This window comes from Arachis ipaensis, chromosome B4 (assembly GCF_059453495.1).
Source record: "Arachis ipaensis isolate K30076 ecotype BB chromosome B4, ASM5945349v1, whole genome shotgun sequence".
Lineage (NCBI taxonomy): Eukaryota > Viridiplantae > Streptophyta > Magnoliopsida > Fabales > Fabaceae > Arachis > Arachis ipaensis.
The window spans coordinates 134,127,662-134,234,601 of NC_142439.1; the positions used below are offsets into that span (position 1 = coordinate 134,127,662).

The 106,940-nt window shown below is 33.6% G+C and overlaps 5 protein-coding genes, 3 long non-coding RNA genes and 4 pseudogenes across 10 annotated transcripts; 10 read left to right on the forward strand and 2 right to left on the reverse strand.

The window, feature by feature from the left end:
* Positions 1-14,642: 14,642 nt before the first annotated feature.
* On the forward strand, positions 14,643-16,551 carry LOC148569301 (uncharacterized). Its single transcript, XM_088484979.1, has 2 exons — positions 14,643-16,412; positions 16,477-16,551. Exons 1-2 carry the CDS (start codon positions 14,643-14,645, stop codon positions 16,549-16,551), a joined length of 1,845 nt encoding a protein of 614 aa, XP_088341105.1.
* Positions 16,552-20,309: 3,758 nt separating this feature from the next.
* Positions 20,310-22,253, forward strand: LOC148569302 (uncharacterized). The gene is made up of 2 exons (XR_015880757.1): positions 20,310-21,055; positions 21,916-22,253. It is a non-coding gene; the product is annotated as an uncharacterized LOC148569302 (long non-coding RNA).
* Positions 22,254-39,557: 17,304 nt separating this feature from the next.
* LOC148569303 (uncharacterized) lies at positions 39,558-41,042 on the forward strand. Its single transcript, XM_088484980.1, has 4 exons — positions 39,558-39,912; positions 40,002-40,384; positions 40,449-40,721; positions 40,797-41,042. The coding sequence occupies exons 1-4, from the start codon at positions 39,558-39,560 to the stop codon at positions 41,040-41,042; spliced, it is 1,257 nt and encodes a 418-aa protein (XP_088341106.1).
* Positions 41,043-48,492: 7,450 nt separating this feature from the next.
* On the forward strand, positions 48,493-49,898 carry LOC148569304 (peptide-N(4)-(N-acetyl-beta-glucosaminyl)asparagine amidase-like). The gene is made up of 4 exons (XM_088485475.1): positions 48,493-48,863; positions 48,944-48,997; positions 49,101-49,265; positions 49,344-49,898. Exons 1-3 carry the CDS (start codon positions 48,786-48,788, stop codon positions 49,227-49,229), a joined length of 261 nt encoding a protein of 86 aa, XP_088341601.1. The 5' UTR covers positions 48,493-48,785; the 3' UTR covers positions 49,230-49,265; positions 49,344-49,898.
* Positions 49,899-55,203: 5,305 nt separating this feature from the next.
* Positions 55,204-56,065, reverse strand: LOC107637115 (sugar carrier protein C pseudogene; annotated as a pseudogene).
* A 166-nt stretch (positions 56,066-56,231) lies between these two features.
* On the forward strand, positions 56,232-57,549 carry LOC107637114 (uncharacterized). The gene is made up of 6 exons (XM_088485556.1): positions 56,232-56,346; positions 56,625-56,694; positions 56,792-56,871; positions 57,015-57,086; positions 57,191-57,267; positions 57,527-57,549. The coding sequence occupies exons 1-6, from the start codon at positions 56,333-56,335 to the stop codon at positions 57,547-57,549; spliced, it is 336 nt and encodes a 111-aa protein (XP_088341682.1). The 5' UTR covers positions 56,232-56,332.
* Positions 57,550-58,004: 455 nt separating this feature from the next.
* On the forward strand, positions 58,005-59,743 carry LOC148569305 (uncharacterized; annotated as a pseudogene). The gene is made up of 7 exons (XR_015881023.1): positions 58,005-58,013; positions 58,279-58,445; positions 58,724-58,793; positions 58,891-58,970; positions 59,114-59,185; positions 59,290-59,365; positions 59,625-59,743. The product of XR_015881023.1 is annotated as an uncharacterized LOC148569305 (transcript).
* Positions 59,744-62,561: 2,818 nt separating this feature from the next.
* On the forward strand, positions 62,562-63,134 carry LOC107635019 (sugar carrier protein C pseudogene; annotated as a pseudogene).
* Positions 63,135-69,829: 6,695 nt separating this feature from the next.
* On the forward strand, positions 69,830-102,424 carry LOC107637111 (signal peptide peptidase-like 4; annotated as a pseudogene).
* On the reverse strand, positions 72,725-74,883 carry LOC107635022 (uncharacterized). The gene is made up of 3 exons (XR_001619098.2): positions 74,611-74,883; positions 73,530-73,663; positions 72,725-72,856 (listed from the first exon to the last, which is right to left on the reverse strand). It is a non-coding gene; the product is annotated as an uncharacterized LOC107635022 (long non-coding RNA).
* Positions 102,425-103,450: 1,026 nt separating the features above from the next.
* On the forward strand, positions 103,451-105,074 carry LOC148569306 (origin of replication complex subunit 5-like). The gene is made up of 4 exons (XM_088483439.1): positions 103,451-103,607; positions 103,688-104,141; positions 104,510-104,600; positions 104,877-105,074. The coding sequence occupies exons 1-4, from the start codon at positions 103,495-103,497 to the stop codon at positions 104,888-104,890; spliced, it is 672 nt and encodes a 223-aa protein (XP_088339565.1). The 5' UTR covers positions 103,451-103,494; the 3' UTR covers positions 104,891-105,074.
* Positions 105,075-105,423: 349 nt separating this feature from the next.
* LOC148569307 (uncharacterized) lies at positions 105,424-106,539 on the forward strand. 2 transcript variants are annotated; one of them, XR_015880761.1, is made up of 2 exons: positions 105,424-105,474; positions 106,063-106,539. It is a non-coding gene; the product is annotated as an uncharacterized LOC148569307 (long non-coding RNA). The 2 variants fall into 2 exon arrangements; XR_015880762.1 differs by having other exon boundaries at positions 105,424-105,464.
* Positions 106,540-106,940: the final 401 nt, after the last annotated feature.

Sequence of the window (106,940 nt, forward strand, 5' to 3'; positions counted from 1 at the left end):
TCAATATTGTTACGATTAAGGATAAAATTAAAACAATGACAAATTGAAAAATAAAATTAAAATTTAATTATAAGTTCAGATACTACTTTTGTTACGGCCTGGCCCAAACTCATGCGGGTTGACCCGACCCAAGTTCCTGCCGGCCCAATAGTACGCCCTTCATCCGACCCGGACACGCGTCCCGTACGGCTTGCACGCGGCCGTGGGACAGCGTCTTCGAGGGTATGGGCCTGACCACTGAAAGGGCCCACTACTGACATATATATAAGGGGGAGACTGGCTCTCCCCCCAAGGTACGTCACATTCTTACACTATTCCCCCTCCACTTGCGCACATTCTGACAAGGGCGTCGGAGTGTCTTTGCAGGTGGCCCCCCTCCTCTACACACGAAGTGCTCGGGACCTCGTATACCCGGGACTAGGAAAGCACGACCAGACGAGCCTCTCCACCCTTCCCAGCATCGACCTCAGGGTCCCAACCCGAACCGTTCGGTACCCGACCTACCGAACATTGGCGCCGTCTGTGGGGAACGAACTCGTTCATGGATTTCGTGCTGGTCCAGACTGGGGCAGGTTCTGAGGTAGCGCCTCCCGTACTCGGGGGAGGCGCCGTCGCGACGGAATCCCGACAACAGCAACGGTCGCCCCCGAGGGATGCGACACAGACTCACGAGAGACGCCCCTTCGGAGGGACGGGTGATAACCACGCCAGGATAATGCAAGAACTACGCCACAGAATGCAGGACTTAGAGCGCAGGCTAGCAGAAAGAGAGCGCGACCAACGCTCCCCAGAGCGGAGCCCCACCCGTTCCCGTTCAAGGAGCCGCTCGAGGCGCACGCCGAGCCCCCAATACGAGTCGGAGAGCACCGGGGGGCGAGTACGCCCCAGAAGAAGAAGTCGCGACCCCATTATCTACGCCTGACACGAAAGGAGACGCGCATCGAACAGGGGCGACAAGGAAGCTCACCGCGAGAACAATGAGTCGAGAAGAACCGCCCGAGGACCCGTCATAATAGGAGCGACTCCTTTCCACCGTTCCGTACTCGAGGTCCGACTACCGAAACACTTCGACAAGCCGACAGACATGAAGTATGACGGAACGCAAGACCCCCTAGAACACTTGACGGCCTTTGAGGCCAGGATGAACCTAGAAGGAGTGGGCGACGAGGTCAAGTGTCGTGCTTTCCCGGTCACCTTAGCGGGCCCGGCAATACGGTGGTTCAACAACCTCCCGCAAGGCTCGGTGACCCAATTCTCCGACATCAGCCACGCCTTCTTGGCTCAGTTCACGACTAGGATTGTCAAAGCCAAACACCCGATAAATTTGCTAGGGGTGACACAGAGACCCGGAGAGCCAACCAGGAAGTACCTGGACCGTTTTAATGACGAGTGCTTGGAAATTGACGGTCTGACGGACTCGGTGGTAAGTTTGTGCTTAACGAACGGGCTCTCGAATGAGGACTTCAGGAAACACCTCACCACAAAACCCGTCTGGACAATGCAAGAGATCCAGTGCGTGGCCAAAGAATACATCAATGACGAGGAAGTCAGCCGGGTTGTGGCTGCCAATAAACGGCAGCCCGCCTACAACCAAGCCCGGCACTTCGAAGCCAGAGAAAGACCAAAGGAACACGCCAGGGACGGCGGCACGAGTAAACCACCCAAACCGTTCTTCCGAGTTGGGAAGTTCACCAACTACACCCCCCTCACGGCGTCGATCACAGAAGTTTACCAACAGATAGCAGAAAAGGGAATACTGGCGAAACCCCGACCACTGAAGGACAGGACGGGAGGAAACAAGAACCTCTACTGCGAATATCACAAGGGTTACGGGCACAAGACCCAAGACTGCTTTGACCTAAAGGATGCCCTCGAGCAAGCTATCAGGGACGGCAAACTCGCCGATTTCGCCCACCTCATAAGGGAACCGAGGAGACGCAACCGAGACCACGACACCGAAGGTGACGACAAGAACCAGAAGGTGACGACCACGGCCTCACGGTGGTAAACGTGGTAACGGCCAGAAATACCGCCCCGAAGTCGAAATCGGCACAGAAAAAAGATGCCAAGGTCCTAGCGATCTCCACCTCAGCCGTTGGAAGCCCTAAGAGTCTCCCAATTCTCTCTTTCGGCCCGGAAGACCAATGGTTCGACGAGGCGCCGGAAAGTCCGCCCATGGTCATCACGGCTAGGGTCGGAACTGGCCTCGTCAAACGAATCCTGGTAGACACGGGGCAGATTCAAATATCATGTTCCGAAACGTTTTCGATGCCTTGGGATTGAGAGATTCCGACCTGACGACCCACCAGCACGGTGTGGTAGGGTTAGGTGATCACTTCATCAAACCGGACGGAATTATCACACTCCCGACCTCTGTGGGACAAGGACAAAGACGGAGAACAGTCATGGCAGACTTTGTGATATTACGAGATTCGACGGCTTATAACATCATCCTGGGGAGAAAGACCATTAACGACTTGGGGGCAGCCATCAGTACGAGACTACTTGTGATGAAATTCATCACCGATGACGGATCCGTGGGATCCCTCAGAGGCGACTTGGAAACGGCGGTCGCTTGCGACCACGCCAGCCTTTCTCTCAGGAAAAAATCCAAGGAAGCGTCAGGGGTCTTCCTGGCGGACCTGGACGCCAGGTTAGACGACAAACCCAGACCAGAGCCAGAAGGAGACTTGGAAAAGTTCAGAGTCGGCAAGGAGGACGACAAATTCACATTCATAAACAGAAACCTCCCCCACGAGATAAAGGGGCCCTTGATGGAAATGATCAGGGCCAATGCCGACCTCTTTGCCTGGACACCTGCCGACATGCCCGGAATAGACCCCCAGCTCATGTCGCATCACCTGGCCGTAAAGGCAGGAGCCAAACCAGTGGCCCAGAGAAGGAGAAAAATGTCGCAGGAAAGGGCAGATGAGGTGGCCAAGCAAACGGCCAGCCTCTTAGAAGCGGGGTTCATCCGGGAACTGGACTACTCGACCTGGTTGTCGAATGTAGTTCTGGTTAAAAAACACAACGGGAGATGGAGAATGTGCGTGGACTACTCTGACCTCAACAAGGCTTGTCCCAAGGACTGCTACCCCCTACCTAATATTGATGCGCTTGTCGACGCAGCGGCAGGGTACAGATACCTGAGCTTCATGGATGCCTACTCAGGGTACAATCAGATACCGATGCACCGACCCGACGAGGAAAAAACGGCGTTCATAACGCCATGGGGCATCTATTGTTATAAGGTAATGCCGTTCGGTCTAAAAAATGCCGGAGCCACATACCAAAGGTTGATGAACAAGATATTCAGCGAACTCATGGGCAAAACAGTAGAAGTCTATGTGGATGACATACTCGCAAAGACCGCACGACCGGACGATCTCCTGGACGACCTTAACGGCGTTTTCTCGTCCCTACGACAACACGGCATGAGGCTTAACCCGCTTAAATGCGCGTTCGCCATGGAGGCCGGAAAGTTCCTTGGTTTCATGATCACTCAGAGAGGAGTGGAAGCCAATCCCGAAAAATGCCAGGCGATCCTTCAAATGAAGAGTCCGGGTTGCCTCAAAGACGTCCAGAGACTTGCCGGGAGATTGACAGCTTTGTCCCGCTTCCTCGGCGCATCGGCAGCAAGGGCCCTACCTTTCTTCAATTTAATGAGAAAGGGAATGACGTTCGAATGGACCTCAGCGTGCGAAGAGGCATTCAACCACTTCAAGGAAATCTTGGCGGCACCGCCAGTCCTCGGGAAACCCAAAGCCGGAGAACCGCTCTACCTCTACCTATCAGTAACCGAGGAAGCGCTTGCTGCGGTCCTCGTTACAGAAGAAGCAAGGACACAACAGCCCGTCTACTTCGTGAGCAGGGCACTCCAGGGACCAGAGCTGAGGTATAGCAAACTGGAAAGACTGGCGCTGGCGCTCCTAGTGTCCTCCCGAAGGTTAAGACAATACTTCCAGAGTCACCGCATAATCGTGAGGACAGATCAGACGATTCGACAAATACTGCAAAAACCTGATTTGGCTGGTAGGATGATGACCTGGGCCATCGAGCTCTCACAATATGACCTACAGTATGAGCCTCGACACGCAATCAAGGCCCAGGCAATGGCAGACTTCTTGGTGGAGGTAACGGGCGATCCTCCCGAGGAAACGGGCACACGGTGGAGGCTTCATGTGGACGGAGCCTCCAACCAAACGTCTGGAGGAGCAGGGGTCATCTTGGAAAGTCCAACAGGGGTCATCTATGAGCAATCGACCAAATTCGAGTTCCCAGTGTCGAACAACCAAGCAGAATATGAAGCTCTCCTAGGCGGACTAATGCTGGCTCGGGAAGTCGGGGCGACGAGGGTCGAAGTATGCAGCGACTCCCAAGTCGTCACCTCGCAGATAAACGAAAGCTACCAAGCCCGGGACCCCCTCCTCCAAAAATACTTGGAAAAGGTGAAGCAAATGACAAGCCAGTTCCAGGAGGTCATCGTCCAGCACGTTCCAAGAGAAAGGAACACACGAGCAGACCTCCTGTCGAAGCTTGTGAGCACAAAGCCAGGATCGGGTAACCGGTCGCTCATCCAAGGCATGGTGAAGGAACCAACGGTCGCCCTCCACTTGACGGAGTCGAGCCCCTCATGGCTGGACCCCATCACCAACTTCCTGGAACTCGGCAAGTTGCCCGAAGATGAGAAAGCAGCCAAAGCTTTAAGAAGGGAGGCGGCCAGATATGCGATCATACAGGGACAACTATTCAAAAAGGGACTTAGCCAGCCCCTATTGAAGTGTTTGCACCCCGACCAAACGGACTACGTGCTTAGAGAAGTCCATAAGGGGTGTTGCGGACACCACATCGGGGGCAAAGCCCTAGCAAGGAAGCTCATCCGAGCAGGATACTACTGGCCGACAATGATGAAGGACTCAAAGGAGTTCGTCAGAAAATGCACGAAGTGTCAACAAAACGCCAACTTCCACAAGGCACCGGCCTCCGAGCTAAGCTCGCTGACGACTACACGACCTTTTGCACAATGGGGGGTCGACCTCCTGGGACCTTTCCCGGTCGGCCCAGGACAAGTCAAATACCTCATTGTAGCCATTGACTACTATACTAAATGGGTGGAGGCTGAACCGCTAGCCACGATATCGTCCTCCAACTGCCGGAAGTTCATGTGGAGGCAGGTGATAACCCGTTTCGGTATCCCGGAGGTCGTTATCTCGGACAATGGGACCCAGTTCACCGATAAGAAGTTCATGGAATTCCTCTCTGGCCTGGGGATAAAGCAAAAGTTCTCCTCAATAGAACACCCCCAAACAAACGGGCAGGTATAGGCCGCAAACAAAGTCGTCCTTCTTGGTCTAAAGAAGCGCCTAGACAGTAAGAAGGGAAACTGGGCTGACGAACTCCCCTCCGTCTTATGGTCCTACCGGACAACCGAGCAAAGCGCCACGGGGGAAACTCCCTTTCGCCTAACATACGGGGTCGATGCGGTGATACCAGTCGAAATCGGCAAACCAAGCCCCCGACTACTACTCGCAGGCATGAGCGAAGCAGTCGAGAAAGACCTGATTGAGGAAACAAGGGAGATGGCTCACCTAACAGAAACGGCGCTGAAACAAAGAATAGCCCTGCGTTACAACGCAAAAATCCTCAAACGAGACATCGAAGAAAGGGACCTCATCCTGCGACGCAACGACATCGGCGTCCCGACCCCAGGGGAAGGAAAACTGGCGACAAATTGGGAAGGTCCCTACAGGGTAAGGGAGGTACTCGGCAAGGGCGCTTACAAACTCGAAAAACTCGACGGCAAGGAAATACCCAGAACATGGAACGCAGGTAACCTAAAGAGGTTCTACTCCTGACCCACCGGCTCACCGACCCTATCCAGATATTAATTCATCTTGTTTACTTACTTTGTCAAATACTTGTCCAACTAACGAGTAATCTTCACTTGTTCAAATTTTTTACTTGGTAAAACTTTCTTACTTCATATCTATTTCGCATGTCCAAAACCTAAAACGGCACCCCGGGATTGATCACCCCGGGAGCCAGACGGCCCACAGGCCTCAACCAATTCGACGACCACGCGACCAAATCAGTCCGAACTGCTGCCAAATGTGAAAACGGCAAGACGGGCACAAGAAATAAGCCCGCCCAGAATAAACGGTAACACGATAACGGCAACACGACGAAACAACGAAACAAGCAAAAATCACAGCAATCAAACGGCGATAACTTATAAAGCGTCAAAATATAAAACGGACAAGTAAATTGTTCAAGGCAAACAAAAAGATAAAATATCATAAGTTACAAGACTTCACTTCCTCGGCATATCGACAATTTTTCCATCCTGGATAGTCTTGAAAACGCCAATTGACGATGTCTCGAAATCGGGAGCAGCAATCCTCAGCTGAGCCTTCAGGGCATCTTCGGTCATCAAGATAGCATTCTTCCCTTGCTCCTTGGCCACCTTAAGCTTCTTCTTAAGCTCAACGGCCTCTGCTTTAGCGGCCTTCGCCTCCGAGACGGCCTGCTCCCGCTCCTTTTCCAAGGCCACAACCCGACCCTGAGCGGCGTTCAGTTGACCCTCCAATGTCATCTCTCGCTCAAGAAGCCGGGCCACGGTCTCATCGGACGCCTTCAACCTCTCCGCAACAAATGACGACTTCTCCTCAGCAGCACTAAGCTTTCCCCCCATCTCAGACAGCTGACCCTGGAGGAGTTCAACTTGAGCCTTGAAGTCATTGTTCGCTTTAACAGAGGACTCAAGCTTCCTCCGAAGCGCCTCCATACCGGATAACTCGAATTCGGCCTTCCGAGCTATCACGGCCCCACGAAGCAAGGTGCGATACATCCACCTCGCCTGCCCGGACAGTTCGGTTTCATGAAAATGCTCTTCTGTCCCGGGTATCAGTTGGGAGTCAATGAATTTGGTAGCATCGAAGTTCCTCTCCATTATGGTGAGGGCCCCTTCCGGGCTGGAAGACATCCTTCGCTTCTTAGGAGTGTGGATAAGCTCCACGTCACTATCCGGATGAGGGGTGAGAGTCGCGTGCCCGTCAGCGGGCCCTTCCTCGTGGGTAGGGGAAGCCTGACCCCCTACGCCCTGCTTTCCTGACGTTTCGGTATCCCGGGTAGGGGAAGCCTGGCCCTCCTTCTCCCCTGAAGGACCCTCCGACTTGCCGACGTCCTTCTCTTCGGCATTCTCATCATCACTTGCCTCAAAAAAGGTCTTCATCAGATTCTCAAGACCGGTCACGGTGGCAGACATTTCCACTGCGACAAACAACAAGAACGTTAGTCGTCAGATCGGAAATAAGAAGAACAACGACAAAGAAACATAGGCAAACAAGAAAACAACTCACGAATATAGCTCCTGGCGGCCTCCCGTTCACCCATAAGAAGATGGGGGTTCACGGGATTCTTTTCAAAGATAGCAAGAAGAACGTTCGCTATCTGCTTATCTACAGCTGACAACCTTTTGTACGACACTTTGACAAAAGGATTCGACCCCGCGCCAAAGCTCCAGTAAGTCTGGATAAGGCGCTCCCCCTCTAACGACAACCAGAAGGGGTGACGGCCCTTGACGGGACGAACCTTGAAATACTTATCCTTAAAACCATGGTAGGAGTCCTCAAAAAGGCTAAAAATCTTCCTACCCTGGGCAGCACGGAAAGAAAGAAACCCTTTTCTCGCCTTCCCCTGTTTGGAAGGGTTGGTAAGGTTGAAATAAAAGAGAAAAACGTCCACCGACGCCGGCAGCTCCAAGTACTCGCAGACCATCTCGAAACAGCGGATCGAAACCCAGCTGTTCGGATGAAGCTGAGACGGGGGGACGGATATCCGGTTCAGCAGCGCCATTTGAAACTCGGAGAACGGTATCCGAACGCCAACTTGCGTGAACATGGACTTATAAAACCAGATCCAATCGGGAACGCGGGGGGAATGAAAATTGAGCTCATAAATACGCTCATGAGGAGCAGGGACAATGGCCTCGTAGTTGGCCTCTTCGTCAGTACCCCCACACAAGTAGCCGGCTTGCCGGAACTCCGTCAATTCCTCCAAACCCATCTGGTTGGGTGAACTCCTTATATCGTCAGTCACTCAAGCATACGGGTCGTAAGCCGCAGCAGATCCGGAAGACCGGGAGACAACGCGAGGCATACCTACAGCGGGGTACCACTCCGTTAGTCTATGAGGTCGGGAGCCCGAAAAAACTCAGAAACTACACCTTTTCAACTCAATCATGACCAGATACGGCTAAAAACTACGCCTACCTCACAAACCACCCAAAAAAGCCTATCCTGGAATGGTACCCCTTCCCTAACTCACCTACCCCAGCACTGAAAAACCTCTCAACAAAAATAAACCAGCCATGCAACAAACGCAAACAGCAATCACACAACAACAGAACATAACACAGATACCAGAAGAAAGAAACCAGAAGATTACCTGGAACGATGAAGGAAATCTGGACTGAAAGTTGAAGCAAGAGGGAGTTCGCACAGGAAGCTTTGGATGTTAGGGAGAGAAGGAGTTGGAAATAATAAGAGTGGGAGGTGGATAGGGAGAAAACTGTTTAAAAACCACCCCCAAAAGCGCGAAAGGAAGCAAGGGCAAAATGGTCTTTGCGCACGGGTTTTTTCAAATCATTATGAGCATTAAATACCCAGCGCGGAGAACGAAACGGCAAACAGATGCCACAGCAGATCAAGAGACACGCGCGCAGGAGACGCGTCCCTCCCACGATCAGCCGACCCGGCGACAACGTACGAGCGTAGAGATCACGCGCCACCCATGGCCTTCACGACCATCGCTGACGCGTCGGGGGCACTGTTACGGCCTGGCCCAAACTCACGCGGGTTGACCCGACCCGAGTTCCTGCCGGCCCAATAGTACGCCCTTCATCCGACCCGGACACGCGTCCCGTACGGCTTGCACGCGGCCGTGGGACAGCGTCTTCGAGGGTATGGGCCTGACCACTGAAAGGGCCCACTACTGACATGTATATAAGAGGGAGACTGGCTCTCCCCTCAAGGTACGTCACATTCTTACACTATTCCCCCTCCACTTGCGCACATTCTGACAAGGGCGTCGGAGTGTCTTTGCAGGTGGTCCCCCTCCTCTACACACGAAGTGCTCGGGACCTCGTATGCCTGGGACTAGGAAAGCACGACCAGACGAGCCTCTCCACCCTTCCCAGCATCGACCTCAGGGTCCCAACCCGAACCGTTCGGTACCCGACCTACCGAACAACTTTAAAATTTAACTCTTTTTTAATTATATACCATAAATCACAGCGGCAAATTATTTGTTTAGTTCTTAGGCCATAAATTAAAGTGCATATTGCTATTTACATGATTAAATATAATTGATTTAGATTGATTCTGATTCAACTTTTAAATTACTTGTCTTTGATGTGATTTATAAGAATATTTAAAATATTAAGTTGCTCATATTCAAGGCAATTTATGTGTATATTAATAAACTAATTGGACTCATTGTGATTTATTCTAAATAAAAATAGAACATATGCATAAATAAAAAAATTAATTTATTAGTTATTTTCTTTTGTTTATTTAAGAAGAAGAATCGTGCAAACATGCTTAAGAATTTTTAGTTTTCTTTTTTAACCGTATGTTTGTGAAAATGGAGCGCGTGGGGCAACACCCATTTTTTTGGGCTACCGGGTACATATGTTACTGGCTACCGACTTATCCCATGGCTGGTTCCGTATGGCCCGTACAAATAAAACTGAAGATTTACAGTACAATTCATTTGCGTTTCTGACTTTGATCCACTGCATTGGGTCGCAATTTTCACTTACACGTGTCTCTTTTTTATTGGCCATAATGATATAATACCGGCATTTTTCACAATATTTTACTGGGAGTGAATCCACTCAATTTTTTTTAACAATTGAAAGAGTAAAGTGTAATCTATCACTATTAATTTTATAAGTAGGATCAAGAATAAATATAAAAGAAAGAACAATAAAAAACTAAAAATCACACTTTACACTCTCAATTTTTTTTAACAATTGAGAGGATCTATTCCTTATTTTACTCCCCTTTCTCTGCCCATGAGAGAGGAAAAAAAAATTCACATTCCACTCTTGCTTACGATAATAAATACAAAGAAGGTATCGTTCTTATTTTTAATGTCTGAAATAAATTTTAAAGTTATTTTTAAGATTTAAATTGTCTTATTTAAATTTGACTCAATATTATTATATTATTAGAAATTTATTAATAGAATTTACGGTGAGACAAAATTGATACAATTTTAAAATATTAAAGATTTAAATAGGACGAAAATATTAAAAATAAAAATGATACATAAAAATTAATTTTAATTTTATCTTTTAATAATAATTTTTTACGGTATATAATTATTCATTTTACAAACATTTCACAATGAGTAAAAATATTTAAGAGTAAAATTATAAAAAATAAATTTATTTAGAATGAAAGTAATATGATTAAGTATAATTTACTTAGATATGATTAAAAAATAAGTGAATAACTATGTACCGTAAAAGATTGATATTATTGAAGGATAAAATTAAAATTTATTTTTATGTATCGTTTTTGTTCCCTAACGTTTTCGTCCTATTTAAGTCCCTTACGTTTCAAAATCGTCTCAATTTTGTCCCGTATCAATTTTGTTAACAAATTCTTAAAAACATTTGGGATTTAAATAGAACTATTTAAACGTTAGGGACAACTTTAAGACTTATCCCAAACATTAAGACAAAAACAATACTTTACTCTAATACAAATAATATATGTTAAATATGAAGTTTGTCGCAAATTGTTTTTTATATTAGGACGGAAATGGTGTTTTTTATTATTATAGATTGTAAAAATATTAATTTTAAAGATGATATTATTTAATTTAAAATGTAGAATTCGAATTTTCTAATTTTTTAAAGGATAAAAAGTGGACTCTTCAATTTTTTTAAACCAAAAATCAGATCTCTAATGTATGAATTTCAAAAAATAAAATCACAACAAACAAAGTCGACCTTTCAATTTAATATTAAAAAATTTTAAAAATATCTTTGCAAAATAATCAAATTTACCAATTACACATTCTCGTACAAAAGAAATATATACAAAATCAATAGAATTAAATTGCATATGCTGTTCGTCCATAATAAAAAAATTTAGCCGAAGTTTGTTGTGTCAACATTATTTTTTCTAATGCTTATATTCTTAGTTAATTTATTTTATTCTTTGATGTGCTTATAAATTTTATTTAATTGTTAGTGAAGAATTAAAAACACTTACTTTCTTGCTAGTGGAAAGTATTTAAGTTATTAATCCATTAAAAAAATTATCTTTGATTCCTTAGTATAAGACTATTGGTTAGTATAGATAATAATTTCATTAAAAAATTATCCTTTTAGAAATATTACTTGTGTTCAAGCCAAGGATTTTTTTTCATAATTGAAAACTTCAATTCAAGGACTTATAAAAACTAGGGGCAGGAAAAGCTTCAAATTCCCTATAAAACCGTATTGTTACCATATGAAAAAGTTTTTAACAACAGATATCATTTTTAAATATAATACTGGCTTTAAAGAATGATTTTTCTTTAGTTCTGATTTTTATTAGTTTATAACTTAAGCAGTGCAGCTATTTTATTTCTTTGTATTGCCGAAATAATAATATAAGTTAAAGTGGATTTAACTCCTCTAAAGCTATGACAAAATTTGAAACACGATATTTTTATGGTAAGACTTTTAAATAGTTGTATGAAATGCATATATTAAGATTTTTTTAAAAAAATTAATTTTTATTTATTTATAATAGTGTAAAATATTTTATATAATCATTTAATTATATTCGTTTTTTTAATAGTGCAAAATATTTAATTATATCTGAAACTCGATGGCAGAGATGAACGGGTTCTGTGGCTCATTGTCGTATATTTTGGATCGGGTCTGGATCGCATCAAATCCGACTTCACCCGGCCCATGTGCACCCCTAGATCACTTATAAGAATTTCGTACAATAAAAAAATTAATTAAGATAAAGATGATATATTTTTGGAGAGAAATAGATCTTTTTCATTTATATTTTATATTTGGAGAGAAAATTGTTTGATGTGCTATGCAAATTAAATACACACGTCTTATAGGGTTGGCTTAAAACTTAGCTTGAGCCCAACTACCTTGAGTAAGAGAATGTATTATTTGCTGCTCTAGTTAAAATTGCCACACACTAAATACATGAAGAACACTTTTTTTAAAAAAAATGAAGAACAAAATAAAGTAAAACCTGACTTATAGAATAATTATATAGTAGTTTTTGTAATTAAAATAATAATTTTATAATCAAAATATAATACTTGATACACTTTTATTTAGGGGTGGCAATGGGTAGGGTAGGGTACCCGCGAGTTGAGATTTTTATATAAACCCAATTCTACTCTACCTGCGGGTTGAGATTCTCAACCCTAACCCTATCGGCTCTTAACCTGCGGGTACCCGACCCTACCCGCGGGTAACAAAAAAATATGCAACGTTATTAGATAACTTGATGATAATTTAAAATAGAACTGACTTTTATGTAAAAAAAAGTTTATTAAATTATCAATTAATAATCTTCTTTTAATGACTAAGGATCTTTTGCATTTAGTGAGAGGTCTTTGATTCAACATCCACTTAGAACATATTTTTATATAAGTATATAACATATACATATATAGGGTGCAGGTTGGTCGGATAGGGTTGAGACTAAATCCGCACCCTGCCCGACCCGCACGAAAAACCCTACCCACACCCTACTCTACCCGCTGCAGATCGGGTTGGGTACCCGCGGGTAGGGTACATATTGCCACCCCTACTTTTATTGTAATTAAATTAAAAATTTCTTTTTTTTTAATTAAGGAGGTTTTTCTTTTTTTTTTTTTATGTTTTATCCTCTTTCACCTACTACATTTTTTTATATATTAATATTAGTTATTAATTTAACAATCAAAATATAATATATAATATTTTTATTAAATTAAAATTAAAATATATTATTAATGTGACAATCAAAATGTATCACATTATACTCTATTTTATTATAATTAAAATAATATATATATTTTTTAAAACTAATAAATTTTTTCTTATTTTTTCACTTATTTTATTTTTTTAAGGTTTTTAATCAATATGCCACAATTTCTAAAATTTATTATCTAAACGTGTCACATAATACTCTTTTTTTTCAATTAATTTTTTTTTTCCAAATTAAAGATCTCTCTCCTTTTCTGTTTCTCTATTTTTCTTCATCCTTTATCACTCTATCTCTTATGTATACTATTAATAATTCATTATATCTATTACATATTACTAATTTCACAATTAAAATGTATATATAACATTTTTTAATTGCAATTTAATTAAAAAAAATTAAATCAATGAAGTCTCTCCTTTCCCCTCTTTTCTTTTCTATGTTTTCTCTCTACTCACTTTAACTCTTTTATATATTATCACTAATTATTAGTTAGTCATTTAACAATCAAAATATATCACACAATATTTTTTATTATAATTTAAACTATTCTATTATATATTTTTAATTTGATAATCAAAACGTGTCATATGATACTCTTTTTTATTATACTTGAAATATTTTTTTCTAAATAAAAATTTTTCTTTCTCCCTTTTTATTTAGTCGCTCTGTTTCTTTTGACTTTTTAAATAGTATACTATATATAATTTACTAACATGCCAATATTTTTAAACTATTTATTTATATGTGGTTGTTTTTTCAAGATCACATTTATTGTTTTTTCGATATCCTGACTGAAAATTATTTATCCAAAAAGTACTTATAACAAAAAAAAAAATACTAACTCATAAATTATTCATTATAAAAAAATATTAAAGTAGAACACAAATTTTATATTTTTTCATTTAATAAATTTTTTAATATTTATTATAAAAATATTAAATATTATTAACTTTCAAGTTATAATAAAAATCAAATATTATAATATAATTTATTTTAAAAAAATTTATAATTCTATAATATTATTACTAATAAAAATATCAGTGTTTTTCTAATATAATTAGATTCATATATAGTATTTAAGTAACAGGGTATTAAAGTTCAAGATGTTGATTGATATGATGTAATAAGAGAATATCTATGACTAATTAGAAGACAATAATTCAAAAATTAAACTATTTAAAAATCTATTTACATAACAACATTAAAAGAAAATATCTATGAAGTAAAGAATAGGGCAATTTTCCAAAATAAAATGATTGGATGAAAGCTTTACCAAATTACAACATTTGGAATTTGGTTACCATTTTGCGTTGAATCAATTTATATAGAAACCGTGGGAGCCAACCACGGATTCCAGATGCACATAAACCGTGGGAGGCAGCAGGGTTTTATGAGTTGGAAATGCACAATGTAAACCGTGGTAGGCAGCCACGGTTTACACTTTATTAATGAAAAGCAGAAACCGCTGGTGGTAGCCACGGTTTATGAAGAAGAAAAAGCATAAACCGTGGCTGGCAACCACGGTTTATGAAGGGCATTCAATGATCATAAAACCTTGTAACCTAGCACGGTTTATGTATAATGAAAATCTATATATATTCGAGTGAGAATGTAGTTGCTGAGGAGATCATTATCACAATGTCAAGTGAGGGAGAGAGTGTTCTTGTCTTAGTGCATTGCTCTGGAAAAATTAAAAAAAGCAAAAAATATGGTGTGAAGTTCACTGATAGAGAACCGTTGAGTGTATTTGTTAGTTCGTCAAACAGTTTGTCAGATTTGAAGAGCACCATCTTGCAGAAGCTTGGAGTTTTTGGGAGCAAGGTTGTGAAGAAGATCTTCTACAAGATTCCCATCGCTGTAGTTTCCAGCGGTGTGATGTATGATACATTCGTGTTAGGGGCTGACGAAGATATTAGGGTTCTATTTCATTGCGTGAGGAGTTTTCCTGAGCTCAGAATACACGAGTTGTATGCGAAGTTGGAGGTAACTCTGGATAGTTCTGGGGCATCGAATCCTGTTCATAGCTCGACTGCCGCTGGCGGTGTGTCTTGCTCGGCGCCAGCAAACCGGTTTTCTGTTCCGCAGGTTGCCTCTCCTTCTTTTGCGGCTGATCTGGTACCAGCGGTTGCAGTTCCAACTGCACGTTCCCCTAATGAAGGGGTCCTGCAACAGGCATTTCTGGGGGAATCAGGTCGTGCCACAGATGATGAACATCAAGAAATCGGGGTACCTGATCGAGTAGAGAATGCAATGCGGGACGATGACTCTGGCGAGGAGCCTGTAAATATATTTGGGGACAGCGACGATGACACCGGTGCCAATCCACAAGCACAAGAAGGTCCTTCAAGTTCCGGCACACAGCATTACCCTCCACACTTCTCGACGTTAAACTTGGAGGCTCTGGGTGAACATACGGCCGGAGTTGCTACAGTAGGTGGTTCGTCAACCGAATTTCAGATTGGGCAATCCTTCCAGAGTAAAGAAGAAGCTGTTCTTAGTGTGAAGGACTATAGCATCCGTCGAGGTGTTGAGTACCGAGTGATGGAATCGGACCATTTGAAGTATCATGGAAGGTGCAAGGATTTCGGCAAAAGTTGTAGTTGGCTGATTCGGATTTCGCTCCGTGCACGGAAGGGAACTTGGGAGGTTAGGAGGTACAACGGTCCGCACACTTGCTTAGCAACATCTGTTTCCAGTGATCACCGTCAGCTTGATTACCACGTTATCTGTGCGAGGATTTTTCCGTTGGTTAGTGCGGATGCTGCAGTACCGATCAAGGTCTTGCAACAAGCGACTGAAGCTGATTACGGCTTCAAACCCAGTTACCGGAAGGTTTGGAAAGCAAAACAGAAGGCAGTTGCACAAATATATGGAGACTGGGAAGAGTCTTATGCCGAATTGCCACGTTGGATGCTAGGCGTGGAGTTGACGATGCCCGGGACAGTTACTGTGTTGCAGACGTCTCCTGTTATAGTTGGGGACCAGATTGATGAGTCAACAGTGTACTTTCACCGTCTGTTCTGGACATTTCCACCTTGCGTTGAGGCCTTCCAACATTGCAAGCCGCTTGTGAGTATTGATGGTACCCACTTGTACGGCAAATATGGAGGCACCTTACTGCTGGCGATTGCACAGGATGGGAACTCAAACATCCTCCCCATAGCATTCGCTCTTGTGGAGGGAGAAAATGCCGAGTCATGGGCATTTTTCTTGTCCAACTTAAGAAGGCACGTGACTCCACAGGAGGGTATCCTTGTTATCTCGGATAGGCACAACGGTATCAAGTCTGCACTAGAGGATCCCGTGAATGGTTGGCTGCCCCCACGTGCTTATCGGGCGTACTGTATCCGCCATGTGGCAGCAAATTTCAGCCTTTCTTTCAAAGGTAAAGATGCGAGAAGAATGCTGGTTAATGCTGCGTACGCAAAAACTGAGGCGGAGTTCTATTACTGGTTCGACATCATGCGTACAGAGAATCCGGCAATGTGTGATTGGGCGAACCGGATGGAGTATGAGAAGTGGACGCAACACGATCTACATCACGTAATGAAACTTTACGTAAAACAAATTCTATAACAGGCAAAACATAACTGAATGAACTACAAGTAAATTACTCACATCATGCACACGCAATCTATCCAAAGAAAGGCGTGCAGCCACCACTCTCTGATCTACTGCATCGTTCCTCGGTAGATACTGAGCCCACCTACAAGTTCAATTAAAAGAATGTCATAACATCTAATGGGACATGTAAATGAACAATTTCAAACTCTAGCATCATATTTTTTTACCTGGATGCAAGTGGAAACCCGAATCTGTTGAAATCACTTGGCCTCAGACAAGGAAATCTCCAGAAGATCCAAGACTGTAGAAGCTGAAGTGGCCCAGCCAAGTTGACAACATTTCTGTTTGTTCCACGACAAAGACATCTGTACAACCACGCCAGCGCGGCCGAGCCCCAGCTATATCTACCCAAGTCATCCAACGATGCCACATAAGGCAACCAGCGAAGGTGGACACGGTTGGCGTTCTTGTCCGCAAACAGCTGAGATGACAACAGCATCATAATATAGGCCCTCGCGTATATACGCACGATGTCCTTAGTAGCATCTGCTGGCAAAACCCGAAACCGCTCATGGAACCATGTGTAGCACACTGTCATTTGCTTCACTTTATTCTGCGGAGGTAACTCCCCAAACAGCTCACGGAACCACACCCATGCCGGTCTTCCATTTTCCATGAAATTCTCAAACTCACTAAGGCACCCACTCACAGGCTCACCATCAATCGGTAAACCCAGCTGATAGGCCACGTCCTCCAAGGTGACCGTACACTCCCCAAAGGGCATGTGAAATGTGTGGGTCTCAGGACGCCACCTCTCAATGAATGCGCTAAGTAGAGGCTCATCAACCCAGAACCACTGACTGTTCAGCCTAGCCAAGTGATATAAGCCCGCCGTCTCTAGATACGGTATGATACGCTCGTGTAAAGGCATATTCTGTTGTCTTCTCACACCACTAATAACCCTAGCAGGCTGTAAAAAGAAAGATAGCGAACTCTCAACAGACAACAACAGCAACAATTTACAGTAATATCAATAAAAAACCCTAAGCATAACAACAATAGAGAAAATAACACTAACAATACTACTAACACGTAAACCTAAAAAATTATTTCTGCCAACAATATAAATTACAAATTCAATAAATATAAAATACTCACTATCATGATAACAGCAAAAAATTCTATTATAACTGTTAAAATATTAATTTAACATTTACCATTAATGATAAGAACATTAAACAAAAAATAATAATAAAAAGCCGGTTTAACCAACCTCTTGGTCGATAAATCCAGCCACATGCGCAACGCGGTTTAACCGGTACATCCGGTCTTCTTCTTCCATCGGTTCTCCACTAAACCGGTTCAACTTCTCAAACCAGCAACTTAACAAAAAAAAATTTTTTTTCCTCTCTCACCCACCAACCTTCCCCTCACTCACAAAACTCACAAATGATCCGCCCTCACCAGCCACGGCTTTGCTATTTATACTACTCACTCATAAACCGTGGCTGCTTCTAGTGGTTTATGTTCGAAAGCATTTACTCATAAACCGTGGCTGCCTACCACGGTTTATGCTTCACATTCTCTTCACGTAAACCGTTGCTGCCTACTACGGTTTACATACAAAATGGTTTGATCATAAAACCTCCCTACCTCCCACGGTTTATGTGCATTTGGAATCCGTGGTTGGCTCCCACGGTTTCTATATAAATTGATTCAACGCAAAATGGTAACCAAATTCTAATTGTTGTAATTTGGTAAAGCTTACATCCAATCATTTTAATTTGGTAAATTGCCCTAAAGAATATATAATTTTTTGAGACAAAAAGTATACCCGTGTGATCCAAAGCAATAAGCATGAATGAATGAAGGGTGGTGGGAGTGTCATATGTGTGGATATGCATTATCATAAGCTGTACCATGTGAGGGCCCAACTGTGTAGCCTTTGTGTCTTGTTTTTAGGGGAGCCAAGAAAACTTCACACTACTCTCACATCTCTCTTTTCTACACAAACACTATATCATATTACCAAATAATATATCTTAATTTTTATGATCTTTTTATACGTATTGTTGTGTGATAATTTATGTGTTAATAATTTATGCCTCATTTATTATTAGTTATGTTTAATAATTTAAATAGGTGTTTGTTTCGTGTTCAGTAATGATAGATTTATCAGATCATAAATAACGGTTGAATAAAGAGGATATTTAAATTCGAATGCGAGTTCTATAAAAAAAAAGTGTTGTTTTGATCGTCAGTAGATTGACAGATGAGGTCATTTATAAGAATTTCGTACAATAAAACAATTAATTAAAATAAAGATGATATATTTTTGGAGAGAAATAGGTCTTTTTTATTTATATTTTATACTCGGTTGAGTCTTTTTAATTTGGATTTGGTTACCTAAAAATTTTTGTAAATTGTCCAGATTTTCATTAGAAAAGAGGATGCCACTCGGATCACTTTACGTGTACAGGTTAAGGACTCGTTGGGTCGGTAATCTGCGAGTAGGGGTGAACGCGGATAGGATCGGATCGGATATGGCTAAAATATCGATCTGATCTACATTAAAATTAATAGATTGGATCTAATATCTGTGGTTTTTAAGTCTGGATTCGATCCGATCTGCACATTTGCGGATCGGATCGGATATTGGATATATCCACAAAACACAAAAATATTTTTTAAAATTTATTTTTATTAAAAGAATATTAATAAAATTTCTTTTTTTTACTCTTTTAAATATATTTACTCTTAAAATAATATTAAACATATTTTTCTAAATAATAAAATTAAAATAATACAACATATATGATAATTATTAGTAGAAATAAAACATAAAAAAATATTTACTTATTTATTTATTTATTTTGCGGATTCGCGGATATACGGATATCTACATAAAATCTGCAATACGATTCTATAAATGTGCAGATTGGATCCGATTCAATCAGATCCATACCTGTAATTTTCGGATTAGATAAATACCGCAGATATGTGGATTGAATCCGATCTATAAACATCCCTATTTGCGAGATGGATCCCTTATATCTAGACCTGAATATTTTGATACGATGCTAAATTCATAGATACCGATACAATAAAAACATCGACAACTTAAAATATGACATGTGAATTATATTTTTTTGCGTGACTAATTAATTTTTAAATATATATTATATCAATATTTTTATTAATTTTTTTTATATTTTAACAAAAATGATTGTTTTATTTAATTTTATAAAAAAACTTAAATATTTTATTTTATATTGAACAAAAAACTATCTTAATTTTTTTAATTTAGTCAAAATTTAGTTAGCCTTAGTTTTGTAATTTTAAATCTGAAATAATTTAAAAATTCAAAATTCAAAAAAAATAAAAAAATAAAAAAAGTGTTTGATCTAAAGTGTTCTTGCTGTTTGGGCAAAGAAGAAGAAGAAGTGTCTTTGTCAGTCGGTCACTCGGTCTCCTCTCTGCGCTTCTTTGTCCGAAGATCTCTTCATGTCGTCTCCACTCTGCTCTTCTTTCTCTCAAGCTCCGTTCGTGTAGTCTCTGGCCAAGAAGAAGACGAAGCTCTGTTCGAATCGTCCCCCCAGTTCCTCCACGTCGTTTTCTCGAATCGAATTTTGCCTTGTGAATAACGGTGGATCTATCATTGGTTTCAATTCTAGTAGGGATCGGAGGGCGTGATGGTGTCGAGAGAGCTGTTCGGTTGGTCCCCGCCGCACATACAGCCTCTCACTCCGGTGTCTGAGGTTTCGGAGCCGCCGGAGTCACCGTCTCTGTATATTGATGCCGGTGCCGAGACTTCGGCGTCGCAACAGGTTGAGGTGGAGGAGGAGATCATAGGACAAGATGCCCAGTTTCACACGTTCAAGGAGGTTCGGTTTCGTTCTCTTCTTAAGCCCTTACCCTAGATTTTGTTGTGCGTAGCTGTCTGGATTTTCATTTCTGGTAATTTGATTTTGTTTTAGTTGTGAAATGTATTTGCTGCTTGTGAATTGTGATGTTGGATGAGGTAATTGAGCAATGAATTTTTTTTCACCAATACTGAATTGATTACACTCATTTGAACACTTCTTCCTATAAGGGAGCATCAAAACCGCAATTCAGGCTGGGTCAGCATTGGCATTCGCCTCTGCATTTATTGATTTCAGAGGTCAGAGAATAAAACATGATTCTCATAAGTAGTATGCTGCCTACAACTCTGCATTGATGAAAACTATTAAGGGTGCAACAACTGGTTTAATTTCTGGCACCCTCTGGGTACTGTTGTTGCCACCTGGAATCATGTTCCTCGTGTTGAGAGAAACGTTGCTCTTCCAGGCCTCATAAGAACTTTCAAGATGATGGGCAACTATGCATTGACCTTTGTTGCCATAGGAGGAGTCTACATTGGTGTTAAGCAGTTGGTGCAGAACGCTAAGATGAAGAGGGATCTTGTCAATGGTGCTGTAGGTGTGCAACTGTTCTGGGTTACAAAGGTAGCTTTTTGCTCCAAACTATTTATCTCTGTTAGACCATAATTTGCATATGTTAAATCTATATCTTGAAATCTCACTTATGGAATGTCGATGAAAATGGTGAACAGAACTCAATGATGCTTTGATGGCTTTCCCCTATAATCTAATTAGATGTGATAGTGAAGTATCATATAAGGAAATCCAGTTCCTTTGTATGTGAATGTTGTGTGTGCGTGTGCCTCCACCAACAAAATCCTCCTCCTCCTCCTTTTCAAGTTGCTTGTGTGTATTCGTGAGTTTTCATATTTGTTTCTTTATGATTTGTGTTTGGGTCCGATGTGTTTTTATTCATATCCTTAATGTCAATTCTGAAATCACAGAAGCTTAAAGTGACATTTGTGCCCTTTTTTTTTGCTGTCTTCAGTGATCAGTTTCATTCAGATCCAATAATACTTGCTTGATAGCTGATGTTATGTGAACTTGAACCTTATTTTTCTTTATATAGAAACTAAATTCCAGAGTTTATTTGCCTTTTGTTATTTTTTTTCACTGACATTTAGTTGTATTCCCTTATTTTCATTATTTTTCCGTGAAGCTCCTAAGTTGTTCGTTTTCCATTCCAACCAAGAAATTTTCTTGTTCTTAAAAGCCCACAATGTCTTGTAGCCATAGCTTAAGGCCTAAGCATAATGTATCTGTTAGCGGTTGTAGTTCAAATGAAACCTTTATTGCTAACTAATTGAAACTTTTCTTTTAATTAATTTCTGGAAAGAATGAGAATTATAAGATGCCATGATAAAGTTAGCTGTATTTTTCGTTGCTTGGGGCTATGTTAGTTATTATTGTAATGCTTATTCAGCCTTAAAATTTGTTTTACATAGATGGTTGGTCAGTTAATGTGTCTGCAAATACTGGCACCGGAAGAAGTCAATATGTGAATGCTGGAGAACTAAGTGGCAGCACTTCTTCACATGAAGGACTTAACAAGCTGATAAACATAGGGGTGTTAGCTTTAACAATGATTTGATACATAGTGATCTTATAGCGTATATAAACATTGTGGGAGCATAGAACTAAGATGTATTTTTTCCTATGTAAATTCTCTTGCCGGTACATATTTATTTGTCCCAATCGGCCAAAACCAAACCCACATTTAGTATTTTGAACAAGTTTAATCACCCGTGCCATGCACGTGATAAGATTGAAATTATAATTTTAAGTTGTTATGTTAAATTTTATTTTAATTATAATAATTTAATTAATAAAAAAATAACTTGTATGCGTTGTTTTTCTTTTCTTAATATAGTGTTAATTGTATTAACTATAAAATAGTTATTTAATCAACTTTTTTCAATAAATCAGGCATATATACTCAATATGACCATAAATAATCTAGTAATACTTAAATCTACCAACAAAGTTTTATATATTGGTATACTATGAAGTAAAAAAAATATCAAAATCAGCTCAAAATGAAGAACAAATTGATAGAGAATCCTAAAGTAGAAAGTTTTGTAATAAACAATAAATAATTTAAATCCACTGAATAACAATTCAATGCTATCCTTTGATACCTGCAAAATATATACATGAAATAACATTGTATCAATATTTATATATAAAATTATATGATTAACGTAATTATAAAATTGTTTGTCAAGAGAATAAAATTATACGAATTTTTATGATAGTTTTAATATTCTCAAACTATTAATGTACAATAAGAATTCATCTATTATTAGTTCCTAGAATTTCTAAATTTTTTTAAGTGATAGTAATAAATTTTTTGTTATTACCTTTTTATTATAGGCTCTCAAAAACTTCTCTATATACCACATTCATCATGCAGTAATTTCCAAGTGTATTAACCCGTACCATGCACGTGATAAGATTAAAATTATAATTTTAAATTATTTTGTTAAGATTAATTTAAATTATAATAATTTGATTAATAAAAATATAACATGTTATGTATTATTTATTTTTATTAAGCTAGTGTTAAATATATTAACTCTAAATAGTTATTAATTGGTTTTAGTAATCTACTTTCTTCAATAAATTAAACATATATACTCAATGTGACCATAAATAACAATACTTAGACCCACCAATAAATTTTTATATGTTGTTTTACTGTCAAATAAGAACATATCAAAATTAGCTCAAAATAAATAATAAATTATTAGAGAATTCTAATGCACAAAATTCTCTAATAAAAAATGAATAATTTAAATCTATTAAAAAACAACTCAACACTTTTCTTTGATGCCTACAAAACATATACCTAAAATAATATTATATCAATGTTAGTATATAGTTTTACAATTATCGACCGTATTTACTATATATGACTCCTTCTTAAAAGTTATTCTATACACGTGTGCAATCGGAAGATAAATTACTGGACTTTATTTTATTTTTCTAAATTATTATAATTATGCATTATTCATTAAATGCTAATTGTAAGATTGTAATATAATTATAATAAAGATATTTTTCTAAAATAAATTTAGAAGAGAGAATAGTACTTTCATTTTGGAGAGAAAATGAATTCACGAGGAATTGGCACCTCACTTTTATTAGTTGATAATGTATTAAATATTGATTTTATATAATTATAATAAAAATATTTCTCTAAATTAGTATAATCATACATTATTCGTTAAATGTTAATTGTAATATAATTATAATAAATATATTTTTTAAAATAAATTTTGAAAAGAAAATAGTGATTTCATTTTAGAGAAAAAATGAATTCATGAGGAATTAACACCTCACTTTTATTAGTTGGAGAAAAAATCCAGTTTTAGTATATTTTGTCATTATTATACATTTTTCTCTAATCATATATCCACTGTTTTTTTTTCTTTGTTTCAGCATTTTGAACCTAGGTTTAACTTCTCGTAGTTCTCACTTCTCAGTCATTCTATTAGATGTAGTTAATAACTATTGAATTTTTTTATTAATATAGGAGAAAAATATATTATTATATGATAGAATTAATATGAGTATATTTTATTATTAAATAAATAAAGTTAATATTAAATAAAATTATACATAAAAAACAAAGAAAATAAAATTAAAATAGCAAAAGTGATAAAAAGATTATTTTTATAATTTTGTTTTGACATTTTTATGTATAGAAGATTAGAAAATAGTAAATTTTTAACTAAATTAATTTATATTTGTTGTATTCAATTTAAATAAGTAATAAATTATCTTATTTTAATTTATTCTTTAAATTTATATATCATAAAAATTAAATCAAATAATTAATATACATAATTTTAAATTGTGTGATACTTAAATATCTATTCAAATCAATTAGTTGATATAATTAATTCATCATAATGAATTGACTTTAATGAGTTAAATAAAATAATACATAAGCATGCTACGTTGATTCTATCATTAAAGGTAAAAATTCGATTTTTATATGATAGGATAGATAATATAATAGACGGCGAGAAAGAGAAAGATAAACATTTTAGATCCTAAGTTGTTTTATTTGAATGTTGCAATGTGGGTATCACATTATTTTACTTATTCTACCCTATGGACCCTTTTGTAACTTTATTTCAGTATCAATAGAATTTCACTACCTTTGAGTACTAAATTAAAATTCAAAATGAAACTAAAAAAAAAGTAAGGAGTATAAAATTATTGATTGAAAAATACTCTAAATAATAAAAAACCAAATTAACTTTAATATTAAATTCATTAATATGATTTTAATTTTATATAATAGTTAGAAAATATATTAGTAAAAGCAAATGGAAGAATAGCTTTAATTAGTATTTGATAAAATATTTATTTAGAATAATTAAAAAATATAAAATTATGATATTATTAAAAATAATACATTTTTATGTTAAAAAAATATATTTAAATAAAATATTTATAAAATATAAAATTTAAAGTAACATAGCTTTATAAACATTAATCATTAATTAATTATGAACATAAAATTATAATATAATTTATTTATAAAAAAATAATCAATAATTAATATTAATAAATATAAAAATCATCCAAACACTTTAATTAAAAGTATGAATGGTTAATTATTATTCATTATTAATAATATTTTATTCATAAAAAAACTGAAAATATAATTATTGAGATTTAGATTTTAGAAAAATAAACGTATAAATAATAAATGATCTATTTTATCATATATATTATAAATTAGTGAATTAAACTAACTGATATAATGAATTATAATTAATTAATTGGTATAAATTATAATAAATTATATGATATTTAAAAAGAAAATAAAATAAATAAAAGAATAAAAAAATAGAAGAATAGAAGACTACAATAAAATAAATTGAATGTAAGTTTTTTTCTTTTTACAAATTTATATCACATCTGCTTCAATAATAATAAATAAAAATACATCAACTTAATATCTAAGAAAAAAGGATGAGATAAAATCATAACACAATTCTAAAATAAAAGCTTAAATTAAACCATAATATCATTGCACAACACAAATAAAAAGTAATTTCACACTATAATATACCACACAAATAGATAAATGACTTAAGCTTAATTATGAATTTTTTATTTATTTATGCAAACATGATAACACCATGGTCTATAAATGCTTAATGGATAACATATCATATATTGCTCTAAATGATGAGCACAGGAGTTGAAGAGTGTGTGCTGATTTGTGTTCATGATAGTTGTCTTCTTGTGACGGCGCCTCATAGGATGAAAAAGAATTGTTGTAAAAGCTACCCAATGAAAGAGTAATTGGTAAATGAATGATATTTTCTTCTAGCATATATGGTCTTTTATAGTGGTAAAATAAAAATGGAATGAATAAAATTTTGTATTTTTATATTAGAAATAGAATTTGATATTTATCCTAATAAAATTAAATAATTAATTAGTTATAAAATAAATAAAATAAATAAAATAAAAATATTTTTAAGAATTAATCAAATCAATTAGTCAATACAAATAATTAGTATAATTAATTTTATTTGATTTATTGAATTCAAAAAATAAATTAAAAAATAATTGATTGAATTAATTAGTTGATATAATTAATTTATTATAATTGATTGGATTTAATGAATTAAAAAAATAAATAGAAAAACATAGGAGACAGTGATTTTTTTTAACTAAATTAATATGTATTTATTGTATTTAATCAGTATAAGTAACAAATCATCTATGTTATTATATATCTTATTTAATCTTGCATGGCACGGGTAATTATAAGTTATATTTTGATTTCTAATTATTTACGTACATAAATGATTAAAATATATAACATAAATATCGTAATTATTATATTTCTATGATATAATTATAATTAACATATTTTATCATAATTAAATATTGATTTGATATAATTATAATGAAAATACTTTCCCAAAATAATACAATCTACTATTATTCATCCACTAATTATTTGGCAATAAACCTTAATATGATTTTTTACATTTCCGCTATGGGAAATAACTACTTAGATATACCAAATAATATGTAACATATTACTACCTGTATAAGTTAAGGCACAAACACAGGATTTAATTAAGCTGATTGAAACTTTCACCAAACAGAATATGACCTCAATCGAATAAAAAAGGATACTCGATTTTGCATTAATTAGCTAGTCGAAGAAATAACATACTCATTTATTATTCATGTTTTATTATATTTTTTAAATAATATATAGAAAATATATATCTTGTGCATAAAAATATGACTATTAGTAATTTTATTAATAAACCTTTTTTTAAACTATTACTAATTTCAATTTTAATAGAAAATATGAGGAAATAATTTTGCTTGCCATAAATAATATACTAAAACTGTTAGTATATTATCTTCTATATAGTTAAGTGAATTTATCAATGATTTTCCCGTGTAAATCGTTATTACCCAATTTTTGATAACTACTTAATATACAAAATTTGAAATTGGAAATTGTTATTGCTAATTCAATTAACTGGTTAATTGAGTAATAATTGTCAAATTATTAAGGTGCAAAATCATTGATTTACTCAATAAATTTTCATATATTATTTATATTTCAAGTAATAATTTAAAATTATATTATTTACCCAGTTAATAATACTATTATTAATAATTATTTTTTGCATTGATTTTTAAATCAATTATTAAATAATTATTTTTGTTAAGATAATTGTTTATAAATTATTTTAAATTATATTTTGTTAAGATATAATTATTTAGATTATTACTGATGGCACGGGTATAATTTTATTTTATACCAATTAATCAATTATAATTATATGACACGGGTGTAATTTCAATTTTATCCACCGATTATTGGCAAATAAATTTTATTCCAATTATAAATAAAATATATTTTTATTGGCAAATAAATTATCTTTAGGTCAACGATTTAATATATGTATAGGTTTATTTTTTGTCAAATATAATGATAATATAAATAAAGAAATAAAGAATAAAAATAAACTTAATAATATCTGACACTACTTCATTTTATTAAATTATTTAAAAATAGCAAATCCAAAAAAAATAATCATAATATATGAATTGAGGCAATAATTTAAAATTCTATAATTATAATTTAATCAAATACTAATAGTAAAACCAAATTACCTAAACAATATTGAACCTATTCTAGTCCTTAGTCACGTATAGTATAAAATCATTCTTATAACGACAACCAACTGAAATAACATCGTAAGTTTTAATATTTAGAATTCGTGCAAAATCAGACAATCCTCTTGTTAGATAAGCTTCATCATCCGTTATCCATGCAATGCGGTAAGATATAGAATTATCACACGAAAAAACCAAACTAACTCTTATTCCCCTCGTTGGCATTGTATGCATGCAAAAGAAAGCTAGTAATTTCTGAAAAAAATTAAAATATGTTAAAAAGTTATTCTAATAATTCACAGTTTAAACTAAGAAAATTTAAATATATTACCAATAATTGAAATTGCATATCTGAATTTGTCATGAATTTAGCAAAACTGAACTGAAACTGAGGGAATTCAATTTCATTATGTGCTCCACTTCGAAGATTTTTGGGCAGACATAAAAAGTATGGAGGGGATGGAACTTGAACTTGCCTTATAAAGTTCCGTGTATGCAATTCCTCAATCAAAAATCGAGCTCCTCCTAAAAAATCTAACTTTAACTACGTTCCATTGGGTTGGTCATAATAGGTGAGTAGGTCCAACTATCCTTCGGTAAAGTAGAGACTATTACCTCTTCTTTAAACACTTACATCCATGTAGTTGGAACCCGAATTAGTGAAGACAACTCGATGAGATATTTCATGGATGTGATGCATTGTAAATGATTGTGGCAAAAGACAATCGAAGTGGAACATTAGACGATAAGAATAACTTAGAGTAACAACAAATAAAAAATTATCAAAAGAATAATATAATAGAATGAGTATATGATATTATAAAAAATTATAAATTGTACCTTAAAAGGATAAACTTCAATAAAAAACGAAGAATACATTCTTATTCTATGCAGTAGCAAAAAAATACTAAATATAAAATTATGAATTGACTATCAAATTTAGATTCATGTACCACAGGAAAACACTATATATAGACTTTAGCAAAACAAAAATAAATATGTAAATTACCTATTATTAAGGTAACTTTTTAATAATGTATTAAATTTTGATTTGATACCATTATAATGAAGATATGTTTCTAAATTAGTATAATTATATATTATTCATTAAATATTAATTATAATATAATTATATTAAAGATATTTTTTATAAAATAATTTAGAAAAATTATTTGATATGCGTGAATCGGGTAACAAAGATTTATTATTATTATTATTATTATTATTATTATTATTATTATTATTATTATTATTATTACTATTATTGATATTATTATTATCATTAAAATTATTAAAAGTATTTTTAATTGATAATTGATAAGTAGTTTAATAGTGCATTAAATATTGATTTGATATAATTATAATGAAGATTTGTTGCTAAATTAGTATAATTATATATTATTCATTTAGTATTAATTATAATATAATTACAATAAAATAATTTAGAATAGAAAAAAAAATTTATTCGTTTTGGAGGGAAAACGGAGGCATGAGAGATCGACACGTCACCTTTAATAGCTGGGGAAAAACCCAGTTTTAATATATTAAGTAGATGTTGCTTCTTGTGCTTCATTTACGCAGTGTTATTGGTTGGTTTGTCCAAATTAGCTATAGGTGATTCTGTTGGATACTATCAGACATGTAGAATCAGTTCATTAATTTTTATTAATTTTTTGCAGTATTGTAAATTTATTGACAGAATTACTTATTCAATCGCAGATAGTTATACAATAATCTTAAAATAACATAGCCCTGAATGTTCTTCACTTTTGAAATTAATTTCTCAAGCTACACTTATAAAATAGTTTCAACATAAATTTGTCAAGCGTCTATATTTTGTTATTTCCTTTTACTGATTTGTTAGCGTTTAGAAAAATGAAAGCTTAAAATTTCATGCTGACAAACAAGGCTTTGGAGTTACATTTTATAATCATATGCTAAGGAAAGCCTTATTAATTATTGTGCTTTTTTTCTCATTAATTCCAAAAAAAAAGTATAGTCTAATTTTGATATGTAAATAGTATCTTCCAAATCGTGTTTCACTTTTTATATGACAGAACACTTACAAGAGTAAACACTTCATAATATAATAAAGCATTGCTGTCACTTTAAACCAATTAAATAAAATGGAACAAAAATAATTTGACAATAAATAATTAGAACAGTGATTTGTAGGAATATAAAGTAAAAAGGGTCATTATAGTGTACTGGACCAAGCACATCACACGTGATTTTGGTGTGTGGCTTCAGGGAGCAGAATTGACACTGGTCAGTTCTCCTAGCTTGGTTTAGCCGAGCCGTCTAACTCCAAAGGAGAAGGGTGGATGGAAGTGGGTTCCGTTATTATGTTTGTAGGGCTAGACGTTTTTTGCAAATGCTAAATTTTTTTATTAGGTGAATAGAATTTGATTACATCATGCCATCATGTGATAAATTTATTAATTACGGGGGTAATGATTTTAATTGATTTTTAAATAATTTTTTAGATAATTCAAATAATAATAATAATAAATAAGTTTTTTATTTTATAATTAGGTCTAACATAACCTATATAAGACTTCAAATAAAAAATTATATCATAAAATATTTTATACTATAACATAATGATATAATATACATTTTCTTTTTTTTTAACTTTTAAAAAATTTTATATTTAATCTATTAAAAATTTTTTTGTGTTAACCAATATTAATTTTATCCATTTTTCAAAAAAAAAAATTTTTTATAAAAATATCCTTTAGTAAAAGTTTTATTTTTTTTGTAATTAAATGTTATTTACCAGAATATCTTTTAACAATTTATTGTTTTTACTAATTAAATGTACTTTTACCAAAATATTCTTTAAAATAATTTTTAATGATTAAATTATTTTTTCTTAAGATATCCTTCAATAATTTTTTAAATTATGAAGGAACTTGTTTTGTAAATATGTGAAGGAATGAGATATTAATTTTTTAAATTTGAGATTTTTTCATCTCGACTTGTTTTTTAAGTTTTCATAAAATTGTTAATAATTTTCAATAGTTGTATGAAATAAATTATTTATTAATATTAATTGTTATACATATTAATAGTGGTAAGATTTTTTTAGTTTAATGTTAAAATAATATACATCGATATCGAAAAATTAATAGTAAAGTATAAAAATAATTGTTAATAAAAATTTTGGTATAATCATAATTTAATAATTAAAAAATTATTGAAAAGTATCTTTAAAAAAATAAGTTAATCATTAAAAAAAATTTTAAAAATATTTTGATAAAAATACAATTTAATCAACAAAAAAATAATTTGTTAAAAGTTATTTTGATAAACAAAATTTAATCAAAATAAATAAAACTAACAATATTTATCCATAATGCTCCGTTTAGTAACAATAAACAAAAAATAATAGATAGAAACACAAAAACACAAAGGCACATAGACATAAAGACACACAAATTTTATATTATGTTTGGTAATAATATACAAGACACATCTATCTAACTTAAAAGTCAAATTTACCTCAGTCAAAATCACTTTACCACTGATTTCTACCACCACCACGACACCACCGCCCTCAACACTAATTTTCACCACTACCACTGTCTTCATTACTAATTTCTCATCCCCAATGATTCAAATTATCAAAATCAACAACTCTAATTCAAACATCAGTTAAATAATTCAAATTAAAAAAAAATAATTTTCTTCTAATTCTTAAAAAAAAAAAACAAAAGTGAGAAGGAGGATGAAAGTTGTAGTCGTGGATACAAAGGCAGACAACAAGTGGCAAGTGAAATCGGTATAAACTCATAGATCTAGAAAGGTGAAGCTGAAGAATGACAGAGACGAAATAAAAATACGATGATAACGACGATGGTGACACGAAAGGTGATGCAAAGGAGAGAAGAGAAAAGTAGAGAGCGACGTGAAGAGAATGAGGAAATGCACACGAAGGTAGAGAGAGAAGCAGAAGAAGGAAGGAAGAGCGGGAGAAGAGAAGAAGGAAGAAAGGAGGGCGGAGAGAAACGACAATGGCAAAGGAAGAGGGAGAAAAGAAGAAAGAAGGAAGAGGAGGAGGATGAAAGCTCTAGATAGAAAATGAAAAAAGAGGAGAAAAAAGAAATTAGGATTCAGGATAAAAGTGATATTCTAAGAAAGAAGCAGAAGAAGAATGGAAGTAGAAGCAGAAGCAGAAGTCGGCAAGTCACCCGAACCACTTTCCTTTCTCTTTTCTTCTTCCTCTCCTGTTTTCTCTTCTCCTCTGTTCACTGTCCCCTGGCTGATCAGCCACCACAGCGCCGCCACCCTTTTCTTCTTCTTACTTCACGCTACCCTAGCGCCACCGTCACAGCACGAAGCCTTCTTCTCCTCCCTCGGCTCACCTTCAGTTCGCGCCATCTTCTTTGAGCTCCATTGTCATCGTCGGCCTCTCCTCCACCCACCATCATAAAACTACTGAAACCTTCCCCTGTTCTTGCCTCGAACCAGCGGAGCAGCGGCGAGATCAAGCAGAAGCAGCGGAGAGATCCAGCGGCCAAACAATGACGAGCAGCGACTACGGCGAGGAGCAACGGCGGCGGATTCCCTTCTCCTTTCCTTCCCCACCTTCCCTTATCCTGCTTCTTTCCTGAACCCCTCGTGTGAAGAGCTTTCCATCCCTTTAACCCATTTTTCTTTTCTTTTTTATATTTTTTTAATTAGGAATAATTTGGTAATAAAAATAAAAAGTTTTGGTAAAAAAGACGATTTTAAGATTAAGTTAAACTTTTGGGAGTATTTTGTAGGCGAAAAAAGGTTGAAGACAAAAAAAATTTTCGGCCTCTACATTAGGAATCAAAATCGTACTTAACCCAAAAAAATAACTATGGATAAAAATGTAAAATATGTGCCTTATTTAATGTGTCTCAATGTCTCATCTTTTTTTAAGGACACTAAATACATAAATTCTATGTATGTTTGTGTATAACCATATTCTTCAAAAATTAATATTTCACTAACCAAATAATATACATGTGTAATTGTATCTATGTCTCCTATGGAGATAGACATGAAACAATGTTAGTATAACTAATTTGTAGATTTTTATCTTTATTTTATCACACACAACAATAATGTATTGATGTTTTTTCTTTTTTGAGCAGTAACAATGTGTTGATTTTTAATTATACTAATTTAAGGGTTTATCCATAAACCTATTTATGAAGAACTAACAAAAAGAGGATATTGCCCCCACCTTGCAAACAATTCAAGGCCCATTATTGTGTTTTTGCAGCAACCATTGTTACATACCCAATAAAATGCTGACCCACATAAAACAAGGCTCATGATCGAGATCCACCCTTCAAGCCAATATGGAAGCCTCACGGTTCACAGCCGGGGATCACAACCACCAAGTCGCTCACTGCCAACAAATTACTGCTCCATCTGAGGTCAACATCAGATTCACAGCCATAAGTGTCAATTCTTCACTGCATCAATCTCTCTCTATATCAACTTGATTTGTACCATATAATTCACCAAGTAAAAAACTAATATCAAGATCAAATCAAATTAATGAATAAATTATCTGAAACATTCAGACTTCGGCCATCACATTGCGCAGTATTGGAACACATTATAATCTTTCGGATATTTAAGTAAGAATTGGACATTGAGAGGAGCTAAATACATAGGAGAAATCTAATTGATGACACATATTTTAAAATTAAACTAATAATTAATCATATTTTTTCACTAAGAAATGTGCTCTATGTCTTCATATTCTTTTTTTGTTTTTCTTTTTCATTTCTAGTCATGAGCTCTCCAAATACAAACACCATTAATAATGATAACAGTTTGGCATATTTCTGGTCACGAGCTCTGCTTTCTCTGAAAGGTGGGTTTAATGTTGCAACTGGGAAGGCGTCAAGGGCAGCAACCAGAGAGGCCATATTATCATGCTTGATATTCATCAACTGTTTATACAAAATTTTTCAGATATATCTATACAAGTTTCAAGACACTCTCACTCCTGTTTTGGATATTTGACAACTGGTTTCAACAAAAATCGTGAAGGTCAATTTTTTTTCTTTTTATTTTCATGCAAAGTTCTTTTTGGCATGCTTTTTCATGTTAAGCTATTTTTGAAAAGGGTACACAAAAAATGAATTGATTCTCCTTCTGCTGCTGCATATCCCGTGACCTTAGCAATATACTGATTTAAGTATATTGGGTTAGAGTCTACTTCCTTTTAATATTGGATACTGATTTACGTCTCTCTCCATTTGTTTATTTGACTCCAAATTTTATTATTTTTTTGTAGTATTGTAAATTTATTGATAGAATTATTTATTCAATCGTATATACAGTTATACAATAGTCTTAAAATAACATAATTCTGAATGTTCTTCACTTATAAAATAATTTATCAAGCGTCTATATTTTGTTATTTCCTTTTAATGATTTGTTAGTGTTTAGAAGAAAAAGCTTAAAATTTTATGCCGACAAACAAGACCTTCGACTTACCTTTTATAATTATATGCTAAGCAAAGCTTTATTAATTATTATACTTTTTTTCTCATTAATTCCAAAAAAAAAATATAGTCTAATTTTGATATGTAAATAATATCTCCCAAATTGTGTTTCACTTTTTATATGACAGAACACTTGCAAGTTATAAAAATAAACACTTCAATAATATAATAAAGCATTGCTGTCATTTTAAACAAATTAAATAAAATAGAATAAAAATAATTTGACACTAAATAATTAGAACAGCAATTTGCAGGAATATAAAATGAAAAAACTAACATCAAGATCAAATCAAATTAATGAATAAATTATCTGAAATATTTAGATTTCAGCCACCACATCGCAGTGTCATTTAAGTGTGGATAGATCCAACTTTTTGATATCTGAAAATTTAAGAAAACATAACCAATGAAACAGTGGCAATGGAATGCCAACAATGCAATATATATATATATATATATATATATATATATATATATATATATATCCTTTTGAATAATTTTCAACCCTTCTATTTTCATGCAAAGTTCATTTTTCCATGGTTTCTCATGTTAAGCTATTTTTGGAAGGAATGGTCCCCGAATTAATTATGTAGTCGCTACCTAATAAGCTTAATTATGTTCTTAGCTTCTATTTCTATTTCTGATTCCATAACTCTTCTTAATCCCCATCTCCAAATTAAAACAAATACTACTACTACTATGCATGCCACCTCTATCTATCTCTATAAAACACTTTAATTTGAGCCTTCTTAATACTTTTAATTTATTTATATTTTGTGGCTGCACTTAATACACATGCATCGTGTATGCATAATTTCACTCAAGTAGTGCTACTGCTACGTACTGTACGTAATGCATATACGGTATACTAATTTATGTCTATGAATTACTGCATAAATTAAATAATTTGGTTAAGTGTATATATATATATATATATATATATATATATATATATATATATATATATATATATATATATATATATATCTGCATGAAGAACATGATGATCAGGTAGTCTAAGTTGTTGTACATATATATACATACATAGCTAGTCTGATTTTCTTTACTTCTCACATAACAATACAACAGCAGCTTTAATTTTTACCAACTCTCAAAGCCATATGTAATTAATTACTTTAACACTTGCGGAGAAGGACTCATGATTTGATTTTGCATGCATATCTATTATTTGATCTCTTTAAGATGTGGTTATGCTTTCTATTGAAGGGTTTTACTTAGAATCGTTATGGTTATAGAACAATATCTTGGACTAACCAATAATCTCAATTTCCCACCTAATTGTTCTTTAACAATTCTGATTTGAGAAACACCGGCAAGTACTTCACAGTGTTTTGTGGGGGGAACTCTTCACATTGATGAATCTTTATCAGGAATTCCAAGTGTAACTTTCCTTAGTAAAAATACTTCAAATTGGACTAAAAGGCTAGCTTTTTGTTTCTATCTTTATTCCTCATCTTTATGAGACCTGGATAAAACATTAAACTTGTGCTTAGCTAATTCAGATTAAACATTAGTACTTTAGTTTATTCTATTGATTAAATGGCATCCATCAAAGAAAAAGTGATGTTTTACCTAAAAAGGATTAAGCTTTTGGTTGTCCATCATATTATTTTCATTCAACTGCATTTGTCATACATAATTGTACTAGTTGATTAGTGCTTTATGTAATTTGTCTTGTGTTTGTGTTGGAGCCCTTAAACTCTGGCGTTTTTTTTAATATATTTCCTTTACATTTCTTGCCACCTCATGCTGTATTTTTGCATTTTCAATTGGAGGAAATAAATTGACATCTTTTGGAGAGAAAATGAAGGAAGAGAAGGTACAGCATATAAAAGATGAAGAATTAGAGTTGGGGTGGTGGAAAGAGAGAGAGAATGGTAACAGTTCTTGTTGCAAAATGCGAAGTTTTTAAATCATAATTTAAAAGTAATTTACATCAGTCTCCCAAATTTTTAATATTAAATATTTTAATCTTTTAAATATAATTTTTTTAATTTAAATTTTATTAAATAATATAATTTTCTTAATTTAATTTGTTTAATTAAAATAATTATTTTAAAATTTTATAAATTTTTTATATTTTATTTTTAATCAAATTGAAAAAAAATATAATATTATCTAATAAAAATAACTGTTAAAATTTATTTTATATATTTTGATATTTAAAAAATAAATTTAACTTTAATATATTAATAATATAAAATATTTTATATAATATACAATTATAATTATTTTTTAATAATAAATTATATAATTAAATATATGTAAAACAATTTTTACATTAAAAATATATTAAATTTAAATTTTTAAAAAATTAGTATCCAATTTTAAAAGTGTTAGTAATTAATCAAGATAATTACTCATAATTTTATGAAAATAAATTTTTTATTTTTAATTTGAAGAAAACACCGCGTGGTAACTGTTGAACTAAAATTTTCGCTAATTCACGCTTTTGGGTTTGGTGGGTCGGCCACGAGCTTTGTGTGTGCGTGGAGTTCACGCTTCATAAAACTCATGCTTGTTTTCCAACACACTAACTCACCTTCTAACATCTTTTTCACATAATTTCATGAAAAAAGTATATGGATACTGCAAGGAATTTAAGTAATTATATTTGTATACTAAATATATAAAAATATTATTATTATAATTAATTACATATTTAGAATATTTTTAATTAAAAAATATATATTAATTATTAAAAAATACTAATATTAAAATAGTGTCTAAAAAATGAATAATGTCACTGTTATTTTAATAATGTTATTTTTTTTATAAATTCATAAAAATATACAAAGCAAAGAAATTATATTTGGAGTTACTTTATAAAAAATTAGAGTAAAAATATTATTTTTTAGTGTCTATTATAAAAAATATATCAATAATGAAATTACAATGAGCCAATGACTAATAGCATATAAAATGAATTAATTACTCATAACATATATGGTTTTGTTACTAAGTTTAACATGAAATTTTTTGGATTATGCTACATATATACCAAAATCAGCCACTAAAGTCAGTTATCAGTATAAAATATATATTAGAATACAAATACACATTGAAAATAAATTAAATCACAAATATATTTATACACAAATACATTGGTGACTAATTTTAATAACTAATTTTAGTGTACAAATAACATTTCTCTTTAAAGATATATTTTAGTTAAATCTTTAAAATAATCAAAATTTTTATAGCAGAATAAATAAACTTTTTAAAGTAAAATAACTAAATATTTTATCAACACAAAAACTCAATTATTGCTATATTTTATTATAAATATAATTATATAAATTATTCTGTATTCACATATAAATAACTAATTTGTGTGCAATCTTTCTATCATTCTATGCCTACATAACATGATCCTAAAATATTATTGTTTGTCTCCTGGTGAGTACGAAATATCTTCGTATTTAACTCTTAAGTCTTAAGTCCTTTTTATACAGATAATAAAAGTAACAATATCTAAATTTATCTTTTAATTATTTCCATAGTGGCCCCAAATAAAAAAGGAATAAGTCGTACACTATTTTATCGATTTAAAGATACATCACGCTGTTGTACGGTTTTGTGGTCCAGCCTCCCACTTGCACTAGTTATTTGACTCATTTTCCATTGAAAAGGAAGAAATCAAAATAGATAAAAAAATGATGTAAACATGCTTTAGTTTGAATACTTTTATGGAATAAAACTTTCACGGTATAATTTATTTATATACTACCATATTAGTTGTTATAGTTATTTTCAATTTTATTATGTAAAGGTTATTCAAAATTTTTAATGTGATTTATTGATAATATAAAATAGTTTTAGATTTTAGTAGATATCAACATATGATATTCATGGATATATTTAAAAAAAAGTTAAGGTTTAATTATTCTATTAGTCTTTATAATTGTTACGATGGGTAACCGGAGATTAATGGACTGGACTGTATTGGTTGGCCCAATTGTCTGAAAGAGGAGGCCTGTGAGTGGGTTTGCGATCCGAGGGCTCCGTCCGACTTGTTTGTGAGAGAATAGGGGGGTGGTACCTGCAAAGACACTCCGATGCCAAAGTCAACAAGGGGAGCAAAACAGGTCTAGAGAGTATTGGGCTTCTGAGATACCTGAGGAGTGTTAGTGTATTTATAGGGGTGAACCCATAACTACCGTTGGAGTAGTTCCACTTTTTAAGGGGAATAACCGTCCCTTTATCTTAGGGAAGTTGAGATATGGCTCCTGGAAGTGGTTAGAGAGATTCTAGGGGCAGTTATCCTATTGAGGGAGGGCTTATCTGCCAGCTAATCCCCTTTCCCGACTTCTCTAGAGCAGGTCGTGATGATTACCGACTTCGTAGTGTCTGGTTTGGTGTAAGATGAGGCTCAACCCTTTGGGTTGGGCCTTTTTGCTTGGATCCTGGGCCTTAGCGTTGGGTCAGGGTATGAACAGTGCCCCTACTCGAGCCCAATTTCTTTCAAGATTTGGGTTCGAGTATTCTAGTCGGGGTTGTAGTCGACTTGTTGGAGGACCGACGTGATGGTTTGGAACCGACGTGACTTTTCGTGACTTTTTGGTTCTCACAGTTACGTCTAATCAAGCGTCGCGTTCGTTAGAGATTTACGTAGGGATTGATTATCTTGGTAACGGTGCACTCTCATTAATGACTGCTCCGTTTTTACCATTATGCCCCTAGTACGTTTATAAATACTTTCCCTCTCTTTCGTTGTTTCGTTTCTGCGATTTTCAAATCTTCTTCTTCATTCGTTCGTGGTGCAACCTCCGTTTGAAGGCCTTCATCTTCCTTTCTTTTACTCCCGGACAAAGGTTAGTCTTTTCCTCTCTTCTCTACGAAATGCTTCTTGCTTGCATGCTTTTATTTAGGTAGAGAGAAGTTGGTTCGTAGGTTCTGATTCCGCATTCCCCTTAGAGACCATGTTTTTTATTTTTCTTTTCTTTTTTCCTTTGTAGGTTTTACTCACCTTTTTAGGAAAAACAATGGCTTCTGTAGAAATTCTTGCTCAATGGGTCGATGTCACGGTCTTAGGAGAGGAACCTTTGGTTGACGCCGAATTTATCACCCACCTTCGCACTCACCACAGGATTTGTACTTCTGAGGAGGATGAGCCGAAGTACGAGTTAGTGGTCCCGGGTCCGGAGGACCGGGTGTGCTTCGGGAGGGCCACTGAGGCGGCCCCTCATTTCTTCTTTATGTACGAGAGTATGGTTACCCGTTTGGGTGTTTTTCTTCCATTTTCTAATTTTGAAATGTCTGTGTTACGTCACTGCCGAGTTGCTCCTACTCAGCTTCACCCAAACTCTTGGGGTTTTTTGAAAATTTACCAGTTTATTAGCCAAGCCCTGGAATTCCCGACTTCTTTGAGGATTTTCTTCTATCTTTTCTATATGACCAAGTCCTTCAGTGGGCAAAATAATAAGCAGCAGTGGGTGTCTTTCCGAGCTATACAAGGTCGGAGAGTCTTCACCCTTTTTGACGAGTCCTTCCATGATTTCAAAAATTATTTTTTCAAAGTTCAAGCCGTAGAGGGTCACCACCCCTTTTTCCTGGATGAGAACTCCTCTCCTCGCTTTCCTCTATACTGGCTGGAGGCCTCCCCCTGTGAGAAATATGGTTTGGATGATCTGGATGAGGTGGAGGCAGCCATTGTGGGGTTCCTCCGAGAAGTATGGGGGAGGGCCCCATATTTGGATACCAAGAAGTTTCTTCAGGGGTCTCCGGCCTTTGTCCAGGCACAACTAGGTAGCCTATGTATATTTGTTTGATTTCCGACTTGTCTGACTTGTTTTTTCCGACTTGTCTAATCTTTTGGCTACTACTTGTTTTTACAGAGATGGCGAAGAAGAACTCGAGTGAGTCTTACCAGAGGGTCCAGGAAGCCAAGGCGAGGTCCCGGGCCAGGACTGGTGGTGCCAGGGCAGTTATCTCTCCTCCTCCTCCTCCTCTCCAAAATTTGGGGACTCCTTCCGAACCCATCGTGATTTCTTCATCAGCTTCTTCTCAGCCGCCCACTTCTCCCCGACCTTCTCCTGAGCCAGAGAGGAAGAAGCGCAAGGCTTTAGAGCCTGGCTCTTCTTTTGAGGGTGAGGTTAAAGTGGATGCTCCTGCATTCATCCGGAAATACATCTACCCCCATACCCGTATAGGTATGGATGATGTATCTATTCGGAACCACCTTACCACTCTGGCTGAGGAGAGTATCAGGGCGGCTGGAGTCTGTGCCAAACTCCTGGACATTTTTGAGAAGACCCTTCTTAGTTCTTTGGGTTCAACCTCAGGTTGAGGAGCTAGAGGGTAGGCTTCTCATGTATCAGGAGCATGAGAGGGAGTTGAAGAAGGAGGTCACCAAATTGAAGGAGGAGAGAGATAGCCTTTGGGAGAAGGAGAGCAAGCTACAAGCCCAATGTAACATGGAGGTGGGCCTGAGAAAGACAGCACAGGAGAGTTACCAGAGTTTGTTCGAGGACCTTGTGGTTGTGAAAAAAGATTTGCTGAATGCTCGGACTGCCTACGCCGAGTTAGAGGACTCTATTGCAGAGGGATCTGAGGAGGCCTGAAGGATTTTTAAGGAGCAAGTCGGGGTCATTGCCCCTGACTTGGATCTTTCTCCTTTGGATCCTGACAAGGTCGTTATTGATGGGGCCATAGTTGATCCCCCAGTTCCCCAGGTTGTCACCGAGTCAGATTTGAAGACTCGGGGGCAGAGAATCATTGAGTCCCCTCCTCGTTCGAAGGATGCTCTGAGTTCCTCAAAGCCTCAAGAGTCCTCCTCTCCGACTCCTATGGATACTTCTCTCCCTGGTCCTGATGCTGCTCCGACTACTCTTCCTGGCTCTGGTGGTGATCCGTCTACTCCTCTTCTGAAAAAATAGTTTTATTGGCTATATGGGGGCCCGGCCTGTGGGCCTCCCCTTTTTTAAACTCTTTATATTTGTTGCTTGTGGTGGTGGTAACTGAACAATTTCTTCTGGCCTTTTAAGGCCGTAAACAAAATATTTATAATTGCCCTTTTTTGGATAAGGGTTTTATTTAACAAAAAATACCCTTTTTGGTATAAGGGTTTCAGCTACCTTTTTGTGTGCATGCTTTTCTGATTTTGATTTTTCGAAGTCCCCTTGATCTATTCTGAAAACCTTTCCTTTGGCTTGTCTGTCTTTCTGAGCCTTTTCGCTTTAAGGACTTTAGGACAGCCTTTAGGCTTTTTCCTAGGTTTTTCGATCTCTTTTTTGTTATTCCTTATACTCAACTTTGTTTTATTGAGTTCTTATGACTTAGGCTATTTTTTACGATTCGTTTTCGTTTCTACTCGGTTTTTCATTTCGACTTATGAGTCGGAATGTCTCCGAGTTTCTCACGATCAACTTTTATAACCTCTTTACACCGACTTGTACCTCGTCGTTTTATCCTGACGACCATCTAGGTCGGTTCATGAGATTTTCACGTTTTGTCGAGCTTAAGTCGGCGCGTTTCATAGAAAGACTTAGAAAACAAGAAGGAACTTATAAGAGATATTGTTAATGAAGAAAGATCTTTATTTATTGGGGAGGTACCTTATTGCTACTAAGGGTTTTTGACAGCCTATTTTTCCTTAGCCTCTACTATGATGCCTCGTTAAAAACCCTTCTCCAGAAAAAACCCTTTGCTTTCGGGAAAAAATCGTGAAGTTGGGAAAAGAGTACATCAGGGAGTAGAGTTCGCTTTTAACTGTAGTACCTTTTCACATTACAAGCATGCCACGACCTAGGTAACTCGGTGCCATTTAGGTCGGTCACTTTATAATAACCTTTTCCTAAGACCTCATTGACTTTGTATGGTCCCTTCCAATTAGCAGCGAGTTTTCCTTCCCCTGATTTGTTGACTCCAATGTCGTTTCTGATCAAGACCAAGTCATTTGGGGTGAAGGTTCTTCGAATGACTTTTTTGTTGTATCTTGTAGTCATCATTTGCTTCAGCGCTGCTTCTCTTATCTGGGCTTCTTCTCGGACTTCGGAGAGCAAATCGAGCTCCTCTTTGTGCCCCTGTATGTTTCCGACCTCATCATGGAGAACCACCCTTGGGCTTTGTTCGCTGATTTCTACTGGTATCATGGCTTCTACGCCGTAGACTAGTCGGAAGGGCGTTTCTCCAGTGGCGGATTGTGGCGTTGTCCGGTAAGCCCATAACACTTGTGGGAGCTCCTCAGCCCAGGCTCCTTTTGCATCTTGTAGCCTTTTCTTCAACCCTGCCAATATGACTTTGTTGGCTGCCTCGGCTTGTCCATTTGGCTTGCGGGTGCTCCACCGAGGTGAACTGGTGTTTGATCTTCATACTGGCCACCAGGCTTCTGAAGGTAGAGTCGGTGAACTGGGTTTCATTATCTGTAGTGATGGAATATGGTATCGCATACCTTGTGATAATATTTTTGTAGAGGAACCTCCGACTTCTCTGGGCTGTGATGGAGGCTAGTGGTTCTGCTTCTATCCATTTTGTGAAGTAGTCTATTCCCACAATCAGGTATTTGACTTGTCCCGGGGCCTGGGAAAAAGGACCTAACAGGTCCATCCCCCATTTTGCAAAGGGCCATGGGGAAGTTATACTGATTAGCTCCTCGGGGGGAGCCACGTGGAAATTTGCATGCATTTGGCATGGTTGACATTTTTTCACAAATTTCATGACATCTTTCTGCAAGGTCGGCCAATAGACTCCAGCTTGAATTACTTTCCTGGCTAGTGACCTGGCTCCAAGATGATTTTCGCAGATCCCACTATGAACCTCTTCTAGTACCTCGGTGGTTCTTGAAGTCGGCACGCACTTCAACAATGGTGTTGATATCCCTCTTCTATAGAGAATATTTTTCATCAGCGTGTAGTGTTGTGCTTCTCTCCGGATTTTCTTAGCCTCCTTTTCCTCCTTGGGGAGGATGTCGAATTTCATGTATTCGATCAAGGGGTTCATCCATCCGAGGTTTAGTCCTGCTACCTCAAGGACCACTTGTTTTTCCTCTGTTTTTACCACAGAGGGTTCCTGGAGAGTTTCCTGGATCAGGCTTCTGTTATTCCCTCCTGGCTTGGTACTTGCTAACTTGGATAGGGCATCTGCTCTGTTATTTAGATCCCGAGTTATATGTTTGACCTCGGTTTTTGCAAAGCGCCCAAGGTTCTCCAGAGTTTTTTCCAAGTATCTCTTCATATTTGGGTCTTTTGCCTGATACTCTCCACTTATCTGGGAGGTCACCACTTGGGAGTCGCTATATATCATCACTTTTGTTGCACCGACTTCTTCTGCCATCTTCAATCCAGCAATCAGGGCTTCATATTATGCCTGATTATTTGAAGCTGGGAATTCAAATTTGAGGGAAACCTCTATTTGGGTTCCCCTTTCATCTACCAAGATTATGCCAGCACCGCTTCCTGTCTTGTTTAAGGATCCATCTACATAGAGTTCCCATGTAGTTGGCTTTTCCTCTTGGTCTCCTGCGTATTCTGCTATGAAGTCGGTAAGGCATTGGGCTTTAATTGCCGTCTGAGTTTCATATCTCAAGTCGAACTCGGAGAGCTCTATTGCCCATTGAACCATTCTCCCTGCAACATCCGTCTTTTGGAGGATTTGCTTCATGGGTTGGTTTGTGCGGACTCTTATGGTATGAGCTTGGAAGTAAGGCCGTAGCCTTCGTGAGGCTACTACTGAGGAGTAGGCAAACTTCTCTGGTTTGTGGTACCTTAGTTCGGGGCCTTGTAGAACTTTGCTGATGAAGTACACTGGATGTTGTCCGACCTCGTCTTCTCTTATCAGAGCTGATGCGACAGCTTTGTCTGCTACGAACAAATATAGGACGAGGTCTTCTCCAATTGTGGGTCGGGTCAGAATCGAGGTTGACTCAAGAATCTTTTGAACTCCTGGAACGCCTCTTCGCATTCAGGAGTCCACTCGAACTAACATCCCTTTCTCAATAAGGAGAATAGTAGAAGGGATTTTAGTGCTGATCCTGCCAAGAATCTGGAGAGGGCGGCAAGTCGGCCATTTAGCTGTTGAACCTCTCTTAAGCAAGTTGGACTTTTCATTTCCAGGATAGCTCTGCACTTATCGGAATTTGCTTCGATCCCTCTTTGTGTCAGCATAAACCCTAGAAATTTTCCAGCTTCCACTGCGAAGATACACTTTGCGGGATTTAGCCTCATCCCGTGTGACCTTATGGTGTCGAATACTTGCGAGAGGTCTGCTAAGAGATCGGCCTCTTTCTTAGTTTTCACTAGCATGTTGTCTACGTAGACTTCCATTAAACTCCCAAGGTGGGGAGCAAACACCATGTTCATCAGCCTTTGGTATGTGGCCCCTGCATTTTTTAATCCAAATGGCATGACCACATAGCAAAAATTTGCTCTGGACGTGATGAATGATGTTTTCTCGTGGTCTGGCTCGTACATCGGGATTTGGTTATATCCTGAGTAGGCATCCATAAACGACAAGTATTGATATCCCGAGCTAGAGTCTACAAGGGTATCAATACTTGGGAGTGGATAAGGGTCCTTAGGACATGCCTTATTTAGGTCGGTGTAGTCGACACACATCCTCCATTTGCCGTTTTGCTTCTTGACTAGAACTACATTTGCTAGCCATGTTGGATATTTGACTTCTCTGATGAAGCCGGCTTCTAGGAGTGCCTGCACTTGCTCTTCTACTACTAGGGCTCACTCTGGGCCGAGCTTGCGCCTTCTCTGTTGCACAGGTCGGGACCCTGGGTATACCGAGAGCTTGTGAGACATAAGCTCGGGGTCTATCCCGGGCATGTCAGAGGCCTTCCAGGAAAAGAGGTCGGAATTGTCGCTTAGGAGCTTAGTCAACCCTTGCTTTAGGGTTTCCCCTAGGTTGGCTCCTATGTTGGTATTTTTTTCCTTCCTTTTGGCCGACCTGTATTTCCTCAGTTTTTCCTCCCGGCTGTGGTCGCAGCTCTTCTCGGGCCCTCGCACCACCGAGCTCTATGGTGTGGACTTCTTTGCCTTTTCCTCTCAGGTTCAGGCTTTCATTGTAGCATTTTCTTTCCAATTTCTGATCTCCCCTCACTGTTGCTATTCCCGCTGGGGTTGGGAATTTCATGCAAAGGTGGGGAGTAGATACCACCACTCCGAGTCGATTAAGGGTAGCTCTGCCAATTAAAGCATTATACGCTGACCCTACGTCGATGACTATAAAGTCTATACTTAGAGTTTTTGATTTTTCCCCCTTTCCAAAAGTGGCGTGAAGGGGTAGAAATCCCAGTGACCTTATTGGCGTGTCGCCTAGTCCGTACAAGGTGTCGGGGTAGGCTCTTAATTCTTTCTCATCCAACCCCAGTTTGTCAAAAGCGGGCTTGAAAAGGATGTCCGCTGAGCTTCCTTGATCTACTAGGGTTCTGTGGAGATGGGCATTTGCTAGGATCATGGTTATTACCACTGGATCATCGTGTCCAGGGATTATTCCTTGCCCATCTTCTTTTGTGAATGAAATGGTAGGGAGGTCGGATGATTCACCTCCAACCTGGTAGACTCGCTTGAGATGTCTCTTGCGAGAGGACTTGGTGAGCCCCCCTCCTGCAAACCCTCCTGAGATCATATGTATGTGTCTCTCCGGGGTCTGTGGTGGTGGGTCTCTTCTGTCCACATCGTCTCGCTTTCTCTTCCCGTGACCGTCCGACCTTTCTATGAGATATCTGTCAAGCCGACCTTCTCTAGCCAGCTTTTCTATCACATTTTTAAGGTCGTAACAGTCATTTGTTGAGTGACCATATATTTTATGGTACTCACAGTAGTCGCTGCGACTCCCTCCTTTTTTATTTTTAATGGGCCTGGGAGGTGGCAGCCTTTCAGTATTGCAAATCTCTCTGTATACATCCACTATAGAAACCTTTAGAGGAGTATAAGAGTGATATTTCCTTGGTCTATCGAGACCGAGTTCTTCCTTCTTCTTGGGCTCCCTCTCCCTCTCTTTTGTTGAGGGAAGATGCCCAGATTGCCAGCTCGAATCTCTCAGTCTAGCATTCTCCTCCATGTTGATGTATTTTTCAGCTCTTTCCTGTACATCGCTTAAGGAGGTGGGGTGTCTTTTTGATATGGACTGTGAGAAGGGACCTTCTCTAATCCCATTGACTAACCCCATAATGACTGCCTCGGTGGGCAGGTCTTGGATTTCTAAACATGCTTTGTTGAACCTTTCCATATAGGCTCGTAAAGATTCTCCGACCTCCTGCTTTATTCTCAGGAGGCTTGGCGCATGTTTTACTTTGTCCTTCTGGATAGAGAACCTCATCAAGAACTTCCTTGAGAGGTCTTCAAAGCTGGTGACCGACCTCGGGGGAGGCTGTCGAACCATTTCATCGCTGCTTTCGACAGGGTAGTCGGGAAAGCTTTGCATCGCGTAGCATCAGAAGCATCAGCCAGATACATCCGACTTTTGAAATTGCTTAAGTGATGCTTTGGATCTGTGGTTCCGTCATAGAGGTCCATATCGGGGCTTTTGAAGTTCCTCGGAACTTTTGCCCTCATTATGTCCTCACTGAAGGGTCCCCTCCTGGGGGCGACTCTTCTCAATCGTCGCGGGAGTTCCGACCTTTGAGGGAGGGTTCCAACTTCAAGAGTTTTCTTTCTAACTCTTTTCGTCGTTCCATCTCCTCTTTTAGGTTCTTTTCCGTCTCCCTTTGTCACTCCCGTTCCTGTTCCAACTGTTCCAGGCGACTTTGGTGGACATGGACTAATCCCATGAGTTCAGTTGCATGGGATGGTCCGTCTTTTTCCAATTCGCGCCCTTCTGAGGAATTCACCTTCGGATTTTTGACTCCGGAGGTACCCTCTCTATGCTGATCGTTGGTTCCCTGATGGAGGGTCAGGTCTGCGTCATTGTTTCCGGTATCCAGATTCTCTTGTTCGGAATCTGATTCCACATGACCCTCTTCGGGGGATCTGTCCGCCATCACTGGTTGATCTCTCGGGTCCCCGGCAACGGCGCCAATGTTATGATGGGTAACCGGAGATTAATGGACTGGACTGTATTGGTTGGCCCAATCGTCTGAAAGAAGAGGCCTGTGAGTGGGTTTGCGATCCGAGGGCTCCGTCCGACTTGTTTGTGAGAGAATAGGGGGTGGTACCTGCAAAGACACTCCGATGCCAAAGTCAGCAAGGGGAGCAAAACAAGTCTAGAGAGTATTGGGCTTCTGAGATACCTGAGGAGTGTCAGTGTATTTATAGGGGTGAACCCATAACCACCGTTGGAGTAGTTCCACTTTTTAAGGGGAATAACCGTCCCTTTATCTTAGGGAAGTTGAGATATGGCTCCTGGAAGTGGTTAGAGAGATTCTAGGGGCAGTTATCCTCTTGAGGGAGGGTTTATCTGCCAGCTAATCCCCTTTTCCGACTTCTCTAGAGCAGGTCGTGATGATTACCGACTTCGTAGTGTCTGGTTTGGTGTAAGATGAGGCTCAACCCTTTGGGTTGGGCCTTTTTGCTTGGATCCTGGGTCTTAGCGTTGGGTCAGGGTATGAACAATAATTATATTAAATTTTTAATTAAATTTTTATATTTTTTAATTTTGTCAAAAAATTAAAATTAATAAAATATTTTTTCTAAAAAATATACAATTAAAAATTTAATTATATTTTTAATTATAAATATCTTTAATTTATAAAAAAATATTTAATTAATTTTAATATTTTTTATATTAAGAATGATCTAATTATAAAACTAAAAAGAGTATAAAAAATTAATTGAAAAAAATATAAAAATCTAATTATAAATTTAATAAAACTATAAAAATTAACAGAATAATTAACCCAAAAATTAATCACTCAAACATGGTGGATCACGACTTGTGTTATTACTTTTAAATTTTATTATGATTTATGTTTGAATGCTTAAATTCTTACTTTTATTCTATTTTGAATGGCCTATTTTGACAATAATACCTTAACATGAAGAATGTTAAATTCCTTTAAAAAAAAAAACAAAGTATAGATAATAATTTTATTAGAAATATTATCCTTTTAGAAATATTATTTATATTCAAGTCAAGGACTTTTTTCCATAATTAAAAACTTCAATTCAAGGACTTATAAAATTAGGGGCAGGAAAAGTTTCAAACCCTCCTAAAAAACGAGTTAAGTTTTAAAGTAGTCCCTGAACTTGTATTTGAGCCTCAAAATGATCCCTGAAATTAATAGTTCCTCAAATTCGTTCCCAAAATTGTACTTCAGGATTTATAGTAGTTCCTGAGTCATTTTCCGTTCATCAGAACCTTAAAACGACATCGTTTTTTTTTTTAAAAAAAAAGCGTACCCCCAATTCAATAAAAAAGAAAAAAAAAAGAAAAAAAAGAAGCCTACCGTAGAACCCCCTCCCACCTCCCTCCCCTCCCCCCAAAACCCATTCCCAATCTGTATCTTTCCCCCTCCCCATCCCCAACTCTTTTCCCTTCCCCTTCCTCATCCTCAACCCCTTCTGTACCTTTAGAGGTGAAGGTCAACGACAAAGAATCTTAAACTCAGACAGTCACCACAAAAAAAAAAGCCCTCAGGAAAGATCAACATTGAGTCTATGCCAAAAATATCATTATTTTATACGAAAAAAATAGTAACAGTATCAGTTTCGCAGTGAAGAAGAAGAGGAGCATCAATGGTCGCCCGCAAATTCCAGGTGCTCCACAATTATTCCAACTATGATCTTGAGTACGACACGGATGATGGCTTCGAAGTAATTCTTTCTCCCAAAACAACCCCTAAATTCCCTCATTCTTTCTTTCTCGCTGACGATCACGAAAGTCATGATTGCAGGTTTTTCAATTCCAACTCTTCTCTCTCACTTTTGTTCCTCCCGACCAACAGAAGGTTCAATTTTCCACCTATAATTTCAATTTAATTCTATTCATTCATATTCATATATGATATAAATGAAATTATGTGTTTGAATTAATTCTCCTGAAATGCATAGATTTATGTTGATGAAGATGATATCCTAGTCGCCACTGACTCCGATCTCCTTGCCATTTCCGACAAACTCCGACTAATCTCCATCGAAGACGAACCTCAGCCCCAACCGAGCACTGATCTATCGTTGTAGTCTTTATCCGATGAGAAAGTCGCTAAGCTCTTGCAGGTTCTGCTGCGTTCTCAACGATTTTTTATCATTTTCTGCATTTCCTATAATCTAATTTAATATTTGTGTGTTGAGAAGGAGGAGGAGGAAGCTCTTATGTTACAGCAGTTCATGGCTCATGGAGATCCTCAAAATTTTGAGCGGAAGACAGAGTGTCAGAGGGATGATGAGAGTGGGAAGAGTAGTGTTCGGAATTTTATTGATTTAAGAGATTTTGTTATTAAATTTGTCATTTCTTTTTGGTTTGCGGTGGTGGTGGTCGTTGATAGTAAGGAATTTTGAAAGGATTTTTCGGTCTGAGACAAATGAGTTGGGTGCTTTGGAATGAAGCTAGTTGCATGACTTGTTTAATTAGAAGAGGAGGGAGAAGGAGAAGGAGAAGGAGAAGGAGAAGGAGAAGGTTGGGAATGGGGATGGGGATGGATCAGATTGGAAATTGGGAGGGGGGTTGGTTCTAGGCTACACCTTTTTTTTTTTGAATTGAGGTCTACGGTACAATTTTTTTTTGTTTAAAACGACGTCGTTTTAAGGTTCCAATGAACGAAAAATAATTTAGGGACTATTATGAATCTCGAAGTGTAATTTTGGGGACGAATTTGAGGAACTATTAATTTCAGGGATCATTTTGAGACATTTTGAGGCTCGAGTGCAAATTCAGGGACTATTTTGAAGCTTAACTCCCTAAAAAACCGTATTGTTACCATATGGAAAAGATTTTAACAATAGATATTATTTTTAAATATAATACTAGCTTAAATAATGATTTTTCTTTAGTTCTAACTTTTATTAGTTTATGACTTGAGGAGTGCATAAACCCTAAACCCTAAACCCTAAAGTGCAGCTGTTTTATTTTCTTGCATTGTTGAAACAATAATACAAATTAAAGTGGATTCAGCTCCTTCAAAGCTATGATAAAGTCTTAAACTCGACATTTTTATGGTAAGACTTCTAAATAGTTGTGTGAAATGCATATATTAAGATTTTTAAAAAGAATTTAATTTTTATCTAATTATAATAGTGTAAAATATTTTATATAATCGTTTAATTATATTCGTTTTTTTAATCATTTTTATACAGTTAATATAAAACATAATTTTTTTGACATAGTATTATGTAATTAAATACATCTATAAATTATTTTTATAGACAATATATCAAGATTAATTTTTTTTTAATTACTAAAGTGAAAAGATCAATATGTATTATGCGGCATATATTCGAGTCAGTTCACGAGCTAATGAGCTGAGTTTATTCAAGTTCAAGTTCGACTCATTTAATTTATGAGTTTAAATTTAAGCTCAAGCTCGACTCACCAGCTCACGATTTCAACTTATCAAACTATTAATGAGTCGAACTCGAGTTGACTCCTAAGCTGGTTTGATTCACTTCTAACCCTAGTGATGAGAAGAGAAATGTTTTATTTATGGCGGTAACAATAGTTGTTTCAATATGAAAATATGAGATGGCTGAAAGAGAAAAAAAGAAAATAATAAATAAAATTATAATTTCAAAATAAAATTATTTTAAAATATTTAAATATAAAATATGATTATTATATAATTAATAAATAATTTAAATTCTAGCCATCAATTCAAATTTTCAATGATTATAATTTATAAAAAATTTTAGTTCATGAAAAATCAAATATTCTTTTTTTTTCTTCATTAAAGAAGGCTCCATAAAATTATTATCTTATTAAGTAGTGTATACAAAGAAAAATAAAAAATATTAAAATACCATTAACTATAATTAAGTAAAATAAAATAAATATATTAAGTTTCATATCGATTATATATAATGTAAGAATCATATAGAAGCATATTAAGTTTCATATATAATATTAAAATTCTCCTAAAACTCTAATCAATCAGAATCTTATAGGACTCATCCAGTATAATGTAATACAAGTTTGGTTGGAGGAGAAAAAAATAAGTGAAAATTTTTATTTATAATACACTATTTAAAAAAAATATCTTATTGTGTTAGTAATATTTTATGTGTAGATTTAAAAAGTAAAAATATTTAAATTTATTTTTATTTTTATGAATTAAAATTTTTTATAATTGAATATTGAACTCACTCTAAAATTTTAATTTAATATAAAATTTATCTATTTTTTTCTTTAAACTTAGATTTTATCTTTTATTATTTTATCATTTATAAATATTAAATGACCTTTTCATTTATAAAATACTTTTGTAAAAAAAAATTGAAATTATAAATTTATATTTTAGTATCATCTTAATTATTTTTATTGATTGTTCAATTCTAATATTAATATAAAAAAATATTACATTCATAAATGAAATATATTCTAATAAAAAACTCTTGATTCAATCATAAATAAGCTTTATTAAATTCAAATAAGAGAACAAAAAAAAAAGGGATATATTTAATTGTTTGATGTGCTATGCAAATTAAATGCACACGTCTTATAGGGTTGGCTTAAAACTTACCTTGAAGAGCACTAAATTGCCACACACTACATACATGAAGAGCACTTTTTTTTTTTTTTTAACAAAATGAAGAACAAATTAAAGTAAAACCTGACTTATAGAATAATTATATAGTAGCTTTTGTAATTAAAATAATAATTTTATAATCAAAATATAATACTTGATACACTTTTATTGTAATTAAATTAAATTTTTTTTTTAAATTAAGGAGGTTTTTTCCTTTTATCTTTTTAATATTTTATCCTCTTTCATCTACCACATTTTTTTATATATTAATATTAGTTATTAATTTAACAATTAAAATATAACACATAATATTTTTTTATTAAAATTAAAATTGAAATATATCGTTAATGTGACAATCAAAATGTATCACATTGTACTCTGTTTTATCATAATTAAAATAATATATTTTTTTTCAAAACTAATAAAATTTTCCTCTTTTTTTCACTCATTTTTTTTTTAGGTTTTTAATCAATATGCCACAATTTCTAACACTTATTATCTAAACATGTCACATAATATTCTTTTTTTGCAATTAAAATATATATATATTTTTTAAAATTGAAGGCCTCTCTCCTTTTCTGTTTCTCTATTTCTCTTCCTCCTTTATCACTCTATCTCTTATATATATTATTAATAATTTATTATATCTATTACATATTACTAATTTCACAACCAATATATATATATATAACACTTTCTAATTGTAATTTAATTAAAAAAAATTTTACAAATCAATGAAGTCTCTCCTTTCTCCTTTTCTCTTTTCTATGTTCCCTCTCTACTCACATTAGCTCTTTTATATATTATTACTAATTATTAGTTGATCATTTAACAATCAAAATATGTTCACATAATATTTTTTATTATAATTAAAACTACTTTATTATATATTTTTAATTTGACAATCAAAATGTGCCACATAATACTCTTTTTTTATTGTACTTGAAATAATTTTTTTTAAATAAAATTTTTTCTTTCTCTCTTTTTATTTAGTCACTCTTCTTCTTTTGACTTTTTAAATAGTATACTATAATTTACTAACATGCCACTATTTTTAAACTATTTATTCATATGTGGTTGTTTTTTTACGATCACATTTATTATTTTTTCGATATCCTGACTGAAAATTATTTATCCAAAAAGTACTTATAAAAAAATACTAATTCATAATTATTCATTATAAAAAAATATTGAAGTAGAACACAAATTTTATATTTTTTATTTAATAAATTTTTTAATATTTATTATAAGAATATTAAATATTATTAATTTTTAAGTTATAATAAAAATCAAATATTAGAATATAATTTATTTTAAAAAAAGTTATAATTCTATAATATTATCACTAATCAAAATACTAGTATTTTTCTAATACAATTACATTCATATATATTTAAATAACAGGGTATTAAAGTTCAAGATGTTGATTGATATGACGTAATAAGAGAATCTACTTAATATACTAAAACTGGATTTTTTTCCAACTAATAAAAGTGAGGTGTCGATTCTTCATGAATCCATTTTCCTACCAAAATGAATGCACATTTTCTCTTCTAAGTTTATTTTATAAAAATATCTTTATTATACTTATACTATAATTAGCATTTAAGTAATAATACATAATTATACTAATTTAGGAAAATATCTTTATTATAGTTATATAAAATCAATATTTAATTCATTATTAAACTACTTATCAATTATTAATCGAAAATATTTTTAATAATAATAATAATTATAGGGATAAGTAATGTTTTGGTCCCTAACATTGAGGGTCAAAATCGAAACCGTTCCCAACGTAATTTTTAATTTAGAATCTTCTTTGACGTTTTTTTCCGTATTAAAATCATCCAATGTAACAATAATTTTTTGTTTTGGTATTTTTGCCAAAGACAAATACTCAGGCAAAGACGTTTAAAACGTGGGGTTTGATCTCATTCGTTGATTAGATTATAATATATTAGATTTTTGACACGTGACATAGATTAAATGAGTTATATTCTTAAAATTAATAATTTGACCCTAATACCAATTTTTTAATTTGTTTACAATTTAAATTTTTAATGAAATTTTATTAGATATTATTGTTTTTTATAAATTTTATAATACTATTTTTCTGTTTTTATTTAATTATCATTTTAATATTTTATTTGATCTTATCACGTGCATGACACATGCATGGCATGGGTAATTACACTTGTTATTCCTCTAATTTTTACTTTTGATCAATTTAATCTATCAATTTTAAGGCTAACAAAATTTGTCATTTTATTGTTATCTAAATAGAAAAGATACTAACACTCTAATAGTTTAAAAAAATATTTTTTTTTGTTTTGGGTATTTTTTCTTTCAAACTTCAGAAAAAATATAAAAATTTACTTTTTATTTTTCTATGTATACTTTTTTTGTTACAAAATTTAAAATAAAAAACACAAACTAAATTTGGTTATACTAGGAAATAAACCAACCAAAGGGGACCATTACTTCATTTGTTCGAAATTCTTTCTCATCATCAAGAAAAATAAAATAACGTGGATCACTTTACAAAAAATTTATTTAAAATTGGCAAAGTTTGTAATGAACGAATAATAATTTTGAAAAAGAAGGAAAAAAGAAAATGATAACCATAAGAATAATAAAAAAAATATGAAAATTTAGCTATTAGTTGATTTTCTAGTTATTAACTCATTTTTGTAAGTTCCTCACATTTTTGTTAATTTAAGTAATTTAAAGGTGTCTATCATCACTTTAATTATCTAAGCATATCTACTTAATATACTGAAACTGGGTTTTCCCCCAACTAATAAAAGTGAGGTGTCGATTCCTCATGAATCCATTTTCCCGCTAAAATGAATGTACATTTTCTCTTCTAAGTTTATTTTATAAAAATATCTTTATTATACTTATAATTAGCATTTAAGTATTAATGCATAATTATACTAATTTAGAAAAATATCTTTATTATAGTTATATAAAATCAATATTTAATGCATTATTAAACTACTTATCAATTATTAATCGAAAATATTTTTAATAATAATAATAATAATAATAATAATAATAATAATAATAATAATATGATAACTATAGGGATAAGTATTGTTTTGTCCCTAACGTTGAGGGTCAAAATCGAAACCGTCCCCAACGTAATTTTTGATTTAGAATATTCCTTAACATTTTTTTTGTATTAAAATCGTCCAATGTAACAATAATTTTTTGTTTTGGTATTTTTGCCAGAGATAAATACTCAGGCAAAAACGTTTAAAACGTGGGGTTTGATCTCATTCGTTGAATAGATTATAATATATCAGACATAGATGCAAATAAACATCATCACCACAATAGCATACCACACTGGCAAATCACCGGGGTTTCCATCAATTCTGAACTTGGCTCCAATAGCAGCGGCTACTACGGCCTGACATATGATCATTTGGGTTCCGCCTTCTAGAAAAAGGGCTCTCCTACCCCACTTGTCAACCCCATAGATAGATAGACACAACGGTGGTAGCCACATTTACGACGCCGGTGATGACGGCTGACATGAGAGCAGAGTTGTCCTTGAAGCCAATGGAGCCGAACAACACAGGCGCATAAAACATGATGACAATAATGCCCGTGAATTGTTGGAAGAGTGGAATCATGATTGCCATGGTGAGGTGAGGCCTGTACTTGCGTTGCAGCAGGTTCCTCCAATGGTGTTCTACCTTCTTCGATTCCTCACTTGCGGCAATAAGATCGTTGAACTCTTTATTAATGTCTTCCACGTCGAGAACCTTCCTCAGTTGTTGCCTAGCCTTTTCGTGCTCTCCACGCTCGATCATGGAGTTGAGTGTGTCTGGAAGGACCAATGATCCGATTGTGATGATGAGTGCAGAGACCATTGCACCACCAATGCTAAACCTCCATCCCCATCCATCTTTGATATTTGTGAAGAAGTAGTTGAGCACATTCGCCACTACGATCCCAACTGTGATGAACAATTGGAACCCAGTGTTCAAAGCTCCTCTGATTCCAATTTTTTTTAATTTGTTTATAATTTAATTTTTAATGAAACATTTATTAGAGGTTTTCTTTATTATTATTATTTTTTATAAACTTTGTAATACTATTTTTCCGTTTTTATTTAATTATCAGTTTGATATTTTATTCGATCTTATCACGTGCATCGCATGTACATGGCACAGGTAATTACACTTATAAAATTGATATAAATTGGTTTGAATTTTTTTTGTTTAAAATTAATTTTTTTTAAATTGTTTGATTTGAAGACTAAGATCACCTTGATTTTTGTCATCTTAAATTACACTAACCTGTTCTGAGATTAAGTAATATCATGCTTACACCAGGCGTTTTATAACTTAAATGAAGAAATGTCAGTGTAATTTAACCTTTTTATTATGAATTGACAAGTGTAGTATCACTTGATTTATGTCATAGTTCTTCTTGAAAGGTTGCAAAAGGGCTCATAGTTGAGGGTACATTGGAGACATGGATCAATTGAAGCCTATTGTGATGGAAGAATGGGATGAAAATAGAGATGAACTGATAGATCTTTTTTGAAAGGTCAGAGATGATTGGTTGCAGAATGATTTCTCTGGTTGGATGGGAGCAAACAGGTAGTTCAATTAAGGGAATGTCTTAAATGTGCCGAGTTAAACTTAGCATTTAATTCACCAAGATGATCTAACAGTATAGATTTAATAGAAGTTATCTGTCAGTACTGTCCAGAATTATGTTAAGATCTTAAGGTATGATGCATGTATATTCGTACTATTCGATACACCAGACAAAAACAACTGAGATTTGATTTTCGGATTTTCCAAAAAGGGTTCGCATGATTGTGTTTTTGACTTTTGAACTCTTGCTTATTGGTGATTGTGTTTTATACCTATAGATTCTATCCTGGTACTGCTGATGCACTAAGATTTGCAAGCTCAAAAGTTTACATTGTCACCACAAAACAGGTAATAATCCTTAAGAATACATAACTCTAGTCCTATATGAAATTTCACATTGCTACGATCTCTTCTTACTTTTCATTTTTTCCTTCTTTGTCTATAGAGCCGTTTTGCTTATGCTTTACTGAAAGAGCTTGCTGGAATCACTTTACCTCCAGAAAGAATATATGGTTTAGGAACTGGGTTAGTATCTTGCATGAACATCAAAATTATGTTACATCCGACACTATTTTGACAACCGTATTTTGTTAACAACCAAGATACGCTTTCTTTGTTTTGTTAGTTAGAGTTTTTAAAATCTTTTTATTACTATTTTTTCTATGAAGTCCTAAGGTAGAAGTGCTAAAGAAGCTTCAAAAGATGCCAGAGCACCAAGAGCACCAAGGACTGACCCTACAGTAAGATTTTGTCTTTCAGGTTATTAAGAACATTGTATTTGCATGTTAACATGGTTTAAGAGAAATTACTAAGGTTAATATTTTTCTGTTTTTTAAAATTGCAGCTTTGTGGAAGATAGGCTTGCAACCTTAAAAAATGTCATTAAAGAACCAGAGTTGGACAATTGGAATTTGTATCTAGGTAGTAATTTTCTTTCTCTGTCTCTTTTAGTGCACCAAGTTTATTTTCACACTAAGATCATCCAATGGTATGAATATAACAGAAATTATTGATGTATAAGCTGAAATTATAAGAAGATTTACACTATCGAATCATCTTAGTGCATGAGACCACAGAGTTGTCCTATAACTTCACTCTTATACATTTTGGAGTTTCTATCTTCTGTATTGTTGTTTGTTTTAGAATAACATATATGCTAAATTTGGTTGATTTGGATTAGTTAATTGGGGGTTCAACACTTAGAAAGAGAGAGATGAAGCAGTAGCTATCCCCAGGATTACACTTCTTGAGCTGTCTGACTTCAGTAAGAAGCTGAAATAGTAGTTTTATTTCATTAGATTGTCTATCATTGTATTATATCATTTCATTTAATTACATTCCATTAATGCAAAACAATGATAAATTCCTTCTGTCTCTAAGCTTTTGCATCATCATATTTATAATTGTAATGTTTCTTTCCAATTTAGAATAAACTATAATTTTTTACATTTCCAACCAGAAAAGATTTGAATACTTACAATTCTAGTCATGTATTAATTCGTTCATATCTTATATAGTTAGCATTATCAACGTTCAAATCTTTCATGATTAGAAATAGTAGTATATTCTTCATTTTAACAGAAATGTCACTTGAACGTTGATAAAAATCAACATTGCTAAACGCAATCGCACGTGTATCGCACGTGCATCGCACGTGCATGGCACGGGTAATTACACTTGTAAATTTGATATAATTTGGTTTGAATTTTTTTTGTTTAAAATTAATTTTTTTAAATTGTTCGATTTGAAGCCTAAGATCACCTTGATTTTTGTCATCTTAAATTACACTAACCTGTTCTGAGATTAAGTAATATCATGCTTATACCAGGCGTTTTATAACTTAAATGAAGAAATGTCAGTGTAATTTAACCTTTTTATTATGAATTGACAAGTGTAGTATCTCTTGATTTATGTCATAGTTCTTCTTGAAAGGTTGCAGAAGGGCTCACAGTTGAGGGTATATTGGAGACCTGGATCAAATTGAAGCCTATTGTGATGGAAGAATGGGATGAGAATAGAGATGAACTGATAGATCTTTTTGGAAAGGTCAGAGATGATTGCTTGCAGAATGATTTCTCTGGTTGGATGGGAGCAAACATGTAGTTCAATTAAGGGAATGTCTTAAATGTGCCGAGTTAAACTTAGCATTCAATTCACCAAGATGATCTAACAGTATAGATTTAATAGAAGTTATCTGTCAGTACTGTCCAGAATTATGTTAAGATCTTAAGGTATGATGCATGTATATTCGTACTATTCGATACACCAGACAAAAACAACTGAGATTTGATTTTCGGATTTTAGAAAAAGGGTTCGCGTGATTGTGTTTTTGACTTTTGAACTCTTGCTTATTGATGATTGTGTTTTATACCTATAGATTCTATCCTGGTACTGCTGATGCACTAAGATTTGCAAGCTCAAAAGTTTACATTGTCACCACAAAACAGGTAATAATCCTTAAGAATACATAATTCTAGTCCTATATGAAATTTCACATTGCTACGATCTCTTCTTACTTTTCATTTTTTCCTTCTTTGTCTATAGGGCCGTTTTGTTTATGCTTTACTGAAAGAGCTTGCTGGAATCACTTTACCACCATAAAGAATATATGATTTAGGAACTGGGTTAGTATCTTGTATGAACATCAAAATTATGTTACATCCAACACTATTTTGACACCCATATTTTGTTAACAACCAAGATGCGCTTTCTTTGTTTTGTTAGTTGGTGTTTTTAAAATCTTTTTATTACTATTTTTTCTATGAAGTCCTAAGGTAGAAGTGCTAAAGAAGCTTCAAAAGATGCCAGAGCACCAAGAGCACCAAGGACTGACCCTACAGTAAGATTTTGTCTTTCAGGTTATTAAGAACATTGTATTTGCATGTTAACATGGTTTAAGAGAAATTACTAAGGTTAATATTTTTCTGTTTTTTAAAATTGCAGCTTTGTGGAAGATAGGCTTCCAACCTTAAAAATGTCATTAAAGAACCAGAGTTGGACAATTGGAATTTGTATCTAGGTTGCAATTTTCTTCCTCCGTGTCTCTTTTAGTGCACCAAGTTTATTTTCACACTAAGATCATCCAATGGTATAAATATAACAGAAATTATTGATGTATAAGCTGAAATTATAAGAAGATTTACGCTATCGAATCATCTTAGTGCATGAGACCATAGAGTTGTCCTATAACTTCACTCTTATACATTTTGGAGTTTCTATCTTCTGTATTGTTGTTTGTTTTAGAATAACATATTTGCAAAATTTGGTTGATTTGGATTTTAATTGGGGGTTCAACACTCAGAAAGAGAGAGATGAAGTAGTAGCTAGCCCCAGGATTACACTTCTTGAGCTGTCTGACTTCAGTAAGAAGCTGAAATAGTAGTTCTATTTCATTAGATTGTCTATCATTGTATTATATCATTTCATTTAATTACATTCCATTAATGCAAAACAATGATAAATTCCTTCTGTCTCTAAGCTTTTGCATCATCATATTTATAATTGTAATGTTTCTCTCCAATTTAGAATAAACTATAATTTTTTACATTTCCAACCATAAAAGATTTGAATACTTACAATTCTAGTCATGTATTAGTTCGTTCATATCTTGTATAGTTAGCATTATCAACGTTTAAATCTTTCATGATTAGAAATAGTAGCATATTCTCCATTTTAACATAAATGTCACTTGAACTTTGATAAAAAATCAACATTGCTAAACGCAATCGCACGTGTATCGCACGTGTATGGCACGTGCATGGCACGGGTAATTACACTTGTATCTATGACTAATTAGAAGACAATAATTCAAAAATCAAACTATTTAAAAACCTATTTACATAACAACATTAAAGGAAAATATCTATGAAGCAAAGAATATATAGTTTTTTTTAGACAAAAAGTGTACACATGTGATCCAAAGCAATAAGCATGAATGAATGAAGCGTGGTGGGAGAGTCATGTGTGGATATGCATTATCATAAGCTATACCATATGTGAGGGCCCAACTTTGTAGCCTTTGTGTCTTGTTTTTAGGGGAACCAAGAATACTTCACACTACTCTCACATCTGCATCTCTTTTCTACGCATACACTGTATCATTACCAAATAATATATCTTAATTTTATGATCTTTGTTTTGTGTTGGGTTGCTCGTTAGAACGATGAAGGGTTGATGGATAGCATCGCTTGCAAGGATTTTGTACGATAAACCCATTAATTCTACTCCTCTATTAAGTTAGACATTGAGGGGGAGGGACCTAACATAATGTTGAATGTTGGCTCCAATAGTGCTTCTTCCAGGTACAATCTCCCTCCACTTGTTTAATGACCCAAATTAAACAGACAAGCTTTTGTCATGCTTGTTTAATAATAGCGGGTGCTATTGTGCATAGTAGTTGGGAAATGGATAATGTCGGTGTTTGTAGTAATAGTAGTAATAGTATGTAGCCATGGAGAGGATTAGGATTCGTGACTTCTAAGGCCTTTACAGCAAAACCTAAAACCATGAAAGCAAGAAATCGAATCTTAGTTACTTACAAATGTAATGACCCGTGCCATACACGTGCGATGCACGTGATAAGATCGAATAAAATATCAAACTGATAATTAAATAAAAACAGAAAAATAGTATTACAAAATTTATAAAAAACAATAATAAATAAAGAAAATCTCTAATAAAATTTTCATTAAAAATTAAATTATAAACAAATTAAAAAATTGGAATCAGAGGAGCTTTGAACATTAGGTTCTAATTGTCCATCACAGTTGGGATCCTAGTGGCGAATGTGCTCAACTACTTCTTCGCAAATATCAAAGGTGGACGGGGATGGAGGCTAAGCTTTGGTGGTGCAATGGTCTCTGCACTCATAATCACAATCGGATTATTGGTCCTTCCAGACACACCCAACTCCATGATCGAGTGTGGAGAGCACGAAAAGGATAGGCAACAACTGAGGAAGGTTCCCGGCGTGGAAGACATTGATGAAGAGTTCAACGATCTTATTGCCGCAAGTGAGGAATCGAAGAAGGAAAAAATGAAAAGTAAGAAGAGATCATAGCAATGTAAAATTTCATATAGGACTAGAATTATGTATTCTTAAGGATTATTACCTGTTTTGTGGTGACAATGTAAACTTTTGAGCTTGCAAATCTTAGTGCATCAGCAGTACCAGGATAGAATCTATAGGTATAAAACACAATCACCAATAAGCAAGAGTTCAAAAGTCAAAAACACAATCACGTGAACCATTTTTCTAAAACCCGAAAATCAAATCTCAATTGTTTTTGTCTGGTGTATCGAATAGTACGAATATACATGCATCATACCTTAAGATCTTAACATAATTCTAGACAGTACTGACAGATAACTTCTATTAAATCTATACTGTTAGATAATCTTGGTGAATTGAATGCTAAGTTTAACTCGGCACATTTAAGACATTCCCTTAATTGAACTACCTGTTTGCTCTCATCCAACCAGAGAAATCATTTTGCAACCAATCATCTCTGACCTTTCCAAAAAGATCTATCAGTTCATCTCTGTTCTCATCCCATTCTTCCATCACAATAGGCTTCAATTTGATCCATGTCTCCAATATATCCTCAACTGTGAGCCCTTCTGCAACCTTTCAAGAAGAACTATGACATAAATCAAGTGATACTACACTTGTCAATTCATAATAAAAAGGTTAAATTACATTGACATTTCTTCATTTAAGATATAAAATGCCTGGTGTAAGCATGATATTACTTAATCTTAAAACAGGTTAGTGTAATTTAAGATGACAAAAATCAAGGTGATCCTAGGCTTCAAATCAAACAATTTAAAAAAAATTAATTTTAAACAAAAAAATTCAAACCAAATTATATCAATTTTACAAGTGTAATTATCCGTGCGATGCACGTGCCATGTACGTGCGATGCACGTGCCATGCACGTGATAAGATCGAATAAAATATCAAACTGATAATTAAATAAAAAAAGAAAAATAGTATTACAAAATTTATAAAAAACAATATTAAATAAAGAAAACCTCTAATAAAATTTTCATTAAAAATTAAATTATAAACAAATTAATAAATTAGAATCAGAGGAGCTTTAAACATTGGGTTCCAATTGTCCATCACAGTTGGGATCCTAGTGGCGAATGTACTCAACTACTTCTTCGCAAATATCAAAGGTGGATGGGGATGGAGGCTTAGCTTTGGTGGTGCAATGGTCTCTGCACTCATCATCACAATCAGATCATTGGTCCTTCCAGACACACCCAACTCCATGATCGAGCGTGGAGAGCACGAAAAGGCTAGGCAACAACTGAGGAAGGTTCCCGGCATGTAAGACATTGATGAAGAGTTCAACGATCTTATTGCCGTAAGTGAGGAATCAAAGAAGGTGGAACACCCTTGGAGGAACCTGCTGTAGCGCAAGTACAGGCCTCACCTCACCATGGCAATCATGATTCCATTCTTCCAGCAATTCACGGGCGTTATTGTCATCATGTTTTATGCGTCTGTGTTGTTCGGCTCCATTGGCTTCAAGGACAACTCTGCTCTCATGTCCGCCGTCATCACCGGCGTCGTAAATGTGGCTGCCACCGTTGTGTCTATCTATGGGGTTGACAAGTGGGGTAGGAGAGCCCTTTTTCTAGAAGGCAGAACCCAAATGATCATATGTCAGGCCGTAGTAGCCGCTGCTATTGGAGCCAAGTTCGGAATTGATAGAAACCCCGGTGATTTGCCAGTGTGGTATGCTATTGTGGTGATGATGTTTATTTGCATCTATATCTGATATATTATAATCTATTCAACGAATGAGATCAAACCCCACGTTTTAAACGTTTTTGCCTAAGTATTTATCTCTGGCAAAAATACCAAAACAAAAAATTATTGTTACATTGGACGATTTTAATACGAAAAAAAACGTTAAGGAAGATTCTAAATCAAAAATTACGTTGGGGACGGTTTTGATTTTGACCCTCAACGTTAGGGACAAAACAATACTTATCCCTATAGTTATCATATTATTATTATTATTATTATTATTATTATTATTATTATTATTATTATTATTATTATTATTAAAAAAATTTTCGATTGATAATTGATAAGTAGTTTAATAATGTATTAAATATTGATTTTATATAACTATAATAAAGATATTTTTCTAAATTAGTATAATTATGTATTAATACTTAAATGCTAATTATAGTATAAGTATTATAAAGATATTTTTATAAAATAAACTTAGAAGAGAAAATGTACATTCATTTTGGCGGAAAAATGGATTCATGAGGATATTACGGGTGAATGCCATTGCGAATTTTCTACGAAGAGAATTGCAGAGAAGAGGAGAGGAGAACTTATTGTCTCACGTGATAGAGTTGATGATTGTGATACGATATAATAACAAGATGAGATGAAGGGTGGGGCCAAATGGTGATTTAATAATGCAAGTAGAGTGAATTAAATGTGTGGTCAAGGGGTTGTGTAGGTTATTTGGGACTGTCAGGTGTGTACGTCTGCATCTTCTTCTCCAACGTGCGCGCAACCAGATTCTCTTGTAGCTTTTACCCATCTATAATTTCACACGTCATCATGCACTATCAAATAGTCACGCTTAAATAAACAAATAATGTTTTGCTACACGATTTAAAATCAAAGGATGAGAAATAACTCAAATAATAAGCGATAGGATAAGAAATATTCACTCCAATATAATACAATCTGTGTTTTTTTTAAAGATAAATTAAGCATATTATTGTGATTAAATCACAAAGGACTATTTTTGTGCAAGCATTTCGTTTATTATGGGTATCGAAACTTTTTCTATTAGAATAGAAAACATACTATTTTTTATTAAGCATATATTGATTAAATCAAAGCTTACTGTTTAAATTTGTGAGAATCTTAGCAATCTTAACAAGAGAGAAAAGCCGCGTCAATTGATAAGCTTGGAAAATTAAATTACAACCTTAGCTTGTGCATGCAAAAGTTCAACGCCCAAAAAATCTATGATTAAAGTAACAAAGTAAGACCAAAATAAATACAATACTATTTTTATAAAATGAATATTATACAATATAAAGCAAGACCAAAAAATCTATGAGAGGATGGCAGCGGGAACTCAGAGATGGTGTCGAGGTGAGACCTCCAGAGAGTAAGACGGCAGGGTCTGTTAGTGCTTGTGTGAGTAGGGGTGGAGAGCTTTTGATCTGCTGCCTCATCTCGACACCATCTCTGAGTCCCTACCGCCATCCTCTCAGCATCTGTAACCGTTCTCATGGTGAAAAAAAAAAGAAAGAAAGGAAGAGTATTAGTATCTTTTCTATTTAGATAACAATAAAAGGACAAATTTTATTAGCCTGAAAATTGATAGATCAAATTAATCAAAAAGTAAAAACTAGAGGAATAACAAGCGCAATTACCCGTGCCATGCACGTGCCATGCACGTGATAAGATCGAATAAAATATCAAAATGATAATTAAATAACAACAGAAAAATAGAATTATAAAATTTATAAAAAACAATAATAAATAAAGCAAACCCCTAATAAAATTTTCGTTAAAAATTTAAATTGTAAACAAATTAAAAAATTGGTATCAGGGTCAAATTAATAATTTAAGAATATAACTCATTTAATAATCTATGTCATGTGTCAAAAATCTAATATATTATAGTCTATTCAACGAATGGACCGTGCCGGGATGTACCTAGTTCGCATCAATGTTTTTCATGGAATCCAGTCACGTGTGCTTGAAGATACTTTTTATGTAATAGTGGTATATACATATGTACATAGGATTAAGGAGGGGGCGGGGGCCTAACATGGTGTTTAATGTTGGCCCCAATAGTGCTTCTTCAAGGTACAATCTCACTTATCCTACTTTGACTAGAAAACAAGCCATTTTTCAATCCACTTGTTTAATCAACCAAATAAAACAGACTAAAATATTATGATAAAGAAAAAAAAACAGACAAAGAATAGTAAATTTTTGTCATGCTTGTATATAATAACAAACAAGTGTAATTACCCGTGTCATGCACGTACCATGCACGTGATAAGATCGAATAAAATATCAAAATGATAATTAAATAAAAACAGAAAAATAGGATTATAAAATTTGTAAAAAATAATAAAAAATAAAGCAAACCTCTAATAAAATTTTTATTAAAAATTTAAATTGTAAACAAATTTTAAAATTGGTATCAGGGTCAAATTAATAATTTTAAGAATACATTGGTACTTTAGTTTACTCTATTGATCGAATGGCATCCATCAAAGAAAAATGATATTTCACCTAAGAAAGGTTAAGCTTTTGGTTGTCCATAATGTGATTTCCATTTAACTGCATTTCTCATACATAAGTGTGCTTAGTTGCTTAGTGCTTTATGTAATTTGCCAACTTATTAAATATGGAAGATAAATGCAAGTGAGTTTTAGAATAAAAAATGTAGGGAGAGAAAAAATATATATAAGGAGAAAAGAAGAAAGCGTGTGTATTGTGGGTAAGAAATGGAAGGATGTGGAGAATGAAGAAGAGCAGTGGCGGAACTTGAAATAAAATTTTGGGGGGGCCAGATAGAAGATAATTATCAAAATGCTTTTGATATGTACCCCATTTAAAATAAGCTCGTCTAATTTCATCTCTCTGATTTGGGTGATATTGCCAAATTTAAAGCCGTTTTTCAAGGTCTTGTTCCAAAAAATTAAGGTTAAAGTTATTAGATGTAACTTTTTGAACTTTTGAAGGTTGTATCTCACTTTCTTCATGATTCATTAAAGTAGAAGAACTATCTACAGGTGTTGATATTGTAAAAGTTACATGTTCTCCTTCTTAAATATTAGCCTTTCTCTTAAAAAATGTATCAATTCTTTGATTTTTATTATTATTTTATATAAAAATTTGAATATATATCCTGTAGAATATGTAAAAAAGAAGTTAGAAGGACAAATATTAAAATTTATAATATTTATTAAATTTTTTTATCAATTTATATAAATACAATAATATTAATACTTATCGAATATTCTATTATTTTTTATCATATAAAAAATTAAATTAAATAAATAGTAAAATATAAAATAATATTAAATTAAACAAATAAAAATATCTAATTTTTTATATTTGAACTTAAAGGTAAAGAGAGTGTTGTTTATTGAATTTATTAGATATTTTAAGTCATAGTAAAGTATTTAAGCCAATTGAACTATTTTTTATCTTTTAAAAAAGTACTACTAATTTTTTTATAAAAAATTTGGGGGCCATGGCCCCCCCTTGTCTGAACTAAGCTCCGCCACTGAAGAAGAGTATAAGGGGATGTATATCATGCATCCTGCCATGCAGGGCACTGGACGTGATACGAATAGTTCATTCCAATGGCAGAGTTGAAGAGATCACCACTCGCACCATCAAGGCTGCTGACGTCATGAGAGCTCATTCTAAGCATGTCCTCAAGAACTATTCTTCCCCCAACCTCCTCATCGTTCCTCCCACGCTGAACTCCGTCACGGCAACATCTATTTCCTCGTTCTCCTGCCTCCCCCTCCCAACCAACACGCTGCAGAAGCAGATCAGAAACTCTCCATCCCCACTCACACAAGCACTAGCAGACCCCGCCGTCATACTCTCTGGAGGCCTCACCTCGACACCATTTCTGAGTCCCCGTCGCCATCCTCTCACCATCCGTAACCGCTCTCATGGTGAAAAAAAAAAGAAAGAAAGAATACTAGTATCTTTTCTATTTAGATAATAATAAAAGGACAAATTTTATTAGCCTTAAAATTGATAGATCAAATTAATCAAAAAGTAAAAACTAGAGGAATAACAAGTGTAATTACCCGTGCCATTCACGTGATAAGATCGAATAAAATATCAAAATGATAATTAAATAAAAACAAAAAAATAGAATTATAAAATGTATAAAAAACAATAATAAATAAAGCAAACCTCTAATAAAATTTTTATTAAAAATTTAAATTGTAAACAAATTAAAAAATTGGTATCAGGGTCAAATTAATAATTTTAAGAATATAACTCATTTAATAATCTATGTCATGTGTCAAAAATCTAATATATTATAATCTATTCAACGAATGGACCGTGTCGGGATGTACCTTGTTCGCATCAATGTTTTTTATGGAATCCAGACACGTGTGCTTCTAGATACTTTTTATGTAATAGTGTTATGTACATATGTACATAGGATTAAGGAGTGGGCGGGGGCCTAACATGGTGTTTAATGTTGGCCCCAATAGTGCTTCTTCCAGGTACAATCTCACTTATCCTACTTTGACTAGAAAACAAGCCATTTTTCAATCCACTTGTTTAATCAACCAAATAAAACAGACCAAAATATTATGATAAAGAAAAAAAAAACAGACAAAGAATAGTAAATTTTTGTCATGCTTGTATATAATAACAAACAAGTGTAATTACCCGTGTCATGCACGTGCCATGCACGCGATAAGATCGAATAAAATATCAAAATGATAATTAAATAAAAACAGAAAAATAGGATTATAAAATTTGTAAAAAATAATAATAAATAAAGCAAACCTCTAATAAAATTTTTATTAAAAATTTAAATTGTAAACAAATTAAAAAATTGGTATCAGGGTCAAATTAATAATTTTAAGAATACATTGGTACTTTAGTTTACTCTATTGATCGAATGGCATCCATCAAAGAAAAATGATATTTCACCTAAGAAGGGTTAAGCTTTTGGTTGTCCATCATGTGATTTCCATTTAACTGCATTTCTCATACATAATTGTGCTTAGTTGCTTAGTGCTTTATGTAATTTGCCAACTTATTAAATATGGAAGATAAATGCAAGTGAGTTTTAGAATAAAAAATGTAGGGAGAGAAAAAATATATATAAGGAGAAAAGAAGAAAGCGTGTGTATTGTGGGTAGGAAATAGAAGGATGTGGAGAATGAAGAAGAGCATAAGGGGATGTATATCATGCATCCTGCCATGCGGGGCACTGGACGTGATACGAACAGTTCACTCCAATGGCAGAGTTGAAGAGATCACCACTCGCACCATCAAGGTTGCTGACGTCATGAGAGCTCATCCTAAACATGTCCTCAGGAACTATTCTTCCCCCAACCTCCTCATCGTTCCTCCCCACGCTGAACTCCGTCGGGGCAACATCTACTTCCTCGTTTCCCTGCCTCCCCTCCCAACCAACACGCTGCAGAAGCAGATCAGAAGCTCTCCATCCCCACTCACACAAGCACTAGCAGACCCCGCCGTCTTACTCTCTGGAGGCCTCACCTCGACACCATTTATGAGTCCCCGCCGCCATCCTCTCGCCATCTGTAACCGCTCTCATGGTGAAAAAAAGAAAGAAAGAAAGAAAGAATATTAGTATATTTTCTATTTAGAAAACAATAAAAGGACAAATTTTATTAGCCTTAAAATTGATAGATCAAATTAATCAAAAAGTAAAAACTAGAGGAATAACAAGTGTAATTACCCGTGCCATGCACGTGATAAGATCGAATAAAATATCAAAATGATAATTAAATAAAAATAGAAAAATAGAATTATAAAATTTTAAAAAAACAATAATAAATAAAGCAAACCTCTAATAAAATTTTCGTTAAAAATTTAAATTGTAAACAAATTAAAAAATAGGTATTAGGGTCAAATTAATAATTTAAATTGTAATTAAACTCCATTCAAATACTGTGTATTTCGGAAATTTCAGTACCAAATCCTTAGGCACAGAAGAACTCACCTTGAAAAATATCTGAAGCATAGCATCTCAGATTAAGGATAGCCCTACAGTTACCAAGTAATTCCACTAGTGCAAATAAAAGGAGAATTCTATGACACAACAGCCTTTTCCTTTTCTTTTTCTTTTTTCTCTTGTTGCCCATACTCATGCACTTAGACTAGCCCTGAAATAAAATATTATATATATACGTCTGCATTCTCATTCCCATTCCCATTCCCATTCCCATTCGGCCATTCCCATCTCTATTTCATCCTTTGCTTACTATCGGCACAAACTTCCACTTTTACCCCATCTTCTTCTCCAACGTAGCTTTAATAATGAAGAGCATAAGGGGATGCATATTATGCATCCTACCATGCGGGGCATTGGACGTGATACAAATAGTTCACTCCAATGGCAGAATTGAAGAGCTCACTGCTCGCACCATCAAGGCTGCTGACGTGATGAGAGCTCATCCTAACCATATCATCAAGAAATATTCTTCCTCCAACCTCCTCATCGTTCCTCCCCACGCTGACCTCCATCGCGGCAACATCTACCTTCTCGTTCCCCTCCCTCCCCCTCCCCCTCCCAACCAACACGCTGCAGCAGTACATCAACAGCTCTCTATCTCCACTCACACAAGCACCAGCAGCCGTCTTACTCTCTCGAGGCCTCACCTCGACACCATCACAGAGAATATAGATGAACTGATAGAAGAACGATAGAAACTGTTCTTCTTAGTTGCGCCTTTCTATATGACATCTTCTGGGTATCAATGCACCACAACCAAGGCAAATATAGCTAAAGAAGCTGGTGCTTCAGCGATCCTCATTACAAATAATCGGACAGGTGTTTGCATGTAACTTGCTAAAAATTCTTTTTGGATCTCGCTTTCTTTCATTTTGTTTCTTCATTATGGTTTCAAAATTAGAGGAGATCCTGTGGATTCTAGCATTTGGAAATGTTAAATAAAAAATTTTTGTTCATTATTTGTTTGCTTGAGTAAACACAGATGTCGCAATAAAGGGTTATACTATATTTCGTTTTAAGCAACTGTTCTCTGTCTCTACTGTGCAGAACTTTTCAAGATGGTTTGTGAAGAGAATGAAACTGATATTGATATTGGAATTCCTACTGTGATGCTTCCACAAGATGCTGGTGAAAACATTAAATTGCACTCTTAAGTGTCTGTGCAGTTATACTCTCCGCTGCGCCCATTAGTTGATGTAGCGGAAGTGTTTTTATGGCTTATGGCTGTTGGTACCATTCTCTGTGCTTCTTATTGGTCTGCCTGGACAACTAGAGAGGCTGCTGTTGAGCGTAAGAAGCTATTAAAGGTTACTTGGTTCCTTTTCATGCCAATTTTATATATATATGCTATTATTTTTTGTTCTAATTTTGCTCCTTCGGAAGAAAGTTTTCTTCTCATACTTAAAAAGGCATCAATCCAGCTGTTGATACATAGTCATGTTTAACTTGCAGGATGCTTCGGATGAATATTTGAATACTGAGAATGCTGGTTCTACTGGTTATGTAGAAATCAGTACCATGGCAACAATTTCTTTTGTTGTGATCGCTTCTTGTTTCTTGCTTATGCTTTACAAATTAATGGCATCCTGGTTTATTGAAGTTCTGGTGGTTCTATTTTGCATTGGTGGTGTTGAGGTGAGTTATTCTTTTCCAGACTTTGTTCCAGTTTATTACGATCACTCCCTCACGCCTCCTTTTCGTGTAGATTAGTATTAGTAATCCATTATTGATCATTTCATAGTAACGAATTTCCTTTAAACTTTTAGGTACAAACATTTTTCTAACTGTCCAACTCTTCACAGTTCACATATGTGGCTGATAATTATGTTGATTGCTATCTTCTTTTTTCATTAGTAAATGTCGTAGATAGGGTTTGTTAACGCAAGCATTAAGTAACTAGTTAAGGAATCAAAACATAAGCATTTTTTATCTTATAAATCTAAGAAGCATGTAGTCCGTCCTTTTGACAAAACTCTTTTTGATTTAGCAGAGAAGTCATTATATTTTTTCATGTGATTTCAGGGACTGCAAACTTGCTTGGTGGCTCTGTTATCATGGTAAGTCTTCTACTCTTGTAGGTCGATTTGGCAATTGATTTATAGGGTTATGTGAGAATGAGTCACTGTCATGTTAAGTTTTTGCTGCTTAGTGCCATGGTTTATAGATATGGAATTGACAACCAAACGTTTATAGTTTCAGATGGTTTCAACATGCTGGGCAAACATTTGTAAAAATACCCTTCTTTGGAGCTGTCTCATATTTGAGACTTGCTATGACTCCCTTCTGCATAGTATTTCCCGTTCTTTGGGGAGTTTTTCGACATGTATCTTTTGCATGGATTGGACAAGATATTCTTTGTGCCTGTATGTAATAGAAAATAAATAGCAGGATGGGCTTGTATGTAATAATGTTGTATCTGTGTGCATTGATTGCTTGAGTTTTGAAAGAAGTTTCTTACTCTGATCCATTTCTGTGTTGACAAATTGTTAAAAATTGGGTTGTGATCATATATTCATTTTTGTACTCCTAATGTGACTTTCAGACTCTGTAGTTGTTGGAGTAATTTTTTTTCTTCACATAAGTAATGATTTAAAACTCATTCCATATAAGATGAGATTGAAGAGAAGAGTGCAATTCATGGGTCTGGATTGATCATTTGGAAGATGATTTTTCCTTTTGCTACCCATTTGGTTCATGATTGCATGTGATATTTTGTTATATTGATGATTTTCTCCTTTTTCCTCTAAATAATCAATATTTACAACTTGAGTAAGACTATTTCATGAAGGGTGACTTGGGATCTTGGAAGAAATAGAGGAAGAAAATGACTTAAATGAGTAAAACAAGGGACATGAGCCAAGTCTACATTAATGATATTTCATCACAGAATACACTTGGAAAATGAAATTTATCCAACTTCAATTTCAATTTTAGTTATAAGTAACATAACCATAAAAATTGAAATTGAAATTGAATAAATTTCATTTTCCAAGTGTATTCTGTGATGAAATATCATTAATGTAGGCTTGGCTCATGTCCCTTGTTTTACTCATTTAAGTCATTTTTTTCCTCTATTTCTTCCAAGATCCCAAGTCACCCTTAATGAAGTAGTCTTACTCAAGTTGTAAATATTGATTATTTAGAAGAAAAAGGAGAAAATCATCAATATAACCAAATATCACATGCAATCATGAACCAAATGGGTAGCAAAAGGAAAAACCATCTTCCAAATGATCAATCTAGACCCATGAATTGCACTCTTCTCTTCAATCTCATCTTATATGGAATGAGTTTTATATCATTACTTATGTGAAGAAAAAAATTACTCCAATAACTACAGAGTCTGAGAGTCACATTAGGAGTACAAAAATGAATATATGATCACAACCCAATTTTTAACAATTTGTCAACACAGAAATGGATTAGAGTAAGAAACTTCTTTCAAAACTCAAGCAATCAATGCACAAAGATACAACATTATTACATACAAGCCCATCCTACTATTTATTTTCTATTGGCACAAGAGGCAGCCTCCAGCATCAAATTGTGCCAGGGGCCAAGGACCAATAATGAATAAAATTGAACAGTGAATTAGAAAAACAAATAAATAACTGACATGCAGCACTTTCCTAAGGCTTGTCAGCACCTCTCAAAATTGTTCAAGCCACAGGCCATTTGTGTGGGGGCTTGTAAGGAACCATTTTCCGCTGATTCCTTCTTGTTTGTGTGACAGTATCATGAGGTCAAGTCCTCTGCATAGATAAATTTTTAATTAGTGTAGTGAATCAAAAGACATAAGTGGATGAAATGACATTAAATACTATTATTTTTATAGCATGTTATATCAGAAAACAGAAAGCAATAATCATGGCAAAGTGGTGTATTAACTACACACTGAATAAACTAGAGAGTTATTCAGGGAAACAATAAACAAGTCAGTTACCAAATTCATCATGCCAATTCAAAAGGGTAAGGAAAGAAATCTCTCTGGCAATAATGCCCCATATCATGGTTCTAAAAGATGATACACATGGAAAGATGCAATTTTCACTCAGCTTCTCATATATAGCACATGCAACAAGCTTAACATATATTAAATATTAAGCAAGAGAAAACAAGTTTTAGCAGCTAAAGAAAGCGGAAATCGGCTCTAGGCAAGGTCATCAATAGCGGATTGCGGCTCATTGTGTTTTGTTAAATTTCTGCCACGCAATAGCGCTATTGCGCGAAGATAGCGGATATTTGACAACTTTGGCTCTAGCTGACCAAAATGTAGGAGCAAAAGCAAACTAGAATGATTTTAAAAGGACATAAAAAGGAGAAAACATTTTATTATTTGTTTTTTAAAAATGATTTAAAAAGTTCTACTAACAAGCATATAAATGGTAAACAACGTCACTAAAACAAACTCAGCGATGAACATACAAGCATTTCGTCTTAAAAAACTGTTTTCATTGGATGTAAAAGGCATTGCTTTTCTTTCTTGCCCCAATGACAACAGTTCCTGCATCCTCTCTGGCCAGTCAGAATTTAATATGCGGGCGAAATCTTCCACTTCCCTGCATCAAAGGGTATTGAGCAAATAAGATTTTGGCATATCAAATCACAAGAGTACATCAATATGAACATCATGCAGACATTTCTTCATATCAAACCCATGCCTTCTTTTATCCAAAGTGGCAGGGAAGGACAACACAGAAGGAGTTTAACAAGAATTTCATGATTATTGTGTAATGAGTAAAATATAGGCCAAGGCCCAATTAGGATAGTTTCATTAGTAATTGATTTACTATAAATAGATATTGCAGAAATATAATAGAAAATCACGAATTGAGTAATGAATATAGTTCCTTTTCTGGAATTCTTTTTATGGAATTATCTCTCTCCCTCTTAATTCTCTCTAAATTCCCTCTGATTGATTAATTCTTCTCTATTCCTACATTATACCCCTTACATTGGTGCTTTCATTAACCACCATTTTTCCATTTTCATGGTGGTTTGGCGATCTCACCTCCAATGGAGCAAATTGGAAGTGTAGCTGAATATTTTACTGCCTTTTTGTGTTATGTTCAAAGAGTAAATTTGAATGATGCTGAAATATTGAAGACATTTCTCAATGGATTGGAAACTTATATCCATAGAGAAATTATCTTTGATGATCCTAAAACTATTCGTGATGCTTTTTATTTGGCAAAGTATTATGAAGAACGCTGGAGCAATCCATTTTCAGAAATTTCAAAGCCAAAATTATCAGCTCAGCACCAGATCCAGAAAAGTTCATCAACAAAAATTTCCTATCAATCACTGTATCAAAGTCCAGAATCAGCGTTTCAAGCAAAAATTCAAATCCAGAATTCCATCGTAGACACCACAGAAAAACCATCGACAGAACACGAAATCAGAAATTCAAAAGCAGAATCATCAATCGAAACTCAAGATCATGCGAAATTACAGACTGCGGATACAGATATTACATCCTCAAGAATTCAACTATCTGATTCAATACCTCATCAACAGTTTTCAGCATCAACAACAGCAGTTCCAGATCTGCAAAGGGAGCTTCAGATTCAAGAAACGACCTCCCTGAATGCTGGACCGCGACCTCTGAACGCCAGCGATCGTACGTGGTGGGAAACAGCACCCGTTGCGGAGGACGATGACGTCCACGTCGACAGAACCGCTCGGAGCAGCGTGGCAGGCTAAGCATGGCCAGCAGTGGCGCCGAGGACGGCGCCGTCTCGAAGGGGAAGGTGGATGACACAGATCTATTGGATCGGGAACCGACACCAAAGCCACCTTGCAGGTTTACGGACGCTGTGGTCAGAGGCGGAGCAGCTGCAAGAAAGCCCGCACCAGAACCAAGACCGCGGAAGACGAACGACGCGGTGGTAATTTAGGGTTTAGGGCATGCGGCGCCTCCGCGAAGGGAAAGCTCGTGAAGGTTAGAAGAGGCGTTCTGTTCCGTTGTGTTCCCTCAATCGTGGCCAAGCCACCACCACTCACGGTGGCGGTTTTTCCATGGGATCGCGAGCATAGATGGAGCACAGAGAAGAAGCGGGACGAGGTGTTGTCTCCATGGGTGGCGATGGACCAAGCAGCAGCACAGGAGCCTACCCAGGCAAAGCAGACGGCGGAGATGCAGACTGATCAAGAGATGAGTGGTGGCTGTTTTGGGATGGTGCCCTCTCTTCTCAAGTGCAGCAACGAGAATGAGAAAGCAGAGCATGAGGAGCTGTTCCTTCCTCAAGTGTTGGGCCTTTCCCCAATGTGCCAAGCCCAATTTACCTCAACAAGAGTCCAATTCACATCAACAAATAGATTTAGGCCAACCAAAAAATATTTTAAAAAGAGGGAGGGCCTAGTTTTTTTTTAAACAGTGGGATCCTGGAGGTAATTTTTTATTTTAGACAGTAGAATAGGAATAGGAAAAAAAATGTTACTTTAAGATTAATTGTAATTAAGGTTTTTAAATTTTTTTTTCAACAACCTTGAGGGCAAGGTTGTCGTTAAGAAAAATGTAATGTAATGAGTAAAATATAGGCCAAGGCCCAATTAGGATAGTTTCATTAGTAATGATTTACTATAAATAGATATTGCAGAAATATAATAGAAAATCATGAATTGAGTAATGAATATAGTTCCTTTTCTGGAATTCTTTTTATGGAATTATCTCTCTCCCTCTTAATTCTCTCTAAATTTCTTCGAATTGATTAATTCTTCTCTATTCCTACATCATACCCCTTACATATTGCTACTTTGTTAAACTCTGTGTGTGTGAAATAAGCTTGGTCAATTATGGAAACTAAAGTATAGGACAGCCAGATGAACAAGTATCCCGCGATAACCTAGGATCTAGGAATGGGCTGCATCCAAAGGGCGTAATCTAGGCAGCCTAACCTAATAATTATATCAGTGGCTGATTCCACGGCTTGAACCCGTGACCTTGAGGTCACATGGAGACAACTCAATCGTTGTTCCGAGGCTCTCCTTCTATGGAAACTAAAATATCAAATGGGTAAATTCAATGATCATAATAATATTATTAAATACTCAATGAAAAACAAATTTTGGCCAAAAAACCAATAATTTTACCATAATGTACCTAGACAAATTTTGCAAAGTACCAGAATACAAAAAGTAATATTGTTAGATTAGAACTTTGTTAGTGTGTGTAAGATGAGTTGAGTCAGCTTAATTAGGTTTATGTTACTCTGACACAGTTTTAATCAGTTCAGGGAGCAAAAATAGAAAGCATTAAATAAACTTGTTAGGTAGTTAGTTATGGAGTTACATCTTGTTTCTGAAGTTAATTATTGACATAATCATAACACAAGTTCACAATCATAAGTAATCAATCATCATTTTCACTCTGAAACTTAGAGATTTCTTATTGTTTTTGTTGTCACTTTCCCACCCTTTCATATTTCTTTTTTGTTCCATTACGTTCTTCAATAGCAGGCATGCACACACAGATTAAAACAAGTTGCATTATTTATTGAAACATTTTAAACATACAAGATCAAGAAAAACCTATTGCTAGATTGCTAGGGATACAAAGATTACTAAAAATTCTCCAACATAGGAACAAATATAAAATAAACATTTGTCACTTGCCAATCCCAAACACAATGAAATCAATTTGGATATTGTCACATTGCCCTCTCTCTCATATATACACGAATGTGAGCACGTCATTTCACATGCAACCAGCAATACATGATTCAAGAAATACAATTTGTTGAAAGAAAGAGCTCATCAATCATTCTGATGCTATGTCCTCTCCATATGATAGAATAAAGATAATAGTGCAAGTGATCTGCCACTGCAACTATGCTAAAGATAATGAATGTCATCCACAAAAAGAAAAATACAACTTCAAATTTTAGCATGAAGTGTAAACACTGCACTTAGAATATAGTCTAGCCCCACCTGTCAAGTTTTTCTTGTAATGCAGGATCGATCTCCTCATCTATATCTCCATCATCAAACTCTCTAGGAACAAAAGTGCTGTCTTCTGTATTAGACTGAGAGGCCTCGGAAACTCCATTAGCTCCATCAGTTTGGGGTCTGATATTATGACCATTTATCTCCTATTAGAAGTAAAAAGCAATAAACACTTGGAACATATATAGTAAATAACTGAACTTGTTTTTTCAAATTTAACTTGAAGCCAAATTTGATATTAGATATTATGACTACCTTATTGTTCAGTTCAGAAGCTTCTTTCAAAGAAGAGCTCGTCTGTTGCTCTTTTCTTCTTCGGTTTTTCTTTTTATTCTTAGAATTTTTCATCTCCTTTGGATCTGTAACAAAATTTCTCACTATGAAAATTTTTGTCATTTTAAAGAGAAAATTTTGATACATTTTTTATTAATTTAAAATAATCAAAATTTTCAAAATCTGTAACAAAATTTCTCACTATGAAAATAGAATTTTTCATCTCCTTTGGATCTGTAAAATAGCTAAATATTTTATCAACACAAAAACTCAATTATTGCTATATTTTATTATAAATATAATTATATAAATTATTCTGTATTCACATATAAATAACCAATTTGTGTGCCATCTTTCTATGCCTACATAACATGATCCTAAAATATTATTGTTTGTCTCCTAGTGAATACGAAATATCTCCGTGTTTAACTCTTAAGTCTTAAGTCCTTTTTATACATAACAAAAGTAACAATATCTAAATTTATCTTTTAATTATTTCCAGAGTGGCCCCAAATAAAAAAGGAACAAGTCGTACACTATTTTATCGATTCAAAGATACATCACGCTGTTGTACGGTTTTGTGGTCCAACCTCCACTTGCACTAGTCATTTGACTCATTTTCCATTGAAAAGGGAGAAATCAAAATAGATAGAAAAATGATGTAAACATGCTTTAGTTTGAATACTTTTATGGAATAAAATTTTCACGGTATAATTTATTTATTATTAGTTGTTATAGTTATTTTCAATTTTATTATGTAAAGGTTATTCAAAATTTTTAATGTAATTTATTGATAATATAAAATAGTTTTAGATTTTAGTAGATATCAAACATATGATATTCATGGATATATTTAAAAAAAAGTTAAGGTTTAATTATTCTATTAGTCTTTATAATTATATTAAATTTTTAATTAGATTTCTATATTTTTTTATTTTGTCAAAAAATTAAAATTAACAAAATATTTTTTCTAAAAAATATACAATTAAAAATTTAATTAGATTTTTAATTATAAATACTTTTAATTTACAAAAAAAATATTCAATTAATTTTAATATTTTTTATATTAGAAATAACCTAATTATAAAACTAAAAAGTGTATAAAAAATCAATTGAAAAAACATATATAAAAATCTAATTATAAATTTGATAAAATTATAAAAATTAATAGAATAATTAACCCAAAAATTAATCACTCAAACATGGTGGATCACCACTTGTATTATTACTTTTAAATTTTATTATGATTTATGTTTGAATGCTTAAATTCTTACTTTTATTCTATTTTAAATGGTCTATTTTGACAATAATACCTTAACATGAAGAATGCTAAATTCCTTTAAAAAAAAAAGAGCAAAGTATCGTATTTTTTTATTATACATGTATTTATATATAAATATTTATTATTTAATTAATTTTTATACATATTTTATATTTTAATATTTTTTTTATATGAATATTTTATTTGATGATTATTTTTAATATATACGTAATATAATTAATTTATTATATTTAAAAAATAATTTTTAATGTGTATATACATAAAAACCTTGTGTATGCAATAATTTGAAACTTAAATACTCATTTTAAATATACCTTTTTAATTATAGTTATATTCTAATTATTATGAAAAAATATAATACGAATCACAGTGGATCTATGTTGTTTCTTCTTTAGAATTTAAATCATAATAACTTATGAATTATTCGATGAGTTAAATCTCAAATTGGTTCTTGAACTAAATTTGTAGTCGAGGTTTAATCTTATTTTTTAATTTGTAATTGCCTCAACTTTATTTTTGGTCTTAACAATATTGACTTTTGATCGTCTTTGAGGTATATTCTGACTAATATTCGTGAACAGAATGATGTCGTAGTTGGACAGAGGTTACGCGGGATAATCCATAACTATATTACAAAATTATTATAACTATTTAACTCAATTTAGTTCTTATAGTAGTTTATAGCTCTAATCCCAATTTGAACTCCAAAAAGTTGCGTCTACCATTAGAAGTCACTATCCTTCTTCTTTTCTGTCGTTGTTAGGCGTGTTTTGAAAAGGTGATAATGGGTGGAGGCAACAGCATTGTTGGTAGCTCCAACAACTGACGCTCTGAGAGAAGCTGTGAGAGGAGAACCACCAAAAACATTTACGAACGGCTTCCAGAGAGGTGTGGGTGTGGCAGCCGATCCGTCCTCAAATGGTCAAGGACAGATGCAAATTCAGAGAGGTCAACCAGTGGTTTTTGTTAATGTATGTAGCTAATTTCGTTGCTCTTTCAATATATAACATTTCTTCTCCATGGCCATGAAATGTGGTTGCAGAGTGTTAGCAAGAGGTGGTGTGATTTTTTTTTGTGGGCTGACAAAGTTCAGCATGAAGAAAAAATAATTGATAGAGCTGATCCTGGATTTGAAATAAAGGAATGGATAATAAAATTCATCAGAAAGATTGGAAGCTTAAAATCTGAAGTTAGGGCTCTAAAAGTGGCATTCTGTTTGTTGTTAGTTATTATGTTAGTAATTGAGACAGTTGTCTGCGTAGCATGAAAATGGTGAAGTTCAATTTAGATATTGTATAATAGAAAAGTCTAAATATGATGGTTGTACTTTATAAACAGATGAATAGAAATTATTAATGTTCTATTTTGTCATTGTTGTTGCTATCTTATAATTTAAAAATGAAGCTAAAGAACAGTAATAAAACGAAAATATTTACTAATAACATTCACACTATATAAAATATTTTTAAACTTTCGTGTGTCAAACTAGACACCATAAAAAAATATGTCACAGATAGAGTATTTAAATAAGAAACATAACACATACACTCTAACATAGACATGGAACTTAATAGCTCTAAAGGTAAATGTTTAAAACCAAAATGTCACCACCAAAATATCTCGATGCATTAGTTCAATTCTTGGAACTTTTTAGTGGCTTGAATTTCGGAATTGGTACAAATCACATGAAACTGCTCAGTTTTAAAGTTGTAGCTACAAATACACCAACTATTGGATTAATAAGAGCACTTGTTGCTAATGGAGTACTTGAAACTGGAACAATCGGTAGTAGTTAAGTACTTGAAATTAAACTAGAGCAACGGTGACTAGTGAAGTACTTGAAACTAGAACAGTGATGGCTGGTGGAGTAATTAAAACTAGTACAGTTGTTAGTAGTGAAATAATTTTGGTACGACGTTGCTTCATTTAGGGGTAAGTTTTGATGGCCTTACCTAAAAGTGCACAGCAATTATTTTACCCTTTTAACAGTTATAGCAAAATATTCAAATGGATGGAAAGAGAAATACAAAGGAATTTTAAAAGAAAACCATATTTAATACCTGTTGAAAGTTTATTTTCTAACATAACATGTTGGCTCATATCAAATTTAATCTCAATAGCATTGCTTTCATCTTAGACTTTATTTGCAGCACTTGAAATTTGATTCTCAGTACTTGTAACAGTTTCATCAGATGCAACATCAATAGCAGTTGCTGCAACAGCTACAACCTCATCTTCAACCTTATCTAGAGGCAGTTCCTCTTGTTGTGACTTTTTTAATATTATAATGGTGGCAAGAATTTTCTTTACATGTCCTCTTCATCTTGGTGGTGTTCTGCTTCTTGTCTCCCGCAGGACCTTCATCAACAATTTTCTTTCGTTTCTTCTTTGGTTCTCCTGGAATCTTCTTATACTTGGGTGTTTGCGGTCTATTAGGATGCGTTTGTTTCTGAGAACAGGATTGTAACACCCTACCATACAGAGACTTATGCTTAAGTCATAATTCAGAGATGGCAAGGTATTACGACCTCTAAAACAAAAATTTAGTACGTATAGTAGTATGAATGATTGATTATAACTAGGAGCCTTGTGGAAAAAAAGGGGTAAACAAAAACCGCAACTCAAAAGCGCAACACTCCGATCACTAACACAACGAGCAAGGATAAGCTAACACAAGATCATATATATAAAGAGTATCAAAAACAGGAATATCAAGACTCAAAATCCGGCTGCGAAGGTAACCGGTTCGAGCATAGCAATATATACATATAATAAAATAAGGAAAACCCCAAGGAAAATCCAAAGGGACACAAATACAGAAATCTAATCTCCAAAATCCCCCTCTAGAAGGAGTCATCACAGTTTGTATTATTTAATGGAGATAAAAGTATCTAAACAAAATATATATCCCAAAATAGAGTCCCGAGAACAAAGGATCTTCGCTAATCCAGAAGTCTCCAGCATGCCTCAACGAGAAGCCTCGCGTCCTGCATCTGAAAACCACAAAATCCGCATGGGTGAGAACCAGAGGTCCCCAGCACGGTAACAGCTTCCACATATATAATACATAATAATAGAGGAAAGCCGAAGGCAATCCTAGAACTTCCTCCAGATAATATCAAAGCTTATAAACAAGCTAAACCGTAAGTGGCAACTGACTAAAGATTCTTCAGTCTAACTAATACTTCCCTTTCCAATTCCTTCAGACCTCCCAACCACCAGCAGGAGTATAATATAGCAAACACAGTTATATCAGACAAGAGATTTACAAATAAGAACAATTAAGACATTTAGACAAATAGCAAGTAATATGCAGTCAAATAGGCAATCTCAAACAATTCATGTAGTATGCTTATGATGCATGCCTGTCCCTAGTGGCTGATGATATCATCTGTCGGTTATAGAGCCAACCCGACAAGTCCTGGTAGCTAGCCATTGGACTGTCCCTCTGTCGTGCATCCCCAACTCGAGTTATACTCATCATAAACTTGATCATAATCATGATCCATATCCATCACCCTCACTGGTGAATATTTATCCATCACCATCACTGGTGAATATTTATGGGGGCGAGCTCATCCGGGCCTTTCACAGTGCCCGGCCACACTTACGACATAGGGTCAAAAGAGCTTCGAGTCTCAACCTGGAGCACATGGTGGCTAGCCATTGCTACTACCCAGGGAAACCCTCATCTCCAATGGTGGAAGTGCAAACCTTCACAATTCAATCAACATCATATATGCATTTATACTTGGCCATAAACATGGCTCCGCCGTAACACGGCAATAATCTAGCCATCCGGCTCACGGTTAAATCCATAACCAGCCAATTCATTAACAATTACGGCCCTTCGGCCCATGGCACAACAAGCACTTCCACCGCCATTCTCCGCATCTCACATAATCATCTTTGATCCTCAATGATCATTCATTTTTCCCTTGCTTCACTCGCAAGTTACCACATTCACTAGCCCTTTTTCTCATGCTAGGCATATCATAATGATTTAAGACATAAGTGGTGAGATCGGAGGCTTAGAAGTATGAAATTTGGCTTTTAAAACTCAAAAATCAACTTTGGGATGAAAACAGGTCCACGCGTACGCGCACGCGTGGATGGCGCTTTCTCGAAGAACGGCGCGTACGCACCAAGTGCGCCTACGCGCGAGGGGTCATTCTGCTAAAAATTTTCTAAGTTAAAAGCTGTAGAATTTACATATTCAAACCCCAATCTTCCGACGGACATAACTTCCTCATTTTAAATCGTTTTTCACCCGTTCTTCGAACGGCATGGACATCCCGGATCCAATTTCATTTCTAAACAGATTTGGCACAAATCAGAGATCCGTAGTCCAAGTTATGTCCCGTCAAAGTATGCCCAAAAACCATGTTTTCATACAAAACCACAAGGTGCCATTTTCAAAACAAGCCACTTTCAACTCTTTTCAAAATCAATCAAACATGCCAATTTCAACCCTTCTCTTTGAAATCATTCAAAATGTACCAAAATCAACAACAAGCCATCCTCAACTCACACATTGACACTTTACCAAGGTTTCCAAAACCACATCCAACCATTTTAACACTTCTCAATCAAATGGCTAAAGGACAAACACAATATCATGTCATACATCCTTCCTCATCCCAATTTCCAATAATACCATTTCCAATTAACCATCATTATACATAATCAACATCATACTCACCATCAACATGGTACCACCCATCAATTCAACCTCAATCATCCATCAAGCATATATCACAACATGCATTTCTCATATTTCACACAATCAAGGCATCAATATTCATAATCACATATATGAACACATCATATATTTCAACCATTCAACAACACCAACAATTCAATGCCTATCTTAGGGCCTCTAGCCTAAGTATTTCCTACCACATTACATATTAGATACGGGAAACTAAAACCATACCTTAGCCGATTCCCCAAGCTCAACCGGAGCACTTCCAAACCACTTGTCCACAAGCTCTCAAGGTATCAACACCTCCAAGAACAGATTTTATCACACAAAACCCTCTTCCAAGCTTTCCAAAATCACCAATCAAGCTCCAATATTCACATATACACAACCTAAGCCACAATCATCATACCCATACACAATATCTCAATACCCAAACATCATAGAACAACAAATTATACTAGGGTTGAGAATCTTACCACACCCAAGGTCCAAGGAGACAAGATTAACCTTCTCCTTCAAGAGAGTTGGGTCCTATAACATCAAAGAACCCAAAATCTCAACATTTTTGCTCATGAAACTCGAAATCAAGGGCTGGAATTTCGAACAGTAAAACGTGGCTTACCTCAAGATTAATTGTATGGGTTTTGTAGAGCTCTCCGCGGTGAACGCGTGGCCGCAAACGGAGCGGCAATCGGAGCTCTAGATCAAAAGTTATGGTGGTTTGAAGATCAAGTGAGAGAAAGAACTTGAGAGAGTGTTCTTCCTCCCCTCTCTTCAATTTCAGCGTGTTTGAGTGTGTTGTGAGGAGAGAGAGTGTTGAAAACTAGGGTTTTGGTTTAGTTTAGTTGGGCCAAGGGCCCACTTTGGGTCCGGTTGGCCCGGTTTGGCCCGTTCGGTCCAATCTTGGTCCGATTTCTATAAAATTGGTACCGAAATTCTCGTCTCAATTTCCTCTATCACATTTAGCCATAAAAATAACATTTTTGGCTTTCTAGAATAAATTCTCATTTATGGGTTAATTAGCCGTTAATTAACCGGATCTTACAAGGATAGGACAAGACATGAGAATAGGATAGGACAAGATACTGATGGACAGACACACAAAGTTTTGTGTTCTTGTATTCTGTTTGGTGATAAACTAGAACAAATTATGAAAATCTAATTTATTCTCATTTTTTTTCATTCAAAAAATTTGAGATGAAAAATATAACAATAAAAAATTTAATTATGAAAAATTAACAAGAATAATGAAAGAAAAAATGAAAAATAAGTTGTTTCCCTTGTTAGTGTCTCTGTGTCCTTTCTGTCAGGATGGACACAAAAATACACTAATTCAGTGTCTCTGGACACATTGTCTCTGTCCATGTCTCTTCTGTCAAACACGATTTTGTGTCTCTGTCTCTCTATTCCAGTGTTTTGTCTCTGTAAACAAACACAGTCTTATAGATTAACTTTTTTCATAATGCCTGGCCAGAAAGAGCATTGATATGGAATGCATGTGTCATTTTATGCATTCATTGTACACATGCACCAATTCATTGTTTTTTTTAGCATGGAAGTACATCTCCAGAAGCTCGGTATCAGAATTGAGTTCTCTTAAACCAGTCTCCAATGATCTGTTAGGAGTCAACCACCAACAATGCTCCATTTTATCATATTCAACCTGTTTGTAGTAGTCTCTGATAAAGAACATATCTAACAGATTTGGATCAAGTCTAGGCATTTCTGAAGTATGGTCTTTATTGTATGAAATGACACCATCCACACTCATCATAAAGGATTCCTATGGTGATACACAATAGTAATCAAAAGACATCTGTAAGTAAAAATTGATCATTAACATCATAATCTTCAAAAAAAAAAAAAAAAAAAAAAAAGCAAGATGAGGCACCATCAACTAAGAACGTACAATTAACCTAAACTCTAACCTACCATAAAAACTAATAAACTAAATACAAAACTACTTTTATTTACAGCACATTCCCAAAATAGTTATCATGATCACAACAAACAAAAATAAACAAAAAAAATAAAACATCACAAAAAGCAAACCTTAACACAAACTCACCGACAAAATACAAATGCAAAAAAAAAGATAAATGAATGGATATTGACTTAACAATGCAAAAAAAAAATGAAGAAAAAATCTATGATCAAGAAAAATAGAGTAGTTAATGTGTATTTAGTTTTTTATTTTATTTTAGTATCTCTATCAATCAAAATGCTTCTCCTTAGACCACTCTGGACAGAAATGAGATGATTCCAGTGTGGTTATTTTCTTTCAAAAAAAACACCAAAAAAATTTCTTTTAAAATGGCGCTATTGAAGAAAATAAGGAGAAGAAGAAGAGACTTCGTGAGAGATATAAAATAATACTCTAACATATTAAAATCCCTCGAAATATCCTAAACGATATCATTTCTATTCTATTTAGACGTCAAAAATAAAACAGCGACGTTTTATCAGTTTAGTGTGGCCTCCGTCTAACCACCTCATCATTCCATGAATCAATATTATTACCATTAAAGATAAAGTTAAAACAATTGTAAGTTGAAGAATAAAATTAAAATTTAATTACAAGTTTAGAGACCAGTTTAAAATTTAACTATTTTTTAATTATACACCACAAATCATAATGGCAAATTATTTGTTTAGTTCTTAGATCATAAATTAAAGTACATATTGCTAGGGCTGCACGCAGATCGGATCGGATCGGATATGGCCAAAATTTCGATCCGATCCGCACTAAAATCATTGGATCGGATCGGATCCAATATCCGCAGTTTTTTTAAGGTTGGATCCGATCCGCACATTTGCGGATTGGATCGGATCGGATATCGGATATATCCGCAAAACACAAAATTGTTTTTAAAAGCTTATTTTTATTAAAAAAATATCAATGAAGTTCATTTTTTCTATTCTTTTAAATATGTTTACTCTTAAAATAATATTAAATATACTTTTTTTAAATAATAAATTAAAATAATAAATAATTATTAGTTTAAATAAAACATAAAAATAATATTTATTTATTTATTTCTTTATTTTTGCGGATATGCGGATACCAACACAAAATCCGCAATCCGATCCGATTAGTGTGCGGATCCAATCCGATCTGATCCGAAAGCCTTGCGGATCGGATCTATATCCGCAATTCTCGGATCGGATTCGGATAAATACCGCGGATATGCGGATCGGATCCGATCCATGAACACCCCTACATATTGCGATCTACATGTTTAAATATAGGTGATTTATATGGTACAGAGGTATTTTTATAGAGATAGAATAGAAGCAGCTTCAGATTGACACGTAGCAAAAAAGACAAAGGACGAAGCAGAAGGAAATGGCTCTACAGTTGAGCCGCGCAGCGCATGGAAGATCCGTTAGAAGAATGAGAGCACGTTATTAGTGGATGCATGGAAAACAATTCTGTTTGCTTCGTTGGGTTTTCATTTGTGCCTGAAAAGCCCTGACAAAAAAGAAAGAAAGCGGCTCTACAGTTGAGCCGCGCAGCGCATGGAAGATCCGTTAGAAGAATGAGAGCACGTTATTAGTGGATGCATGAAAAACAATTCTGTTTGCTTCGTTGGGTTTTCATTTGTGCCTGAAAAGCCCTGACAAAAAAGAAAGAAAGCGGCTCTACAGTTGAGCCGCGCTTGTGCCTGAAAAGCCCTGACAAAAAAGAAAGAAAGCGGGGCTTGTTCATGAAAACATTGTTAGGAGGATGTATTCACCAAAGAAAATTTGTCATCTTTTTGTTAATTTTTTTTAATCTATTATCTATTATCTCTATTACTCATCTATTATATTTATTTATTTTATTATATAAAAATTAAATTTCTACACTTAATGATAGAATTGATATGACATATTTTAAAAAATATTTTTAATTTAATTATTTTAATTCATCAAATACAATTTATTATAATGACTTAATTATATTAACTAATTAATTTAATTAAATACGCATGACACAAATTTTTTTTTAGAACTTAAATAAAATTTACAATAAAGAAGGATTGATGCAAATAATGATAGTAAAAAAATAAAGTTAATTAAATTAATATATATATCTACAATAAAAATACAAAAATCAATGTTTTAAGTGGTATTTAAATACATAATTTCATTGATTTAGCACTGAATTAGTAGTTAAATATTTATTATGAAGATTAGCGGTGAACACGGATCGGATCGGATATGGCCAAAATTGCGATTCGATCCGCACTAAAATCATCGGAACGGATCGGATCCAATATCCGCAGTTTTTAAGCTTGGATCCGATCCGATCTACACATTTGCAGATCGGATATCAGATATATCCGCAAAACTCAAAAATATTTTTAAAAGCTTATTTTTATTAAAAAATATCAATAAAATTTATTTTTCTATTTTTTTAAATATGTTTATTTTTAAAATAATATTAAACATATTTTTTTAAATAATAAATTAAAATAATACAACATATTTTTCTCTTTGATAAAACCTTTTTGAATGACTTTTTTTAAAATATGTTACTTGCTTAAAATAAAGTAATTTTTTTTAAAACAAAAGTATAATACTTAAAAGAAAAAACAAAAATCTTGATAGAAAAAAATTCAAAATTATATATCATACGCAAGACCAAGCCTTATTTAACATACTTTTTTGGTTCAAATGTTAGTGTTTTATCTATTTCTACTTTTTAGTTTTTTTTCTCCTGAAAATTGGAATAATTAACAAATATTTTTCTTTAAATTTTAGGTTACACTATTAAAAAGAAAAGAAAAGTCCTGTTCCACTATTCAGGTTCAAACTTCAAACCCCTTCTTTGTATCCCTTCCCTTGCGTTAAGAAAAAAAAAAAAACCCTTCCCTTGCGTTAAAAAGAAAAAAAAAAAACCAGCGAAGGGTTCAAAAATAATGATTTTCCGTTGCTTATGCAGTTATGCCTAGTCAACTAGTTAAGCCATCAATTTCCTGCCCCAGCGCTGTGTGCCAAACTTAGATCTGTATTATAGTGCGCACCTTAAATATAATTGACTTAGATTGATTCTTATTCAATTTTTAAATTGCTTGTCTTTGATGTGATTTATAAAAATTTTTAAAATATCAAGTTGCTCATATTCAAAGCAATTTATGTGTATATTAATAAACTAATTGGACTCATTGTGATTTATTCTAAAAAAAATAGAACATATGCATAAATAAAAAAATTAATTTATTAGTTATTTTCTTTTGTTTATTTAAGAAGAAGAATCGTGCAAACATGCTTAAGAATTTTTAGTTTTCTTTTTTAACCGTATGTTTGTGAAAATGGAGCGCGTGGGGCAACACCCATTTTTTTTTTGCTGCTGGGTACATATGTTACTGGCTACCGACTTATCCCATGTGGCTGGTTTCGTATGGCCCGTACTAGTTGAACCGATTGACCCGGTCCTATATAAATAAAAATAAAATATAGTCAAAAATTTAAATTTAAAATTAAAAATATATATTTTCACTAACATTTTAAAAATATCTAACTATTTTAAAACAATATAAAACAGGAACAATAAGTATTTTGTTAATTTTACGCTATCATAAATATTTTTATTTTTTTATATTAAAATAACTATTATTTTTAAATTTTAATAATTTATTAATTAGTGTATATTTATTATACTATTATATACTACAAGTATTTATTGAAAAATAATATTAATAGATATTATATAATTATAAAAAAATAAATAAATTTATAATTATTGTTAAATAAAAATATAATTAATTTAAAAATGAATGAGTTTATAACTAAAATTAAAATAAATTAAATAGAAGTAAATTATTCGCTGAAAGATATATATATATATATTAATTTGCATACATATTGATAACAAGCTTTAACAGCCTGGTGGTTGTGAGTATCATGTTTTTTCTTGATGAAGGGGTTCGAATCCCAAGTTCAACATTTTGAAAAAAATTTGACTCAAGCGGTTCAGTCGAACCGGTCTTACCGATTTTGACCGGTTCATTTCGAGTTTAACCGGTTCACACTGGTTCATTGTCTCATTCAGTCAGATCATCGGTTCGGACCGGTTTAGAATTTGATTCACCGATTTTTCGATCGAACCAGTCAGTCCGGTCCGATTTTGTTAACAATGTACAGTACATTTCATTTGCATTTCTGACTTTGATCCGCTGCATCAGGTAGCACATTTCAACTGAAACGTGTCCCTTTTCTATTGGCCAAAATGATACAATACCGGCATTTTTCACAATATTTTACTCCCCTTTTCTTTCCCATGAGAGAGGGAAAAAAATCACATCCCACTCTAACGATAATATATACAAATAGGAAAATATCATTTTTGTCTTTAAGGTTTGGGATAAATTTTAAAGTTGTTTTTAACATTTAAATTATTTTATTTAAACTTTTAATGTTTTAAAATTGATTCAATGTTATCTTGTTATTAAAAATTTGTTAACAGAATTTAGGATAGGATAAAATTAAGACGATTTTAAAACGTTAGGATTTAAATATGATAAAAATATTGGGAACAAAAATGATACATAATTGTTAGAAATAAGTAGTATGACCACAATCCAATCAATCATGTGTCAAATAATTTGTTATTGTTATTATATTAAAATGTTAATATAATAAGGTCCTTGATTAAATTTAGAGATTTATCATTGTGATAGTGATCATAATATTGAGAGATAAATCTTTTATAATTTAATCTAAATTGTTCTTGGTCATAGGATTATTAAAAAGGACATTAATAATCCGGAAAGATCAATATATATATAATGGTCTTCATTAGATGAAGATTAATAGATCTCATTTATTAAATTATATATATAGATGGTGCATATAGAGATATGACCATTGAACTGACTCATTTTGAGAATTTCTAATAGTTATAATTACCGTATATTTGTCAATAGGATATTCTCAAGATGAACATAGTAATAGAGTTTCCTTTGACCTGCGACTGTCATAATAATTAACAATGTATTTATTATACTTTGATTCCGGACACCTAATACCCTAGGGTGCTAGTTGAATGGATATTGGGTATGATTTAAATACTTGTAGAATTAATGATTAGTCAATAAGGAATCCGTCAACTCTCGGTAAAGAGTTTGAGTTCTATAATTATAATGACTGAGATGAATAAAACCTTGGCCAAGGGGATTGAATGAATGAAGAAATGAGTTTCTTATGTCATTCACAGTTCATTATAATAATGGTAACAAGTTAGAGTTTGACAATTAAACCATACTCTAAAGGTTAACCAAGAGCTGGAAAGATGGAAGGAATTATACTTTGTTCTTCTGAGGTTCTTAGTAAAAATATATTACTTCATACTATCGGGTCGTTGAGGAGTGTTGCTAGTGTTGCTAGACGCCAACCTTGATTAGTAAATTTAGTATGACTAATTTACTACCCGCTTAGTATTGAACCTATGGGGTCACACACTAACGAGTGTTCTAATCTTTGCTGTAGAATTATTTAATTATTATTTTGATTTGATCAAATAAATAATTATATTAATTCAAATGGAATATTATTATATTCTTTGCTAGCACCAAGAATATAATAATAATATGATGATTGAGAATATTAAATGAGATTTGAGAATAATTAGTTATTCTATTTCTAAATTTGGATGAGATCCTAACTGATTCTGTTTTCAAATTGAGTTATGATATGATTCATAAATTTGAAAGATTCAAGTTTAAAATAATAAGATATGATTTAAATTTGAATTGAGAATCAAATTTAAAATCAGTAACAAATCTCATACTATATATATATGTATGCCAAGAGTAGAGGAATGTGAAAGAAGAGAGAATAAAACACAAGGGTTTTATTCCTTTACCTCTACGCACATAAATGTATGTGAGCCTAATTCTTGGAGAAGAATTTTATGGCGTGCAAAGAGTTGCAAGAGGTTTCTCAATTTAGATCAGATGTCCATTGGTCAAGGAGTTGACAGCAAAGGTTGGTCTCGGTGTGGATACGCATAGCGCCTTCGTACCATCGAAGGAGAAAAAGATTTTTACTAGCGTACTCAGGTATTTAGATCTGATCTATTATATATTTATTATTGGAATAAAATTTAAGCACAAAATAGATCTTTAAGGATTACTTTATTTTCTTCCGCTGCGTGTGTTATGAACACATAGTAATCCTTCAGTGGTATCAGAGCTTTGGCTTTTTTGTGTTTAAATTTTTATTCCTATTTTCTTAAAGTTTGTGAATTAATAGGATTAATTCAAATTATTTTTTAAGCATGTGATGTATTTATTTTCATTGAGATGGTTTTTTAATAAATTAATAGTTAATTTATTTTAATTATTTAATTGTGATTAAATTATCATTCTTTTAATATAAAAGTTATATTTATAATCAAATATTTTGTTTGATTTTATTTATGTATTAAACTTTATTATGATTTTGATCATAATAAAAGGAATACGATGCAAGATATTTTTTATTTGCTTCTTATATATATAAGTGTATATATAAAGGTCAAATTTGATTTGATAAATTTTTTAAGACTAAATATTAGTACATGAAAAATCAAATTTTGATTTGATTGATGTGTTTTGAATACAATAATTTTAGAAATTAGTTTTTCTAATTTTCTTGATTATAAAGAGCGGCCTGACAACCAGGAGTTTTATTTTCAAGATAATAATCAGTACATACATTTGATGTATTAAGGATTTAATTTTATATTTTTACCTAGGTAACCTGGGAGTATAAAAATTTAATCCATGAATACTGATAGAAATTCTCTAACAATTGAGATAAATCCTAAAAGTTAGGATATTGTCAAAAATAAATTTATCTCTTGTTTACAAGGAACAACCTGACAACCAGGAGACTTGTACTCAGATAGAATTTATTTATGCATATGATGATGTATAAGGAGAATTAATTTTATACTTGAACCTAGACAACCTAGGGGTATAAAATATAATTCAGTTAAATAATTGTCTGACAACCAGATAATTATTTGGGATTATAATTGTATGTGATACAATTTAATCATATTTATTTGGAATAGGTATGAGTAACAACTTGACAACCAAGGTACTCATTCACAATTCTAAATAATTTTGCCAGAAATATAGATTTCTTGATTTACTTTCATATTTTAAATTTTGAAATATGCTCATTTTTGTATGGCATACTTGAAAGTAATATTTTGACATTTGAGAATTGTTCTCATGTATGAAAAGGTTATCATGGAGATGATAATTCTATTAAAATAATATCCTCCAATAAAATTATTTTTGAAATGGTCAGAACTTTTGAAATATTTGTAATATTATTTTACATGGGTTGTTTTGACAACCATAAGTTCTAATTTCAAAGGCATCTCCCCACTATTTATTATTGAACATCTTGAGAAGATGTATGGTGCCCAAAGTAAGATAGTATGACTATCAAATATTTTATTTAAACTAGTGGGAGTATTGGGCAATATATTTTGAATTAAACAATTTTAGAAGTTGGAATGCCATTAGGTAAATGGCTTTAGCGAGATTTGTTCTTGCAAGTATTTTTGGAGATTTATTTTGTTACAAACAAAATTTTCCTTAATATGATTAAGGTTTGTGATCTTTTTAGAAAAATTCAATATGAGTATTGAGGATGCGAATCAAAATTGCTCTTAAGGATTGGTTTGACCAATAATAAAGATATTGAGTATTTTTATTATAAGAGCTTAAAATAAAATCTCTAATTATCTAATTGATATTCTATTGACTAGAGAATGAGATTCTCTCAACGCACAAATACTAGTACTCTATGTACTCCATCATGTTTAAAGAAACATGGAATTTGATTTAGCTGTGAATTACTGTTGGTTAAATATTTAGACTACGTTTTAGAAATGTTGCTAAATTAACAGATTTTTTACTAAATTAATTTTTTTTACCCATATGAAATGTGGAAAAGGACATAAACCAAATCTCAATAGCATTAGAATTTGGAGATGTCTTATATGTGTTAAGATATTGCACAACAATAGAATTGATATTAAGTCCAATAAATGAGATTTATTGGTTACCCTAAAAAAAAATAATAATAATGAGATTATTTTTATCACTCTTCTTATGACAAAGTGTCTGTGATAAGAGGTTAAACTCTTTTTTAGAAAAGGGATTCCATCTTAAAGAAAGAGTGGAGGTACAATTACTTTTATTAGAATTGTTTATCACTCAATAGAGGATATACTTTCTCGAAGAAGTATAAAATGTTTGATCGTCAAACTAACTTTTTGAAAAAATAGCCTATTTGTATAATGATACAATTCTATAAAGATAGATCTAATGGTTACTTAGATTTTTTTTTATAATCTTGTTCAATAAGGATTGTCCTTAAAATAAAATTATGCACTATTGTAGTGAGAGATTTCATGTTTTGAGAAAACGTGATATTTATTATGCAATAGGCATATGTTGCAAAAGGTCAAGCACATATGCTCAAGAGTTAAGGTGTTTAAAGTCAAAAGAGTTTTGATAAACACAAATATACATTGAAAATTATACACATGATTGATTGGCTCTAGTGCAAGTGGGAGATTATTGAAGTAATAGTATGCCCAAGATCCAATCAATCATGATTGGCTCTCGTGCAAGTGGGAGATTGTTGGAAATAAGTAGTATGACCACAATCCAATCAATCATGTGTCAAATAATTTGTTATTGTTATTATATTAAAATGTTAATATAATAAGGTCCTTGATTAAATTTAGAGATTTATCATTGTGATAGTGATCATAATATTAAGAGATAAATCTTTTATAATTTAATCTAAATTGTTCTTGGTCATATGATTATTAAAAAGGACATTAATAATCCGGAAAGATCAATATATAATGGTCTTCATTGGATGAAGATTAATAGATCTCATTTATTAAATTATATATATAGATGGTGCATATAGAGATATGACCATTGAACTGACTCATTTTGAGAATTTCTAATGGTTATAATTACCATATATTTGTCAATAGGATATTCTCAAGATGAACATAGTAATAGAGTTTCCTTTGACCTGCGACTGTCATAATAATTAACAATGTATTTATTATACTTTGATTCCGGACACCTAATACCCTAGGGTGCTAGTTGAATGGATATTGGGTATGATTTAAATACTTGTAGAATTAATGATTAGTCAATAAGGAATCCGTCAACTCTCGGTAAAGAGTTTGAGCTCTATGATTATAATGACTGAGATGAATAAAACCTTGGCCAAGGGGATTGAATGAATGAAGAAATGAGTTTCTTATGTCATTCACAGTTCATTATAATAATGGTAACAAGTTAGAGTTTGACAATTAAACCATACTCTAAAGGTTAACCAAGAGCTGGAAAGATGGAAGGAATTATACTTTGTTCTTCTGAGGTTCTTAGTAAAAATATATTACTTCATACTATCGGATCGTTGAGCAGTGTTGCTAGACGCCAACCTTGATTAGTAAATTTAGTATGACTAATTTACTACCCGCTTAGTATTGAACCTATGGAAATGGATCCTCTCCAGTTTTTTCAACAATTGACAAAATACAGTGCAATCTCTCACCTTTGATTTTAATAGTGGGACCAAAAATAAATAAGAGAGAGAATGTAGTGAATGGTTAGATTAAACACTGCACACCATCCAGTTTTTTATTCACTGGAGAGGATCCACTCCCTTGAACCTATGGAGTCACACACTAACGAGTGTTCTAATCTTTGCTGTAGAATTATTTAATTATTATTTTGATTTGATCAAATAAATAATTATATTAATTCAAATGGAATATTATTATATTCTTTGCTAGCACCAAGAATATAATAATAATAATATGATGATTGAGAATATTAAATGAGATTTGAGAATAATTAGTTATTCTATTTCTAAATTTGGATGAGATCCTAACTGATTCTGTTTTCAAATTGAGTTATGATATGATTCATAAATTTGAAAGATTCAAGTTTAAGATAATAAGATATGATTTAAATTTGAATTGAGAATCAAATTTAAAATCAGTAACAAATCTCATACTATATATATGTATGCCAAGAGTAGAGGAATGTGAAAGAAGAGAGAATAAAACACAAGGGTTTTATTCCTTTACCTCTACGCACATAAATGTATGTGAGCCTAATTCTTGGAGAAGAATTTTATTGCGTGCAAAGAGTTGCAAGAGGTTTCTCAATTTAGATCAGATGTCCATTGGTCAAGGAGTTGACAGCAAAGGTTGGTCTCGGTGTGGATACGCATAGCACCTTCGTACCATCGAATGAGAAAAAGATTTTTACTAGCGTACTCAGGTATTTAGATCTGATCTATTATATATTTATTATTGGAATAAAATTTAAGCACAAAATAGATCTTTAAGGATTACTTTCTTTTTCTTCCGCTGCGTGTTATGAACATATGGTAATCCTTCAGATTTAAATTTTAATTTTATCATTTAATAATATTAATTTTTTATGGTGCATAGTTATTCAATTATTTTTTAATCACATTTAAATAAATTATACTTAATCACATTACTTTTATTCTAAATAAATTTATTTTTTTTATAATTTTACTCTTAAAAAATTTTATTCATCATAAAATATTTGTAGAATGACTAGTACATAAACTTATTGGAAAAAATGATATATATACAATAAAGTAATGTGATTCTAGTCATTTTACAAATATTTCACGATGAGTAAAAATATTTAAGAGTAAAATTATAAAAAAAATAAATTTATTTAGAATGAAAGTCATGTGATTAAGTGTAATTTACTTAGATATGATTAAAAAATAATTGAATAACTATGTACCGTAAAATATTGATATTATTGAAGGATAAAATTAAAATTTACTTCCATGTATCGTTTTTGTTCCCTAACGTTTTCGTCCTATTTAAGTCCCTAACGTTTCAAAATCGTCTCAATTTTATCTCGTATCAATTTTGTTAACAAATTCTTAAAAACATTTGGGATTTAAATTGGACGATTTAAACGTCAGGAACAACTTTAAGACTTATCCCAAACATTAGGACAAAAACAATAATTTACTCTAATACAAATAATATATGTTAAAGATGAAGTTTGTCGCAAATTGTTTTTTATATTTGGACGGAAATGGTGTTTTTTATTATTATAGATTGTAAAAATATTAATTTTAAAGATGATATTATTTAATTTAAAATGTAGAATTCGAATTTTTTAATTTTTTAAAGGATAAAAAGTGGACTCTTCAATTTTTTTAAACCAAAAATCAGATCTCTAATGTATGAATTTCAAAAAACAAAATCACAACAAACAAAGTCGACCTTTCAATTTAATATTAAAAAAATTTTAAAAATTTCTTTGCAAAATAATCAAATTTACCAATTACACATTCTCGTACAAAAGAAATATATACAAAATCAATAGAATTAGATTGCATACGCTGTTCGTCCATAATAAAAAAATTTAGCCGAAGTTTGTTGTGTCAATATTATTTTTTCTAATGCTTATATTCTTAGTTAATTTATTTTATTTTTTGATGTGCTTATAAATTTTATTTTAATTTTTAGTGAAGAATTAAAAACACTTACTTTCTTGCTAGTGGAAAGTATTTAAGTTACTAATCCATTAAAAAAATTATCTTTGATTCCTTAGTATAAGACTATTGGTTAGTATAGATAATAATTTCATTAAAAAATTATCCTTTTAGAAATATTATTTGTGTTTAAACTAAGGACTTTTTCCCATAATTAAAAACTTCAATTCAAGGACTTATAAAAACTAGGGGTAGGAAAAGCTTCAAACCCCCTAAAAAACCATATTGTTACCATATGAAAAAGTTTTTAACAACAGATATCATTTTTAAATATAATACTGGCTTTAAAGAATAATTTTTCTTTAGTTCTGATTTTTATTAGTTTATAACTTAAGGAGTGCAGCTATTTTATTTTCTTGTATTGCTGAAATAATAATATAAGTTAAAGTGGATTCAACACCTCCAAAACTATGACAAAGTCTGAAACACGACATTTTTATGGTAAGACTTCTAAATAGTTGTGTGAAATGCATATATTAAGATTTTTTTAAAAAAATTAATTTTTATTTATTTATAATAGTGTAAAATATTTTATATAATCATTTAATTATATTCGTTTTTTTTAAATAACAGAGTTATCAGTGATATCAATAATTCTATTCTGTTTTCAGAAATTTTCCACCAGAATTCAAATACCATTGTTCTAACCTCTAACTTCGAGGAAGTTGGTAGCGATTTTGTCAATGAAATTCGATGACAGAGATAAACGGGTTCTGTGGCTCATGGTCGTAGAAGTTGTAGCAGCAACAGAAGGTGACCCATTTGATGGGTGCAGGTCGCCGGCGGTAGCAATGAGCCAATGAGTGCTAGTATGACTTTCTCGCAGTAGTAAGAGTATGACTATCCAAAGCAACGACGTAGTCCTTCCATTTCTCGTATATAACTGGTTGTTGGTAGTTGATGGTAGTGATATGATAAGGAGAGGTGATAACTGATAAGAAGGGAATGTTTTTGTTTTTTTTATATGGTGGTGGTAATAATTGTTTCAGTATGGAAGTATGAAGGGGCTTAAAGGGAAAAAAAAGAAAAAAAAATAGATAAAAGTATAATTTTATAATAAAATTATTTAAAAATATTTAAATATACTATATAATTATTATACAATTAATAAATAGTTTAAATTTTAGCCATCAATTCAAATTTTTAATGATTATAATTTATAAAGAAATTTTGGTTCATGAAAGATCAAAAAAATTTTTTTTTCTATTGAAGAAGGCTCTGATACAACTATTATCTTATTAAGTAATGTACAAAAATAAAATAAAATAAAATATTAAAATACCATTAATCAACTATAATTAAATAAAATGAAATAAATATATTAAGTTTCATATCGATTATACATAATGTAAGAATCATATATGACATAAAACTTAATAAATTGGTTTCATATATAATGTAAGAATCATATAGAAGCATATTAAGTTTTATATATAATATTAAAATTCTCTTCAGACTTTAATCAATTAAAATCGTATAGGACTCATCCATACAGTGCAAGTTTGGTTGGAGGGAAAAAAATAAGTGAAATTTTTTATTTATAATACATTATTTATAAAAAGAATATCTCACACTCACAGTGTTATATTGTAATATTTTATGTGTCGATTTAAAAAGTAAAAATATTTAAATTTATTTTTATTTTTATGAGTTAAGATTTTTTATAATCGAATATTGAACTTATTCTAAAATTTTAATTTAATATAAAATTTATCTATTTTATTTTTTTAGACTTAGATTTTATCTTTTATTATTTTATTATTTATAAATATTAAATGAATTTTTCATATATAAAATACTTTTGTCCAAAAAAAATATAATGAGATTATAAATTTATATTTTAATATCAACTTAATTATTTTTATTGATTGTCTAAATCTAATATTAATATAAAAAAATATTACATTCATAAATAAAGTATATTCTAATAAAAAACTCTTGATTCAATCCTAAACAAAGTTTATTAAATCTAAATAAGATAACAACACAAAAAAATAAAGGGATATATATATTTATCTGAAGAAAATTGTTTGATGTGCTATGCAAATTAAATGCACACGTTTTATAGGTTTGGCTTAAAACTTAGCTTGAGCCCAACTACCTTAAATAAGGGAATGGATTATTTGCTGCTCTAGTTAAAATTAAATTGCCACACACTAAATACATGAAGAACACTTTTTGTTTTTAAAAAAACAAAATGAAGAACAAAATAAAGTAAAACGTGACTTATAGAATAATTATATAGTAGCTTTTGTAATTAAAATAATAATTTTATAATCAAAATATAATACTTGATACACTTTTATTGTAATTAAATTAAAAATTTCTTTTTTTTTAAATTAAGGAGGTTTTTTTTTTCTTTTTTTTTTATGTTTTATCCTCTTTCACCTACTACATTTTTTTATATATTAATATTAGTTATTAATTTAACAATCAAAATATAATATATAATATTTTTTATTAAATTAAAATTAAAATATATTATTAATGTGACAATCAAAATGTATCACATTATACTCTATTTTATTATAATTAAAATAATGTATATTTTTTTTAAAATTAATAAATTTTTTCTCACTTTTTCACTTATTTTATTTTTTTAAGGTTTTTAATCAATATGCCACAATTTCTAAAATTTATTATCTAAACGTGTCACATAATACTCTTTTTTTTTGCAATTAAATTTTTTTTTTAAAATTAAAGACCTCTCTCCTTTTCTGTTTCTCTATTTCTCTTCGTCCTTTATCACTCTATCTCTTATGTATACTATTAATAATTTATTATATCTATTACATATTACTAATTTCACAATTAAAATGTATATAACATTTTCTAATTGCAATTTAATTAAAAAAATTTAAATCAATGAAGTCTCTCCTTTCTCCTCTTCTCTTTTCTATGTTTTCTCTCTACTCACTTTAACTCTTTTATATATTATCACTAATTATTAGTTAGTCATTTAACAATCAAAATATATCACACAATATTTTTTATTATAATTAAAACTATTCGGCCATTCCCATTTCCATTCCCTTTCACTCTCTCTCTCTTTCTCTTTATGTGACCCGCATCTTTTTCTAGCTAACTCTTTTTCTATATATATTTTGGTTTAACATTATGCGGTTGCATCTTCTTCTCCAAAATGCGCGCAGATTCTCTTTTATAGCTTCCCCATCTTCTTCTCCAAGGAAATGGAGGTTTTTTTTTATCATACATCAACTTTAAGCACCGTGTGCTAAGTCCGCTACTTTGGTTTGGAAAGCTAATTGATTTAGTACGTTTAGCTTGGAACTATTAAACTTTACCTGATCACCTAAGAAAAAAACAGTCTTACCTTAAAATTTATTCTCTGATATCTATATCGCCTAATCCCACAAGTGGATTCAAGCCTTTTTTAAGAGTTTCTTTAAGTAATTACATAAGATTTTAGCTTTAATAATGAAGAATAGCATAAGAGGATGCATATCATGCATCCTACCATACGGGGCATTGGACGTGATACGTATAGTTCACTCCAATGACAGAATTAAGGTGTTAATATGTGTATAAAATATCAATATTGGAAGGGTAGTACTATTATTATTATTATTATTATTATTATTATTATTATTATTATTATTATTATTATTATTATTATTATTATTATGGTGTAAATGTGGGGTGATGGAAGCAACAAGAACTTTATAGTTTATACTTTATAGGATGAGTAACACTAACAAAAGAGTAAAAGTAAAACTTTGAAAAGCCCATTCCCATTCAGCCATTTCCATTCCCTTTTACTCTCTCTCTTTCTCTTTACGTGACCCGCATCTTTTTCTAGCTAACTCTATTTCTATATATATTTTGGTTTAACATTATGCAGTTGCATCTTCTTCTCCAAAATGCGCGCAGATTCTCTCTTATAGCTTCCCCATCTTCTTCTCCAAGGAAATGGAGGTTTTTTTATCATACGTCAACTTTAAGCACCGTGTGCTAAGTCCGCTACTTTGGTTTGGAAAGCTAATTGATTTAGTACGTTTAGCTTGGAACTATTAAACTTTACCCGATCACCTAAGAAAAAACCAGTCTTACCTTAAAATTTATTCTCTGATATCTATATCGCCTAATCCCACAAGTGGATTCAAGCCTTTTTTAAGAATTTCTTTAAGTAATTACACAAGAGTTTAGCTTTAATAATAAAGAATAGCATAAGGGGATGCATATCATGCATCCTACCATGCGGGGCATTGGACGTGATACGTATAGTTTACTCCAATGGCAGAATTGAAGAGCTCACTACTCGTACCATCAACGCTGCTGACGTCATGAGAGCTCATCCTAACTATATCCTCAAGAAATATTCTCCCTCCAACCTCCTCATCGTTCCTCCCCACGCTGACTTCCATCGCGGCAACATCTACTTCCTCATTCCCCTCCCTCCCCCTCCCAACCAACACGCTACAGCAGTAGATCAACATCTCTCCACCTCCACTCACACAAGCATCAGCTGCCGTCTTACTCTCTGGAGGTCTCACCTCGACACCATCTCAGAGAATAGAGATAAACTGATAGAAGAACAATAGAAACTGTTATTTTTAGTTGCGCCTTTCTATATGACATCTTCTGGGAATTTGTCTCTAAGTGGTGGTTCCATGAGAGCATAATGATAGTGGTGAGTGTTCCCTTCTGTTTCATTCTCTACTAAGCTCGATTTTAGTCTCATAAACATGATGCATTTCTTCCACTTGAATTAATGAAACATTTTCACTTCTGTACAGGTAGCTCGAGGCGATAGGAGTGGAGAAGATGGTAACAAAAGTCATATATATTCGTCTTCTCTAGTTTAAACACTTTAATCACTACATAAATGAAAAGAATCCCTTGTCTCATTTCAATGGTTCCTGGACTTAATTATTGTACCGATAAATTTACAGGTATGATTGGTTGGCAAAGAGGAACCTTCGGTCTGGATACTTCATGTGGGCAATGAGTGCTTACAGTTTAGGTATGCTATTTCTATGTTTGATTCTTGGTATGACTTTAGTTGGTAGGATGTGTCAAAGGGTAATTTTTCATAAAAACTTTTGGACTTTATTTACTTTGTTACAAAATTGAGCCGGCTCACTTTCGGACCAGAATTAGGATGTAGATGAGAATTGAGATCACTGTTTGCTTGGTGTCTTTACATCATTCCCTTGAACTTTGATCTGCAGGTCTCCTTATTACATATGTTGCTTTGAACTTGATGGATGGGCATGGTCAACCAGCATTGCTTTATATCGTCCCGTTTACTCTTTGTTAGTACAATTGTTATTTCAACATGTTCCGGTGGCTGCTGAAGGCACCTTTGAGAACTAATGTTAAACTTTATGCATGTTTCTTACTACGAGTTGTCATCGTGATTTACAAAAACTTGTATTGTTTTTAAAACCTTGGTTTTCTTCAAATGTAGGCACATTTTTGTTATTGGGAAAAAAGAGAGGTGAACTCAATCTTTTATGGACAAGAGGGGAACCAGAAATGCCTTGCCCTCATAACCAAGAGTCTCAACAATGAACGAAGTGATAATAGGGATAATAGTATAGTGTACCATAAGTGTTGGTTTAATAGGAGACTGATAGAAACTCTAGGAGACTATGTAAATATTTGGAACTGTCATAACCAAAATTTCAACCAAATCATGTTATTAGCATGTACTTATAGTTATATCAACAGCTGATACTATTACTTTTGTTAGATTAGATTTTTTATTTTATTTTTTCCTTAGATAGAAGATGGTATGAGATAAGAAGTAAGAAGATTTAAGAGCTTCCTCTTTGGCAATTGTTTTTTGCCTTAGGGAACATAGTGTTCTTTTGTAATTATCTTCTGCAAGTTTGCTTATATGAGGGTGTGGCCAAAAATGATGTCTTTGTCAAGCAAATGGCAATAAGGCAAGAGACATCACAGTTAACTCTCAATAAAGAGGCCCGCAGAGGATGGTGACAAGGGAAAAAAGAAAAAGAAAAAGAAAACGAAAATGAAAACTGTTGTATGAAGATGAAAGATTATGGTTATGTTACTTATAACTAAAATTGAAATTGAAGTTGGATAAATTTCATTTTTCAAGTGTATTCTGTGATGAAATATCATTAATGTAGGCTTGGCTCATGTCCCTTGTTTTATTCATTTAAGTCATTTTCTTCCAAGTCACTCTTAATAAAGTAGTCTTACTCAAGTTGTAAATATTGATTATTGATTTCAGAGGTGAATGCCAATAACACGGTATCACTCAAATTTTTCATCGAATTAATTTTAGGTATCTATAATTTAATTAAATTCTCGATTAGCAACTTTAACTTATAAAGTTTGTAAATAGATTCAATTAGATATTGAGTAACTATTGTTATTGTTTTTTTTTCTTCTAGAAAAAGGAATATTCAATTGGATGTTGCACTTGTACAATTTATTTTTTAAAATAAAAAACTATATCTACAAGTTTTTGGTCATGGACTAGAAACCCAAATCAACTGGCCCATAATGAATTCTGACGCAGGCCCTTTCTGTTTAATCTCTATGATCTGCTAAAGATTCCTGAGGTGGGTCTAATATTTATCAGCAATACTTCTCCAGATACCTTTTACTCTTCTAACATGGGTTATGTGGAGCCTATCCCTGTATACTTTCCTGATTACACAGATGCTGATCTTTGCAAAATATTGTCGAGAAACCAAGCAGACTCGAAGCTGTATTCTTCATTCTTGGAGTAAGACATCTTATTACTATTACTTTCCTTTCTCAGATTTACCTAATCTCATAGTGAATTTTTGTTTATTTTTCATGCAGTGTAGCTTTAAGGTCTTTCTTTAGGGTTACTAGGCAGGTTGATGAATTGTCCACTGCCTTCAAACCACTATACGAAAAATATTGTGAACCTTTAAGCGATAAAAGAGTCTTTCCTAATGGAGACAAAGACAAAGACATGAAGAGAAAGTTATTTAGTCATATCAATCCTCACATCACATCCTCTCTGAATGAGATATTTAAGGTTTCATCTCATCCTTCAGCTGAAGTTGAGAACTCCAAAGAGGCAAATCTGAAGGTGAATCAAAAGAAACCGGAGCGACGTGAAGAAATTGCCAAGCTAGACTTTCACATGTCTACGAGTGCAAAGTATCTTCTTATTTTAGCATTTCTTGCTTCCCGAAATCCAGCTACTCTTGATGCTTCACTTTTTGATTCCAAAGGAGGTTCTGATAATCGGTATCGGTCAACTGTATCAGAAGACTTGGCTTTGAAGGTAACCTCAGTTCCCACGTAACACTCCCACAAAATTCTTGGTTTATTTATATGACATTTGGAAAACAAATGAAGAATAATATTTTCATTGTTGTTTAAGCAGGTTGCAAGGAGCCTCAAGTTCCCTTTATCAAGTTATTTGTATAAAAGAACCTAGCAATCTTTGACTTTGGTTCTTCTGCTTCACAAATCCTATTTATCCATTTTTGTCTGATAGAATCTGTACAACCTATGATGCTGCTATCTGCAGTTATCCTCATGAAATTGCCAGAATTATCCCTATGAATTGTAACATTGGATGGAATGAATAATTTTCAATGCATATGTAAATACTTGCTTTGTTCCTTACTTCCTTATGATCTGCTGCAGCTCACGGCACCGCTCTCGTCGTTACTTGCATTTCTTTGCCAAAATCATCCAGGTTCCTCGGCAAGATGCCCAGTTTCACACGTTCAAGGAGGTTCGGTTTCGTTCTCTTCTTAAGCCCTTACCCTAGATTTTGTTGTGCGTAGCTGTCTGGATTTTCGTTTCTGGTAATTTTATTTTGCTTTAGTTGTGAAATGTATTTGCTGCTTGTGAATTGTGATGTTGGATGAGGTAATTGAGCAATGAATTTTTTTTCACCAATACTGAATTGATTACACTCATTTGAACACTTCTTCCTGTAAGGGAGCATCAAAACCGCAATTCAGGCTGGGTCAGCATTGGCATTCACCTCTGCATTGATTGATTTTAGAGGTCAGAGAATAAAACATGATTCTCATAAGGAGTATGCTGCCTACAACTCTGCATTGATGAAAACTATTAAGGGTGCAACAACTGGTTTAATTTCTGGCACCATCTGGGTACTGTTGTTGCCACCTGGAATCATGTTCCTCGTGTTGAGAGAAACGTTGCTCTTCCGGGCCTCATAAGAACTTTGAAGATGATGGGCAACTATGCATTGACCTTTGTTGCCATAGGAGGAGTCTACATTGGTGTTAAGCAGTTGGTGCAGAACGCTAGGATGAAGAGGGATCTTGTCAATGGTGGTGTAGGTGTGCAACTGTTCTGGGTTACAAAGGTAGCCTTTTGCTCCAAACTATTTATCTCTGTTAGACCATAATTTGCATATGTTAAATCTATATCTTGAAATCTCACTTATGGAATGTCGATGAAAATGGTGAACAGAACTCAATGATGCTTTGATGGCTTTCCCCTATAATCTAATTAGATGTGATAGTGAAGTATCATATAAGGAAATCCAGTTCCTTTGTATGTGAATGTTGTGTGTGTGTGTGCCTCCACCAACAAAATCCTCCTCCTCCTCCTTTTCAAGTTGCTTGTGTGTATTCGTGAGTTTTCATATTTGTTTCTTTATGATTTGTGTTTGGGTCCGATGTGTTTTTATTCATATCCTTAATGTCAATTCTGAAATCACAGAAGCTTAAAGTGACATTTGTGCCCTTTTTTTTTGCTGTCTTCAGTGATCAGTTTCATTCAGATCCAATAATACTTGCTTGATAGCTGATGTTATGTGAACTTGAACCTTATTTTTCTTTATATAGAAACTAAATTCCAGAGTTTATTGCCTTTTGTTATTTTTTTCCGCTGACATTTAGTTGTATTCCCTTATTTTCATTATTTTTTCGTGAAGCTCCTAAGTTGTTCGTTTTCCATTCCAACCAAGAAATTTTCTTGTTCTTAAAAGCCCACAATGTCTTGTAGCCATAGCTTAAGGCCTAAGTATAATGTATCTGTTAGCGGTTGTAGTTCAAATGAAACCTTTATTGCTAACTAATTGAAACTTTTCTTTTAATTAATTTCTGGAAAGAATGAGAATTATAGGATGCCATGATAAAGTTAGCTGTATTTTTCGTTGCATGGGGCTATGTTAGTTATTATTGTAATGCTTATTCAGCCTTAAAATTTGTTTTACATAGATGGTTGGTCAGTTAATGTGTCTGCAAATACTGGCACTGGAAGAAGTCAATATGTGAATGCTGGAGAACTAAGTGGCAGCACTTCTTCACATGAAGGACTTAACAAGCTGATAAACATAAGGGTGTTAGCTTTAACACTGATTTGATACATAGTGATCTTATAGCGTATATAAACATTGTGGGAGCATAGAACTAAGATATATTTTTTCCTATGTAAATTTTCTTGCCGGTACATATTTATTTGTCGCAATCGGCCAAAACCAAACCCACATTTAGTATTTTGAATGTTGCTTCTTGTGCTTCATTTACGCAGTGTTATTGGTTGGTTTGTCCAAATTAGCTATAGCTGATTCTGTTGGATACTATCAGACATGTAGAATCAGTTCATTAATTTTTATTAATTTTTTGCAGTATTGTAAATTTATTGACAGAATTACTTATTCAATCGCAGATAGTTATACAATAGTTTTAAAATAACATAGCCCTGAATGTTCTTCACTTTTGAAATTAATTTCTCAAGCTACATTTATAAAATAGTTTCAATATAAATTTGTCAAGCGTCTATATTTTGTTATTTCCTTTTAATGATTTGTTAGCGTTTAGAAAAATGAAAGCTTAAAATTTCATGCTGACAAACAAGGTTTTCGAGTTACATTTTATAATCATATGCTAAGGAAAGCCTTATTAATTATTATGCTTTTTTTTTTCTCATTAATTCCAAAAAAAAGTATAGTCTAATTTTGATATGTAAATAGTATCTTCCAAACCGTGTTTCACTTTTTATATGACAGAACACTTGCAAGAGTAAATACTTCAGAACATAATAAAGCATTACTGTCACTTTAAACCAATTAAATAAAATGGAACAAAAATAATTT

Coding starts and splice junctions, on each gene's coding strand:
- LOC148569301 (XM_088484979.1), top strand. CDS start 14,643: ATGTCAAGTGAGGGAGAGAGTGTTCTTGTCTTAGTGCATTGCTCTGGA. Junction 16,413..16,476: donor AAGATGCGAGAAGAATGCTG/GTTAATGCTGCG, acceptor TCATGCGTACAG/AGAATCCGGCAATGTGTGAT.
- LOC148569303 (XM_088484980.1), top strand. CDS start 39,558: ATGACCAAGTCCTTCAGTGGGCAAAATAATAAGCAGCAGTGGGTGTCT. Junction 39,913..40,001: donor CTTTGTCCAGGCACAACTAG/GTAGCCTATGTA, acceptor TTGTTTTTACAG/AGATGGCGAAGAAGAACTCG. Junction 40,722..40,796: donor TTGCAGAGGGATCTGAGGAG/GCCTGAAGGATT, acceptor GATCCTGACAAG/GTCGTTATTGATGGGGCCAT.
- LOC148569304 (XM_088485475.1), top strand. CDS start 48,786: ATGGTCGCCCGCAAATTCCAGGTGCTCCACAATTATTCCAACTATGAT. Junction 48,864..48,943: donor ACACGGATGATGGCTTCGAA/GTAATTCTTTCT, acceptor TCATGATTGCAG/GTTTTTCAATTCCAACTCTT. Junction 48,998..49,100: donor TTCCTCCCGACCAACAGAAG/GTTCAATTTTCC, acceptor TGAAATGCATAG/ATTTATGTTGATGAAGATGA.
- LOC107637114 (XM_088485556.1), top strand. Junction 57,087..57,190: donor CACCAAGGACTGACCCTACA/GTAAGATTTTGT, acceptor TTAAAATTGCAG/CTTTGTGGAAGATAGGCTTG. Junction 57,268..57,526: donor CAATTGGAATTTGTATCTAG/GTAGTAATTTTC, acceptor GATTTGGATTAG/TTAATTGGGGGTTCAACACT.
- LOC148569306 (XM_088483439.1), top strand. CDS start 103,495: ATGGGTTATGTGGAGCCTATCCCTGTATACTTTCCTGATTACACAGAT. Junction 103,608..103,687: donor CTGTATTCTTCATTCTTGGA/GTAAGACATCTT, acceptor TTTTTCATGCAG/TGTAGCTTTAAGGTCTTTCT. Junction 104,142..104,509: donor CAGAAGACTTGGCTTTGAAG/GTAACCTCAGTT, acceptor GATCTGCTGCAG/CTCACGGCACCGCTCTCGTC.